Below are 119,674 nucleotides of genomic sequence, written 5' to 3' on the forward strand. Positions count from 1 at the left end.
CTGGAAGTATACAGGAGAAAAGTTGATCTGGCAAATCGCTGCAGAGCTCAGCTACTGCAGGCTATTGCTGATTCAGAGGCGGAACTGGCAGCCATATGTTCCGCAATGGGTGAGAGACCAGTGCATATTCGTCAGGTAAAGAATTCTAATACTTTGCATTTCAAATAACTATTTGTGAATTATTTGATTTGGTACTCTTTGTTGTATTAGTCATCACTGTAATCTGCGTGCCCTTATGTAGTTTTATAGCTCAGTTCCAGTCTTCAGAAATATGTTCAAGAACTGATGCATGAAAATTTTACTCAATTAAGCATGTTTCAGATTGAGCTCTTTACACTTCCATAGCTAATTCTTTGACACACATGAAGAATATGTTTTGTAATAATCTGATCAACAATCTGATATCAGATTATTAACATTCGTTGGAAATTGAGAATACCACAGAACCCTGCACCTGTAGCTATTGTAATCCAACGGTTCAGTTCTTTGCACTTATAGTTCCTAATTATTTGTTTATGCATGAAGAGTCTGTTGTAAGAACTTGATCAACAATGTGATTTCAGATTACAAACTTTTATTGGAATCTAATTATCAATGTCTGGAAATAGGGCATAGAACAGTTAGTACCATGCTTTTTGACTTGTCGATTAATGAGCTATACTATTGTAGACTGAACAAAAAGCTGGAAGCCTAAAGGAAGAGCTCAACGCAATTCTTCCACAGCTAGAAGAGATGCGGAAAGGAAAAATTGAAAGGAAAAACCAGTTTCTTGATGTCATTGGACAAATTCAGAAGTTATACACTGAAATACATGGATTTGCAGAATATGATAGAGCAACGACTGCTGTGGATGAAAATGACCTATCTCTGAGAAGGCTTGAAGAATTGCAAAACCAGCTACAGTCCCTACAAAAGGAGAAGGTGAATTGCTCTATTAAATTTTCACCCTTTTTCTTTGAATCAGAACTTCAGTTAAGGCTATTTGTCTATCAGGAAACCTTTCTTTCTAAAACTTTCATTAATTATGTCTTAATCTTTCAACTTGCAGAGTGATCGTCTGAACCTGGTCATCATACACTTGAATGATCTGAGCTCATTGTGTTCTGTCCTTGGGTTGGACTTTAAAGAAACTGTTAGAGAACTTCATCCAAGTTTAGCGGAGTCTGAAGAATCACATAGCATAAGTACTGATACACTTAAGCAGCTGGAGTCTGCTGTATTTAGATTGCGAGAGCTTAAGCTTCAGAGAATGCAGAAGGTACGGAAAATGTTTTTTTTGCATTTGTTTCTTGTTATTTCAATCTCTTAGTTACTCATCCCTCAGTGTTCTTTTAACTAAAATGGCACAGCTCCAAGATCTTGCAACAATGTTGTTGGAACTTTGGAATCTGATGGATACACCATTTGAGGAGCAACAAGCCTTCCAAAATGTCACATGTAATATTGCTGCATCCGAAGACGAGATAACTGATCCCAACGTCCTTTCAGAAGACTGCCTAAACTATGTGAGTTTACCTAATACTCATTTGTATTCAAACTATAAGCCGTTTGGCTAATTCTTTTGATCCAAAAAAGATATATGTTCCTTTACGTTAACAATGCAATAACAAGTGTGCTTTTAAGAATCAACACAACATACAGAGTATTATCAATACAACATTAAATGTTATTTCACTATGTTATATCCAATGCAGCTTAATCTAAATTGAATCATTAATACGAGTGAGAATATTAAGTGTAAATGACTTCTGCAGGTTGAGGCAGAAGTTTCCAGGTTGGAACAGCTGAAATCAAGCAAGATGAAAGAACTTGTCCTGAAGAAGAGAACAGAATTAGAAGAAATTTGCAGAAAGACACACTTGGTTCCAGAAGCAGATTGCGACACTGAACATTTCCTGGCAGCAATAGAATCTGGTATCACGTTTTCTGCATTAATGGTTATAAGTCTTTGTATTGCTTTGGCTTCTCCATATTCTTCTAATCTTGTCATCGGCTGTACAATTGATCATAATTTTATAAATGTTTGATTGCTTTGTTTTGTACTTCTCATTTCTTCCAGAATACTAAAATCTCTTTCCCCCTAAAATTTAGGAGCTTTGGATCCTGCGTCTGTCCTTGAGCAAATCGAATTGGAAGTTTCCAAGGTCAAGGAAGAAGCATTTAGCCGCAAAGAAGTATTGGAAAAGGTTGAGAAGTGGTTATCAGCCCGTGAGGAGGAAGAGTGGCTTGAACAATATAATCAGGTAATGCTTATTATCTTGAAATATGTACAAGTTCATTCTCATGCTTCCAACAAAAAAATTCACTGTAATGATAAATCCTTCTGTGTCTTTCACTTTAGGATGACAACCGATACAATGCCGGCAGAGGTGCTCATCTCACCCTAAAGCGTGCTGAAAAGGCCCGATCACTAGTTAACAAGCTTCCAGGTAAAACATCACACTATATCATGTTATATGCAAATGAACTTTAAAGTAAAAAACGTAGAATTGAATTTCAACGCGTCCACTTTTAATTTCAACTATTCTTGATGCTAACACAGGGATGGTAGAGGCACTGGCTGCAAAAGCTCTAAGCTGGGAGGATGAAAGAGGTCTTGTGTTTATGTATGATGGTGTAAGTACATATTAATTCTTAACGACTATTATTTTGTGGTGTTATCTTCCCTTATCCTTCAATTGTAATACAACATGGTTTTATCAATCAGGTTCGCCTTCTTTCTATGCTTGAGGAATATATGATATTACGGCAAGAGAAGGAGCTAGAAAAGAAAAGGCAGAGGGTATGCAGAACCTCTTGTGCCATTTGTTATTTTTTACTTTTAGGATTAAGCTGAATATGGGTGTTAATAAAGTATGCATGTGTGTTACTGTCTCGAATTTCAGGAACAGAAGAAACTCCAAGGGCAAATAATTACGGAGCAAGAGACACTTTTTGGGTCAAAACCAAGCCCGTTAAAGAGTGCCAAAAAACCTTCTAGAAGAATGTCTATGGGAGGTCCAGGAGCAGGAAACAGTCGAAGGCTTTCTGTTGGAGGTAATATGCTTCAAACTCCGAGGCCTGATTCATCTCACTCTACTCGAGCAACACCAAATTCACGTACTGTCAGAAAGGATGACAACACAGGAGTACAATCCACTGGTTAGTTCTTCTTAAGATCAGCCTTTTTCTGATGCATAACAGTTAAAGATGGCCGTGGGCCGGGTTGGCCCGAGGCCCAACCCAACCCGGCACGAAAAACCCGACCCAACATGAGTATGACAGCTCGTGGGCATGAGCTAGGCTTGGGTCCTGTTTTAACTTTTCAACCCGGCCCGAAGCCCGGCCATCTTTAACAGTTTGAGACTTAAGTTTTAGTTGTTTGCTGAGCTGATAATATTTACTACAAGCTTCAACTGCTAATGTCAATCATTTGTTTCATTATTTGTAGCAAGGAGAGCATTGGACATTGCAAATCTCCCGACTAAAAACTTCACATTTAGTGGTCGCGAATCTGAACCTTCTACTGTGGCACGAAGACCATTTTCACCCATTTCTTCTGTGGCATCATCAAGAGCAAATGGAGATTTCTTTGATGATCAGAACATAATGCAGAACAACAGCATGCAGAATTCTCTTGCCAAAAATGAGACACCCCAGAAAATCGTTAGCTTAAGTAATAACACTTCATTAGTAACTCCCTCGAAGAAGATCCCAACCTGGGATGAAGAAAACTATACTCCACACAAAATGTTGATCCCTCCACCTACAACGCCATTAACGGTTTCAGCTCCAATGCAAACAGCAATGACACCAGCTCCCCTGAAACCTCTCTTTGTTGATAATTTGGTGGAAGAAAAGGGTGAAGAGATCGAATACTCATTCGAGGAAAGAAGAGCTGGTTTTGTGGTGCCTAACACCCATCTAAGAAAAGCTATACAGGTATGAAACTGTAGGAAACCTCAAGTGAATTTGTTTTCTTTTTCCTTCTCTTTTATGTGTTGGAAGTAGACTTCAGATGATGGTGAAAGTCAAATAATATTTGGCTGCTTCGTCTTTCGGTCCCACTTGTATAATATTCTGCTGGTTGTTTCTTGCCTGAATCTGTGAGTTGTAAGATACTCTAAATTGTTCTTGTCAACTGGACTTCTTAGTCCCTGTTGATGAAATTAGAAAAAAACTATTCTTTCTCTGTTGATCTTTGTTCATATTTTTAGTCATTCAAAGTTCGTTTATTCTCACTCTTCTATCGTCCTTAGATTTGCTTCCTTTATCTGAGTTCAGACTTCAGAGTTATGAATTCGTATAAAAAATATTTAACTTTTAAGTTTATGACACAAATACACAATTAGAATGTTAAAAGAATCTGAAACCAGACACTAAAAACTGAAGAATATTCAAGTTCATGATATTCATTACTGTCTGATATGTTCTGTTTTCTTAAATGCGAATGCATACAGAAAAAATAAAACTATGAAGTATTGAAATATCTAGGTATACCAGAAGATACAGTATTTTTGCAAGAAAGAATATGAAGTAATAGTTGTAGTATACATATACATATACACTGTTCAGATAGAAATGCTATTAGGGATGCCACGGCCTGTAACACCAGGACCAGAAGTCGGTATAAGCAGTTCATAAGGAGGAACACCAGCACCAGTTCTGTTCCTAAGATTAAAATCCTTATTCCTTTGATTTATTATCTCTTCAACTTCCTTCAAACGAGAGGCGAATTTGTTGAACATGTTTCTAACCTGTTGATCATCAGTCCAATGACCATGTTCTTGCCCTAAATACTCTTCATCTGGTGAATGTGTTGACAAAGTATCTTGTACAGCCATCACTTTTGTACCCTGAAGTTTAGAAGGCAGAGATGAGAGGAATGTGTCTTGGGGGCTTTTTAGGAATTTTACATATTCGGGATCGTTTTCTTGAGGGATGAGCTGTCGCATGAGTGTAGGGCGGTTGGGAATGTACCCTCCGAAAGGGTACTGTCCGAAGTTTATGGCTGCATGTTGACCTGAAGCAACCCAGATTATTGTGGTTAGTATTCTGGTTAAGTCTTGCTTGGATTGGAGTTTAGGCCACCATGGTTCGTCTTTTAAGTCGGCGTGGCCTTTGTTCTTGACCTCTTTCCACCATTCTTGGAGCTCAGTATCACAGGTTATGGTAGTGGAGTCGGGGTAGAAGTGTGAAACGTAGGATTCGACCCATTCGTTTGTGGCAGACCATATGAGAAGGCCGTCAGCAGCGTAAGGGTAGTCTTCAATCACTAGTTTTACTCCACCAGGTGCTGTAGGATCCTCTTCTGCCATTCCCCTGAAAATTCATACAGATATCAGTCTAAACTCAATAACTCATAGCCACTTGATGCAAGTTGAAGAAGTAAGTAGCCATATGAATAAGTGTAATACTATCTATAGCTGGCAAAATCTGATATGACACGACACGATAACACGACACGAAAAAAACGGGTTGGTGTCATGGACACTAGATCTGACAAGATCTGACACGATATGAATCGGACATGAAAAAAGGGTTAGTGTCAAGGGTTTACAACCCGTTTAATTAAATGGGTCAACACGACACGACACGTTTAATTAGATGGGTCGGGTTAGTCTGAACACGAAATTGACACGATTTAAACCGCCTAAGAAAAACTAGTAATTTAATATATTTGGTGATAAACCTTTTTTTATAATGGAGCCAAATTTATTGAACAAACACAACATGAACCGGACACGGAAAAAACGGGTTAGTGTCAAGAGTTTCCTACACGATTACTTAAACGGGTCAATGCGACACGACATGACATGTTTATTAAACGGGTCAGGTTAGTGTTGAGGTTTCCCAACCCATTTATATTCGACACGAATACGACCGGACACGACATGTTTGTCAACTCTAAATAGATTACCTCCGGAGTAGATCAGCTGGCAGTGCCTCCATGTCAAACCGCCACATACTCTTGTACGCAGCGGAGCTGATCTCCATAGCATACTTTCCAGGGGTAAAAGAGGCCTCAATAATACCTCCTCCACAAATCAAGCTCTGTCGAGCAAGAGCATTGATTTCCATAGTGTATCTCATATGTGGACGCAGGAGTTTGTAAATAGGATGCATTTGACTAAGCTGTCTATTAGTAGCAATTATGTAAGCCTCCACACTAGCATGAGTCCTCAACCTACCAATCACATTACACCTCGAGATCAGAAAAAAAAAATGGGATGAAATCGAAGCATTATTGTTTGTTTTTAATACTAACTTCGTTTCACAATACATGCATCATTTATCATTTTCACACTATTTATCAATCAACTTTAACAATCTTTCTTTCACCATTATGTACTAAAGGGGTAATAAAGGGGTCATCTTTCACCATTATGTAAGAAAAAACTAGCCCGGCCCGCTGACCCGAGCCGCCCCGAAAAATAAGGAGTTTTGGGCAGAATGTTGGACCCAATTCTCGAGCCCGGCCTGACCCATTTTTTAAATTTTTTTGGTGGGTTTTGGGCAACTCAAAATTGCAATTTTAGTTATAAAATTGGCTCGGCCCGAAAATGGCCCCAAAACCGTTATTTTGGCCCGAAATAGCGGATCTGGGGCAGAATTTTTCAGCCCAAAATTTGGTCAGGGCTGACATAGTGGGCAGCATTTTAAGTCATGGCCCGGCCCGAACCCGGCCCGGCCCACAATTTGATCAGGTCTAGAAAAAACGTAGTTAAGGGAGATCCTGTTAAATTCGTACCAATCCAAATATTAACTTTTTTATAACTTTTACTCCATATTTGTATGCATTTTGAGATATTAATGTCTAATGAAGCGTGTTGGAAAATATGCAAAAAGAAATGTTGCATGTATTGTGAAACAGAGGTAGTAAAATCATAATGAAAACAAACCATACCAGTGATTTATCAGTTGATGCACGCCTGCATCAACAGCACAAACATGGGCTTTGGCTAACTTCCAGATCCAATAGCTTGTTGCATCATGTCCATGAGTATAAACACGATTAAATGCCGGACAAGAATCATTCGGAGGAAGTGATAGCTCGACTGCAATAGGTGTTAGAGTCCCGGCACTAGTATAGAAAAGAATCGTTCTAGATGCATACACTTTTCTTCCTGGTAAGGCGTTTATCTTGTTCACAAACGGAAGTAAGAGGTCGTGGTAATCTATTATGAACAGCTTTTTGGTTTCAATGGCCTGCATCAGCACGGTAAGAGGAAGCACACTCAGTTGCCAATCCATAAATAGTGAATCTTAGACTAAAGCCCTGTTCTTTTGAGCTGAATTGAATTGAACGTGAAATTATCTTATCAAATAAGTCTTGGAATTGCAATTAAGCAAAAAAGAACAGGGTCTAACATTTGAACTACCAAATACTTAATTATGTACATAATGACATGAAATCAGTACCTCTTCGACACTCATTCCATCCAGTTCTTTCTCGAGTAATGCCTTTGTGATCCCGGACTCTGCAGGGCCATAAACAGCTGGATCCAGTTTGCTCTTAATAGGAAATTCCTAAGTCACAAATCAAGTATAAGGAACTTCCATAAGTTCCATTGATTTTAGGAAAGAGTTCATCTGTGAATATGTGATAGAGTATAAAACTAATCTTAGGGCTTCAACCATTAGCTTAAGCTTTTGGTTGAGTTGGTGCTTTGACATGGTATCGAAGCCAGCGTGATACAAAGGTCACGGGTTCAAATCTCATATGAAGTTAAAGAGTAAATCAGAAGCTACCTTCAGAAGTTCAATGTTCACAGGATTCACTCCTGCTAAAGCCTGCCGTGCAAATTCATTATCTCGCAACCATGAAAATCTATCACCTTGGAACCAAAACCATATATAAGCATCAGAAGAACAGGAAAACCAAAATCAAATTTAGCCATCAGTAAAATTGTTACAGGAAAATATTTTTACTAGACAGTTGAAATATATTTAAATTAATGAGATAAATAGAGCGAATAAGACATACTTTTGATAACAGCAGGGATATCATACTTGAAGATCCTATCACCCATGTTGAGCATGTTCTTAAATTTATTAATCTGTTGAGTTACATCGCCTTCTTGTACTATAAAACCTTTGTTATATAAGCTGTCAATGTCAGAAAAACAGGTGAATGGGATATCTGAACTAGCCAAAGCAGCTGCAATCTGAGGTACTAAATTGTGCAAAACAGCTTTCAGTCTTCCAGTAGAAAATGTTGTCTGTTTCATCTCTTCGAAAGCTTCATCTCGTGGAACGTATACTGGATGAGGTTTCTCCAATCTACTCTCACATTCCGGAACTGCACAAATTCACAACATAAAGAAAAAGAGTTCAAAATCAAGAATATAAGTACAAGATTGTTCATCTAATTCTTTACATGTAAAGCCTGATTGTTACTGATCAAATACTACCAGAAATATTGTTTGTCAGTTGTCACTAAGACTCCGTTTGGTAGGGTGTAAAATGTTTTCATGGAAACGATTTTCCGCTTTTCAATCTTTACCTCCCTCTCCTTTCTTCACCTCAATCTTCACCATCTTCTCCCATTTTCTTGTAAGGAACCAAACAAAGGAAAACTAGTTTGGAATTGTGTTTTTTCCTTGGAAAATGCTTTCTATGAAAATTATTTTACACTGAAAACATTTTACACCAAACCAAACGGAGTCCTAAAAGTTACTAGTCAGTTATAATATAGAAACCATACCGGATTTCATAGGAGGTCTTCCAGTGCGACAGCGCCTTGGATAAGGTCGTTCAGAACCAGAAAGAACAGGCCTAAACAGGTCATCATCTTTTTCAGGATTACCCAAATCATTATATGGAGCATAATCATAAACCAACTCATGTAACTTCCTTTCTCCTTTCCCATCACCACGCCGACTAATCAAGTCCTCCCTTCGCAGATCTTTGATTCCCGGTGGTGTTTCTGATGGTAAGTATGTCTTCAGAAACAAACATTCAGCACAACATCAGATAATGTCATCAAAACAAATGAACAGAAATAAAATGTAAGTATTTGTTAACAGAAAATGTGACAGATTACATGATTTCTGAAGATAATTCTGCTATCAGGGTTGTCTTTACAGGAGTGAATCCATGAATTTGCAGGGAAGTAAACAGGTCCAAAGTCGAATCCATCAAGAACAATCTCAACCAAATAGATTTCTCTACTGTACTTATTAGTAATGAGGATAGCTCCAGGATTTCCAAAGTCATTAGGGACTGTAAAATTCGCGGTATATTCATCAATGTATGATTGTTCTGATGAACTAGGCCGCCACTCGTTCACGTAAGCCTCTACTGTCTTTCCTGAATTTGTGTCTGCAATAACAACACAGATGATGAATCCCATCCATAATTGATCACAAAATCATGTAAACTCAAATTCTTGTACCAAATTCAATACATTGGAAGCAAGTCTAATATCAGATTACTTAAATTTCAAATATTGTTATATTTTTGTATAATATCCCATTACTTAACAATTAAATGAGGTCTTGACCTAGCAGTATGATAGTCGATAGGTCACATGTTCAAATCTCCTCCCCATTTGTAATTAGTAATTCCTTCGTGGCTCATTCACACCCCAAAAGAAAACATTACTTAATAATTATACTAATTCTTAATAATTTGAGATTTGTAAACAGATATCCACATATATTCCCAAAAGAAATTTGTATCAAGTCAAGGAAATTACACAAAATACCATCAAGAGGCAAGACATGAAACTATTCATATATTCCAAAAAAAAAAATTATAATTGTGAAACTATTTACAATTTTTGTTTTTGATTTTCTTTTGGTGGGGATACTAGTCACAGATCTTAGTGATTAACCAATCATCCCAATTTCCAGGCTTAAATTAGAAAGAAAGAACACCCTTTACTAAAAAAATCTCAAATTTCCCAAAATAGATAAGAATAAAACAAAAAGCAACATTAATAAATTCCACTTATCAAGTGGGAGCTCTACTAGGGTTCGATTCTCATTACCCCCCAACTTCATAAATTATGAGCTCTTACTTTTTACTCAATAAATCTAACTTAAAAATATGAACTCGTTCTCCTACAAACTTTGGTGGATCTTGATTTAATTTAATAAATTGGTTTCCGAACTTAAAAACAATGAGAAATGTAAACTAGAAGAAGAATAAAACAGAAAAACAGACCAGGATCAATCTGCTCACTAATAAGCTGAAGGAAAATCCCTTGACCAATGCTATTAAGAAAGTTAAACCACTGATCTTCAACTTTATCAACTAATCTTTGTCTAATCTTCTTCTTAATTGTAACAATTGCCTTAACTTGAATCCCACTTCCCAATAACGTTGACTTTCCACTTCCATCTTTGACTTCCATTGCTGAGGGTGCACTTGAATCCACTGTCCTGTCACCACTGCTGATCACTGCTCTCACACTCATCCCACTCCCACGTGTCACCTTCTTACTCATCCTTGCAGTTCTTCCGGTGCCGGAGATTCTAACTCCGGTGAATCTCCGGTGAGGTGGTGATGTTGTGTCATTGAGATTTGGGTTGATTGTTGGGATTAGCCTTGAAGTTAGCATCTTTTTAGTTAAAAATTGTGATTTTTTTGTAAAAAGATCAAATCTTTTTTGATTTTAAGAGTTGAAAATGGTGATTATTCATAAAAGATCAAAACTTTTTGGTTTTTAAGGGTTGAAAATGGAGGTTTTTTTCATGAAAAGGATAAAAGATCATGCTAAGTTTTTGGGTTTTAAGGGTTGTAAAATGGAGAGTTTTTGGGTTTATAATGGTGAGAAAAAACTGAGTAACACTGTTTTTTTTCATGTTACTGATTCACGAGTATGATTAAAATAATTGGGGAAAAGGACAAAATTGTCAATTTTGTTGTCTGTCACTTTGTTTAATACAAGTGATCAATTAGTCATCATAAGTGTGAATATAGGTGAGATAATTGAGAGCAATGTCACATTTCATAAAGGATATGGTTATGATTTGTTTGGTTGATATTTACTAGGAAAAACGTGCAACTACATAAGACATGAAACAACTCAACATAGAAATGGTATTAGTTGAGTTAACACATGAAGCATGACACAACCCGACAAAGAAATGGTATTCGTCGACCTAACATGAAGCACGACATAACCTAACACATAGATAGTCGAGCTATTGAGTTAACATGAAGTGTGTTGGGCTAGTCACAACACACGCACGGGATGTGTATAACCTAACACAACACTGTCAAGTTAAGAACGTACGCACGACATGACATGATATGAGACATGGATTTCATAGACTTAATTTCAGGCTAGCTAACAAATAATAAAGTGTGAATGAAAGGACTATCAATGTGTATTGATTATGAAGATAATCAAGGAATGCAAACACTAGACCGTTTATCTTTTTCGTGGTCGATCTCCAAGACTTACTTTTAACCTTAAAAATCCTTAAACGAAAATACGTACTTCTATATTTTGAAAATCTAGCAAAAATCAACATATTACGTTACGTATATAGACATATAGTACTTATCTTACACGAGATCTTGACATATAATTAGTGGTTAAAATTGATAGGGTGTGATTAAGGTTCGATACGGAATGCATATATACTACGGAGTAGTCGTAGAAGTTTAAACGTGCATGGCGTGGTATAAGGTGACGGAAGGGGGAAATCTGATCCTTATTTGTTCCCATACTAATTAATATTTAATAATGGGAGACAACGACGTATAATCAATTTAATTATTTAAATAAAGTGATTAATTAATAACTGGGTTCACAGTTTCATAACGAGCAGATCCACTGGCCACGATGTGGCTGATAAAATCAATAAATATCTACAAACATTGCAAGTTTGCAACGGTTTTGAACTAGTGGCTACTCCGTGGATTATGGACCATGGTGCACAGTGAGCATGGTTCATTAAAAGAACATATGTGCATAAGTAAAAGAACATGACACTATGACAAAAGAACATGCGATATAATATTTTATTTTTTTGTTATAAAAAATAATATATAATTTCCCTATTTATTAAATATATAAATAAAAAATATATTCATGTTATTTTCACGTAACCAGATGTTCTTTTAATTATATACTAGTGTTCTTAAGGTGCACCATGCTCATTGTGCACCATGGTACACCTTCCAAATTGTGCCTGTATGTGATTGATCTCGTTTGCACTGGGGAAAAAAATTGCAAAAATGTTTTTTTTTTTTTGGTGTTAGCACCCGGTTCACTCTTAAGGCTAATATAAATCTGGATTCAGGACGAGTTTTGGGTGGATAGGTTCCAGTCCCCTCTCAATTGTTGTTGCGGGGGATCGAACACGGATCTTCCATACCAAGTTTAGCCTCAATCACCACTGAACCAACAAACAATTGGTCAAAAAGTTGCAATAATGTGGGAACGTACCTAATTAATTATATATATATATACATCAAGTCCATCAATGAATTTCTGGTTAGAAATATAAGTAATGACATTCTTTTATTTAGTTTTTAGTTTACTTTTTTTTAAATAGTTTTATTAGTTAATTTTATTGCAGCATGATCATATGTAAGTTAACTTTTTAACCACAAAATTAAAGCATTTTAATTTACAAATGACCACAAATACCAATGAGGTCTTAGCCTAGTAGTTAAGATTGAGGACTTGTCCGTGGTAGGTCTTAGGTTTGAATCCTCTCGCCTCATTTGTAATTTACCTTGTCCTTTTAACTCATTTACACCAACAAATGACCTCAAATTTTATTTTTACTTTTTTTATAAAATGTGCTAATTAATTTAATATTACGCAGTTCGTATATAATTTGATAACATAAATTGTTAATTAGAGTATGATACGGGAGAGTTTTAATACGAGTGGAATATATCACAATCTAGCATTGAGTTGAAAAAGACAAATATTTTGATTTTACTACGTACATATGTATGTATAATAAATGAACCCTAATGTTCCAAAGAAACTCCGACCTTGTATAGTGCTACATGGTAGCAAACAATACACAACACAACAATACTTGAGAGTGACATTGTTCGTGTGATCAATTATAGTTTCTTGTACTAATTTGTTTAGTGCTTGGGTGGTCCTAAACTCCTAGTACTTCTATTAGCTAGTTGTCACATACACATATTCACATATGAGTCATATGATATGACCTGTGTTTCGGTGTTGAAACAATGAGCTTCAGATGAAGGCCCTATTCGTTGATGTGGAAGTTCTAACTTGCTTGAGTGAGTTGTGTTCGAATTTACCTGCACAATCAACAATATAACTAGCCTCGGAGGTGTACCGAGGAAAGCCCCTCCGATGCCTAAGTAAGAACAATGCTCGGATTTTAGAGAGAATTCTCTAGAGAGTAGTCTTAACAATAAATTGGACGTATCTTGAGGTGTGAGTCTTTGGCGGCTTATTTATATTATTTGTGTAGTAAATGCCACATAGGTCATTTATTACTTGATGGGCCTTGGGCCGCATGGATGACTGATTAGCCTTTGAGGGGTGAATGACTTTATATATTGTTGTTTGAAGCCATTTGGGCTTTGAGGCTGTTGGCCCAATTGGGAGCCAATTAGGAACCCAACGCAAATTTTTGGCTATACCCGGGTACAGCCAAAGCTGGCTGTACCCCTATCCAAAACGATGTCGTTTTGTGTTGTTTAAAATGAACATTAATATACTGGTACAAAAATGAACATTTAATATTTCGAAAATGAACATTTATTTATTTATTTGGAATGAACATTTACTATTTAGGAAATGAACATTTATTTATTTATTTGGAAATAAACTACAAAAATGAACATTTACTATTTCGGAAATGAACATTTATTTATTTATTTATTTGGAATGAACATTTACTATTTTGGAAATGAACATTTATTTATTTATTTATTTATTGGGAAATAAACAATATAGACGCTTGTAAAAACATAAAAGACCAATGAAGTGAACAATTTCATTATGAACATTAACCATATATTTATTATGAACAAACAAATAAACAAGAAAGGACAAATAATTCAACAAAAAAGAACAAACAATATAAAAAAGAACATAAAATTCCAGAAAAAAGAACAGCCAATACTAAAATTATGAACAATTTTATGATGAATTTTAAAGTCAACATGAAAGAACAAACAATACAACAAGAAAGAAAAAATACTGGTACAAAAATGAACATTTACTATTTCGGAAATGAACATTTATTTATTTATTTGGAATGAACATTTACTATTTTGGAAATGAACATTTATTTATTTATTTATTGGGAAATAAACAATATAGACGCTTGTAAAAACATAAAAGACCAATGAAGTGAATAATTTCATTATGAACATTAACCATATATTTATTATGAACAAACAAATAAACAAGAAAGGACAAATAATTCAACAAAAAAGAACAAACAATATAAAAAAGAAAATAAAATTCCAGAAAAAAGAACAGCCAATACTAAAATTATGAACAATTTTATGATGAATTTTAAAGTCAAAATGAAAGAACAAACAATACAACAAGAAAGAAATAATACTGGTACAAAAATGAACATTTACTATTTCGGAAATGAACATTTATTTATTTATTTGGAATGAACATTTACTATTTTGGAAATGAACATTTATTTATTTATTTGGAAATAAACTACAAAAATGAACATTTACTATTTCGGAAATGAACATTTACTATTTCGGAAATGAACATTTATTTATTTATTTGGAATGAACATTTACTATTTTGGAAATGAACATTTATTTATTTATTTATTGGGAAATAAACAATATAGACGCTTGTAAAAACATAAAAGACCAATGAAGTGAACAATTTCATTATGAACATTAACCATATATTTATTATGAACAAACAAATAAACAAGAAATGACAAATAATTCAACAAAAAAGAACAAACAATATAAAAAAGAACATAAAATCCAGAAAAAAGAACAGCCAATACTAAAATTATGAACAATTTTATGATGAATTTTAAAGTCAACATGAAAGAACAAACAATACAACAAGAAAGAAAAAATACTGGTACAAAAATGAACATTTACTATTTCGGAAATGAACATTTATTTATTTATTTGGAATGAACATTTACTATTTTGGAAATGAACATTTATTTATTTATTTGGAAATAAACTACAAAAATGAACATTTACTATTTCGGAAATGAACATTTACTATTTCGGAAATGAACATTTATTTATTTATTTGGAATGAACATTTACTATTTTGGAAATGAACATTTATTTATTTATTTATTGGGAAATAAACAATATAGACGCTTGTAAAAACATAAAAGACCAATGAAGTGAACAATTTCATTATGAACATTAACCATATATTTATTATGAACAAACAAATAAACAAGAAAGGACAAATAATTCAACAAAAAAGAACAAACAATATAAAAAAGAACATAAAATTCCAGAAAAAAGAACAGCCAATACTAAAATTATGAACAATTTTATGATGAATTTTAAAGTCAACATGAAAGAACAAACAATACAACAAGAAAGAAATAATACTGGTACAAAAATGAACATTTACTATTTCGGAAATGAACATTTATTTATTTATTTGGAATGAACATTTACTATTTTGGAAATGAACATTTATTTATTTATTTGGAAATAAACTACAAAAATGAACATTTACTATTTCGGAAATGAACATTTACTATTTCGGAATTGAACATTTATTTATTTATTTGGAATGAACATTTACTATTTTGAAAATGAACATTTATTTATTTATTTGGAAATAAACAATATAGGCGCTTGTAAAAACATAAAAGACCAATGAAGTGAAAAATTTCATTATGAACATTAACCATATATTTATTGTGAACAAACAAATAAACAAGAAAAAATAAATAATTCAACAAAAAAGAACAAACAATATAAAAAAGAACATAAAATTCCACAAAAAAGAACAAACAATACAACAATTATGAACAATTTTATGATGAATTTTAAAGCCAACATGAAAGAACAAACAATACAACAATAAGTTTGATGAATGAATTTAAAAAACAACAAGAAAGAACAAACAATACAACCAGAAAGAACAAACAATACAAGAAGAAAGAGTAAAAGATTAATGAAGAGTTTAATTATGAACATTAACGTACCATATGATTATTATAAACAAACAAATAAACAAGAAAGAACAAACAATATAAAAAAGAACATAAAATTCCAGAAGAAAGAACAAAAAATACGACAATTATGAAAATTTGATGATGAATTTAAAAAACAACATGAAAGAACAAACAGTACAACAAGAAAGAACAAACAGTACAATAAGAATGAACAAACAGTACAATAAAAAAGAACAAACAGTCGACAAAAATGAACAAACAATATGAGCGTGTCGTTTTTGGGGGTACAGCCAGAGCTGGCTGTACCCGGGTACAGCAGTTAGCGATTGGGAACCCAAACAACATGTCAATAGTGTAAGTTCATCGCAACAAATTCCTTTATACGGATCGAGTATAACCGAGTGTAAATAAGTTCGAAGTCGTAGCTATGCTTATAAGGTTATTTTTTTGCTCGGGTAGAACATGTAATGATTATGCTACTCAAGTGTACCTAAAAATAAGACGCATTTACTAGAAGAACTAAGGTTTTATTGGTAAAGTTTGAAAAGGTGATACTCAAAATTTGTGATCAAAGCTCGTTTACATCACTATTTTGTTGAATCAATGTCATTCCGAGTATTTATGTGCATGACCACATGAGGCCTCGTGAAGACGTGAAGGGTGGCTGGGGAATGTCAGAGTAGGCCATAGGCCCCTTGTGCATTTGTTTGTATAATTTAAAATGAAAGTATACACATAAAGTTAGCTATGCTGGTAGCAAGTAAATGTTTCTTTGAACCATGCAGTTAAAGGTTCAAACCCCCTCAAACGCAAACTATTTGGGACAAATGAGACTTTTTCGGACCTACAAAGGTTAGAGGTTCAACCCCCCTCAAACGCAAACTATTAGGGCCTCTAACCTTTGTAGGTCCGAAAAAGTCTCATTTGTCCCGAATAGTTTGCGTTTGAGGGGATTTGAACTTCTAACTGCAAAATAGCCCAAAGCAAGAAAACATTTAAGAGTTCATTACGATTTACGGATCTTATTTTTTTTCAAACTCAGCCCAACTAATCAATGGTGGAGTGAGGAGATGAATCATAAATGGATGATGCATTGGTGCTACTTGCTAGACCTGTCAAAAATCAACCCGATCCGGAAATATTGGGTCTTGAACAAGATTTTGTGAACCGTAACCCGATTTTATCCAAACCTGAGCAATCTAAAAAGTAATGGGTCAAAACCCGACCGAACCCGTTTTTTATCCGACCAATTGAAAATCATTGTATTTATAGGAATAAATGAGATTATGAAGAACTTTAAGCATGTAAACACATTGTTGTTACTATAATACTATTGTTGGGTGTAATATGATTTTAATTTGAATTTGACTAAATATAAACTTGTATGGGAAATATTGTTAGTTTGTGCCCATATTTTGTATATTTATTACCTAAATTAATGAAAATATAATATGCGTTTTAAAATCTCTTAACCCGTTGGGTCAACCCGAACCCGAAAGTTCTGGGTCTTGAACAAACATTTGTAAACCCAAACCCGAAAGTAACCGACCCGAATTAACCCAAACTCGAAAAATAATTTGATACAACCCAACCCGACCGACGCGTTTGACAAGTCTAATTGGTGCCCATGGTGGCCTGGTGGGCATAAAATTGAATTGTGAGACAACAGGTTAACAGGACAGGTGTACAACTGTCATAAACTAAATTGATCTGACCGTAGTTCGACAATTCGCAATGACCTCATAATCCCATATACATCATTATCTGATATGACTCGAACCGATTAGAATCTTTCTGCAATCTATTGCAGAATCCAATTTGACATTTCTAGAAACCATCCCAGCTAAAGCCTAAACTATATCCGCTTTGAAGGCTTGAAGCGTCTATATTTCATCCGAAAATGTGACTCAATGTTTATTTATTTTCACTGACCAAAGGGATGTCAAGTTTGCTCAATTCAAATTTATTTGTTATGTGAGACAATTCAAATTTCACTAATGACCCATAGGAAAATCCATCCAGAAAAAAAAAACAAAGATCAATTTTCATTTTAATAGCGGATCCATTAACAACGTTCCTAGAAACGCTAAAAAATGAAAAAATAAAATAAAATAAACGTTATTAAAAGGGTTTTCTGTAGTATCGGATAAGTCCTCCCCTTCATGGTCGGCGAGGAAACTTGGAGAAATCAGGAGGTCTTCTTTCATTATATGCTGTCTTCCCTTCATTACCTTCTTCTGTTCCGTAGAACAACAACGTTGCATCTCCTCCAATTTGCTTAATTTTACAAGTCCAAGTAACATAATTTAGTAATTAGTATGTTGTTATACAATTGTACTAATTAATAATTTATAGTATGATTCAGATTCAGACAAGAAGTTGAGGTGTGTACCTGTAGTCCTGCATGACCATCATCAACTGCATTCAGAGCAGATTTGAGTACTCGAATTGCAGTAGGACTGTTTCTTAGGATCTCACGACACCATTTTATTGTCTCTTGTTCCAAACTCTCCAACTGCACAAGATTAATGTCATACAATTAAGCTCCTAAAACCCTTAATTCTGAATTAGTTACTGCAGATAATTACTTACTGGTACAACTGTGTTAACAAGTCCCATTCTTTCTGCCTCAGCTGCAGGGTAAAACCTGGTAAGAAACCACATTTCACGCGCCTTTTTTGGTCCGATCTGCTTGACCAAAACCCGTGTCAAAAAACGTTGTATATGAGGTCAAGAGCAATTAATCAGTTGAGGTTTGATACTAACCAAACGAGACATGATCGAACTTCCATAACCAGCATCGAAACTTCCTACCTGCCATACACCACCAGTAGACATGCATATGTTATAGGCAATAGTTACAACTCTACTCCGAACCAACAATGTTCAATTGGTAGAAGGTACACCCGGTTGTATGCAGTTCTACTTGCAATCAAGTCGTTTTGTATTTTTAATTCTTCAAAAATACATTTTTTTATTGTTAAAAGCACATATTTCTCGATTAAAAGCACATTTTTACAAACAAAAAACATATCCGCTTTAAAAGAACATATTGTTAAATACAACACAATCACTACAAAAAAAAAGAAATTTTCTGAAAAAATGTATGTGCTTTTAAACTGTAAAAATGTGTGTTTAAACTGTAAATTTGTGCTTTTAAATTGGAAAAATGTGCCTTTTAACCTGGTTGTTGTAGAGCTGCATACAACCGGGTGCACCTTCTAATTTGTGAACAATGTTCAAGAAGTGAAAAGCAATGAACAACCTTTGGACCTGTCTGTCCGAAAATGGCGTTATCAGCAGCAATAGTCAGATCACAGACCATGTGTAGAATATGTCCTCCTCCAACAGCATAACCAGCAACCTAAATTCAGACAAAACAAAACAGACTTCAGACTTCAGACATCAGTAGACGTATTAGATGCATTTCTTAATAATGTTTACACTACAAATCACGATCATTTACATAATCTGTCAGACTTCAGACATCAGTAGACGTATAATATGCATTTCTTAAGAATGTTTACACAACAAAATCACAATTATTTACATAATCTATCATACTTCAGACGTCACTAGACGTACAATATGCATTTCTTAAGAATATTTATACTTCAGATATCAGTAGACGTATAATATGCAATTAAAGCTAGACAAATCACATAGATTAGCAAGATGATAGAAGAACATATATATACCATTGCTATGACTGGTTTTGGAAGCCGTCTTATTTGGACCTGTTTGAAGATGAATGCAAGAGTGAGTAAAGATGCAACTCAGAGTATTAATGGAGACAGATTGAAACAAGTTAAGTTCAATGAAAATGAAAACACCTGCAAGTCCAAAACATTAAGACGGCCAATTTTTTTAGAGTCGACATAGCCATCCTTTCCTCTTATTGCTTGATCTCCACCACTGCAAAATGCCTTGGTTCCCTGTCAAAACAAAAAGTTTTTAAGAGTATTTCGCGAAACTTCACACCAAAAAAAATCAAATCATGCAACTTCACACCAGTATTGTGTAATTATAGATATAAATGGTATAAAATGTGCATTGGCAAACGTGAAAAATAGAAACTGGAATATTTCTGATCAGTTTTATCAGGTCTATATATATGTATCACATTTCACTAGAGTTGATCAAAGGTTCAAGTTTTACCTTGCCAGTTAGAATGATAACACCAATTGAACTATCATCCCTTGCATCATCAAACGCTCGAATCAGCTCCTTGATCGTTTCTGGTCTAAATGCATTCCTCCTCTCTGGCCTGTTTATTGTTATCTACTCACCACTATATATTATTAGATCATACTCATAATTATGTAATCAATAAACAGGGAAAATAAGATAGAAAAAAAAATAATAATAATAATAATAAGATTGTGCAACGTGTAGACCTGATCAAGGCGGGCCGGGCCAGGCCAAACTTTGGGCCTTGTGCCCAAAACCCGCTATTTTGGTCGGGCCGATTTTATAACTATAATTGTACTACATAGTTCTCGGTTGCCCAAATCCCACCCAAAAAAATTCACAATCAGACCGGGTTGGGCCGGGCACAGAAATGGGCCTAACATTCTACCAAAACCCCACAAATATTCGGGCCATGCTCAAGATGACCGATCTAGCAATGTATAAGAACTGATTTGGTAGGCAGTCTTATTACTTTTATAAGACTGCATTTTCTTACTTCAGAGCTGACAATCTCTAACCCGACCCTATTAAAACGAAGAATACGATAAAAAAAAAACATAACTCAAGCATTAAACTTGTACATACTTCCATTGCAAAGAACCTATATATGAGTACATTGCAAAAATTCTGAATTTTTATTTAACTTTTCTTCTACTAAGAAGTAATAGTTGTAAGAGAGTGATCACCTTAGCAATGGCTTCACCAACGGCTTTTTCGTAAATGATATCAATAAAATCTTTACCAGAATCATCAGCAGCAAGTTTCCAGACGACAGGCTTCGACGAAACTTGACCATGAACCTTGTGGTAGTTATCATTCATGGAAGTAGTAGACAAGGAAATGGAGGGATGATGATGATGATGATGAATTTGGTGGGAATTCGAGAGTGTTAATTCTGGGTTGAGATGGTTGGCTACATTTGAGAGTCTCCTCTTTGCAACTTCCATTTCTGTCATCTCAGTTCTTGACATTTTTTTCAGAGGAAGAAAAATGGGAAAAATGATGTTTTATTTTGGTGTATAATATGGGAAATATGGTGATTGGATAAGATAAGATATAATCACAATATCAGATTTCTGTTTTGGGTTTTGCTTTGCCAAATAATAGTACTGCTAAAAGGTCCAAAACTTTAGAAAAGACTAATCAGCTAGCTTAGAGCTGATCATCTTCACTCCAGCCCGAAAAATAGTGGGTTTTGGACAGATTTTTGAAACCCAAATACTAGGCCCAGTTCAGCCCGACCCAATTTAATCTTTTTTCAGACGATTTTTACGCAACTCAAAACTGGAATTATAGTTATAAAGTTGAATAGACCCGAAAATGTCCCGAAAAGCCATTACATTTGGCCTAAAATAGCAGGTTTAAGAAGAGAAAAATAACCCAAATTTTGGCCCGACACATTCCGACCCGGCAAAGTGGGCATAATTTTTCGGCTGTGGCCCAGCCCAAAACCTGCCCGTATATGATCACGTCTAAGCTAATTTTAATGCTAGGCCCATGAGAAACTGGAGGTGACGAACGTATTGTTTGGATTGGGTAAGGTTCGGGTTATACATGAGAAACGAATTATTCTGGTCTAACGGATCTACTACGCGTTAACATTGGGTCACTTTCGGGTATAATATTAGCTTATTATACGAAAAATGATCAATTCTCGGATCGCGTAAAATGGATCAATAGCATAAAATTACGGGATCTACTGATTAAACCTCTGAAGGCTCTGTTAAGTGCAGATTTTTTCTGTACACAGACATACATGCAGGTTTTTCTTTGATGTTCACTTTCTAATACCTGCAGCGCTGTACGGCTGTACGTATTTACTCTGTGAAACCCAGAATGACTGCATGATACCAACCAGAAAAATAGAAGTGTAATGAGAGTGACTGACTGATGTTAACAGAAGATCAAATCTGAATTATTCATTGCATATGAGTAAATCTCACATTTTATCGAATTCTATACTTATATACACAGCGTTAGAGAGAAGAACCTAGTACGACATCTTTGTCGCTTATTCAAAGAGGTAATTTCCAAAGAATTTGATAAATTGATGCACCGATCAACCCGAACCAATCTCTGGAAATGGCCAACATGATCTATTAACTGACCTAAAACTGCTAGATGTAACTGTTTATTGTTCGGCTTAAATCACAGATTTCTGAAATGTCTCATGGAATCATCACTCTCCGGGATTGGTTTATCATTCTTCCTAAACCAGACGCCCTTATAACCTGCCTGCAACCACCAGACGCCATCTCCACTTCTTTATAGGTCTCTTTTAAAACACGGTTTGACAAAGTACAAGTTTTCAACCTAGAAGAAAAAAGATAAGGAAAAAACTAACATTATTCTCATGTTCTACTGAAAATTGAGAATCTTAATCAACCTTAGACACAATTTCAAAGAAAAAGTCCATTGAAAGGTGGATGTGTTTTCCATTTCAAAGAATTCTTACTTCACCATATTAAAGGAAAAAAAAAAGGTATACTTGGTTAAGTAAGTTGAAAGAGAACCTTACCAGTAAAAGGCTAAAATAGAAAGTAATTTCGCGACAATGGAACGGTTGAAGCTGGAGAACACGTGAGGATCTCGCCATCAGCAGTAACTGTGTAAGTATCAGGATCAACCGTGATCTTTGGCAGGGAATTATTGAGTTTCATGTCTTCTTTGGTAATCCTCCTTACGCCACCAACAGCTTCTACCCTCTTATCAAGTCCGTATAGTTCCTTTACTCCCCTTTCTAAAGCAGCCTGTTGTTGGAAAAAGGAGCAGATAATTCAGACTATTTAGATGACAAATCAGCAAGGCAAGAAATTACATCATATCAAGTACAAAAGTATATAACAGTAATGTTTTTGAAGGTAAGCTGTCTTTTCGAAATAATAAAACGGATTGTTAAAATTAATTTGTGGTGGTATTAAGTAAATAGTCCCTATAACAAAGGAATCACAGTTTTTAAATGTATGATTTTCAAAATATGCAGAACAGTCGTTTAGTCAAGTAACAAAAAGACAGGTTTTATACTCGATTGGCAACGTCTCTGACCCAACAGATACTTCCCCACAAAAGAATGTCTCATTTCACAATTGGTGAGTTACCAAGAACCTTGAGCATAAAAATACTTCCTCAGTTTCTTTTTACTTGCAACACTTTTCTTTTCACATTTGTCAATACATAACTTGTAACAATTAATACCTTTAATTATAGATAAGTAAAAGTTATTAATTGATATTTGGAAAATATACATTAATATCTCACATGATAGGTTTTTCCTTAAATATAGATCATAAAAAATAAACAAAATAGAGCATATGAATAATGCAAAAAGAAAAGTGTTGCAAGTAAAACGAAACGGAGGAAGTATGATAAAAGAAGTTCAAAATATATCATAACAAGAAAGAGTAATATCTGAAATTCAACACACGGCCAACAGGGAGGTTTTGCTTGCTTGCTCGCTAAACTTGTGGAAGATTTTCAGCAATAAGGTCAAACCATGAAGAACATTATCATAAAGTATGCCCTATACGGTGTTTATCTCAACATAGCCCCATTTTTCCATTGGAATTTCATGATGCGGGCTCTTTTTATTCAAAAAAAATAGCAATTTGAATGTCTAAAATATCGTTTGCTACTCCCTCTGTCCCTCTGTATTTATTTAAGGGATACACTTGCCTTTTCCGGCCGTATTTATTTAAGCGATACACTTGCCATTTTTAGTAACTTATCAACCCCACCATCTAATTAAATAATGAATCTACACCCCACCCCCACCCCCACTCCCTAAATTGACATGGTCCCCACTTGTTTTTCTTATTAAAATATCTACTCAACCCCACTTGTTTTATTACTTTATTTCATTCAATTATTTTTCTTAATACCCGTGCCCGGCCAAGTGTATCTCTTAAATAAATACGGAGGGAGTATTAATCATGTATACCTTGCTGACAAAAGCGATTGAATTGGCACTTCCAGCTTTCCCAAAAGCTCCAAACATAGGCCTCATTATCACCTGCAACAGAGATTTGATAAATGAGAACCAGATGCCTTGCTATAACCTACTCAAGGACACTTTCAGTTCCTATCGACCTTACGGTTGGTAAATAAATATGCAAAACAGAAAATGCAAGCTACGTCATCAAATATCTATCATACTTCCTCTGTCCCTAAATAATATACTGTGTTTGATTGGGGTAACTTTTAAGGAATCGAGTTACAATACCATAATTATCCTTAACTATTAAGTTTCACATTTCCACCATATCAGTGTTGTCCTTTTTTAAAATACTTAGTTAAGGATTTAAGATAGATTTTTGGCCTGTTATAGTTTTGGTTTTAAATGATATATATCATCAATCCTGCTTATAAAAAAAAATGATACCAAGTATAATATTGTTACCGGCTCTGGTGTTGGTATGCTAGCATTAGCATCACCCATATTAGCCCATGCAATTTCACCACCTTTGATGACTATTTCTGGTTTTGCCCCAAAAAAAGCAGGATCCCACACAACAAGATCAGCCAACTTCCCGACCTGCAGGGAAAAACAATTCAATGGATAAATCTTAAACTCTTACGGCCCGTTTGGTAGCCGGTGGGAATGAGAATAAATCTAAGTGTTATTTGGCAAGAAATTAACATCATGATGTCCATGGTAATGAAATTTTGCCTGAAACTTGATGCTTTTCTTCATAAATTTGCATTCCCACCTAATACCACTCCCTAAATGGTAATGGGTGGTAATGAAAATTTATAAAGAAAAAGAGATAATTTTGAGTGAACTAGCATTACCATGGGAATAATATTGATTTTCCTTACAAATTACATACAAATTCATTCCCATTGACACCATTTATGGCCGGCTACCAAACGGGCCGTTAGTGTATCCTTTCTTGCATATTATGCCTACGAGAATCTAATCTGGTTTATGAAACATACCTCAACTGATCCAACATACTTAGAAAATCCATTAGCTATGGCAGGATTAATGGTGTATTTTGCTATGTAACGTTTGATTCGGAAGTTATCATTGTCATTGTCACTCGGCTGTAGTGGCCCTCTCTGTACCTTCATCTTGTGTGCAGTTTGCCATGTCCTACATATAACCTGCATAAATGAGTACAACTGAGACTGAATTCAACTGCTTGACAGAACAGCTTATTGCCAACATTGACTTTCCTGGGCTAGTCCTCAACGGAAGAGTGGAAAAGTACCACACAATTGTCGATATCTTTATCAAAAACTAAGATTGACACAACTACTTCGTACTTTTTGCGTAATTTCAAAAAATGTAAAACAAACATGATTCATATGAAAGAGATAAATTCATTTCTCACACAACAGACAAAGTCAAACCCATATTTTTACCCCGAAGACAATAGATCAACTCTTCTTGGGCTCTGTTTGGGACATTTATTTTATATTTCAATAAGATGATCATATTAACAAACCTCTCCAATGCGCCCCATAGCCTGGGAATCAGAAGATATGATACTAATGGCACCAATATCATGCAGAATGTCTTCAGCAGCTATTGTTTCAGCACGAATTCGTGATTCAGCGAATGCCACATCTTCTGGAATGTCCTTGTCAAGGTGATGGCAGACCATCTGTATGATTACAGAAGAAAGAACAGAAGTATATTAAATGGGGGTACACACAAATAGACAGACAGCGGAAGAGAGAGGGGCATACCAACATGTCAAGGTGTTCATCTACTGTATTTGAAGTGAAAGGTCTAGTAGGATTTGTTGAAGAAGGAAGAACATTTTTAACTCCACAGACTTTGATTATATCAGGAGCATGACCACCACCTGCACCTTCGCTGCTCAAAAAACACGTAATGTCAAGTTAATACTTCAGTGTATTTCACATACTGAGTAACATTATGCAAGTCACACCTGTGATACGTATGAATCGTTCTTCCTTTAAATGCATCAATTGTATGTTCTACAAATCCAGATTCATTCAATGTATCAGTGTGGATATTGACCTGCCATTGAGACCAAAAAAAAAATAGCCTGTAATGAGTGTCAAAAATTATAATCTGTAACTAAGACTAAGATATCAAAAACTAAAAACTGAGCATGAAATAATGCAGCAAGTCTCACTTGCAACTATTCTGCTGCTAGCTTGCTTCTATTTCCAAATTAACAGCTAGAAATACTACAAATATAAGCATCAAACAATCAATTTTCATATATTTATAATTTATATATTCAGGGAGGGATTAAAGTAAAAGAGAGAAAAGAGACAAAGAGAGGGTATATTTGTCAAAATAAAGGCCTTCAAAGAACTGTTGGCATAAAGTATGTGAGTAATTTTGGCACTTCATAGTTATATTGGGAATTCCCTATGAGTCTTCTGGAAAATCACTCTAAATTCAGGTGCCTTGTATAATTCCGTCTTAAAATGAAACCGTGCACATCATACAATTTGGTAAACATGGCTCTTAAGAAGATACTAACTCCGTTCCTTAATGTTCTTGACTCTTACTATTTGCAAAAGAATTAAGAAAAGAAGAAAGAAAGTACAAAAAGTGGGGTTGAAAGTGGAAAAAGTAAACGCGTGGGAAAACTTATACCCTTTTGTGTGGGGTAAGGGGGTAAAAGGGTAAAAAAAATCATTGCCAAAATAGAAGTGTAAAGAACGAAAAGGAACGGCCTTATGGGGAAAGCGTAAAGAACAAAAAAAAACAGATTTAGTACTAGATTCCAGAACAAGCCATGAAGATCAAATATGCTAGGTCTACAATATAAAAGTAATGATATCTGGAACTATAATCATCTGGATATTAATCCATCTAACATATACTAACTTGACATAAATGCTATTACCTGAACATCAAATTCTTCTGCAACGTTGAGACAATTATCTATTGCAGCAGGAGTGGTTCCCCAGTCCTCATGAAGTTTCAGTCCCATTGCTCCAGCAGCTATTATTTCAGGAAGTCCTTCTGGCTTAGAACTATTTCCCTAGTTAAAGACATTTAACAAAGAAAGTTTAAAGTTGATGATAAAACAAGAGATTGAATACACGAGAATCGTGACAGGCGAACAAAAAGCCAAATAGGCAAATACAAAAGGATGAAATTGTATTCATGCCACTTCCCAGCACCATAAAAAGCTTAAAATCCTACAGAATAATGATGCCTTAATGCAAGCCTACCTTTCCAGTGAAACCAAAATTCAATGGAATGTCATCGGTAGCTTTCAACATAAATTTCATTTGTGAAGGTGCGGGAGTGCAGGTAGTTGCACGTGTCCCAAAAGCAGGTCCGGTTCCACCTCCCACCAAAGTAGTAATTCCTACAAATGCAATATAAGTTTAACGGGAAAAGGAGACGGGAAAATATGAATGACAAAGATGGTCCAGATCTATGTTACCCGGACTTGGGTACCCATGTCGGACACGGGTACGTGTCCAAGTGTCCTACTCGGCTATTTTACGAAATAATCATGATTTTGGTCCAAAATGAAGTGTCCAGTGTCCATATACATGTCCGAGTGTTGAGGATCCGACACGGGTACTTGAGGTAAAATGAAGGGTCCAAGTAACATAGGTCCAGATTGCTGAACATTATTTTGATTTCAGTGTATTCACGAGAAAAACATCACATACAAGCCAAGTATTTTGAAACCACAAACCACTACAACCTTTATAATGTTGCAGAATTTAGATCCTCACCACTGGATATTGCTTCAGAAGCTAATTGAGGACATATGAAATGAACATGACAGTCTATAGCCCCTGCTGTAACAATCATTCCTTCTCCAGCAATCACCTCCGTATTAACCTGATATATTTTACAGTCAAAATCCTAAACGCACGATGTAGGTGAAACAAAAAACAAAACATAAATTCCATCAATTCAAATAGCAACTTTTACCCCAATGATCATGTTGGCCGACACACCATCCATTATATCTGGATTTCCCGCTTTTCCAAGGGCAATAATATCACCACCCTTTATACCGATATCTGCCTTAAATATTCCAGTGTAATCAATGATCGTGGCATTAGTTATAACAGTGTCCAGAGAGGCAGCTGATGGGTACCCAGACGCCTGGCCCATCCCATCCCTCAGAACTTTCCCACCTCCAAAAACACATTCATCACCATAGACTGCTAGATCCCTTTCAATTTCTGCGAACAAATCAGTGTCACCAAGCCGGATTTTATCACCAGTTGTAGGGCCATACATGTTTGCATAAGCCTCACGAGATATAATTTTAGTGAAACTTAAATCTTCTCCAGTGACTCCTGTACTGCAAACCAATTAGGAGTGGAGCCTGTTATGAATTGAAGCTAGGAACTAACTCAAATGCCTTAGACATAAGTATAATACGCAGTAATTACTGACCTGGCATTTTCTTCTTCTGAATGCCCAAATCCTCTAGCAAGTACAGTGTCCATTATAGTTTTGACATTGGCGTCATCAACAGGACCATCAGCAATGTTGTTCCCCCCTCTAATGCATCTTTTGCCTCCAATGCTTACAAGTGTGACAGTTTTTGCATCCCCTGGCTAGCAAAATAAATGGAATCATTGCAAACAGAAAGTAAACCTTAAGGTTCAAATAAAAACTGATATTAGGAAAATCAGTAAAGCACCCTGTTGAAATGGAGTTGACTTTAGGTTTTATTGGGAAATTGAAGGAAAAAATGCATGATCTGTATATATCTAAATTTGGCCTATTTCAAGTCATTTAGGGATTTTGTATACAAAAATCCTGAACTCGTAGATCGGTAGATGGATACGTGACGTCAGAGGACCCATCTCTTTTCGATAAAAATAAAATAAAGTGACAATAGAGGACTGGCTAAGTTTGAAATTGTTAACTCCTGGAGTTATAGGAAGGCATCACATATTCATATTACTATACTGGAATAGTAACATAATCTCTGGAGCTGAACTGCTGAAGGATTATAAACTTTATTTAGCAGTCTGAACACTTCATTGGACATATGATTTTTGCAGATAAAGGAATAAAAATTTCCAGCAAAAGAACATGACAGTTTAATCAGTTGATCATCAAAGGAAAACAAATTCAAACCTCAAATCGTATTGCTGTTCCGGCAGGTACATTCAATCGCATGCCATAAGCTTTTCTTCTATCAAATATCAATGATGGATTCACCTCAATGAAATGATAGTGACTGCCAACCTGAATTCAAGTACAAGGCTGATTTAGAAGATAATAATGCTACAAGCGGTCTTCAGATAGCCAGATTCTAAGATCGTACTTAGGATATTACTTAAAACAACAACAAAAAGAAAAATATCAAAATAGTGGAAGTCTTACCCACCAACTTTTCTCTTATTCTTATATTCAAATTTTTTATTCGGGGATGGGGACATGTGGGGGGGGGGGGGGGGGGGGGTGGTTGGGAGAGGGGCTCATAAAAACAAGGAAATCAAGGATCTATCAAGAAACAAAGTCAAATTCTTAAGATCTATAGGCAGGAGCTCAAATATCCGCATTAATATCCTTCTTAGCTTGGCAATCACCAGAATGTTTACAGACTTTTCATCTTATAATATGTGGTACTCATTAGGGGTATCAAATTAAAGGAATGACTGAACCGTGATAAACTTTAAAAGATAACCCAAAATGGAACATCTGGAATTCCATTATTATACATAAACCCTTGAATATCAGTTTACAACTATGGCTCAGAGACCCAAACGTAGGCCAAGAAAGAATCAGGGTTGAAAAGTCTCCCTTTGTTAATTGAATAGCAAGATCAAATTGCTACCAACATAGCAACAATAGCAATCACTTTTAACAGAATGAGACATGAAGCTCAGAGGTGTTTGAAAAAGGCACCACATCCATGAGTAATATTAAAGAGGTACCACTTCATACGAAACAGTGGCTAATACCATGTCCATGGGTCTAACTACTAATATATTCTTGTTTTAGGGATTACTTTTAATTGCTTTACTAGGAACCACGCAGTTTTAAAATGGCTCTTGAAACGCAGATTTACATTTTGGGATTTGTTTAGTTGGTGTTATTCATTAGTAATGTGGCAATGTGGCATTGGGCTTCGAAAGTTGTATTTAGTTAATTAGTGGGGTATTTGGGTTCGTAAACTAGCCGGGGTTTTTTACTGTTAGATACCGTTTATTTAGGTTGCTTCCAGGGAAAGTATAATTGGTTGTTATTTCCTAAACCATGTAGGAGATATAAGGAAGCTAATACTATGTTTGCCTCCAAATATAGTTGACGTTTATAAATTTAAAATTGTGTTGAGCTTTTGTGCTTAAACCATTAAGTGAGAGAACTCTTGCTAAGAGTTCAAACAAATTGTTAACTTGGTATAAGTGTAATTGCCATTAAAATCAAACTCAAAAGTCGTTGCTTCTCGAGAGTTGAAATTGTCCTTACACTTATCATCTAACTAATCACTTAATCTAGTCACCTAAATCTTGTTAAAATGCATCGTATTCCTTATCAATGAACTAAATAATAATGTGTGATATCAGACAACTACCTATTACTAGAACTAGTCCTGCGTAAAAAGTAAAGAAATCCCACATATTTTGGCCAATTCAAGAAAAAACATGAGATTGCTCCTTAGGTAAAATAAGATAGAGTTGAGACAAAGGTTCCGAATTCACAAGGAAGAGAAAAACTAAACCAACGATAAATGTATGACCAAACAAACTCATTTGGACCAAATTAAGTAAACGCAATTCAGCAAAGCAGTTGAGCGCACCTGAACCGGTCTATCTCCATTGTTAACAACTTTGAGGGTTATTGCTCTTCTTCCATTGTTCAGGGAAATGCCTCCAACCCCAGACCTCAGCTCACCAGGCACAACATCATCTTCCATCTCCGGGAATTTGTCCAATGACGGAACTGCAAAGCTAAAGTTCTAATCAGCTGAAGAGTAAATGAATGATGAATCTATGTGCTGCTGAATAACCAACAAATGAGGTGATATAAACAGCTTGAAGTGCAGTTTGTTACCTGGAAGAAAGGAACCATCAAGAGCTAACTCTAAGTTCCCATTTTCACTAGCAATAGGATCGTGGACGGTGATCAACTTAGTCCCATCCGGGAAGGTCCCTTCAACCTGAACATGAGAACAATACATTAAAATATATGGTAACTTCCTGAAACCAGACAGCAGTGACACAACATATGAGTCCTATACAGTGTGTTTCATTTGACTGTTCCATTGTTTTCTAAAGTCCAGAATATAATAAACACAAGTGACTCCCAAATTAACATGAAAGAAGGCCAGCTGTCAGAACCCGTAATAGGAAAATCCTGGGTGATGCCGGTGATCAGAAGAAGAAATCTAAGAACTGTAAAACTAAAAGCAATTATCTTGGATTTATCAAATTTACGACTGTGGATCATTTTAGGGTCCGAAACCACATAGTTTAATACCATTTGAGCCATGTACCTGAACTGTATGTAATAGGTGAACAACAGCTGGAAGGACCTGTCGCCTGTCATAGCACAATTATAGGTTAGCTTCCTAAAGCATGTGCCGGAAGATATGCATGCCTTTGCACAGAAATTGAAGAGTGATGTACAATTAAAGCACCAATATCCAAAAGTTCACCTCACTAGTCCAGAAAAACAAACTAGATTCAAGGATGCCGTAGCATAGCTACAGAAAATAAATTGAAGTACAGGCACAAAGAGTCTTAAAAACAATGTTCAGACTGATAACTGAACAGTCGTGGCTAAAACACATGAGGGTCTGAATTAAGATCAAAAGGAAAGTGACTTAAATCGGGGTCCAGCGTGATAATACAACTGTTTTAGATTCAGAAGGTTAATCCTGGAGAGCTGGAGACCCGGACATAAGTAACAGTAAATACTTTTTTCAGGAAGAGCAATTTGCTAAATATGACTGAAAAAACTACAGTACAAATTACCTTCCAAGAAGCTGCTTCCCGATGTCCATCAGTTCAGCCACACTCTTGTTCCCAACACGAACAAAACTTAGAATCTACAAGACAGAACAATTACAGCACATTAACCTTTTCATTTTGATCCACCTACCAAAATCAGTTGACTCATCACCAGATAATTGATCTTTGGTGCTGTTAATAATGACACTGGAGCAGAGGACTAAAAAGGGTGCAATTCAGATCCCAGCTCCTTGACGAAGGAAGAGAATTAGGTATCAACTGAGAGCCCCAAATCCCGACAAAATCAAGGGGTCATATGAGGTGCGAAGTTTAAGAAAACTCAGTGAATAAAAGAACTAATACTCAACAGTGCTTCAACGAGTTTTGAATAAAGTTGACACTACTACAATAAACACTAGCGGAAAGCCAGCATTAACACCTAATTGCTGAGGATGCTGAAACAATAAGGAATTAAAGGATGAATATAATGGGTGTAAAAAGAGGCAGTAACTGTTAATCACCTGAGTTGCAATGACAGCCACTGCTTCAGTGTAATTGAGCCTGAGGCCACTAGCAAGACGCTTTTGTGCAAGGAAACCAGCATTATGAAGTGCTAATTTCTCGACTTCTCTAGGACACAATTTCATTTTGTAATTTTCCTTCAAGAAAATGGCACCACTATGAACTGCAATCATCCAAGATGATAGAAAAAAGGGTTAGAAATATGGAGTAACAAAAGTGGAAAAACTAAATTTAATGAACACAGCTATCATGAATTGTTTTGAGTCACACATTATTTTTATTCTTTCAGTTCTTCCCATCCGTATTTGATAGGTTGTTTGGAACTTGGGCTTTAAGTTAGTAGAACAAAAGACGGACATTTTTCTAAGGTTGAACATAATCAGCAACCTAAGAACAAACACAGACAGTTCTTCCTACACCATTTCCATTCTGCTTGATTCAATTAACACTTCATATAACTAAATTGAAGGAGGGGGTGTGTGATTTCGGTCACTTGAAAGCAATGCCCTTTATGACGGTCTTCTCCCACCACAAATATAAAAAATTAGGGGAATATTTTTCCTCATTTTGTTATAGTTATGGTATATCTAGGTTTCTCGTATGTTTAGAAAACTAAAGTTGTGTTAGTTTAGGAATCTCTAAACCTATTTATTTTATGGTTTCCTATATAAACCAATGATATAACCAAGTTAGGATTAAGTTGTTAAGTTATACTATCATCAATCAATACTATTCTCTATAGTTTAACACATTTACCTACTAGCTAACCCAGTAACCCCCTAGGCCCTAGCCATTTTTTACTGACCAGAGAAGACTTTCCGGTTTCCACCACCTCTGCTGTTTGATAAGGAGTATAACATTAAGTATGGAACTCCGAGGTTCGTCAAAAGGGAACATTTATTTTTGGTTTTCAATCAAGGTTGATTTTCCTCTTACTCTTCACCTTATCCCAACTCCATTCTCAGTTGAACCGGTAGCCACCCTCGCTCGGAATCGTTCTACATTCTTAAGTCCATACCTAATACACATGAACATAATTTTCTCTTCTCGTCCCATTTCCATTCTTTTTAACCCTTCCATTCCCCCACCCCTCTTTTTCCCCTCCACTTTTGTTGGGATTTTCAGTATTCTGCCAATATTTGTAAGACTATATCAAATTCAACTATTTCATTCAAATTTGCCAAAAACCCACCCAGCATAAACAGCAAACCGTAGACCAATTAATCAAGTATTGACATGGGTAATTTTTGCAATTCCCTAATAAAATAGAAGTTTGTGAAAGTAATAATGGAGAATACTACAAAATTAGTTAGCAGCCAGACAAAGAAAAGAATACAAGTCATGAACATCAGACATTCGAAGCAAGTTCATACATAATTACATACATTTGACTAAAAATTGAAACTTTGAAAACGGAAACAAAATTGGAGAAACAATACCAACCGCCAACACAACATCAGGGTAATTACATGAATCTATAAGTTGTCACTGAAATAAAAGAGAAAAGGCAAGAAATGGACAAATGGGGAGAAAGAGAGTTGACCTGAAAGTTCTGGTGATTAGAGCTTGAAACCCAGATTTTAATTTGAGTGCAATTTTGGGTTTGTTGCTCTTTTTCCCCAAATTGACTGTTCGATTGTTCTAAAGTGAGGACTAAAGAGGGTATACACAAAAGAATCAGAGGTTACAATTTGGGAGATTCTATAATGTTGATTCCACATGGAATCCGTGACGTGACCCAGTAGCCGATAGATGACAAAGACACAAATAATGTTACTCCCCGTATTTATTTAGGTAAGAGATATATTTGGTCGGACACGAGTATTAAAAAGAAGAATTGAATATAAAATAATAAAGTAAGTAGGTTGGATAGATATTTTAATAATTAAATAAGTGGAGACTATGTTATTTTAGGGGTGGGATGTGGGGTAGGTTTATGAAATTATTTGTTTAATAGGATGGTGGATCATAGGGTAAATTGGATGTATTATTAATTAGATGATGGGTTGATAAGTTACTAAAAATGGCAAGTGTATCTCTTAAATAAATACGGCCGAAAAAGGCAAATGTGTCACTTAAATAAATACGGGGGGAGTAGATAAGTTTAGGCTTGATCAAAAGGTGAACCGGGCCGAGTCGTGGCCATAAAATCTGCCATTATATTTGGGCTAAAAATAGCGGGTTTTTCGAGCTATTTTCGAGTCGGGACAAATTTATAATTAAAAGTGTAGTTTTACGTTGCCCAAAACCCGCAAAACAAAACATAATCAGGCCGGGCCGGGTCCGAAAATCGAGTCTACATATTCTGCCCAAACCCGCTAAATTTCGGGTCGGTTCAGTGGGTCGGACTCTTGTTGATCAGTTATAGATAAGTTCGAATAAATTTAGAGTTATCTTGACCTTGAAAGAAATACTCGTAAAACATTTATAGTCTGGTGAATTCATATAAGTTCAGCTAAATTTTAATGGTCCAATTACGTGTACTCCGTAATAAGTTTAATAGTAGTTTGCAATCATGTTCTAGTTAAAGTCCACCAAATAAATTTAGAAGATATCTGATTATAAACAAACTACCCCCTAAATCGAGTAAATTTAGGTGAGGATTTTCCCTAGCTTTTCCGAGTTAATCGCCGAGAATACACGTGGAGTAAATCAAGCGGCAGTTAAGGCAAATGGAAAAAAGGAATATCAAGACATATTAATAGAGTTTTTTAGACAAAAATACCCCATAAAACTCCTAAAACTAATAACTTTAGGAAACTTTATGTAATACTCCCTCCGTCCCTTAATACTCGCACCGCTTTCCTTTTTGGGCCGTCCCTTAATACTTGCACCGCTTCTATAAATGGAAATTTTTATCAATATTATATTATTTCTCACACTTACCTATTACCCCACCTCACCCCTATTCTTTACAAAAAATTATTTAAAAATTCACATCCCCACTCACCACCTCTTACACATTCTCACTAACAATATTAAAAAAATATCTCACTATCAACTAACACCATTAAATTAATAAATCAATTCAAATGTGTTAAACTCCGCACCAGTCAAACCGGTGCGAGTATTAAGGGACGGAGGGAGTACAAATACGGAAATACCGGAATTATATCTACACAATAATTCCTGCTCTGTAATATTTTACATCTGTTTGAATAAAACGCTTACATAGAGGTTCTGCTTCTCCTCAGTCCTCACTCCGCCGTCCACTTCCGCTCGTTTCCATAGCTCCAATCGAATGGAAAAACTCCCAATTCTTCAGTTTGAAGAAAAAATAGTTGAAACAGTAAAGAAAAACGCCGTCACAGTCTTAATCGGAGAAACCGGTTCAGGCAAAAGTACTCAGCTTTCTCAAATCCTCTTCCGCCATGGATTCGCCGATTCCGGCACCATTTGCGTCACTCAACCCCGCCGTGTCGCCGCCGTCTCTGTTGCCCGACGCGTCGCCCAAGAGATGGGAGTCCGACTCGGGGAAGAAGTCGGGTACGCCATCCGATTTGAAGATCGCACCTCCACCAAAACCCGAATCAAATACCTAACTGACGGCGTTCTGTTAAGAGAGAGTTTATCGGATCCAGAACTCAGCTCATATTCCGTGATAATCTTGGATGAAGCTCATGAAAGGAGTTTAAACATGGATATTTTAATGGGTCTTGTGAAACGATTAGTGGGAATTAGAAGTTCGTCAAATTTTAGGGTTTTGATTACTTCAGCTACACTTGAAGGGGAGAAAGTTTCCGCGTTCTTTGATGGGTGTCCTGTTCTCAATGTTCCCGGAAAGTTGTTTCCGGTGGAGGTGATTTACACCGACGACGTGAACAAGAATTTCGTTGAGGCTGCGTTAAAGAAGGCGATTGATATACACGTTAAGGAGCCAGAAGGGGATATACTGATCTTCATGACAGGTCAGGAAGATATAGAGAGGTTGGTGCAGAAGCTTGAAGATCGAGTTCGAAGCTTAGAGGAAGGTTCTGTAATGGATGCTGTGATTTATCCACTTCATGGGTCATTACCCCCTGAATTACAGGTGCGTGTATTTAGCCCTCCCCCGAAAAATTGTAGGAGATTTATTGTTGCAACGAATATTGCTGAAACTTCTTTGACTGTGGATGGGGTTGTGTATGTGATTGATTCTGGGTATGTTAAACAAAGACAGTATAATCCTCAAACTGGAATGTATTCTTTAGATGTTGTTCAAATTAGTAGAGTGCAGGCTAACCAACGGGCCGGGCGGGCTGGGAGGACACGGCCCGGGAAATGCTATAGGTTGTATCCTTCTGTTGTGTATAATGATGATTTTATGGAGGCTGCTGTTCCTGAGATACAGAGAACCTCACTTGCTGGGAGTGTTCTGTATTTGAAGTCATTGGACCTCCCTGGGATTGACATTCTTAAATTTGATTTCTTGGACCCGCCTTCTTACGCCTCTTTAGGTGATGCACTTAGGCAGCTTTATCTCATAGATGGAATCGATGAAAATGGAGCAATTACGAGTGTTGGGAGAATTATGGCTGAACTTCCATTGGAGCCTTCTTTGTCTAGGACTTTAATAGCTGCAAATGAGAATGGAACCCTTTCACAGGCTTTAACAATTGCTGCAATGTTGTCAGCTGAAACTTCTCTGCTTCCTAGTTTTGCTAAAGGGTCTGAAAAGAAAAGGAAGCACACTCCTTTGAAGCTTCCTGATGGAGGAGGTTTGGGTGATCATATACAACTTCTGCAGATCTTTGAATCGTGGAGTGAAACGAAATATGATATTGAATGGTGTAAAGAGTACGGATTGCAGATACGAGGGATGTCGTTTGTCAAGGATGTTCGTGGGCAGTTATGTCAATTGTTGCAGAAGATGGCCAAATGTTCGACTGATGTTCATGGGAGCCATAAGTCTAGAGAGAAAAAGATGGGTTACAGAAACTTGAGGAAGGCGTTGTGTGTTGGTTATGCTAATCAGCTTGCTGAAAGGATGATGCGCCATAATGGGTACCGAACACTTGGGTTGAAGTCTCAACTTGTTCAGGTACATCCGTCATCTGTGTTGCAACCCGATGAGGATGGAATGCTTCCGAATTATGTTGTGTACCATGAGTTGATTACAACATCTAGTCCGTTTATGCGGAATATTTGTACCGTAGATATGCAGTGGATTTCCCCCATCTTAAAGAAACTAGAGAAGCTTGATATCAATAAGCTCAGTGGGGGTTTTACTGATTCTGAGGGTGGCATTGAGGGGAAGGGACAAGAGGGTTTGAAGAAGGAAGCAACCGTGGAGGACCCTGCTGTCCGCGACAGTAAAATCAATGCAGCTCGGGAGCGTTTTCTTGCCCGTAAAGGGAAGAAGTAGCTTTAGGTCTAGAGTTGTCTTTGGCTACGCATATCATTCTTATATGAGGTGAAACTTATCATTTTTGTAGCATGTAATAGCCCTTGTTTGTGTTGATATGAGGAGTTCTAAATTTCACCTTAACTATAGGCGTACGTTGTTTTTTTAGCTGATGACCATATAACTAACTAGTGTGCACTGTGTTTATCCTGTTGTAAAGATGTAAAATCAGGACCAATTTGACATGGGTCAGTTTCTAACTTGCATCAACTTATTAGATTGATCTGATTTTTATGGTTTTTGTTTTTCAGTTTGCAAGTCACTAATGTTTTTATGGTCCTATTTGTTTGAAGTCTTTTTACAAATGATACCTGTAAGTCTGTAACTACAGCTTGCAACCTAGAAAAAGAATGTTATTATGCTTCTTGATTGTTTATGCAGGCTGTCATTTACTCATTGAGGCTGACATTGATGTCTAGGGATGGCGGATGGGTATAATTATGCACCGCCCCAGTTGGGGGCGGGTATGGATGTAATTTTAGCGGGTAGTAGGCGTCCAAGGGGTCACAGGTCAGCCTGTGAGGTGTGAGAATGATGACCTCGGTCAAAAGTTAATCCCTGTAATTGATCTTTGCTAGTGTAAAAATGGTAGGGATGCAGAGACAGCAGTGAGGTCAACCTAAGATCCAGTGCTCTTGTGCCAAAGGTAAACAAGGCTAACCAATCTGACGAAGCTGTAGTCTGTGAAATAAGCTGTCGACACGAGTAAGGCAAACATTGGTGAGGGTGAGCCAAGGATTAAGATCCAGCTGAATGGCACAGTCCATAGACAATTTTGGGGTGCAATAACCAAATAAATGTGTTTACCATTTAGTTTGTTCTGTGTTTTCGAATGTATAAGCTCATGTTTTCTTCTTTAGATGTATGAATAAGCTCTTTAGTTCAATCTACCTAAACAAATACTGTAATTGAATATTTCAGGGGATATTTTAGCTATTGAATCAGAGGTAGTTGAACTGTGGCATTCTGTTGCCAAATTTTGTCTGTTGAGCGAATTTCGGTTTTCTCAGAAGTTTCTCTATTGAGACATGCTACCAGAAACTGGTCTCATGTCTATATAACTTCATGTGGAACAAATTGACCCTTAGAAGTTAGATCATGTCTTGAAATTCAAGGCGCTTCGGCGAAATTAGAAGTGCTAAGATGTGCAGCTTCTTATTTCATTCTTTTTCTGCTTTTATGTTAAACAGAGACACCAATTACACATATTCTTACTCTCAATCCTCAAAACCCTCTTAAATGGGTGTTAAGGTGAATCCTCTAAACTAAATCCCACCATTTTCGCGCTAAAACTGAACCTTACTACTAGTACTACTACTGATGATGATAAACAGCTGAAGATCATCATCTTTTTACAAGGCACGATATAAAACAGCTAGTAATAGTAATACAGTACATAAGTGAGGGTGTTTTTCTTAGAAACTAACTCTCAAGTTCTTGGCTGAATATAGCTTTTTCTAAAGATCAAACCTCCAATTCACCCCAAAAAGCTTTTTTTCTCTCAAACCTCTCCTAAACAAACACCCCCTAACTCGTGAGCTCTTGGCTGAATATAGCTCGGAGTGTCGTCTTCCCAAAAATAGCTTCCCTTGTCACGAGTTTTATCCCTCTAACCCACAACTTAGCCACCTCTATTCCACCATCACAGGCAAAGTGCACCTCTTGGTTCTTAGTCGTCACCACGTGGAACAACCCCGACTGCTTGTCGCTACATATCTTTGGCCGGTTTCCAAGAAACGTCATACTTGGACCCACTTCAGCTGCTCGGCAAGTCACGTTCCTTTTCCCGGACTTACCCCAGTACAACACCCCAGTTGCTCGTACCATCTTCAACTTCTTCCAGTGCGGTGCACCTCTACCTTCCTTAGTGTGCTTCTTCACCCGCGTACCACATAAAACCAGAACACGTGCCAGCTCATCGAGTATAACGTGCTCTGCTTCGTTCCCAACACCGTTCTTCCTTGTCAGAGAAAGCGCGGTCTCATGTCTACCATTCTCGGTCTCACATTTCGCACCACGAGAGATCAGAAACTGACACGTGCTTCCGTATCCTTCTTTAGCTGCTAACATCAATGGTGTGTACCCATCACCATCAACACCATTGACATCATATCCCATACTAGTTAGCCTTCGAACCGAACCCAAATTCCCTTGTTTTGCTGCAACATGCAAACTATATGAACTAGTTGGTACATTACTTTCACTTTTAAGGGCAAAATCAAGCATTATCTTCTCAAAAACTTCTCTGTTACTGCTTGCTTCTGATAAAGTTAAAGCTGAAACATCAGCACCACAGGAAACAAGTAATCGGAAAGCCTCAACTTGACCAGTTTCCGCAGCTACCATAGCTGCTGTAAACCCATTCTCATCTTTCTCATCAAGAACAACACCAACTCCTGGTTTTTGTTTCAGAAGAATTCTTAATGTTTGAATCTCATTGCATCGAACCAGAAAAATGACTGCAGAAAATACTGCAGAGTTACTAGATTTGACCACTTTCCCGGACCTAATCACATCGAGGATTACCTGCTGAAAACCTAATGTCCACCTTGTGGACCCCGCTATTGAGCTCGCAGACTCACCATTTGCATCCACCAGACCAAAATCAGCACCTGACAAGGCGAGTAATTTCAGACACTCTGTGTGCTTGTATTTAGTGCATATCATAACTGCAGTTTCTCCTTCACTGGTTTTGGAGTTGATATTGCAACCACCATTTATTAGACGCGAAAGAGTATCCAACTCCCCAAGGCGTGCACACATATGTATAGGACGTGTTTCAGTTTTCTTACTCGTTTTTACAGAGAATTCTACATCTGCTCCACAACTCAGCAACACGTCAAGTGCCTGTGCATTGTTGCATAAGATGGCATGGTGGATAAGTGTTCTTCCGAGGTGAGGGGTATTTGGGGAAAGATGTTGAAGGAGCAAACGCAAGATGCTACCGGTTTCTTCAAAATACTCAACAGCACACCAAGCAATGTTATAGGGTTCGGCTAGTCCAGCACCTACTCTGCACTCCTCTCCTGTTGCTGGGTCCCAGGACCATGCACCTAGCCTGACTTTAATGTCTACTCGGACACCCTCCTGAGGCGAGTGAATGTCGTAATTATTGGTACACTGAGCAATATTATCGGGATAAAATAAAAAATAAAAAACAAATTCACCTATATCTATATTTAGTAGTGTTTGAATGGACACTCACCCTTAATAGTAATTCAACAACAGAAAACTGTCTGCTTACTATGGCTGCAACAATCGCGTTGCAGTCAGCATTCAACTGAAGATAGGGCTTGGATGATAGGAGTAACATGCGATCCATAGCATTAGCATCCACCCCACACTGCATTCAACAAACAAAAAAATAAGATATTACAATAGAAAAATTTGCAATGTATTTAGTAATGATACAAATCATGCAATAAGCACATACAACCTTTATGTCTTGAACTATTGCTCAATTGTAAGAACTAAGAAGTTCAAGTTATCTAAAACCAGATAAGTTGAGAAAAAATAAGTTCTTTTCAGACATTTTCACACACAAATAAGTTTATTCAGACAAAACAAGTTTTATTTCAGATAAAATAATTTCAGATAAGTACACTTAAGTTCAGATAATATAAGCTCAAACAAAATAAGTCGAATAAAACGGAGCTTAAAAGATTCTGAATTGCCTACATTGAACTCTTAATTTTCGGAAGTTAATGTCAGGTTCTTTTGACGACTCTTGGAGCGCCATTGTGACCTAGAATAGTATAAAAAGTCAGTAAAAGAAATGTTTTGGAAATTGCAATAGAACCTCTGAAGAGAATTCTATTAGAAATGTTTAGTTTCTACCAAGTTTTTCTACTACGAGTTCATTGAAGCCACCATTATTACACTCACATGTAGTCACATATACCATTCATTATATGAACCATTCTCTTCTCCACTTATTTTCTGCTAAGGTAGGTTTTCACTTTTCAGGGAACTTTTAGAGTATCCCTTTTATCACAAGAGAAGGCGCTTACCTTAATCAACACCTGAATAACATCAAGAAAGCCTCTGCAACAAGCAGTGACAAGGGCATGGACAGCAACTTGTGAGCTGATAATGTTGGATCCCATGAGTAGCTCTGCATGCCTAGGCCGTCCCACGTAGCTCGCCTCCAATAATGCATCCTCACACGCTGACTGAGACACGCCTGCTTTTAATAGAGCTTCTAGAATTTCGATGTGGCCACTTCTTACTGCTGCTGTCGTTGCATATCCTCGGAATAGCTTAATGTTTACATCAGCTTTAAAACTCTGTCATGTTTGAACAACTCACAGCATCATTTACAGGAATTTGTCACAAAAATTCATCTGGCAGGTATTAATAAACATATTTCTTTAAAACAAATTGCACCAATTCTTTAATGAACTTGGTCCACACTAAAAGAACAACTTGTTCCTAATTTATTTGGACATGTTTATTAAGATTATTATGAAAAAGAATATCAAATTGGCGTCGTTGATACATATTGTGCTTGAATAATATGATTTTAAGTTACAAATTTACAATTAACTTTTAAAAACATAGGTTACTATGATACAAACAATGGTTACTATATCTAAGAAATTTGGTTTTTCATTAATTAAAGTTTTATGAAAAATAAAGGTCCCCATATATGTAAAAAGGGTGCTAGAGAAAATTATTGGTTTTGGGTCTACACTAATATTATTGTGGACAGGTCCACGCAAGAATAATCCAAAAAATTGTTACCACATTCTAAATAAGCTAATAGATAATCCACTGGCTAAACATAACGATCTCCTTTGAGCACCATACCACTAGTGACATGAAGTAATACCGAAAATTTCCAAACTTTATGTCTATGGATGAATTTGCAATGGATAACATGTCAACACACATGACAAAATCAGGGAAAAACTGACTATAAAAAAAATTGGCAATCAAACAAGAAATGTCAGTTTAACACATTGTTCTTTCCTGCAACAAAGCATATGTTTATTAAACTAGATAAGTTTTAGCACATTCAACCAAAAATCCAAATCTTATTTTAAGAATTCGAGCGAGATCTAGATCCAAATCTTCCATGATACAGCAAGAATTGTTTTTTTTTTTTTTTCCTGGTCTAATTTCTTACTACTCTGCACGACATAAGATGATAAGACATTAACCAACCACCTTTGAGAATGTCACCCCTCAACTAAAATTACCACATTACATTACAACAACAACAACCAATGGACCACATTTACATACTCAACACTAACCACTATAGTACTATGCTAGAACTGTGCAAGAAAAACTGGCTACAAAAATGAGAAAAATGTTTAATTTGTAAGACAATACTGCAAAAAACTGGAATCTCAAACCAGAAAGCATCATAACCGGAAAATCGGAAATTTACATTAAAGAAGAAAAAAATTCAACTTTTACAAGTCACAATCTTACACACAAACAACATATTTTATTTTTACTTCTCAGAAATTTACATTCATCTAAACATTTATTCAATAACATTTAATAAAAAAAATTACCCAATTATTTAAATAATTACAAAATCGAATAACTTAATATCAATTCCCAGTGAAACCGGAAGTCCAATTAAAGCCGCGAAAATCAAATAACATAAAATCATGAAAATAAACTATCACAAAATCAAAGTTCAGTTAAAAATGGAGCTCCAATTGAATCCGCAAAGAAACAAATTACATAAAATTATTCTAAATTTGGAAATAATAACAGAATTTAAGGTTTCTTACTATTTTTAGTTTTTTACATCCAAACTTTTTCATTCACCTTTTTTTTTTCCCTTTTTTACTGACAAATCCATAAATTATAACTTTAATCTACCATAAAAGCAAGAGAAAAGCTCAAAAATGATCATATTCATAATTAATTAAAAAATTTACCAGTAATTTTCTGACGAGAATCAGATTCCCAGAGTGAGCAGCAAGAAACAAAGCAGTAACATCAGTTCGAAACTCCTCAAACTCAGACACAACTCGGTGAGCCGACTCACCATTTGGAACGAGCTCAGTCTTCTGCGACCTCAAATTAACCGTACCAACATAGTCAACGTCGACGGAGGGATCAGAAAGTAGATCTCCGGCCAGTTTCGAATCTCCAGCAAGAACATAGTCAATAAGCCGCTGTGACGCTGCCTCAATTTCGCCGGAAGTCATCGGGAAAATCTGGTTTCCGGCGTGAAACTTCCCGGAGGCGTTGTTGTAAACTCGAACTCCGTGCATTTTTTGGCGGGGTTTGTGCGTGAATTTACTTGTTTACCCCTTCGCTAATCAAGCTTTTCTTTTTTCTGTGTAGTAGAGTATGCACCTCCCTAACCCTCCTATCAGACCGGAATTTCGCACGTGTCCGTTTATGGTGTGTTTCTCTCTCTAAAATTTCTCTCTCTTACATGTCTGAGAGACAGTGGAGAGTGCAGAGTGTAATGGTTGGAATGTGGGGGTGGTTTGGAGCTTTGAGAGTCCATTTTTAGCCGTTACACTATACTATTATTGAGCAACTTTTTTAAAAAATTAATGGGGCCCACCATATAGTGTGATGTGTCATGTGTATATCTCCTAATATGATTTTGTTTTTTTTTCTTTTTCTTTTGGAGGATGTGGAGTCAATCCATAATTAAAGTGAGGAATTCTAGCACAATTAATTAGATTTCCTTTTTTAAGAATTTGATTAATTAGGTTACCTTTTTGCTTGTGAATTAAGATATGGTTGAGTTTTTCTTTTGTACTCCGTAATAATTATTTAGTTGGAGTAGTAAATTAGTAATCATGTTTAGATTTGAAAAGTACTATGCATTAGGAAGATAGTACGGAAAAATGTTATGGCCAAAAAAATGTACGAGCACTGTATATTAGTTGGACTAAAATAAATCTTTATGTTAGTTATGGCTTTCAAATTTTAACATATTGTGCGTATTATTATTGGTTGGACATAAAAAGAAGTAATATTGTTCAATAAAATAAAATAACAATAATTATATTGGTCTGTACGAAGTATAATAATGCTTGGTGTAAAATATATCAACAACAATTTATTGAATATTTAAGTGATTAAGATTTTAGAAATCTCATACAGTACTTTGTATTTCAATTTGAAGGTATATAGGGAGATTAATTTTTATTTTACATTTTACATTTCCTTTTCACACGATATGATTTCTTTTTATAATCTTTCATATTGAATCTATTCAATATGGAGTAGATGACTATAGATTATAAAAATAGTAATTCAAATTCAAAATTTGAGATAAAAGTTGTAATGAGATTAACATAAGCGTTAGAAAGACATAATCAACATCAAATTCTACACAAATCAAAATTAAATGATGACTTTAGTTTACAATAGAACACACGATTTTGAATCCACTTATTCAGAATAATCAGTCATCAACATGATCATGAGTTGTGGGGCTGAGGAAGATAGGAAATATTTTGACAATATTTTTTTGAAATTTGCAAATATTTGAAATGTATTTTATGACCAATAAATGCTACAGTATAATGATATGAAGAAGAGTGGAAAAGGGGTCTGCAACGCTACATAAATAACAATGTCATCCTAGTTTATCTTTTTTCCTTTTTAAATATGTGTAAAGTGTGTCTTTTTTTTTTTTTTGCAATGAGTGTATATCTTTCAATTTACCAATATCTTAGTTTATTATATCCTTTTATTCATCAACTTACTTTGTTTTTGGAAGATAAAGGAAGTTGGTTTTTAAAAGAAGAATAAGTTAGACAATTGGTGCACTTTATTCGTTTCCGAATAGATACAACAATTTAACTTACTCACTTGTCATTCTCAATGTATAATTCTGACCACTGATATATTTAATGTCCATTAGTGAAATTATAAAAAGTTCAGGTTATGAAATAAAGAGTAAAATTTCACCTTGACAAACCTAAAGGTTAAGGCCTCGTTCGGTATCATTTTTTATTTTCAGTTTAATGTTTTTATATACAAAACTAAAAATCAAAATATGAAAACCACAAAAGATAATTTCTAGTTTTTTATTGCCAGATTGCAAAATCAATATGATTATTATAAGTATGCCTATTTTGTAGTTAATAACTAGTATAGTACCCGTGCGATGCACGATTTATAATCTAAATATAAATTTATATCAAATATAAACTATAGTAATAAGATGGAGATTCTATAGTACCCTTCCCTCAAAAAACTAGTATAGTACCCGTGCGATGGTGGAGTAACATTAATTAGTTAGGTTGTCATGGTGTTTGTTTGATCGAGTTTGCACTGTCGATTTTATTTTCAGTTAATATAATTCCATATACCCACCTCGCCCTTGAGTATGAGAACTCGATACCATAGAGGTTTTGAAGGTGGGTCCCCAAATTTTAAATTTACTCCTATAAAAATAGTAAACAAAACATCAAATATGGGGTTGGATAATTTCAAACACATACGTGACTTCAAAATATGATGAACCAAATACACCCTTAATGATTTAATTTCCATTTGTCTACTTGGGCCAGGCCCAAATTTGTAGCACGGTTTCGAATATAGGCTATGCAAGTGTGAAATACGAGTAACTGAGATTTTCTTCAACCTATCTTCTTCAACCTATCTTCAGTTTTCTGACGGCATACAATCAGCAAGTTTGGTTGGGAAACGTGAATATTAGATTGAAATCTCGTTTCCCATTCGTTTCCCATTCGTTTCCGGGATGAATTCATTTTTCTGAAACGGTTTCGGCGCGCGTTTCCCGGTTTCCCCGTTCCAGGACGTTTCGGAAACGGTAAGTCGTGATTTTTTGGCGTTTCCGTGCTTGGTAGATCTTAAGTTGAATCTGTTTGCAGCTTTGGTTTAGTTGAATCTTAAGTTTGTTTAATGTAAATAATGTAATGGTTTTAGATAAGAGTTTTGTTTGTTTTGATTCAAGTTAGAAGTGTTTGAATTTTCCTTAAAAAAATACTTCGTAGGTTATAAAGTCTTGGAATTTTGTGTTTTGAAATATTATTTGCATAAGTATTGCTCCTGATGTAAAACCCTAATTAGTATTTTGATTTTTGCAGGGAGATAAAAGTTGTAGTTTTGTGTGTGTAAAATGAAATCGGTGTCGGGGGAAGTAGTATCTTGTGAGACTTTCCCTCTTTCCAAAGCTGCTAGGGTCCTGTCGAATTTTGTGGCTGCAGACAATGGAGCATCCCCTGCATTTGCTGCGTACTTGAGGCGCGCTTCAATGAACTTGCGAAGCAACATTCCCATGGCATTGTTATAAACAGTAGCAAGAGGAGGGATCTTGATCTTCGAGCTGTGAATAACAGACACAGTGAAGAAGAAGAAGCTGGAAGAATTGATGTTAGTTTGAATGTTGATGTGGAGACGAGGAGGCATAAAAGCAAGAATAGGAGAGATAGAGGTGAGGGGAAACATAAGAATAGGAGCATGGAAGTTGACAGGAATGTGGAAGATGTAGGAGGGGCTGGGAACAAGTCAAAGATAAACAAGGAAACCAGTGATGGTGTTAATGCAATTCAAGTCAAGAATGATACATAAAGCTTTGACGGAAGTAAAGAAAACAAGAAAAACAAGAAGAGAGTCAAGCTTGAAAACTGTGGAAAACAATGGTGATGAGCAAAACAATGGTGATGAGCCAAACAATGGGACTTGGGATGATTAAGGTTATAGGACTTATGGTAATACTGTGAGTTTTGATGAATTTGCAAAAAAAGGCCCTCCTTTTGCTCATTTCTATGTTGGTTTTGTTCAATATTGGTATCTTGGAGTTATAGATGATGGGCAATAGCTGAATTATTGGGGAATTTCTGGGTTATTAGTGAATTTATGCTCTTTTGATTGCAATTACATTGATGAGTTTCGGAAGTGATGAACATTAGCTGCGTTTTTCGCGAAAATTCGGATTATTATTGAATTCAAGTTGGTTTAATCTAGGACAAGAATATTATTGGTAGGAATCCATGGCCCTAAAGTGGGAAATATTGACATGGTTAGAGGTTTTAGGTAGAAGTGGGAAATATTGACATGGTTAGAGGTTTTAGGTAGAAGTAGGAAATATTGACATGGTTAGAGGTTTTAGGTAGTCATTGTGATTTTGTTAGGATTATATTATCAAGCGGTTAGTGAAGAGGGGCTCCATTAGTGTAACTTAGTATTATACAAACGATTATTAAGGAGTATATGTAGCAATAAACCATTGTTCATGCGAATGGAGCTAATGAAAGTAGTTAATTGCACGAGGCTAAAATGTTGTTGCCGATCCTTATTCGGATAGGAGGTCTTTCTTGGTTTTTTTCCCATCTAGGAACCTTGCCATTATTCCTCGTATTACTTTGGTAGTACGAGTGTATTGAAATATCAACTGATCAAGCTAGAGAAATTAGAAAATGTATATATACTTCTTGAATTGAAATGAATAAATCATAAAGTTTCAATAGTTTCACGAATCCTGACAAAATTCGTTTACATAGTTATGGTGGCTCATCATTTGATGCAAGGAGCTTCTTTGCATTCACACAATACAATAGTACTTGTGCATGCACTAGTTATTCCTTTTGTATAGTTTGTACTTTGTAGAACCCGTCTTAGTCATATAGTAAGAAGCAAGGAATGAGGTTAGTAGAGCGGATTGTTGGTGTAAGACTCTTGTATCCAACCTTCTACACTGATGAAAGGACTGTTTTTTTCATTAGAGTGAATGATCCTATTTGTGATTTCCTTGATGTCAATGAATAGGAGTGTGAAAGGGTAATACGTAGTTTCATGGAGATGGCATTCTTATTCATTTTTCCAGCGAAGAAGCTGAAGCTCCATAGAAATGATTGTTCTTTGTTTACAAAATTGGATTAAGTTGCTTTATGATCATGATGCAACCATGACCTACATCAATTTGAAATTATAAGTAGCTTGAGAGACATTCTTAAAGCGATGATTTTAATATAATTATTAACTTCCATAACTGTTTCTTCTGACCTTAAACATCCATTTTAACAGGCACCCCTGAGGGGCTTTCTTAATCTTCAAAGAATAGGACAAATTCAGCGCCAGTATACTGTTACAAACTTACAACTGGGGTTCTGGCTATAGCAGCTTGTTCAACACCCAGGCTGCTTCAACATCTAAAACCCCTCAGCCTCCACGCCTTTCTCCTCCTCAAAGAAAAGTCATTTCGGTGGCCTGAAAGATGAGTGTCGTGTTCTCGATCACTAATTTATACGGGCTGCATTCTTTTCATAAAGGTTTTATGACAAATGATGACACACTGACAGGCATAGAACAAAGGACTTGGTTGTGAAGGGTTCTGACAGGATAGTCAATGAAATGAAGAAGTCTGGTCGTGCACATGGTGGCACTGGGTATCCATCACTGTCTCAAGTGTCCGTTCATGCCAAAAGGCAGATGAAAGTGAACCCGGAACATGTAAGGACAGAGAAATTATGAGGCATGATCGTCACAAACTGATCTAGGGATGCCTAATTTTGGGTGAATATGTGAATGAACCTTCAAATCTGCAGAAGGTGAGGAAAGAAGCTTATGAAACAGGGCTCTAGGGCAAGAATGTATGTGGGTCTGGCTATGACTTTGATGTTTATATCCATTATGATGCCCTACGTATGTGGTGAAGAGACTACCCTTTTGGGGAATCTTGAAGGGAAGAACGGAAACCTGAGATTGAAGGCTCTGTTCCGAGCCGATCCCTGACTCTATGCATGGCCCTGAATGGATTGAAGCTAGTTTAGGCAGGATAAATATTTCAGGGACGAAAGTATTCTGCAATTTCGGTCATGTCAACAAAGTTGAAGAGGACATGGTTATCCCATTGAAGAATTGATTGAGAGCCACTGTGGTGGAGTGAGAGTTGTATGTGACAATTTACTTTCAGTGGTTCCTGAGGTGTTCTTTGGTTTCCTTGCTTCCCAAACACTTGTGTGATGATCTTCTTAGGAATTTTCGGCTAGAACTATAGAGTATAGAGAAGGGTCAAAGAACATGCAGCCAAGGAGTTGCCCAAGACTGAAAAAAGAGGTCTGCTGGAGTGGATCATCTTATGCAGGTTCTAGCTTTTCCTTTGCTAGCCATTTTTTACACGGATAATGTTGGGATTGTTTGTTCTGAAAGAGTAATTTTCTTTAGTTTCTACACAAATCGTAACTCTGCCTCTAATTTACAGTCATGTTGAATAGGATTAACCATATTTAATTCATTAAAATGTGGGTAGCAGGCATTGTTTGGTTGTGTAGTGAATGTTTTCAATAATATGCAAGGATTTGAGTTGAAGTCATTTTCTTTTTTCATGTACATTTCTGTTATTTTTACCGAACAAGGTATTTCCATGCATCTTTTAGTACGAGTTTAAAAGAGGGGACGTATGTCTAGAGACTTTAGGCTGCTCTTTAGAGCTTCCATTTTAGTCTTTATATACTTCTATATGTATAGGCTGGGAGTGGGACAATTGCCCACTATTCAAATGTGGATAAGGGGAAAAAAGTTCCTCTATTTTGTTCAACCAAATGCCCACATAATTTGAATTTGTTAGCTAAAAATGCTTCAGCTGTCTGTTGCTTTTCATGTTGGTTGACATTATTCTGTTACATTTGTTACAGGAGATCTTCCATTCTTGGATAATTGTTGAAATAAGACTGTAAAGGATTGCCCTCGAGCCGAGCCGTGCCGTGCTGTGCTTTGTCGGGATTTTCCCCAAAAAAAGTGGCCCAGGCCCGGCCACGGCCCACTACTGCGTGCTCGTGCCGGACCGTGCTTTTTTCATGCTCCACTGCTCGTGCCGTGTCGGGCTTTTTTCGGGCCATGTCGGGCCAGACCGGCCCACGGCCATCAAGGCAAGCATCCCACTTCCATGCCGTACATACCCATACCTTGAAATTTTTGAATTTTTCCGTTTTCCATCCCCATGCCCGTAGGACCTCCCTGTATCCGTCTCCGTGCAATCTACTTTGATTTTGAAATTACTTCTCTTACAATTTTTATCTTTTACTCTCATCTCCAAACCTTTTACTGCTTCAAGTTTTAACCACATTAGCTGTAACTGATATTTGAGATAATGTATACCGACAAAATGAGTATGGAATTATCAAAGATGACTATTTTGAGATGAAAAAGGAATGGCCCAGTATCTGGTGAAATATTTGATCCTGTTGCTCAACTTGACTCAAAATACAAGTAGAGTAAAGTCAGTGTCTCCTCAGTCACATTTATTGGTTACTCCATTACCCAACAACAAAAGGACCAAACTTTGTCAGAAATCATTTACAAAAGTTGCCAGACTTCCTCAGTCAGATTAAATGCTCTATTATCATCGTTGTTCATTACTCCATTTGTTCAAAATAACATGGAGTACTTACCGGACTTCTCCATTCCTAAATAATTGTTACATGTATTATTGGCTTATTGCCGATGAGCTTATGGATAACTATATTAACTAAATGACTGTATGGAGTTGTGATTTATGATTAGATGTTGTAATACTAATGGTGCGTTTTATTCACCTGATTTTCACTTATTTTTTCTGAACTTAACTTATCTGAATTTATCAAAATTTATTTTAGTTATAAATTTGAGCCTTATGGATAACTGACTGAATGGAGCTGTGGTTTATGATTAGATGTCGTAATACCGACTGAATGTATTAACTAGTTTGACTAACTGATTGCATTAGTTGATTTTGACTAGCTAGTTGTATGGAAGTGTTCGATAAATAATTGTTAGTTGTTTCAGATATAACCAATAAGCTAAAAGTTATTTGAAAAAGCTCCTCACCTAACTTTTCTAAAAGATTTTTTAGACCCAAATAGTTTTATGACATCATTTTCCGGTATTTTTGCCGGAAAATGGTTTCGGGTTGTAATTTAAAATAGATGTACAAGTTTAAAGTTGTAATTGGCAAAATTAAAAATTTGATGTTGTAATTGACAAATAGAGAACTTTATTAGGTTGTGTTTGGCAAATTTGCTAATAGTTTTTTCAAACTACTTTTAACCAGACACCTAAAATAGCTTTTTAAAATATTTGACAAGCTAATATAAATGACACGATCCTTACACATAAACGGTCTTTTGTAAAAGCATGTCAGCAAGGAAGTTTTCAATTGTACGTGAGGTTGTGAGTTGTGACAAACTGACAATGCAACAAAGATTCTAGGCCGAAAGAGTAATTTGTACTCCGTAGTAAAAGTTTTCATTCGGTAGGAAAGAAGAATTGTTTTACCCGATCAAAATCCTATGAAAATTATTATTCCGTAGGTGCACCTGGGTGCATCGTAAGGGTATATTTATGTCAACGGGTGGTCTCTCACATTGTTCCATCATCATGTAAAGGAAAAATTTGAAAGGATGCACCGTACACCCGAATGTACCTAATATGTTCTAAATATCATATACAGGTCAATCTGACCAAGTTATTAAGCTAGACACTTTGAAAATACGGAAAAAGGTAAGGGATCCCCGTCCCTAAAAGTAAATTTGTATAATATATAGTTTGACCATAAATCCTACGGCCATAAAATGATTCACAATAGTTTATTTTTTGGGGGGGAGTCAAGATGAAATAATAATTGAGGGATACGTGCACTGAAGTCTGTTTTTTATGGTTGAGACATGGGAAGGCACAATTGTTTCCGCTGATAACGGCCTTTCCATTCCATCAGAAAATCACAAACTTCTATACAATTCTTTCAACCAGTTTTCCATCATCAAATCTTCACCATTTTCGAGTTTTCTTTAGATCATCATCATAATGTTGCTAGGAAAGAAGAAGAAAAAATCAAGTTCATTCCAAGTAGACTACATTGTAAGTGTCCTAGAAATCAAACCATGGCCACCTTCAGTAGCATTATGTTCCGTACAAACTGTGTTAATCCAATGGGAAAACGGCGACCAAAACACCGGGTTTTTACCCCCAGGAGTACCTTCCCTTAATGGATTCGAAGATGGAAAAATCGAGTTCAACGAGTTCTTCAAACTCACTGTAACATTAACAGGGAAAGATAACCAGTGTTTTCAGAAGAATAATTTGGAGTTTCACCTGTATGAACCGAAAAAAGATAAAGCTGTAAAAGGTCAGCTTTTAGGGACTGCTGTTATTAACCTTGCAGAATATGGGATAATCAGAGAAGTTCAAGCAATGACAGCACCAATTATAATCACGAAAAAGGTTTCGAAAGGGACGAATAGTTTTCCTCTTCTTTATGTTCAGATTCAGCCTTTTGATAATGAAGGGATTGAGTCTGTTTTGAGGATGATGAGCGAGCAATGTGGCGATGATAATGATTCTGATCTCACTCTTTCTGTGACTGATGATGATGGGTATGCGTCTGCTGTTTCGAGGACTTCGAGTTTTCATGCCGGGAATTCTTCGTCTTTTCAGATGGATGAAATGCTTAACTTTGTCAATGTAAGTGTTTTTCAGCTTCCTGAATTGTCTGATAGTTTCACTATTATGCAGTAGATGGTCTGGGCCGGGTTCGGGCCAAGCTTCGGGTTGTTTTGTGCCCATAACCCGCTATTTCGGGCTAGTAGATGGTCTGGGCCGGGTTCGGGCCAAGCTTCGGGTTGTTTTGTGCCCATAACCCGCTATTTCAGGGTAGTAGATGGTTCGGGCCGAACTTTGGGCCACTTTTTGTGCCCATAACCCGCTATTTCGGGCCAGTAGACGGTCTGGGCCAAATTTGGGCCAAGCTTCGGGCCAAATTTTGTGCCCATAACCCGCTATTTCAGGCCGAGCCAAGCAGGTTTTTCAGGCAATTTTAGGGGTGGGCCAATTTTATAACTACAATTCCAGTTTTGAGTTGCCCAAAACCCGTCCAATAAAGATTTAAAATCGTTCCGGCTAAAATCTGTCCAAAGCCCAATGCTTTTGGGTCGGGCTGGGCTCAATATGATTGGGTTTCTTATGTTAGTGTTTTCATGTTTTTCAATGAAAATGTGATGCTCAAATTGCTGTTTCTTCTATTTAGTACGGAGTACATTGATATGCCAACTAATGTCTTAAAGCTTCGTTCTTTTCACTTGAATCGCTTTATCTGAACTTATTTAACCATATTTGAACTTGTTTTTGGTTGTATAATGAATGAAAATGTGATGCACAAACTGTTATTTATGCCAACTAATGTTTTAAGGTTTGTTCTTTTCACTTGAATCGCCTCATCTGAACTTATTTAACCTTATCCGAACTTATTTAACCTTATCCGAACTTATTTTTGGTTGTATAATGAACGTGGAACAAAACCAGACTCTTGAATGAAACTGCATCTGCTGCTACATAATTAACAGTATGCAGAAATCGAATTCCATCATACACTTACTGCTGAAGGGTGAATGTAACAGCTCAATAGATCATGTTTAAAGTTTCATGTTCTTGATGATTAGAGGGGAAAGAATATAACTTCATGAGTTTGAACCCTAAAATTCCAGGTGGGTCTGAACTCAGACATACCAGGTAATGCAGAAGTACACGAATATGACGAAGGAAGAGTAAGGAACAAGGAACGCGCAAGAAGTGGGGAAGATGACTGGGCTTCAGGAAGAAGAAGTGCAGAAAGCAACACTAATGTATTTGGAAAATTCTCAGAAGTAGCTACAACAAGAAAACTTACCTCAAGAAGTATTAGCACTCTAAAATTTGGCAAAAAGGGTCTTGATTTACATGGTTTAGGTGATAAATTGAAGCACATAAAATCCGTCAGACTTCCTACTGAATCTCCACGGGCCTCAGGCCCGCCTATTCCTCTGCATTTATTCGACAGAGCGAAGGAAGAAACGTCTGTAAAAGAGGTACAAGTTGACACCAAGAGTCAGGAAAAAAGCGACAAGAAAGAAAAGAAGTATGGGAAACCTGAACTCGAGTCTAAAATCAAGTTGCTTGAGGAAGAGTTGAGAGAAGCTGCTGCACTTGAGATTGGACTGTACTCAGTTGCAGCCGAACATATGAACTCTAAAAGGAAAGTACATGCACCAGCTCGGAGATTAGCGAGGTTTTATCGCCATGTTTGTAAGATGGAATCACAAACTAACAGAGCAAGTTCTGCTAGAACTGTTGTTTCTGGACTTGTTATGGTTTCTAAAGCTTGTGGAAATGATGTGTCCAGGTATGAACATAAACAAGTTAAACAAATTGTGTATTATCATTTCTATAATCTCAAGCTTTTTAGATATTCCTTTGGTTTCAATTTTACTGAACTGAACTGATAAAACCGGATTTTCCCTGATAAAAACTGAGTTGTACTGATTATAAGTTATAACAGAAATGACCTTGTTTTGGGTTATTTTTCTTAGACCTGACCAACTATAGCCCGACACGCAACCCGTCCCGAAAAGTGCGGGTTTTGGGTAGCCTAAAATATGCATTTTAGACCAAAACCCGAACCCGGCCTGAAAACCCCCGGTTCGGCCCCGCAAAATCACGCACCAAATTTATGGGTTTGGCATGACATTTTGTGTTAAAACCCGGCCCGAACTGAATTTTGATCACCTCTAATTTTTCTGATGAGCAGGCTGACTTTCTGGTTATCAAACACGATAATACTGAGAGCTATGGTGAACCAAATAACTGAAGGAATTCCTCCTCAACCTGAACTAGTTGTCACTGAGACTAAATCTGGGAGAAAGAAGTCAGAGAAGAAATCTACCATAAACAACTCAGTCGACAGCTTAGGTGATTGGGAACATCCACAGACATTCGTCATGGCATTAGAAAAGGTCGAAGCTTGGATCTTCTTTCGCATTGTTGAGGGTCTATGGTGGCAGGTTTTCCCCTAAATTCTTCAGTTTTTTTATACCTTCATTAAAGGTTTAAGATTACTGGTTTTGCTAACTTCATGTGCTTTTGCAGAGTTTTATTCCTCATATGCAGCCAACGAAAAAGAAGAAGAAAGGAAAGAGGCTGAACTGGAAGAAATCTCAGAGATGGAAGTTTGGTTTGGGGGATCAAGAGCAAGGGACTTTCTCCATAGAGCTCTGGAAGAAAGCCTTCCAGGATGCTTGTGGGCGGCTTTGTCCCATTCGAGCTGGTGGTCATGATTGCGGTTGCTTGCCAATGTTGTCGAAAATGGTATGTGTCTTCGTTTCCACTGTTTTCTCAATACCATCACAATGGTTACACCAGACTAGACCTGATCAACTATAGCTCAGCCTGCTGGCCCGATCTGACCCGGCCCGAAAAGGTGCGGGCCTGGACATCCTTAAATATGCATTCTAGACAAAAACTCAAGCCGGCCCGGTTCCGGCCCGCAATACCCGCAGCAAATTTATGGGCTTGGGCATGTTTTTTTGTGTTAAAGCTTCGCCCGAATTCTGATCATCTCTACACCATACTAGAACTGATCAATTATAGCCCGACCTGCTGGCGGACTCTGCCCGAAAAAGTGCAGGTTTGGGCAACCTAAAATACGCATTTTCAGACCAAAGCCGAGTCCGGCCCGAAAAGCCAGCACCAAATTTATGGGTGTAGGCATGCTTTTTTGAGTTAAAGCCCTTTCCGGCCCGAATTTAGATCACCTCTACACCAGACCTCTGACATTTTCATTTTCTGCATTCTAGGTAATGGAGCATTTGATGGAAAGACTAGATGTTGCGATGTTTAATGCCATTCTTCGTGGCTCGGAAGAAGAGTTGCCAACAGATCCAATGTCCGACCCGATCAGTGAACTTAAAGTCCTCCCCATCCCTGCTGGGAAATCAAGCTTTGGTGCTGGTGCTCAGCTCAAAAATGCTGTAAGTTTTAACAGTATTCGATCCTCCTATTATATACTCCATCAGTTTCTGTTCCAAATGCTTGTAACTGGAAACTGGAATGATTGAATGACATACATAGACTTTGTTGCTTAATTGATTTCTTCAACTGTAAATAATCAGGTTGGAAACTGGTCGAATTGGCTGAGTGACTTTTTTGGTCTTGAAGAAGATGACGACCCGTCAAAGGATCAGGATGAAACCAACGAAGAAGAAGATGCCGTCAAGGCCTTTCGTCTCCTTAATGCATTGGGTGATCTTATGAGGCTTCCCCTTGGGATGCTTGCTGATTCCACCACAAGGAAGGAGGTCAGTAAAACTCTCTTTAAATGCTAACACTTCGAGGTGGCCACGTACCGAGCCGTGTAATCCCACGTGTCAGGTCCCTCGGGCCGTGCCTAAATGGGCCATAGGAAAGTCGTACAGTGTCGGGCTCGTTCGTCTATCTTTTCCATAAATGAGACCCATGCACAGACCGTCCCACGTGCATGTCAGGCCGAATTGTGCCGTACTAGCGGGCTTCCTTACTAATTTAAAGAATTTTTTGTTATTGTTTAAAAATAAGCATGTTGACGTACGGGCCGACCCGTCGTGCTCGTACTAAATTTCTAAAATGATGCTCAATGCACGGGCCATGGCCATCATCATGCCTCTCATGTTGCGTCGGGTTTACAACGGGCCTATTCCAGGCTCAGGTAACCCACACGATGACCCGACCCATGCCCAACTCTAGTGCCAACACTAATCTACATTATCCCATTTTGTTATTAGCCTTTTAATTCCTGAACTGGTAGGGAAGATCTATTGGGTACCAAATCTGAAGTTTGTAACCATCAGCTGAAAATCCATTGTTCTGATATCTTGGCTTATTCTTACAACTTTTAGGTATGTCCTATCTTTGGCGGGTATCTTATCAAAAGGGTCTTCACCAATTTCGAACCCGACGATTTCTCTCCGGATCCCATTACCGAGGAAGTTCTCGAGGCTCTGGCATCCGAGGTTAGCCCCTTTGCTTCTTCTAAGTAACAGATTTCTCTGCTAACTGTACTGCACCTAATAATCTGAATTCCTTTCTCCAACCAGGATTCTCAAGAGACTTCAAATGGTTGTATTATAAGCTTCCCTTGTGTTGCAAAACCCGTAGTATACTCGCCTCTTCCGGCCGCATTATTCTCGAGTTTGTTAGGAGACTCGAGTCAGAAGAGAAACGGGTCATCGTTACTAAGAAAAGGACATAACAGCGACGATGAGCTTGAAAAGCTGAGTGTACCACTAGCTTCGATCAATGTTCAGAACATATGCCTTGAAACTGCCTCGTCGAAACCCAACTGTATGCCCAAGGGGATAGGCGGCAGGGAGGTTGTCAGGTATAAACTGTTGCAGGAAGCATGGAGAAATGGCACCTGATATTACTATCAACGGGCCGGGTTAGGGCCAGGTAGGGTCAGAATTAAACGGGCCGGGCTGGGCCAGGCCTAGCCTACGATTTTTAAGTAGAGGATCAATTCTCCAAATGAATGCAACTACTCCTGCAAAGTTGAATCAGATACGACGACAATGCAGGTTTTACAACACCTGTTCTGCAAGAATCTAAGGTGTTCATTTACCAAAAAAAAAAAAAGAGTTGATCCAAGGTTAACTTCCATTATCTAACATTTGTACTTTCTACAAAATCCCAGAAAAAAAGATCGAACTCTATTGTTCGATTTTGGGGATAATTTAGTGAGAAACAGAGATTTGTAAGTCAATTTGTAACTTTTAAGAGTCTTTTATGAGATTCGCAAGTCAATTTGTAAAGAAGACATCGATGTTCATTGAATCTACAGCAAAATGAATCAGGTGCCTTTTTTTATCAGAGAACCAAATTAGCAAACATAAACATTAGTCTGTGATTTGATTTTATCTTTACATTTCTATCCACTACTACAGAGATTTAATAATCTCCACTAATTACTCCTGACTATGATAAGAGAAGCTCACTTCAGATTGAAAGTAGATCATCCAAGTATGTGCCAGGAGTCCAGGAGATATCCTTTAGGGGGAAAAGGCGTTACTACAATGGAATCTGAAGCAATTCTCGTATCCCTTCACAAACCTGCATCGAATTAGTTGTGAGCCATTATCAGTTGCATACTGTTGAACAAATTCAAGTTTCGGTCTAAGAAGCAAAGAGAAAATTGTTCAAGTGAAATGCATACCAGCTTAATTTGTGCTTTGATTGATGCTACCAGACGGGTATATTCCTCTATTTGCCTATAAAAGGAGGAAATACACTTCATCAACTTTAAACGGTTCATAATAGAGGATGAAATCAGAATGGATTAAGAAGAAACAGCATATCTATGTTCCAGACTTCCAGGGTAAAGTTGCACATAATCCGAACCCCCTTATCCCTCCCTTTTGAAACGGAAGCCGTTTTGAATGCAACCTTATTTTTTCTACCAAAAGCATTTTCATATCGGCAATTATTTTGTTCAATATTTCAAATATTCAGACCAGAAAGAATAACTTATACAATAAGAAATTAATAAAAATTTGAATCTTTTACTTGGCTAGCCGTTCCTCCCTTGCCGCAATGTAATTTAAAGCTTCAGACCAGGTGAATTCAACATGAAAACCCAAGCCAACATCTACAAATATGTGGCGTGTGTCAGGGCTGCAAGCACATATCCACGCACATTATTAAAAAAAGAGGAAGGAACAACATAAACATAAGAAACATTTAGGGTTAAAGACAAACACCGACAAGGAAAGAGAAAAAGGAGCAGGACTTGTTCACAAAATATGACAGAAAGGGAGGTCAAGCTCTTACACTTCTGCTTGCATGTATACTTCAGACCCAAGATTGACTAATGTCTTGAGGCTGCTTACACTATTCTTCTCCAAATTTTGTATGTTTCTCTTCAAATCTGAGCTATAGTTCAACTAAATGAAGGGAAACAAATACTCCGACTAAAAGTTGATAGCAAAGAATAGCATGGTTTCCACTTTCCAGACTTGCGATGGAATAGGGACGATCAAAATAACTGAGATAATTATGAGAGATATATACGTTTTTGCTAGTTTTTCTCTTCTAAGAGCATTATACATGATCAAATCAATGACTAAAACAAAATGGTAAAAGCTTATTTAGATGGTACTTGCATAAAAAAGAGTTGCGAACATGACATACAAACTACACGTCTACACCATATGACAATAAGAGTGTAAGACAGACATGTAAGCAAAGTTGTAAAAGGATACAATGTCTTCTGTTGTTCAAAAAGCTTGTCCCTGCAAGCAGATAAATGAACGTGTTGGCTCAGACATACACAAAACTCAAGCTAGCACATAACACTAAAAAAGGGATATACTGTTGATTCTCATGATTTTATTCCTCTCATTGAATCACAATTCACAAACAATCAACAACACCAAATTCGATATTATGAAGAAACGTCCTTAGCTTAGTACTGTAATCAATGTAGTATACACCCATCAAACCTATGCAATGACTTCAACCATTTGAAATTATCCACTTTACTACATTGAGCATACAATATTCATAATTTGACCATGAAGATAAAACCAAGGCCATACCTTTCAGCAATGGCCTTTACAAGATCAGGCTTCAACCGACGGTCGACAAATTCCTCAAATTTCTTCACCTTTGCTTCTTTGTTCTCACCCATTATAAGCCCTACACTAACAATGGGACTAAACCTAATAAAGGGGGCAAAGTAAGTCAATAAAACAATCAATGATCCATTTTAGACCAAACAACCAAGAAACAATAAAACCCCAGCTCAAAAAATTGAGAATTAAACCGACTTCTAAGTTCTTAAAGGCATTTTAACAAACAGTTGGCATGCAACATAAACCCCACCCAGAAACAAAACAATTGATAAGCAATATACTAAACCTAGGTTTCAAATGCCCAAAACTAGCATTCAATTACGAAAGAATGAGTGGTGTTAACTACTTCCGTCAAAATTAACATGTATTATACAATTCTAACATTCTATGGTTCAAACAACTTTATTTCCACTGAAAAGATTCGCAATTGGGAATTACAAACAAGAAAATTAGTATTTACCTTCAAAAAAGTTTGAGATGTAAATGGGAGATGAACGGTTGCGGAGTTACCCGTCGTCCTCCGCCGTGCCTCCGCCGTGCCGCCGCCGCGCAGAGAGAGGAGGAGAGATGAGTCTGTGAAAGTGGTTGAACAGTTCCAGAGTTTGCGTCTTTGCCTCTTTGGGAGCGTCGAAAATACAGCTGCAGACTTGCTGTGTTGCGTACTTGCGTATGTGGGAAACTCTAATGGGTACCCGACCCGTTAATTTGTTTAAAATATCAGTTAATAACCCGATAATTATTCCCGGGTTAACGGGCCGGGTAATACGGGATGAGCACTATTTTTGAACACCCCTAATGAAAAGTGGTGGAACATGAAACTATAGAGGTTAACGAGCCAAGCCGAACTGAGTTTGGGGCCGCTTAGGCTGGCTCGCGACATTTGCATCTTACGCTGCTTTCAACGCTGAATAAACTGCACTCAAACTCGAGCCTTGTCTTGAGCTTTTTCGAGCTTAAATGTTCAACTTTAACTTGGTAAATTATGCGGAGTAACTATTTCTATGTTATATGTACGTAATTTTTGTTCTAATTTTAAGTTAGAAGTTATAAAATGTGATAAATGAATATGAAATCCAACGACTATAAAGCATGTTTCTTATTTTTTTTTTTGGTGAAGGAAAGAGGCAAAGCCCCTAATACTTCTATAGAGTATGTCAAAGCCCATTCAAACATACTAATTGCCAATTTGCTATTACATGCAACATACTTATACACATTTGATCAATTATTAATTCGCCACACATTATACACATTTTTCTTTCTGGTGCGAATGAGTCAAATAAGCAATATAAATTACAAACGAGGAAGTGCCAAAAGAGGGGGCAACATACACTATATCGTCACTGCCTATATCATAATTAGGCTCAAATATGAGATGCCCCAGAATACCACAAGTGCAGACATTTTGCTGCATTCATCATCTGAATTCTGAAGATCACTTTTGCTGACCTTTTTTTCACAAAATATCAGCTCCTCATAAAACACCAACCACACACACCAACACTAACAGATACACAGATAAAGCAGCCAATCATCAGAATCAGGCAATACGCACGCGCCGCCTCAGCTTCTTCTTTGGCGGTGTTAGCCTCAACTTTTCTTTTCATCGCGGCAACAACTGCTGTAGCCTTCGCTTCTCTTTCTGCCGCAACCACCGCAGCCGCCTCGGCCTCAGCCTCAATTTTATCAATACATATCTGACAAAGATATGGCGAAGTTTCCATTTCCGTTTTCAATTGGCCTTGTTGTCTTCCTCCTCTGTAGTATAAAGCAATATCTTTGTGATTGGACACCCAATCGTCATCCATGAGTTCCGCTACTACGTGTTTCATGACGATTTTGCAGATTTTCCAGCAGATTTTACGTCTTATGCCTACTTTCGTTGTGTTAACTGTCATTGCAATTGTAGCACCGCAACGTTGGCAACGACCCATGGTTCAATACTTAGCTAGTTGCTACTTCTTCTGTCGTCAAAAAATAACAAATGTCAGTTTGTTATTAAAACAATATAATCGGCATCGCTTATTAACAAGTAAAAATATCGTATCCAGTGCACAATGCTTAACACGACACCTAAATTACAACCTAGATATTCACCACAACTTTGTTTTCCCGTGGAAAATATCTAGCCACACTCACTTGTGTCATAGGAGTGTCTAATTTAATTTCTCGTGGCTGCATAGCATAGCCATGGACCCGTTTTAATTACTTGTGCCACGATTCTTTCCGTGGCACGTGCAAGTGAGGTTTGTAGTGTTAATAAGTACTGCGTACATAGTAATGTGTATTTTTCTTCTGGCTCATTCACACATAAAAAATTAAAATCCAACAACTAAATTACAACTTTGATGCATATATATAATTTATGTGATACTACGTACAAATTAAAAGCAAGGGACCATAATAATAAGAATCCAAAGTACAACATGAAAGAGAATAGTTTGTTACAACAAATGCGTTACTAGACTTAGGTGGAGTTGTTATGTTGCCAATCCATTAAAAAAATTATGACACTTTTTACCAGTAACAAATCCTATGTGGTAATACTGATGTAGTAGCACAACAAAAACTACGTTATCGAATTAAACATGGAGTTTTAAAATACGTACACAATTGCTACATAGTTAAAGTTTCATTTTGTTATTAAAAAAAAAAGTAATTTTTACGTACGTCGTCTCAACGAGGATTTGGCATGCGCTCTTGCTTTTACAAAAACATCATTTACAATAGTTGTTGTGTAATTTATAATACACTTTTTTTATGGCACATTAGAATTTTATTTCATAAGCTATAACTGTTTAGAAAAGACGGTAACTTTTTTTGCGACAGTCTTAGTATGGTATATGTGATTAATGATCATATATATTAGTACTACGTATATAACATGTAGTATGGAATTATCAAGAATGAGAAAGATATAGATTGTCGTACCTCGATCGATAAATGAAATCGAATGGTAGGTTTTTGTGAAGAGGATAGCTAATTATTAAGCTAGAATTTTGAAGAGATTGCCACCGTATCAGTGAAGAGCTTTTCAAAGAGTTTATTCTAATTGTTTTTATGCCAAGAATATCTCTGAAGAGAAAGTTCTCGTAGCAACTTCCTTATATAATGGGATTTTCTTCACTCACTTTTCTCACTTTCTGCCTATTATATGTTCTCCGTACTTGACAACTCAAATTCATGCATGCATGCACCACGCTTACTATAATGGTAGTAATAAAATCATTACCCAAGCTAAAATTATACAAATTCTTGTAAAAATCGAGGAGTTGTCATATAATCAGACCATACGTCATGGCACCCACCTTTTTCGATGTTATCTAGTCGGTAAAAGTGGTTGTAGGTCGTGTCAGGCCTCGTGTTGAGCATACTTGTCTTAGGCTTTAATGGTTCAAGCCTACTAGTTGCGTGTCGTACCGTGCCAAAATTTTCTAAAGGGCAACCCTGGAACAGGACCCCAACCCATGTGACATGCTTACGTACCTGAACATAATTTCACTCAATTTAACTTGTTTTGCCGTGTTGGATCCTGTCGTGTCGGATCGTGGCGGGTTTTTGTGCTTTTTGAAAAATGCGGTCGGGCACAACCCACGACTTCGTCCCGTGCCTGATCATGATTTTTCTGTGCCGTGTTTTTTTCGTGATAGGTCATGTCGTGTCTGGCCGCCCCATCTTAATGACAATTAATTGCTAACGGTCTGATAGGAGACTATCTAACTAAGAAAATAATTGTAAGAGAATGTAATTAGGAATATCCCAGACCAATAACGATGAGACAACAATATAGAGAAAACATTAAATTTCCATTTCTTCACCCCTCAAACGATTAATATTAAATTAATTATACATACCATAGTTTAAGGGGCAGCATTAAAAAGCGTCGTATAACTACGTAAGGAGACGATTTGAAATATGCCCTAAAATTATGGTTGGACGTTGGTGTACGTCTAAGAGGCGGCATTTCGACAAACAATAGGCTGCCTTAACTAAAAAAATATGACCCAATCTCTCATCTTACAACTTGACAAAGGTAGTTAGTAAGAATTTCTTACGTATTATATAATGACAAAATCTTTTTATTCCAAAACAACACACAAAAATCATAACACTGGGAGTCTGTGATAAACACGATACGACATGATATACCACGTTGTTGTGCAAGTTGGGCCATGAATCGTGTCTATCGGGGGTGAAGCATAGTGAAGGCCTAGGTAGCCCCCCTGAAAGCCCAACCGCCCCTATTAAATAAAAGACTAACAAGTTAACAATAGATAGTTTTCTATTGGACTGACCCCTCTAAGCGGCTAAGCCCACTTGCTTAATTAGTGTTCGGTCCCCCTTGATAACTGAGTCTGACTTCGCCCCTGGTGTCTATGCTATGGGCTATGGGTTGTGGGCCTATGGTTGTTAGCTAGGACTTGTCTAGGAGTGTCAAATCGGGTCATCGGATCGGTTTCGGATCGGTTATAAACGGTTCGGGTCCTGTCAAAATCGGATAATGTCGGGTGAATGTTTCTATCCGGGTCAATTCGGATCGGTTCGGATAACTTCGGGTTCGGGTGAAGTCGGATAATTAATTGTTTCGGGTTCGAGTCGGTTTCGGGTCGGGTAATTTCGGTTCGGCTAAATCTCGGGTTCGGTTTGAACCGGTTCGGGTTAAAAACGGTTTTGTGTCGGTTTATTTTGGTTCGGGTCTAGTTTGGTTCGGGTGCATATCGGATACGGTTGCATTTTGACCGGTTTACTGCGGGTACGGGTCATGTTCGGATCGGATAAGTCTCGGGTTCGGGTGAATGTCGAATTCACTTAATATTTTAACCGGTTTACTGCTGGAATGTGTCATGTCTGGATCGGATAAAATCTCGGTTTCGGGTCAAGTTTGGATCGTGAGTCTCGGGTTAGGGTCAAGTTCAGATCGGTCATACCTCGGATCCGGGTCAATTACATATTGAGTTTGCGGTTTGAGCTAGGATCGGGTTGGTAGTATTCTTATGTTTTATGGATCGAGTAACTATTGAGTTCACTATCAAATCATATCGCTTTATTATTCTAATATCTCATGCCAAATAATGAATTTTTAGAATTCTACTTCCTCCGTCCAAAATTAACCTTTACACTTATCAAGATTCGTTGACACTAAATTTTACGGAGTAGAAGATAAGTTATTGTTCATATAAATATTAATTTATTGTAAAAGTAGACGTGAAATGAGATAGTGAGATTCTCCGTATTATTTATTGAAATATAAATGTGGTAGAAGATAGTGTCATAGTGGAGGGTTAATACTTGTTTCCATAAAACTCAACCGAAGGATTGACATTACTTATTGCTTAAGAAAAAAAAAAAATGTGATAGAAGATAGTGGAGTGTTAAGTAAAATAAATGTGATAGAAGATATCTAAATTAAGTAAAAGTGAACTTATAAAGTTAAATTTAGACAATTAAATATCCCAACAATGAATATTGTAATTGTCTGAAAGTTACATTTTCGCTCTAACGTAATAATGATTAACAAATGTTTTGAAGTATAATATTTGTAGAACCAAACTTCATCAACTAAGTTCTTGGTTGATTAAATAATACTGAAATGGGAAGACCAAAGATATAAAAAACTAGTATTGTAATTTTTAATTAATTTCATGCTGTGTTATAATGTTTAAGACCTTTAATTATATGGGAATAATGACAATAAATTAGCTATGATATGACAAAAATGTGTATATCGAGTTGGAGTTTAGGTAATTAATAGTTCACTTGTTTAGGTGAGTCATATTAATAATGAGTAGACTAAATTTTAGTTGGATCAAATCGGATAGAATAAAATCGAGTATGGGTAGTTACTTTTTGGCTATCGGGTTAAATCGAGTCGGGTTATTTTTGGATGCCGGGTACATTCAAGTCGGATAGGTGATAATTCGGTTGAAAGTCGGTTTCGGGTTCATTCGGATCGGGTCAAGAACAATGCGGGTTAAATCGGATATCGGGTTTTATCGGTTCGGGTCGATTGCAGTTGTTATCGGGTAAAATCGGATTACGGATTGCTATCGGGTCGGATGCGGGTTCGGTTTGGTTAAAGCTAATCGGGTACTAATCGGGTTACGAGTCTCCTCGGGTTGTTAGCGGATCGGGTTCGAGTCTTTGATTCACGGGTCAAATCGGATTTCGGATCAATGTCGGATCGGTTCGGATCTGATTCAAGAGCCTCTACTTCTCGGATATATTCGGTTCGGATGTCGGTCGGTTTCTCGGATCGGGTCAATTTATGACAGGCCCTAGACTTGTCCAAACCCGTTCTTAGATATGGATTGTCGTTTGAAAATTGTAGCACAATGAGGATTATGGGTAGAAGACCGGGCCTTGCTAGTAGCCAACACTTGGGCATGTAAACCCGGCGCCAACACTTTTACTGGTAAGGGTTGTGCAAGTTCGGGTTCTGTTAAATTTCAGAGAAATGTGAAATAAACCTGGGCAATCCAATAAGGAGGAGAGCTCGGTCCATTTTTATGCCCAATAAAGGTTCCACACTAGGTTGGTATTTTCTCTCATGTCTCACCAATGTGGGACAACTCACATGTGGGCAATCACATGCGGACAACAAAGAGTTTCAACAGGTTCAATTATCCATATTATTGAGAATTTGGTACGGGTAATTGGTACATTTGATCGGCAATGCTACCCTAAATTGTATCCAAAACTTGAAACGCTTCTTCGGTGATTGAGCTCTGTTTGATTTGGTGTAAAACGTTTTCTTGGAAAACGATTATTTGTTTTTCAATCTTTTATGTTGTTTGGTTTGGCAAGGAACGAAAAATAATTATCCATAACTCCTTCAATTGTGGAAAAACCTTTTTCCGTTTGTAAGGAACCGAAACCACTTTTATTCCTTACTTCTCTTTTCGTTTTTCCCATCAATCTTTTCTCATCTTCTCCAATTTTACTTTTTATATTAATTTTCTTATACGGAACCAAATATATAAAAACTAGTTTGGAATTGTGTTTTTCATTGGATAATTATTTTGCGCCAAAACTCACTGAAAACATATATCAAATCAAACGGAGCTTAAGTCTTTTCATTTCGGTTCAGGGTGAGCGCAATATTTAAGGCTTGCAAAGGAAAAACAATTCAATTTTGGTTTGTGTAATAGTTTATGTTCAATTTTACGTAAAATTAATTCCTGAGTAAATAATCTCTTCCGTCCAAATTAATTAGTGTAACTTTATTTTACGTTTATCATGGCACAATTTTGACCCATTTGTCCATTTGTTCTACTTTGTTCTTAGTACTCAGATTAAGATTAAGATTGGCCCATTTAATGATTTAAATTACCAGCATTAGAGGACTTGTATATGCGTCTTTGTCCGCAAATTTTTGGCTATACCCGGGTACAGCCAAAGCTGGCTGTACCCCCATCCAAAATGATGTCGTTTGTGTTGTTTAAAATGAACATTAATATACTGGTACAAAAATGAACATTTACTATTTCGGAAATGAACATTTATTTATTTATTTGGAATGAACATTTACTATTTTGGAAATGAACATTTATTTATTTATTTGGAAATAAACTACAAAAATGAACATTTACTATTTCGAAAATGAACATTTTTTTATTTATTTGGAAATAAACAATATAGGCTCTTGTAAAAACATAAAAGACCAATGAAGTGAACAATTTCATTATGAACATTAACCATATATTTATTGTGAACAAACAAATAAACAAAAAAGAACAAATAATTCAACAAAAAAGAACAAACAATATAAAAAAGAACATAAAATTCCAGAAAAAAGAACAACCAATACAACAATTATGAACAATTTTATGATGAATTTTAAAGCCAACATGAAAGAACAAACAATACAACAAGAAAGAACAAATACTGGTACAAAAATGAACATTTACTATTACGGAAATAAACATTTATTTATTTATTTGGAATGAACATTTACTATTTTGGAAATGAACATTTATTTATTTATTTGGAAATAAACTACAAAAATGAACATTTACTATTTCGGAAATGAACATTTATTTATTTATTTGGAATAAACATTTACTATTTTGGAAATGAACATTTATTTATTTATTTGGAATGAACATTTACTATTTTGGAAATGAACATTTATTTATTTATTTGGAAATAAACAATATAGGCGCTTGTAAAAACATAAAAGACCAATGAAGTGAACAATTTCATTATGAATTTTAAAGCCAACATGAAAGAACAAACAATACAACAAGAAATAACAAACAATAAAGCAGATAATTATTATGAACAAACAAATAAACAAGAAAGAGCAAATAATTCAACAAAAAAGAACAAACAATATAAAAAAGAACATAAAATTCCAGAAAAAAGAACAAACAATGCAACAATTATGAACAATTTTATGATGAATTTTAAAGCCAACATGAAAGAACAAACAATACAACAATAAGTTTGATGAATACAAGAAAGAACAAACAATACAACAAGAAAGAACAAACAATACAAAAAGAAAGAATAAAAGATTAATGAAAAGTTTAATTATGAACATTAACCATATGATTATTATAAACAAACAAATAAACAAGAAAGAACAAACAATATAAAAAAGAACATAAAATTCCAGAAGAAAGAACAAAAAATACAACAATTATGAAAATTTGATGATGAATTTAAAAAACAACATGAAAGAACAAACAGTACAACAAGAATGAACAAACAGTACAACAAGAAAAAACAAACAATACAATAAGAATGAACAAACAGTACAATAAAAAAGAACAAACAGTCGACAAGTATGAACAAACAATATGAGCGCGTCGTTTTTGGGGTACAGCCAGAGCTGGCTGTACCCGGATACAACAGTTAGCGATATGTCTTTGTCAATGGGACTTAGTCGTTGCAGGATCAGACATGGAACAAGGCCCATAGACAATGGACTACGGCCCATTACTGTCCAACCTGACTACCTAAGTACTTCAGCAAAAATAAGCAAGTCAAGCAACTACTCAACTAGCCAACTATACATCTTTTCAAGTCGAATTTACTTTGCATTATTTAGCAAAAACACACACACGCTCACAAACACAATTGAATTTTTGAATCAATTACTACCTCCGTTTTAAAATGATATTTACAGTTATTATTTACACAAATATTAAAATAAAAGAAGATGATTGCGTAAAAAGAAATAAAATACTCCGTATAAAATATGAATAAAGTAAGAAAATTGTGTAAAAAAATGAGTGCGTATAAGGAAAAAAAATCAATAAACTAAGAGAAATTGAGTACTTGATTATGTTCTCCTAATTTCGACTTTTAGGCGTTGCATATGTCATTTATGATCTTAAACAGGCATTACTCAAATTTGGATTACCTTACTCTTCCTCTTTACTAAACATTATCCCTCCAAAATGGACTTCTTCAATTCACCCCCAACGTTTCTTGACCTTTCTCTCTCGTTTCGTCCCTTCTATCTTACTTATCCACACTTGAGTGTAAATGTTCACGTTATCTTTTGACTTTGATATAGTAACACCTTTTAATTCCACTATTAGCTATTTGTCTAAGATCACTTTGGCTATTTCATGTAAAGAAACATATGCAAGCAAAATCATGGCACTAAAGATGGCCGTGCCCCGTCCCACGGCCAGAGGTCCGACCCGACCCATCTCGATGAAAGCCCGGCCCGGGTACAAAATAATACGGCTCGGCATGAGCACAAGTCGTGTGACGGAAACGGGCCGAATTTTTTGGAAAAGGCACTCAAAACTCAGCAGAATTAGGCTTAGGCACGACAACCCGATCCGACAACCTATGGTATTGGGTCATGACTGGGCCCTGTTTTTAAACTATTCAGCCCAACCCGACATGGCACGAAATAGAGTGGGTTTGGTTTGGGCCCGGTCCGTTCAGGCATACGGCCCGAAGCCCGGACCATGACCATCTTTAACTGTAACTCTATAAGTACCTACTAAAACTGGTCGTTCCTACTTCCTAGTGCAAGGAATGCTATACACAAAACAAGTTGGTAGTCGCTTGCATACAACTCAACATAAACCCTGAGATAGCAAGGTCGATCTGGTGCTTGCTAAATTTGAAGAGCAATTTCATACCACTGCGTATATAAATTAATGTTTTGTAAAGAACTAAAAAGTTTAGGTAACTTAATTACAAGGAAAAGAGGGCTCAAAGTTCTGAAAGAAGACTACTCAGTAATGCGATAAAGAAGAAGACATGTACTATATAAGTTTCTTTTTCTGAAAATAGCTCTTCAGATACCACACTTGGAAAACTGAAGCCGTAATACCCACGCAAAGGGACACAATACTTAACCAAGCAACTCTAGCATTGGTTTTTTCACTTACTTCCCTCATTCCGGCTTCCCTGTGAAAAATGATTCAACACATCATATGAATATGTTATAAATCTTATACTTCTTCGGTTCCGAAAATATCGCACCATTTATTTTTTACCCTATTCACACTACGACTTTGATCATTTTTTGTGATTCGTTCATAAGAAAATTTTAGTCGTGTGGGGTTAGGTTAGATTCATATCGATATATATTTTCTAAATATTAATTTTTTATAATTTTTACTATACATGATTTTAGATATTAAGAGTCAAAGTATTGGTTAGAAGAGTAAAAGTCAACCACGGGGTTAGGAAATAATTTATAACTACATAATGTATATATGAGCGACAGACATTAGGGGTGAGCAAAATTCGGGTCGGGCTGAGCTTTAACACAATAATTATGCCCAAATCCATAAATTTGGTGCGGGTTTTGCGACTTCTGGCCGGTGTCGGGTTTTGGTCGAAAATGCATATTTTAGGGTGCCCAAACTTGTACTTTAACAGATTAGAAACTAACCCTAACAGGCTAATTTATTTTTCCATTCTCTCTGGTCCTCCTCCACTGTCATTCTCTTAGCTAGTACTCCGCAGCCACCATAAAGAAAAATAAAAATAAAACAAAAATGAATTCGCCATTATCATACTGGAGTATTCTAGTGTGTTACCTTCAAAAATCAACATGAAAAACGCCATTATCAAGTGCTTAATTGTTACTTTAAAAATACATATTGCCGCAATCTTCACCTTCAACTGTTTTAAGTGGTTGTTAATCTCCTCCTTTTTTCCAGTTAAATGCGTGTGGTCATATTTTGATGATTCTTTTTTCTGGGTTTTGAAGATGTTAGGTGTTTGAATTAAATTAAATTGATTTTTGAAATTGATAGTTTTTCCCTTAATTTTAGCCGAGTGATCTGGTTCCAAAAGATTAGACCAGCGTGGATGTGAAGTGAGAGAGGGTACCTGGATTTCAAATAGAGTAGATTCTGATGAATTGATTCAACTGCTGCTTCAAGTTTTGCGAATTCAAGTTCAACACCCTACACAAGTGAAACAAGAGCAATAATCAGCACCTAAAAATGCCGATTGCCAATCCATGGGAGTTAGGAATGTTACCTCAATATGCTCCTTCTTTGCAACAGACTCCCAGTCTTTAGCAGCAATCCCAATTTTCCAGTCAAGATTCAGCGTTGCAGATTCGTGATTACCCTCAACCCAGAAACAAGCTACATAGCTACCAATTTCACTGGTTGTAAACGCAAACTGACCATAAGTCACATTTTCTCTATGGTAAAGATTGTTTCCATAGGGAGATGTCACCTGAAATACTAATCAATTCATCAATTACTCTCAAAATTCAATCATTCTAATTCAATAATTCAAATTCATTAACCTAAACCCAGAACATCACAAAATTACTGAGTAATAATAATACGATTCGGGAAGAAGAAGGAGAAGAAGACCTTAGCAGAAACAGCGGGAGGCGCGCGGCCTTGTTCATCGATGATAACATAATCAGCAACGACGACGGTATTAGTCTGGATCTCTTCAGAAACGCACTTAGTACCAGTACTTGGTAGATTCACCCAGATTCCTTCAGAAATATGACTGTTCATCGTCAAGCTTAGTAACACACCAACTACTAGTACTGTACACCAACTCATCTCTCTTTCTCTCTCTTCTTCTTGCCCTTGCCTGGAAAAGAAAACCTTCTTCTTCTTCTTCTTCTTCTTCTTCTTCTTCTTTACTTCATGATTCATGGATTTCTCTTCTTCTTTATTTAATTTCAGACACGTACTCCCATCCTACGTGGCGTTTCCGTCTCCAATTACCTCATGCCACCTGTCCCTTGGATTGTACACGTGGGCGGTTACTTTATTTTTATGTTTAAAAATACACCTACCCCATCGGCCCATTTCTTCAAGCATTTAAGTCCAATGTGAAATCTTTGGGCTAAATAACTTTCAAGGACAAGCTCACATTAACTGAAAATGACTATTTTCCAGTACGAACAACAGCAGGAAGTGGATCTGATCAAAAGGCGGATCGGGTTCGGATTCAGGCCAGGCTGAGACATAAAATCAGCTCGTGTGTCAGATCAAGATTCCGGCTGATTTTTTGTGCCCAAAAGTGTAGTTTTGTGTTACCCAAAACCCTTGAAATTTTTAAATTTTCGGACAGGGGCCGAAAATTTAGCCTAAAAATTCTGCCCAAACCGGCCAAAAGCCGGGCCGGAGCAGCGGGTCGGGCTCATGTCCATTGCTGACTTTTTTTGAAGAAAGAATGGTGCATGATACAACTTTTACATGCAACGCACAGCTTCATTAACTTTTATAAGCATTCAGTTTTATTTAAAGTGGACGTTAATTAAAAAGTATTGAGAATGTTGATTTTTAATTCAAACGGTTAAAAAAAATGAGTTGCATTCAGATGCAATAAAAACAATAGAAAATATGACCACGTATTTACGCCATAATTAATATTTTAGAATCATTATGATTTCCAAGAAGTTGTACAACTCAACTTAACAAAACAAAAAAAAAGCAAAAAAAATAAAAAAGTTTAGGAGAGAAAAAACTGTAAATATATAGATGCATTCCTCCGTAGTATAGTACAATATCAAGCAGATTAAAAGGATTTGATCATCACGTTCTAAGACCAGATTCCATTGTAGTCTGTAGACGCAACTCAGGCAAGTTTGTTCCAGCAAATGAGCAAAATAAACAGTATGACCCCTGGAAAAGCCGCAAAATTCAAGGGAAGATAAGAAAAATCAAGAATGAAGTTTTATCTTTTAAGGCACTTTGATTATTGTCTAAACTAAGATTGGTATTATTCTTTTTTTACTAGATTTAAGTTCCATTAATGAGGACTTGAAAGATATAAAAATGTACAGTGCCTTATTTTGTCTGAAAGAAGAAACAGGATAGAAATCATACCGATTGTATTAGGGGTTTATTTACACTTCAGTGCATCGTAATGACCGTAGCCGTGATAAAGAACACAAATTGGGTTCTGTCTACCATATTCTTGTCCATTTTCTGCTATGATTTTAAGGTTACTGGATTTCTTGTCAATCATGTAAACTGTGATGGACATCCTGAAGATGGAGGAACGAACGAAAAGTGTCAAAACAACATATTGATGCTAATAAGTTGACCAGGCCAAACCGCTAGTTAAGAACTTGAAACTTTTCTATATATATATTAAGTATATACTAAGCTTTGTTCTTTTCACCTTACAAAAATTACTTCCAAATAATATATGCACAGATATACTAAGCTTTGTTCTTTTCACCTTGATTTAGTTGTGAAGTTCACTTCACAACTAAATTAAGGCTCTGTTATATTCGACTTATTTCGATTTCAGATAATATAAGTTCATAAAAAGTTTTTTTCAGACATTTTCACATAAAAATAAGTTTATTTCAGACAAAATAAGTTTATTTCAGACAAAATAAGTTTATTTCAGACAAAATAAGTTCGGATAATATAAGTTCAGACAAAATAAGTCGAATATAATGGAGCCTAAGTTCAGATAAGGTCAATTGATCCAGAGAAAGTTTATAAGGGGTTTGGGGGTGCAAAGAGTGAAACCTAAATTTACACATAAAACCAGTAATACTCCTATTAATTAAAGAACCTTCTATGGAAAATGATCTCTTACTTTCACAAGCAGGGAAGAACAAAATGAATGATGTATACTCTGTTAAAGGGTATTAGCAGCCTATCAGGTGACATTTACTTACTTCAGAACATGTGAGGCCATGAGAAGTTCAGGTTCTCCTCCCCAAACATGACACTGTCTCATCTGACAGATGTATCTGTCAAACTCATCCTCCAGATACCTGAAAGTGAATTGCAGAGGAAATATCAAAATCTCGAGGCATCACAGCATAATACAATTCCAATAAGAGAGGTACAATAAGATGCATTGTGTATATTAAGGATATTTTTGGTAACAGTTACCATTCAGCATCTTTGCGTCTCTTGATCAGTTCATCAACAACCTGTGAACAACAAATAGATATTTCCATGAGGAAAAGAAAATAAATGCTACATTGCCACACAAACAATAGACTGCCTTATCACCGTGATAGAAAGATATACTTCCTTAGCCGTTTTCAGTAAGCCAAAACAAATGCTGATAATCATTCAGTTATTCACAAGACTTTCAAATGAATTGATTCTCTTCTACCTTGTCTCTAAGTTCATCTGCAAGTCTCTTTTGAAAGCTCTTACTTGGAGATGGCTTCCCTTGTATAATACAGGAACCATGGACCACAGCTCGAAACAAACAACTTCCATCTCCAGGTATACCTGGAAGAAATGCATGACAATGTCAAGCCAATAGCCACGATATAAAATGTTGCTAAAGTAAACAACATCCCATGCATGTCTTGCTGAGTCGTTGGTGGTGCAACGGATAAATGGATTTTTACTAACTTCATTTTTATCTCATAGAAGATAAAAACAACACGACCACACAACAGCATGAAGGTAGATCAGATAGCCCCACAATCTCAGAACTTCCTCTTCACACGGTCACACCACCACGGAGATTTTGGCATTTGACAACTTGGACAAGCCTAACATGAGCATTACTAGAGAGATTTTGATGAAAATGGTTGTGTGACAAACTTGTGATCATCCAAGAACTATCTTAAAATGCAAAAGGACAGATCAAATCCCAAGGCATAAACTATTTGGATTCTAATAATATAATGCCTGCCTTCATAAAAGTTTCAAGACACTGCTTTGCGGTGAAGTTCACAAGTAATCTTGCATATTATCACTAAGACCGACTAGACCAAATGGCAAAATGGCGAATCAAACTTCTTAGATTCCGCCTCAACCTCAATCACCCAACTGACTTCTTTCATCATTCGCTTGCTACATATATATGATTGTCCACTTATCGTACATTCGTACAACAAGCTTATATGCAACTCAATGCTCCTTCTATATCTTTCACCAAAGAATGACCAGTCTCAACTCAATTCTCGATCTATATACAACAAGATTATCTTACTTTGTTCACCTTTCCAAAGATCCCAAATTATAAACATAAAACAAAACACCAGTCCTGAGTCCCCCACACACAGAGCCACCTAGAAAGTTTCTATTAAACTAGAAATAAGTTGAAATTGAGCATACTTATTTTCATATTAAGAGGGAACTATCCGCATCTAAAAGTATCAAGATTTCGACAAAAATCAGTGAACACTATCCCAAGTTTCAAAATCTGCTACAATCAACCATTCCCCCACCCCCTGCCACGCAAAGGAATGAACAAAAAGAACCCTAATTCAAGATAAATTAGACATATTATTCACAGATAGTGTAACCTAAGTAACATTTGTACTCCTCTTGGATTTAGAAGTAACACACCATTGATAATTCAAGCGAACCAATAATCTATAGAGCTAATTTAACACATAATTTCCATAAAACACAGCCAATTACAGCAAAAAGAACCCCAAAAAAAACACCCAATTAAATCAAAATATTACTATATATTCAGAAATAATCAAACCCGGAAAACCCATAATGAACATAAATTATAAAATCACAACATACGAATAATTTGCAGTTGAGTAGTGTTGAAATCGGGCATTTAGTTACAGCCCACTTCCCAAATCATCAAACGGGGAGGGGAAAACCCCCCAACAAATTCAATCAATTTGTAATTTTTCCAAACAAATTTTAATTTTTGTGAGGTTAGCTAGTTTATTGAGGATTTTCAAAGTGATTAAAAATGAAAAATACTTTATGAATTACTAATGGACGAGAAAAAAATACCAGTAAAAAGGAGAGAGAATCGAATTCCATTGTCCTTTCTTTAGCCACCTTCAACAGCTGGTGCACGAAAAGTTTTAGGAATTTTAAAATTTTTGGAGCGAAAAAGGGAGAGATTGAGACTGAAGTAGGCTTTGAGTTTTTGAATCGGGTCTCGAAATTGAATCCCCCTAACTTGATAATCTGAATTGTCCTTTGTTAAGATATTACGGAGTAATAAATCTTACAAAATTCTAGAAAAATAATACGGAGTAGAAGTATATGATTGTATTATCTAGAACAACCTTATGAAAAATCTGGACCAAGTAACTCCTATATATATACCTTGTCTTTTTTATGAAGTACTCCAATAGGAATAAAATACAAAGTACAACATTTTACCCTTGCTCTTCATATTAGAACATATACATAAGTACCATCAATTTTTCCGCACCCAAAGACTTTGTGTTTTAACTAGTACCACCAATTTTTCCGCACCCAAAGACTTTGTGTTTTAACTAGGATGATACTCGGTTTTTTAAACTTTTACGGTGCAGAGTAATCGAGGCTACGATTTGTGAGACTATTTTATACGTTTGAAGAGGTTGTCCGAGTTAATCTCCTTAATAAACCAGTCAAACAAAAGAGATGAGAATTGGCCTCCTACCTAAATGATAGGTTGCATAAAAAATGCTTCTGATAATAAAAAAAAAACACTATTTTTCTTAGACAATAGGTTTTTTTTGTTGGACTGTCTAATAGCAAAAGTTAAGGATTTGATCATTTGACTCAAAATTTTGTATTTTTTCTTTGTTCCAAACTTATTGCATCTTTTTCTTTATTAAACTTGACATGAAGTTTTTCCCATGCATAGACAAAGTATAGTCATATAAAATTCGGTAAAATTTATCTTCATACATACTTCCATAGCATCGACCATTTTTCTCCAAAAAGAACATCAAAATTTATTTAGAACATGAATCAATTAGAGTTCAAAATGATTTATCAATTTTGATAAATTATACGTAGTACAATAGATTTAAATCAAAAATGCGAATTTGGGGTAGACATTTTATAGAATTTTTTTTAAAATAAAATACTCAAAAGTTACAAGTGTTATATATCACCGTTATTTTAGATAATGAGAATTAGTCTAACTTGGAATTTTATTTTCTATAATATAATTGAAAAACATTAGTTATCAATTCAAGGGTTCAGATATTAAAATCGTTCATTATCCAAATTTAGGGAGAGAGAAAAAGAATGAGGCTCAAACTAATTCGATTATTTGTAACATTTTCTTTGAATTCTTTCATCGATGCTGGAATTTGTAAAAAAGGTACATCTAGTTCTTTTAATTTAAATTTTAATGGTATTCACATTTTACTCTTAAAAGTTTTTGTACCTCTCATAAAATTTAAATCTCTTTCGATTCATGTTATGCAAAAAGAATAGGAATTATATTGATGTGCAATATAATTGACAGGTTCAAACCTCCCCTATCCCATTTGTAATCTATATTTTTCTTATGGCTTACTTGCACCAGAAAAAAAAACCATTATGTGAAAAGATTCAAAATGAAGAATGAAATGAATATAATTGTTTTGCTGATTGTTGATTTGTCCAGCAATAAAATTTCCCAAATCTATGGTTAACTATCATCAAAACATTTGTTGGAAGTGGAAATAAAGTAAATAGATATTGCGCGCCTTGACATGATTTGCACAACAATGTAGGAAGATATTGGTGCAAATAAAATTCTTCAAGATCAATATGCCACAAGCCTCAATGAGATCTAGACGCGGCCCATTACATGCTTGTGGAGTTTCAACACTAGCCATAGCCTTAAGCCTATATAAGAAAGCAATTGAACTTAATGGACCTATTGGTTCGGTTACAAGGCGAGTAGCCAAGTTAGGCTCGAAGGTGGTTAATCGCCCTTTGGTCAATTACATGGTTCTTTATCCATGGCTCGCGCTTCTTTTCGTTGTTGATGACCTTATTATATCGATAGAGAAAAGGTTGGAGACTCAATTCCCAACATTACGCCATATCTTTAACAAGATCGATAATCTTGTCGATAAGATTGAGAATTTTTCCAAGGAGCTTGAACACGCCATGGGGAATTTTACCAAGGTATTGTACTAACCCTTGAGTGGTTATATATACTACCTCCGTTTCAAAATGATCTTTATACTTTCTGTTTTAATTCGTTTCATAATGATATTTACATTTTGCTTTATTCTAGTTTTTGACACGAGAATTTACTACCTAACTCTTCTTACCCCCACAATATTTATAATTTTCACTTTTTTTTTTTTCATTTTTCTCTTACACTCACCAACCTTTTTACACACTTATCTTACTTTGTCCATATTTTATTACATTTATCTCTTAATATTTGTGCTAATAGTAACAATAAAGATCTTTATGAAATGGAGATAGTACTCAGTAATACTACGTACATTAGTATGTACTACGTTTATGAAATTGAATTGTTAAGAGTTTCTTACGAGTATATTGATGATTTTGGGAAAGGAGAACGCGGAAGAGAAGGAAATCAAGGTTGATACTAACTCCAATACTAACGAGCAACGTAACGAAAACAATTTAGCATCACCTATACAAGATGTGGTGAACACGAAGAACAATGCGCTTACTATTGGTGCCAATGAAGAACTTAATGAAGGTACATGAGTGATAAGTTATGTGGGAAACTGTTGAAATTAATAAGAGAATTTTAGACGTTTTTAGTTTTTCAAAGTTTTTCTATCGATTTTGGAAGGGAAAACTATGGAAAACTAAATGCTTCAACTATAACTATAAAGATTTCAACATATTTTCATACATTTACTCTTCTGTAGTTTTCTACTATGGAAAACTAAATACTTCAACTATAACTATAAAGATTTCAACATATTTCCATACATTTACTTTTCCGTAGTTTTCTCTTGTACTACGTAGTAATAAACAAACATGGTAAAACTGAGGAATTCTTATATTTATGCACTTTTGTTTAGTTTTCCTCATTAAAAGTAAGTTATCAAACACATTGTATATCTCATTCATCGCAATTGTACTTTTTACTTTTACAATTCTAGATTCGCCACTGCTAGTTGATGATTCTACATTATTGAAAAGCTTGTACAAGGAAACATTGGAGAAAGGGGTAAAGGAAAACATGAAATTTGAAGAGAATTCGCAAGGAGTTGAAAAAGATGTGAAGGAAAATAATGTTGCTAAAGATTATGTGAATGAAGCTATGATGAAACAAGATGTTCAACAACAAAGTGAAGAAACAAAGAATGAAATTAAGACCATGACTAAGGATGAACCTCCTTTGTTGGAAATTTTTGACTTTGGTTGGGAAATTCCGAAGCCAAAGAAGGTGTCGCATTAGAGCTTCATACAGATAATATATTCATACACATCACATAATAGATATGTGATGCTTGTAGCTTATACAAAGTGTAGAATAATGAAAATGTGTAATTCTCCCGTTAATATTCTATATGATCGCGGAGTAATAGATTTTTTATTTATTTTTTATCACTAGCTTTGAACTATTTTGTGATTTTATTATAGAACGAAACAACTTTTGTATGTTCAAGATTTTGTACTTAGCCCATACTAGACCAAATTAAGTACTATAATATAAAAAGAAAGACGATTTTAGTGGTGAAAGGCCATGGGAAGATACCGCCTGAGATCTATACTACGGAGTACATACTACTACTGTTAGAAATTCTTGTTGAAAAGTGCAAAAGCAAAGAGTGAAAAAGTGAGAAGGAGAAAAGTCTCGTATTGATAAAATACCAACTTTATTCCTTGTTTATATTTGGGGCTTGAGTGCAATACTTGTTTAAGAAACTGTGAGAGTGGTATGGGTGGACACATAACGCGAGTCGGCTGGCCGGGTTGGGCTCGGGCTGTGGTACTTGGGCTCTTGGGAATGAAGTTCGCGGACATGGGTGGGTTTTGCGGACCCGTTTATTCTTTTTGGTCATAAGTGGTTTTATTAATTCTTGTTGTAACAGTAAGAAGATTTAATCAACCCCCTAATGGCATTTATTACGAAATTTGTTCCGTTGTAACTGCTCCACTATTTACTTCCCGTTTTATGGTTGTTGTAGTTTCGTAACTCTCAATATATATTTCTCACTTCAATTTTCATAAACACATACACGGAAAACTGTAAACTTATTCTCTCTCAAATTCTCTATTCTGTTCTAGGCAAATATTCTGGTCTCCAATCGAGACTTGTGAGTGCACACATTCTTTGGTGTCGTGTCAACCCTGGAGGACAACCCCAATCATTCTACTACACCGGGGTAGCGCGGAATTGTCTTTAATAGTTCAGATCAGATCGTAACATCCAAATAAGTTGTTGTAATTGTTTTATTGCTAACAACTACTACATCGTAATCAGATCAACAACAAATCTAATGTCAATTTGGTAGGCTTCGTTCTTAAATCAAGGATAGGATAAGATAAGATAGGATAGGATAGAATAGAATAGGATAGGATAAATTATGATAAGATTTGTTGAAATGGTATGTTATACTAGTTGGATCACCCTATCGCTTGATCTATAACATATTGATAACTAAACCAAAGGCCATTACTTTGGAAAGGTGATGACATATTTTTCACGACATTCTAAGAGCTTGTTTGGTTCACATAGGAATTGAATTCCCATAGGAAGTTTATTTTCTTGGGGAGTTATTTCCCTTGTAAAATTCTAGGAAGTTGCTTACACTTGTTTGGTTGGCACAAGACATTCACTCTTCATAGGAATTGACATGGGAATTGTGACTTACCAAGGGAATAGTGGGTAAGCCACTTCCCATATCCATGGGATATCCAAATTCCCAAGGAAGTTATACTTCCCCCATTTTACCTATTTGATGTCAACCAAACAACATGACAAATGTGCAATTCCTAGGAAGTCACACTTCCCCTCTATTTACTTGCAACCAAACATCACCTAAAATGGTATACTCTGACATGGCTATGAATTTCAAATCAAAGGGATAGTGCAATGGATGCTTGAAGAACTTACTAAAGTCATCACAATATTCACAAACATGAAATCATTTTGTACCTCCAATTGCTTCTTTAATTTTGCTTCCTTGTCTACTCTTTTTTCCTTGGAATTTTTTGAACCCTTGATTCCTCTAATGTTCCTCGCAAATTAATGGCGTTAACAATTTTCGATACAACTAGGATCTCCATACATACATTCATACTCCGTACTTCATACAACAAAACTAAGGTTTTAAACAAAGTATTTGCAACAAAGAAATGAAGAATTGACCTTTTAGTTATAATGCAAGTTCTTCCTTTCTGACTCTATAAGACAATCTCAAAAAGAATCCATCCACGAAAAACATTGGTCTAGAGACTGTCAAAAGTATCTGTAAAATCAATTTTTGACACCAACAAAATTACGCAACAGAGTAATACTATTACCTCATCCAAGAATGAAACCTTGGGGTATTTCTAAGGTGAAACTAATGTACTACTGTTACATGGATTTCTTCCCTTTCGACCAACGAAAGGCGAAAGTAAAAAAAAAAAAGGAAAACGATGCGTAAATTACATTGGTGGGGAAGCTGTACATCTCTTCTTCTGTTAAGAAGACTCAAAAATGGTAGCTGCCCATAAGAACAGGGCAAATGAAAAGACTATAAGAAGATACAAGATAAAATTTACATCATCCGAACATGAAAACGGGCCAAACTGTTGAGGAAAATCCGGGTTTTTCTAACACTGAGGACCCGAGTAATTCTTTCTTTTTCCGAAGAAACTAAATGTTTTTCCCAATTTCCTTCGCGAAATTGATTTACCAACAGACTGTGTTTCAAGAACAGGCCGTACCTTCTCACTGATGGATTTACTTAATGGCTTCAGCTCCATTTGTTGAGCTTCAGCTACGAATTCCCTCACAGAAGGAGACCTATGTACTTGTGGAGGAGATGAATCCCGTTGCCTCTGTTCCCGGAAAAGCATCAGAAGTTTTTGAGCCTTTTCTCTCCCTCGAGCTGTCCCGTTAACTTGGATTGATACCAATGTCGGAATTACCCCTTCTTGTAAAACCATTTGACAGCAACTGTCATTCCCGTTACAAAGAATCAACAGACACGAAACTGCTTGTTCTTGCTCGATAGGCTCACCCATGTCCATAATCGATGCAAGTGCACCAACAAGACCAGGTGCTGATGTAACTGCATCTTTTGCTGTATTGTTTGATGCTAAGTTTATGAGAACTGCTATTGATTTTTCGGTCCATGTTTGATCTCTTGGTTCAACCAAAAGAAGAAGTAGACCGTTGATTATACCAGATTGGAGGAGGTTAGGGATGTTAGTTGGGCAAGTAGAAATGTTGAATAGGGCGTGAAGGGAATCGAGCTTCGATTGTGGATCGGTTTTGCCAATAAGAAGTCTGATTAGGAAGGAGACTGCTTTGCTTGAACCTATAACGGGTTTTGCTTCATCGAGGCATGAAAGGTTTAGATAGAGGGCAGCTGATAATCCTTGTGAATCAGGTTCAGTGATCATCTCCTCTAGCAGAGGAACTACCCCTGCGGCTAACATTAATTCCTTGTTTCTGTAACAAAAAGAAAAATAAATTTCATGAGCCGGGATTCAACAATAGATCACTCTTGCTTTTACATGAGCATATTTCAATAAGGCTTATGTTTGTTTTGACGGAAAACACTTTTCCGGAAAATGATTTTCCCATTTTTCTTTGTTTGTTTTGTTAAGGGTGGAAAACAATTTTCCCAAAGGGGGAAAACCAACTTTCCCTTTGAAAAGAAGGAATGCCACATTTTCCACTCTAATCCCCCTTTCATTTCCTTTTCTCTCCTCTCACTCTCACTCTCATGTTCATTTTCTTTATAAGTTTCTTGTAAGGAAAAAAACAAAGGAAAGCTATTTTCCCTTGATGTTTTCCGTTGAAAATCATTTTCCTTTAAATTTCCTTTGAAAATGTTTTCCATTGAAACAAACTGAGCCTAAATGATAAAATTCTGACAGAAAATTAGAATATCCATTGGGTGCTTTTGAACATAGAGAAACCAAACAACCCATGAAAATGACATTTGTAGACCAAAGGATAAAAAATAGATGAATATGCAATGCAAATTCTGTAACATTACATGATAACACATCCTAATATGCAAATAATTGATGTTAGATTATGGAATTATTATGATGCAAGCATCCCCGCTTTCAAACCTTTGATTTTGAAACTTAAGTGCTTATTACAAGCCATATATACGGAGTAGCACTTAAACTATAACTAATAAATCTTAGAAATTTTAGTGGCCTCTTCTTTTCAAAGCCACCACTAAGTTTTCAAGAGAAAAGAGATTTGAGGGGTTTCAGCTTACAGTAACAGTAAATATCAAGCAACGCAAGCTTACAAAGGTTAACCAAGTGATGTACGCACAATTGGTTACATTGGTATCCAAGATAAAGCAGAAGATGTATTCAAAAAGTCATAGGACAGAAAATAATTAAAGAACCCAACTCATTATATTTACACAACTAGATGTTCCTATGTTTCCAAGTGGATATATAAATCACTGAAGCAGACATACCTGTTGTTGTTAACAGCAAGGTTGAAGAGTGCCATTGCTCCCCCTTCCAAGGCCAAACTATTCCGTTCACCGAGTGCAGACTTAAGAAATCCTACAAGCACTTCAACAAACCCATGAGCACCCATGAACATCCTTGCTTCATCATCATCTTTTAACAACCGTCTTATATGCTCGACGACTTTCAACTTGGTTCTCAAGTCATCTTTTCCTTGTAAAACAGTAAAAAAGTTTTCACATACACCAATAACATTCTCATCACTCTCTTCCTGCTCACCAGAACAACTTTCACCTTCATCCCCTTCTATCTCTTCAATGGTGTCACTTTCAAGGGGTACCACCTTGACCCCTTTCAAGTTGCCTGAGTAGCTACTATCCTCAGACCTACACTGAGTTGACTCACAATCCGACAATGCAAGCCTCCAGTAGTTGAGATCAAGAGTATCTGGGGGCCCACCAGGAATAAGCACCCCGTTTTGCTCACACCAGCTAGCAATAAGGCCTTTCACACAATAATTAGGAGTAACGCATCGATGAGAGAGCTGTTGCTGAGTCTTTGGACAAGTGTTATGCCCGTCGTTGAACCACTTCTCAATGCAAATCCTTTCATATGTCTGTCCAGATGCAATGATTACCGGGTCATACATGAGCTGCAATGAGATTGGACATCTGAGTTCTTCTGGTGGGATGGGTATGTGATCGGATCTCCTATTTGTCCTAAACGAGAAAGATGGTTTGAAGTTAAAAGAACCGATTTTTGACAGCTGGCGGTCAAATGCCGCCCTCCCGTTGAAAGCACCAACACCGTCCTCGGTAGATCCTTGAACAGTGGGTGAACAAGGTCCCGAACCTTGTGAATCCTGATCATCACCAAGGTCACTTCTAAACAACTTTGAATACTTCCGCATGAGAAATAAAAGGTAAGCTACAATTGATTCTTTTCGCTTATCTTCCTCTATTCGAGCTTTCTCTATGAGTTTCTTGAGAGACCTTCGCTCAGCAAGAGCAGCCCGAGAAGAAGTTATGCCAAGCTTAGATGCCGCTTGGTGGAAAGACTCGAGTTCGCTATTGTCGCTAAAACTGTCATCGAATTTTCTACCCAGCTGAAGCAACGCAATTATGTCATCACCAACTTGTTTCTCTGATGGATCAAGGGATAAAACAGTCTCCTCCAGTTCAGTGACAATCTCCTGAACCTGCAACAGGAAAGATTAAAAGAGAGGGCATTATTCACATATTACAAAAGAGGATGTTCAAGACAGAAATAACATCACTTACTCAGAACACTTTTCATAACAAAGATGATTAGTTAGGTCAAAAATACAGGAAGACATAAGGGCGCAAGCCATACCGAAAGTAAAGATTCACGCTGAAGGGTAATTGAGTAGTGAAATTACCAACTTCAACTGGAGTGAGTAACTTCTCAGAAACCACTAGTATACTCAGGGCCAGATATTAACATGAGTGTAGACTTATAGTTGCTGTAGATGTTGCTCTTAGAGTTTGACTACAACTAAAAGAACCCTAAATGGCAACCCATTAATCTATCAACTACTTCCTTCTAAATCCATAGGTAACCAAGTTAGGTATTGGCCTTAGATGCTAAGTTTGTAGGAATTGCAGGAGTGCTTATAAAGATTTGATGATGAAACTCAAATAAAAGGTTTTCGCATCACAATTACAAACTATCTATGAATAAAACAGCAAGAGAAAAACAGACAATGTGATTTGAAATAAAGGACCAACCTGACAACCAATAGATTGTGGAACAATATCTTCCACCCGTCGAAGACTGTCTATAAGTGTGCATTTCATCTTCTCAAACTTCAAAACAACAGAATCTCCAGTAATGGCCTAGAACACAACAATTACACTGTCAGAATATTCATGATAAGTAAGATTACCACACCAATACCTCTATGCCAAAAAGGACATGACAAAAAGATTGGAACAAAAGTTAATGATTCAACTAATTACTTCTGAAATTCGGATTTTGTAAAAGGATTGTCAAAATATTATGATATCCAACAACAAGAACTCAACATACCAGATACAGTTTGCTACACTCTGAGCAATGTTGTAAAAGATTTCTGGCCTTCTCAAGTGCTACATGGAGAGAACATAATGCCTGGATTCCTGGCCTACTGCGTGGGCGTGCTGCTTCTAGAGCAGGAAAGATGTTCAACACTTTACAGTATATATTGGATAAAAGCTTGCACATTCCTCCATGTAACTGCAAAGAAACAAAATTTGTCAAACAAAAGCCACCTAACATTTCATACAATAGAAATCCTGCAGAAAACTCCCAACTTCCAGAAATTAAACTTTCTTCAAACTCAGAAAAGAAGAGATTGAATAATTCATACAGCAAATGGTACTGCAATACAGCCAATTGCTCCATTCACCCATCCCATCTCACACACGAATAGAACAATATTACACCTCTTTAGACAAACTAATGAACGCGATTACATTACTCATCACCAAATAGACTAATCTGCGCGCCAACAGGCCTGAATTCACCAATCTTTCCAATTCTCAACATCACATACATCTAAAGTACCGCCACAATCATTTGAGGTTCTACTGCGAACATATGCCATTGCAACCATCCAATGTAACTCATAACTATACACCACCAAAGACACCTCAAATACCACCACACCTATCTAAAAACTCTATTATAGCTCCCTGGAAACGACTTTCCCAAACACGACAATTAGAAAATAACTTAAAAGCAGGAATACATTATCAGATATTGGAAGCTCAATCTCAGGAGTTTCATATAACGAAAAGAACAAACCTTGGCATCACTTATTGCAAAAAGATTTTCTTCCAGCTCTGCTGCATCCATATTTTCCAACTATTTTCTACAATATTATTGCCCAACTCTAAACCTGCAGTCTGGAAAAATCAATGAACAAATCAGTAAACAAATTGATGGATGAATATCAAAGAAAAACAACCCCAAGAAAGGAAACTTTCAACATTTTTTGACATTAATAACTCTAACAACCTCAGATTAATACTAAAAACAATTAACAGAACCCGTTATTCGTAATCTGAATTTTAGCATTTGTGAGCTGAAAATTAATTGGGTGATATTGTAAAAATTGAAATATGTCTCAAGATTGAAAGATTTGCAGATTTTGAGAATTCTCACAACACCAATAACATCTTGAAAATTTGATAATCATTTTCATGAATAAGAATTAAAACATTTAAGACAAATTTCAATCAGACATTTCATCAAACATCTGGCGTTCATATTATCAACAACAAAAAATCAACCTGATAACAGCCAAGATCTTGAAAATGAACAAGGGGGAGCTTACAAATTCTGGAGAGAGGAAAATACCCAAAAAGTGATTTGAATTTGAATTTTTACAGGTTGATAAAAATAACCCAGAAATTAAAAATAGCCAATGAAAATGTCATTGCCAAAACGCGGGATGAAAACAAAAAAAAAATAGAAACTTTCCCCAAAATACCCAATCAAAAACCGGCAAAAATGGACAAATTCTAATCCCATACAACCGAAAAAATAGGGTTGTGAAAGATTGATTACCCAAAAAAAGCGGACGCGGCCAAGGAGGCTTCATAAACGAGCTAAAAAAACTAAAATAAAGCTGTGTCAAAAATTCAATAGAAAAAAACCCAGGAACAAAAAAGTGAAATTAGGGTTCTTATGATCTAATTTAGATGAATTATATAGAATTAAATCTGAGGTGAGATTGATCAGTTGAAGAGGAGATATAGAGAGAGAGAGAAAGAGAGAGGAGGGAGGGAAAGGTAGTGCTTGTTTTTGCTCAAGCCTCAATGCCTTTGAATATGCTTAAGCCGTAGTTAATGGGAAGGAATATTTTAAAATTACCGGGTATTTATTTTTAAATTACCAAGTGCGGAATACGAAGTACGGAGTATTCAACTCCAAAAGGTCTTGTGCGCACAAGGTGTACAATAAATTTATTGTGAATAAGAATTTGTGATTCCACTATACGGGTACTTATACTCCAATTTGTATTCACCTTCTCTTCATACTTCATGTGTTTCACAAACAAATCACAATAGATGTACTCCGTATTATTTTGACTTTTTAACTTTAATCATCAATATCAGGATACACATTAATAAAAATATTTAAGTTATATATTTTGATAGTAGCTCAAGAATAATACTCAAGGGTAGAAATATGGCAAACATAATTTTAAAATCTTATTTTGGTTTAATTTAAAATTTTCTTGTTTGGTCTTACTTAATCTACATTTTTTTACTAAATCTTTTTGTACATTACATATTAGAAAAAGTTGTTATCAAATGGAGTCTTATTGGGTTGTTTTGATTTCAAACGTGTCATTTGCATGTTTTTGTTGGCATAATCTATTATGTTTGCAAACGGGAACAGGAAGATCTAATTTGATCAAGTTTGAACCTTTTTTTTTATCTACTATACTGGGGTGATTCTACCAAAATTTAGTAATAAATTCATGGAATGAAGTGAATAAAACAAATTTAGATTGCATTCAGAAAAGCATAGGGGGATAGTCAAAACCTGTAACCTTTTCCTTCTCCGGTTAGAGTTACCGTAAAAAGGAGGTAATTGGTCTTATAAGAAATTGTTAAAAAGAAAAGTTTTTAGATACTCCGTATGACTTGGTTATCCAGGGCACGTCATTTTTGCCAATTTAACCTTACATGAGACAATCCGAATTATTTGAAGTAAAATAGATTTTAGATTAATAGATTAAGGATTTAATGTGTATTATATTCACGTGATTTCACTAATCTTAACTAAAACTTGTCGTGTATAAATTTGTTTCAAATACACCAAACTTATCTGAAAATATTTTAGTTGCAAATTGAGCGTAGGTTAATTTAATTCTATGAACTCAAGTCATGTTTTGTTCACTTTGTTTTCACTTATTTTGTGACTAATACGGAGTAAGTTCATACGAATATGTGGTTTTAAAGTCTCATATAAGGGTCAATAAGGGTTAGCTCTGTTTTGTTCACCTTGTTTTCACTTATTTAAGGAAAAATAAGTTCAATTAAGTTAACAATAGTTTATATAAGATAAGTTCATGAAAAATAAATGAAAATTAGGTGAATAATGCACCATTAGCCAAGTTCAATTCACAACTAATTAAACACATTCTGGTAGTTCAATTTACAACATGTTAAAAATGTTTAGATAAATTCAATTGAGTTCTAGTAACTTAAGACATGTCAAAATCATTTGAACATAATTAACTCGTGTACCTTTTAATTTCTATGAACTTAAAAAAAATGGTAAACTTTATAAATATTATCTTGATTTATACTCCGGAGTATATGATAACATGTACTACTAATATTTTTTAAAGTTCTTTACGTTTTGTAATATGTTTCAAAGTATGAAATTTTGACCAAAAGTTCTTACTATTTATATACTTTCATACATCAAAACGTTAGCATGTAAGATCATCTTAAATTAGTCTATGTACATATTGTCAGAATATCAATTTTTTATTAAAAAAAAATCAGTTATACAATTAGATTTATTACTCTATAGTAGTTAAATATTACATTGAAATTCGTATAAATAGTAAGTATAAACATAATAGAGATATTATCCATATTTCGTAAATATAGGTGATAATAAGATACACAAAGCAAAACTAAAACTATACTCTATATTTTATCAAATCATGTGTGTTAAATAAGCATGAAAAGTCAATAATTACTCTATATGGTCTTTTATAGTCCTATGGTTAGGGAGAACAATCTCTTGCATCTTCCTGATTGGGCCGACAATTGCCGACCTCCACGTTTGTCGTTTTGTAGATCGATCTACTATTTTAATGGGAATTCAATTTCACTATTGCCCTATGGAACGGGCAAGTATCCTCTACTTTTCTACAGTCTATAATTGTGAAAAAGTGTTATAATTTGGAACACAATTTTACTGCTCACTTTGGTTAAAAGGAAAGGTTAATAATTGGTTGTTTTTCTTTTGGTTGTAACTACCTGATTATTGGGGTCGGGTCGGATCAAAGTTGGTGTGAGTCAAAATCAGGTCGAGTTCTGAAAGGATTGCTTTAAAGTTTAAAGCAAGTTGTGGGTCAATATTATTTTGATTAGAACTAGTTGATTGGGCAAGGCAGGTCGGGTCAACGTCGGTGCAAGTCACAACCAGGACGAGTCATGAAAGGATTACATTAAAGCAAGTCGCAAGTCAATATTCTTTACGTTATAACTACGTCATTATCGGATAAGGCTGGTCGGATTAGCGTCGATATGAGCCATGAAATGATCAGTCCAAAACAGGTCGGATCGATAAAAAGGTCAATAAACGTACGAGGATAAATAAATAAATAAATAATTGATATTTTATTCTTCAGTTTCTAAGGGGGTGAGAAATTTATTGAAAAAAGTGTTACAAATTTGAAACACAATTTTTCTGTTCACTTTGGTTAAAAGGGAAGGCTAATCATTTCTAGCTTGTTTCTTCTTTTGGTTGTGCTAATGATGCAAGTTCGTGATTCAATGATGTGTTATTGTGTTGTTGTTGTACGACTTGTAAAGGTTAAATCAATGTTTGAAGAACTAGTTAATTAAGCTAATTTTAAATTTTAAATTTTAAATTAGAAGGTTTACTTGATCTTATTATCTCATAAATGTCAAAATGTTTTTAACGTGATTATTTCACGGTCAAAATATAAAATAAGATTAACCTCATGGGTCCACGACCCCACACAAATAAATGTACATAATCACTCTTCTTTCAATTTGTTTCACACTATTTGTCATTTATATTAGATGTATTTTACATTGTGTTGTGTTTTTTAACAATTTTATGATTGCATATTAAACCCAATTAGCTTTTAAAGTGCTAAGTAATGAGAGGTAACGAGCATTTATACACGTACATGTGTTGGTATAGTCATCAGCGTACGCACGCTGCCACGCTGGTGCACCACATACTCGAGCCCTTGCATAATTGCTTTTTTTTTTTTTTAATTTCTTTGACAAATAACCACGTACAATAGCAATACAAGTTACAATCTGAGATATATAACTTCATATTTAAACATGTGACGTATTATACACATATCCTCATTATTGACTACAGTGCCGGACTACTCCTTAAGATATTTATTGTTCCGGGGTTGAAACGATGGAAGGAGCGTCCTTGATGTCTTGAGTTCCGATCACGTACGGTGCCTGCAAGATGAACTCCGGGCCAAGGGGGGGTCCCCGAGGCGGAGCCTCCGACGCTCAAGTCAGTACAATTGATGTATAAAATGAGGTGTTTAGGGGAGAGAGAGAGTAGGGTGGCTTCTCTAGGGTTAGAGAATGACCCCTTTACCTTGCCCTTTGAGGGGTATATATAGTGCCTTTGTTGGGCCTTTGAGGCCTTGTAAGGAATATTGGGCTTGAGTGGATTTTATTGGCTTTTAGGTTAAAATGGTGGGCCCATTTTAACAACCCAATATTTATGATTGCATTTCGAATGTATAGTTAAGTAACTCGTACTTGGTATAATAGGTTTCTGATAACCTTTTAAAAAGTGTGGTTGTATTTAATGAAATAACTAGACATGTACTTTTGCGGTTATGTCTTAATATCCTTAATTAAGATGGCCGTACAAGTCCCACATGAACACTACGCCGTAGTACAAGAACCAAATTAACTACACATGAAATTGAAAACTACACATAATAACACATGTACTTCGTGAGTTTGTGGACATGAATTTAACACGAATATATGTAACTACAGTAGTATACAGTATAGAGTATCATTTATATATATATATAGGGTATTACTATTTGACACCCGATTTTACTAGAAACGGGAAGGGGGAGGAGGCGGTTAGAGAGAGAAAGGTGGGTAGGTTAGAGAGGGTAGGGTAAGAGGGTTGTGGACTTGTGGGTTACGTAAGGGTAGAAACAGGGTTTCACTTAGTAAAACACGGATGTCAAATAACATTACACATTATATATGGGGTATATCTACGAAAGGTACTTATTAGTTCCGTACTACTGTACTTAATTATATATGGGGTATGCACGCGATGGTGATTGAAGCTGAATTTGGTAAGGAGAACCCGTGTTCGATCCACCGCAACAACAATTGAGATTGGACTGGAACCTATCCACTCAAAACTCGTCCTGAATCCGGATTAGCCCTAAAGGTGGACCAGGTGCTAACACAAAAAAAAAAAAAAAAAAAAAAAAAAACTAATGAACAACGTTCAAAATGTGAAGTACTGGCTAGTACCTATATATATGACCATATGTCAAGGTAGTAGGTACCTATAAGTGGCTCGATCTCGAACATGAGCTAATCGAGGCGTCGTCCCTCTCACATTATGTACACGGGTTTTTCTTGCTCACCTCGTTTTTTCTTTTTCTTTTTCAGTAAGTAAGATACACTGTAAAGCTAAACAAGTCAAATCCTCTCAATAGCGTGACCAACTCTTATTGTTACAAGTCTTACAACCCATTTGTTGCATGCCATCACTACAAGAATTTGTATATTTAACGACAACATAATTACGACAGGTCAAAAATCTCGTCGCAAAAGTCTTTTGCGACAGGGCAAACAACCAAACAATGACGGGAATAACCGTCGCAAATGTCTTTTACGACGGATTTACGACGGCCCCCCTTTTATGACGGGTTCGCAACATGAAATCCCGTCGTTAATCAACGATTATTGGCCTTTCACGACGGGATTTCCCGTCGTTAATAGTTCAATTTCTTGTAGTGCACATTGCATCAATAAGCGTACTCACACTCTCACAATTGTACTTAATAACTTTAATATAGACATATAAATACAAGTACGGATCGATCGAAGTAGTAACGTAATTATTTGATGATTTTATGATACGCGTATGTACATATCTACTTATCTAGCTAGAGATGGAGTAGTAGTCATTTAAGTTTTGATAAAATCAACGCAAGGACTTTGTGTGATTCAATCTGTATCTAAAAATTCCTTTTGGATGGAGGATGCATTCAATGATCGGTATGATGCTTAAAGAAGTACGACTGTACGAGTATATCACAATTAAGACGGCCGTTAATTACTATATTCGTAATAGATTAATTAATGTTAATTTAACTTTGATTTGGCTATTAGAGTTAACTTAATTTTAAAGTTGGATATTAAAAAATGTTAGCAAATGATCGAATACATTGAATCCGTACATTGAATTATTCATGGTGAGCGAAGTTCCTAAATCGGATCTTTCATACGGAGTACTCCGTAGTAACTAGTACTCCGTATAAATAACATATTTTTTTTAAATTTTATGTACATTCATTCTATTCGACTTATTTTATCTGATCTTATATCATCTTAAATCATCTAAAGTTCTAAACCATTAACTCATCTTAATTTATCTGAAGTTATGAATTTATTTTATGCGAAATAATTCATTTGTGCATAAAATGAGTAAAAAAACTTTAATTTATCTGAACTTATTTCAACTTAAATATATATTTTTTTATTTTTAAAAATACTTGAACTTATGTTATCTAATCGTGCGTACAATTTTAATTTGTCAACTTCTCATTACCTAGCATATATTATCAATGTTCTAGCCCCTCGATTTAGGCGGAAATAAGGTGAATAGAAATAACATTATTTAGGCCAACCCATTATGCTCACATACTCGGGGTTTTCCAAACCATATTTTACTTCATACTTTGTATTGTATACGTATTTTATACTACGTATGAAGTACTCCGTACTCCACTTGTTTTAACTGTGTGATTTTTTTGGATTGTTGAATGTGAATGGGGCTTTAAAAATGGTGAGGTGGAAAAGACACGGTTGACTGTTGAGCCGCGGGTGCTGCCACGGAGGACTACAAAACACTGAAAATTAGTACTGTTTTCTTATTATATTAATTAATTAATGCTGTATTTCTGGGAAATTTTCAAAAAATAAAATAATATTTTTAAAAAGTGCACGGTTGTAGTCCACGTGGGGTAGTATCTGGCCACTTGATGCGTTGAACAACACAGGCACAGCTAGTTCGTTGTTCGTCGATAAATAGGAGTACGTACGTAGCTTTCCTTTTTCCAAAAAATCTGACTGTAATCACCCTGGATCCGTGATTTACGGTTATACCCACTCCACTGTTTTTTTATCCTCCCATTCGGCATTAAGGTGAAATTCTATCTGTCAATTGTTTTTTTTTTTTTTTTGACAGAATGTTAAAACACGTTTGCCCTAATTGCTTCTTTAATTTGGTCGACATTAAGTAAAATCCAATTATCCATAGTCCGATACTAGTTTGAATCCTCTGTCCCATTATTATGTCTCATTCTTTATACAAGTATCACTTTATTCTATTAATCAAAAAAATTGACCAATAAAATGAAATGGTATAGTGAATGCAACACAATACTCTAATTATGCGATATAATGTCCTGTTGGTCAAAATAAGAAAATTAACGGATGAAATAATTTACTCCCTCCATTTCTGAATCAGTACAATGACAACTTGATTGTCCCACATGCCATATATTGTGCCAATACATCACTTTTGGCTATCAATATGTTTAATTGTGACATAGTAACATTTATAGAAGTTTAACATTTATGAAAAACATACACAGTGGCTAATTCATCAACATATCAAATAGTGTCAAAATTAACATATAAATAGTGTTAAAATCAAACTATAGCACTTATTAAAACATAATCCGAGAATACCGAAATTTATTCTAGTTGCAAATTAATTTGAATGTGTTGATTATTCTTAGCCGAATTTAATATATTTGACCATCAATATATTTGATTGTGGGATACTCTGTAATGAAATTTATAAAAGTTTGATATTATGAAAATATACACAATGGCTAATCCATCAACATATCATATAATACCATAATTTTTTATATACTAGCAAAAAATTCAAAACTAACATAAAATTAGTGTCAAAATCAAAATGTTACACTTATTTAAAACAGAAGCCTGGAATACATAAATTTATTCTAGTTGCAAATGAATTTGAACGTGTTGATTATTCTTGGTCGAAATTAATTTGGTGTGAATTGATTGATGTTATTTACTCCTACATAAGGAGACTAGTGAGTAGTGACCTTGATTTTGTTCCACAAGTATCATCTGTCCCAAAAGTTGGATGTTCATGTCATGTGGGTGTGGCCATATATATGGGGTCAGCAATCACCATTGTCCAGTGCTTTCAAAGCTAACCCTTTTGTTTTGTAACTACAGCAAGCAAGTAACTAGCTAGCTAGCTAGCTAGCTAGTCTCCATCATTTTACTTTGTTTTCGATCTGTCAAGATGGAACTATATATTGCGCGTCTAGTGGTTATGTTGCCCACTTTTCTGAGTTTAAGAAATTGATGTCTGATAGAGTATAAAACTAATTTTAGGTTTTAATCATCAACTTAAGTTTTTGGTTAAGTTGGTTCTTTGACATGGTATCAGAGCCAACGTGACGCAAAGGTCACGGGTTCAAATCTCATCCACCCATCCTTTCAAAGTGGAATATGTCGCGTTGGGTATGAGGAGTCCTATGCTGCATCCACACTTCAAGCCCAAAGGGCTTTCATGTGAGGGGGCGTGATAGAGTATAAAACTAATTTTGGGAATCCAACCATCAGCTTAAACTTTTGGTTGAGTTGATCATTTGACAATGTCAAGTATAACGATATAGAGGATGCGTTCTCCTTACTTAAAAAAAAAAAAAAAAAAAAAATCAAATTTTAGATTTAATAAGTCCGGATAAATTGCAATCAGATTTATAAGCTTAACCAGTTTCAATCAGATCTATCTTGTAAGTTGACTCTCTTAATTTTACTCTCTTGCAACCAGGTCGGACCGGTCCTATAGGTTTCAATCAGATATGATTAGGTCGGATCAGGTCCGATACGTTTCAATTAGGTATGATAATATATATCCTATATATCCTATTAAGTAATCAAGTTTTAACCAGTCCAGCCCAGTTCAGATAAGTTTAGATTTCATCCCGTAAAAAGAACGCTTCATAAAATGAGTTGAACTTTGTAATGCGCTCAGAGTAAAACCTATTAATGTTTCTTTGAATGTTTGCTAATTACATCACCATATAGGATCTATGTTAGTAGGTCATAGTCGTATGTTTTTCTTTTTGGTGATTGTTTAATTACAAGGTTTAGGCCGCCTAATGTTTGTAGTATTGTTTTTGTTTTTAGGTAAGTATAGGAGGCATATAATAATTTATAGTATATACATTGATCTCGATGAGGTTATTAGTTCCTTAAGTGGATGAGATTATTGTAACAACCATGTTAGGCTATTATCGACTTTTTTTTTTGTTGTTGTTGTAAATGAGTCTGAAGGGAAATTAAATTACAAATGAAAGAAGGAGGTTCAATTATGTGACCTGCCTGACTTAGACATACCCTTTCGGTCTTTCGGTTTATAATCACTAGGTCAAGTTCTCATTGGCTAAGAAGAACGCTTATGTTGGGGCAATTCCGTCCACTAGGCTATTATTATATGCTAGTTCAAATTGAAAAAGAATTTGAATCCAGGTCTCGACTTTGAGTTAACTTTAAAAATTTATTGAGAGTTTACATGTTAAGTACGTGATTCATCCATTAACAAAATATATATAATGGCACATGATAAGTCTAGCCTGAATGGACCAGACCCGAGCTCCAAAAATTTATAGTGTAAATTTAATTTTGCCCCTTATACTATAATAGTAGTATAATTATATAAATTTCATATTATATTAATTTATTCTTCTACTATCCCTCTAGTTAAATTCTTCGCGATCTGCCACTACCCCGTGATTATTCCGAATTGAACATAAGGCAAGAGTCTTGACAGTCCCAAAAGTTTAATTTTTAAAACAAATTAATTTGGAAATGATGTTATTATTCAAATGGTAGGGGCGTAGGGCATATCATTTTGGATAACTAATGCCTCAAATCAATTTCTCAAATGCAGATAGTATCATAGTACATTAGTACTCCTAAAAAGACAAATTGAATAAATAAATAAGCAACAAAAAATGCTGGCCCTATAGTCTTTTCGTGACAACAATACTCGTCCTAAAAATTAAATAACTGTTAAAAAAATATCCAGCAATTTGTGTGCCTTTCATTCTATTTTTAAATTTATTTCAGGAAAATAAAAGTTTAGATGAAATTGGTTGAAAAAAATAAGAATTATCCAAATACAATTATATTTAAAGTACTCCCTCCGTTCCTTAATGTTCTTTCCGGTTGAAATCGGGGAGAGGATTAAGAAAAATGAAATTTTGGTATGGTTGAGTGTAAGAGTGATGATTAGGTGTAAGAGATTTTACTTTTTGGAATAAATGAAAAAGATAGAAAATGCGGAGTAATAAAGAAAGAAAGGAAAACGATATATTTTATTAAAATTAATCATAAAATAAGGTGAGTGAATGAATTAAATAATGTGTGTGAGGAAATCAATGAGAATAATTGGGTAGGTGAATGGAATAAATGTAGGATATAGTAGGAAATTAAATTATAGAATTTGAGTATTTTGAGAAAATAATATGGGCAAAAATAGTATAGATTTCAACAGAGAAAAACATTTAGGAACGCCAAAAATAAAAACGGGAAGAACAATTAGGAATGGATGGAGTATATTCTAATAAATTTTAGTAAGTTTTAAAGTTCATATAAGTGAAAAGCAAATAATAAAACTTACTCTTTGCCCATAAAATTTCAAAAATCGTGTGAACCTAACAAAGATGAAAACAACTACAAGTGGGAAATTAAACAAACAAAGAAGATTATGCTATTCTGACAAAGTTGGCTAAAAAAACAAATTAAAAAAGGAGGGTTCAAAATTTAAAGCCAAGAAACGACGCAATTCTCAATTGTGGAAATTCGTCATCACTCACTTATTCACCCACATCATGCAACAATATTAGCCGTTGTTTAAGCTCGAGATTAGTTTGAAAAATATGCTCCACTACTTATTAGTACTAAACCTTTATCATGTTTGTTTTCTCTTCTCTTGGCTAAAAAATAAAATAAGATACTTAAAACATATTACAAATTAGATTGCACAATACTTGCCATCAAAAAAAAAATAAAAAAAAATGCAAAATACTTAGTAGCCTAGGATTAAAATGAGATCATCACGTTACTAATCTTGGTGTTGTCAAATCGGATTTACGGTCAATTACAAATCGGGTATGATCAATACGTGTAATTTATAGTTTATGTGGGGTCAATGTATCCATGCAAATCTAATTTTTAAATACGTTTTATAAGTCATTTCAATTATTATCAGATTTTAGTCAGATCTAGTCGATCAATTTATAACAACGTTGATTTATATGGACTCAAAAAAAAATAGCATAACTATAGTAAAAAATGGTGATAGAGGTTGGGATAGGGCGAGCTTGAGTTTTAGTTAAAAAAACAAACCACTTGGGCTAAGGAATCAAGTTGTGCCTGTTTTATTTAGGGCATATTAGTGCTCAATTAAATTCGATATAATTGAGTCGGATTGATTAGGGATTTCGGGTTTTTGACCGCAACAGAACTGACTATGAGCTTTATCTCATACCCAAAGGCTAAAGCCCGACAAATAAAGTATATGCTGAATTGCATAATTTTAAAATGTTTCATATCCTAACACTTTAAAACATGTAAACTTCAATTTACTATTGCAGCAATAGTGTGCTGCCTATTTTGCCCCTAACTTTCAACCTTAATTACTGAATTTTGCCATAATGTTGGATGATGCCACATGTTCCATCAACCATCTGCCTTCTTTGTTCCTCTTTGTTTCCCCTTTCCTTTTCCTCGACACTGGGATCTTCATCCCCTTCCATTTTCAAAAAACCCTAGCTCTCCTCTCTACAATCTCCTCCGCCCCTTCACACATCTCCTTCCATCACCCTAGATTTTAAGATCGTCAATGTTCGTTCTTCTTCAAGAGGATGTTGTTTTATGGTGATAGAAGGCCACGTTCGAGGATTCTGAGAAGGAGTACAACATTGATACATCGGAAGGTACAAACAAAGAAAACTCAAAGAAAGCTTTTTTATGATTAGCTGCTAATATTTCTTTACTGGGTTTGTGTTTTTTTTGGACTGAGGTTTGAGAATATCCCTCATATGGCTGATTTTGTATTAGGGTTTTGTGTTTTGGATCTACAATTTAGTTGAATTGGTTCATACGAGTATCTCTCGTATCTCTCTGTTGAATTGGTTCATACGAGTACATCCCTGTGCAGGTGCAAAAAGCCCCCTCGTATGGGTATTTTGCTATCGGAGTTTTGTGTTTCTGGGTCAATTACATAGCCAAATTGCTTAGAAGTTAGAATAACTATTGTTGATTCAACTAAGAAATTTGATGTTCTTTATGTTTAAATTTACTGTAGTTGCGTGGTCATCCTATTGGTGTTGTTCTTACCGGTCTTTGCTGGAGTTGTGTTTTTGTGTTGAGGTGCGCAGCGGCCCTCATATGTGTATTTTGATACTGAGGATGTGTGTGTTGAGCTCCATGGATGAACAACTGAATTTGTGGGAAGCAATTTGAGAATTATGGGAGTGAGAAGATGGAGTAATTGGGGAAGGGAGTAATCGAGGGACAGAGTTGAGAAGAAGATGGATTAATTTGAGGGAGTAAATTCCTTTTTGTTAATTTTTGTTAATGATTTTTGTTTTCAATTTCATTTAATTGGGATTAAATTGGTTGAAATTATAATTATGACATCACATTCCGATTAAGTTAGCAGAAATGTGACCCGGGGTTGAAATTTAATAAGGGAGCTTAAGTTTTGGGTTGTAATTAACAAAAATGAGAGTTTGAGGTTGTAACCCGTAAAATGTTAAGTTTTTAGGGTTGTATTTGGAAAGTTTTCCTTTTTCAAGAAAACTTCATTTATCTTTAGATCAGCTTGACCTACTTCTTTTAGGAATAAGAGTGTGATAGTAAGCTTGATTACTTCATTCATCCGTGTTTGATGTAATTGAGACTTGAGAGGCTAACCCTCAAGTGAGATAGTAAATTAATTTCCGTCCACTGTTGTTTTATCTGAATTATATGTTGTTCAAATGCCTTTAATTTTAGATATTTTAGATTATCAAACAGAGGGAATAATTATTTTATTTGAGTATTTGATTATCGCAGGCTGAAGCAATTCTATTAGCTCTAGGAGGGTATGGGGAGATATGAGGTATATCCAGGACACAAATATTGGGAATCATTCTTAAATAAATATCGCCAAAACAGGAAAGAGTGGAACTTTGATGAGTTAATTAGGTTTAATGTTTTGGAAGTAAGTGGCAGGGAAGTATGGTTGAGTGATATATTGTAGTTACACTTTATAGGCACTTGAATTTTTGTAAGCTGCCTAAAATGATTTTGGTTACACTTTGAGGGTTGCTTGAAACAAGGTTCTTGAGTCTAATGTGACTAATAGTACTAAGCTTACTCACTCTTGTATTTTTTTTTCCGTAATAGTTCTTGCTACTTTGAGTGATGTATATAACTAACAAGTGATCTCTTTATTGATCACATTTCACCTCCAAATTCTTATTTCAGAACTCAATAGTTGATTTTTTTCCCGTAATAGTTCTTGCTACTTTGAGTGAAGGCTGGCATAAACAAGCAATTATCCGACTATACAGTGAGTTTTTAGCCGAATGTTCCCCTATATAGTGAGACTTATTCTTGTATTTTTAATGACTTGAGTGTCTCCGTGACTTGTTTGACTTGTGCACAATGTCACTGATATCTTTTATAAGCTATTGTTGAGCTTGGTCTTCAAGTACATGTTATTAAGCTTGGTCAATTATATTAACTTTTCCATTCTTGTAGAGTCCAGCCATTTATATTAACTGAATATAATTTGCATAGTTTGTTCAGCCATTTGTGATTTGTACAATTAGGTCAGTTCGTTTAACTGTGTGGATAAGGAAAAAGGTTTTTGTTTCCAGGCCTATGGATTTATGCTCTTCGAGAAAATTTTTTCTTGGATTTTATTGTGTATTTATGTTATTTATCTCTAATACATGTTTGGTAATTGTATAGGATACTAGATTAGATTTTTCTTGGGTTTGTTGCATGATTTATAGCGAATATGTATTTTTGGCAATTTTCAGGATATTAGAGGGAGCGTTGGGTTCTCACTGAAGAAGGAAGAATCTATGCTACTGCAGGCTTTCCTGAAGTGCAAGTATACCCGGCTATACCACAAGAGGGTATCTCGCCAGATGAACTTGAGGTTGTCGGTTTCTGCTTGCTGTAGATATGGTTTGCTTTATTCCCCGCTTCAATTACTTGTATTCAATTTTGTATAATGAATTTTAGGGATTCAATTTTGTTTGCTTTATTTATCACGAACTGGTTTGCTTTGTTAGAATCAGGACTGATTTTCTCACAATATAACTCATTTCATATTCTCATTTAGCCTTATGTTTGTACGATATTCTTTAATTTTCCTGAAGTTTGAGCTTCGCTTCGTTAATTTTAGCTTAGGATTTCTGATGATTTTTTCATGTTTAATTGGAATCGTTTGTGCACTTGAAATCGTCTTTGTGATGTTATTGTGTTGCATTTTTGTCATCAGTTTATGTTGTGGTGAAGAAATAGTTCGATGACTGTAAAAATCTATGTTGATTTATAGAATTCGGTGATTTACTCACAAGATGATTTGTAAAAGTCTATATTGATTTATGGAATCAGGAGATTTACCCACGAGATTATCTCATATCATTTAGCCTTTCAAAATTCAAATCATCATTTAAAAGGAGGGAGATAGTGGAGATGGGGGGAGAGAGTGTAAATAGTAAGACTCAGAGATAACTATAAGAGATAGAGAGATACATAGACAGAGAGATAAGTACATCGCCGCCTTTGCTGACAAAAAAATCTTGAAACTAAGGAACTGTAGTTAATTGTACTATTTATATCTGAACTTGTTATTCCTTTGTCTAAATCAATGCTTCTTAAGTTGCAGGTTCTTTCTTCAATTGCATATTATCAGAAAATATTCAAATAGCAGCTGTTTGACAGAATCCTGATCATATAGCAGGCTCAGGTAAAGTGCTCAGGTTCTTATGATTCTGGACCAATGTCCTTCCTTTCTTTTCTATTAAATTTAAGGCACATAGTAAAAATACTCTACAGACGATGAGAGTATTTTGAGTTTTAGGGGGTTTAGGGGTTCTTGGTGTACGTTCAGAGTCTTATCTTCTCCCAAATTTTCAATTTTTTAGGGGTAGGTATTTAAATTTTGCTTTTAGGGGTTTTACTATCGTTCCCCCATTCTTTAATTTCCGCAATTTGGGAGCATTATTGACATTCTAATGTTTACTATCATTCCTCCATTCTATCTCTTACTAGGGTGTGCTGTGAAGATTTGGTGGAGATCCACAACTTAAGTCAATGATACACTGGGTTTCAGCATCTCAGGTGAGCTTTACACAATACCTGTTGAACTGACTTGAGCTGTACCACAATACCTGTTGAACTGGGTTGGTGTTAGGCCGTCTTAAACTTGGTATTTATCCCTGATATAATTTCTCAGGGTACACCAACCTTTCATGATACCAACACTAATTTGGCTTCACATAGTTCATGCTTTATATAGACTAGGTCTTATCAGTGTTACCTTATTTCTATTTGTGGTTCATTATCCGTGAAATGGCTGCCAATCTAAAATCATACAATTTCCCTAATTCTGCTCAAATTTTTTGCATCAGGCTACCTTTAAACATATCAATTATAGGTGTGGGTTTCCTGTTGCGAAAAAGACTTATTTGATCAACTATACTATCGTCTTCATGGTGGTTCTCTCGTATAATGTCGTCTTCATGGTGGTTCTCTTATAACGGCTGCTACGTCAGGAAAACTAGAACATTTTAATGGCGTTTTTGAAGGAAATAATGCCCTTGGTCCAAGTATGCATTCTATGTTAAGTCTAATAAATGCGGTTCAGTATTAATTAACAAGTTAATAATTCAGTGAGATCAAGTGAGCTGAATGCCTAGCTAGAGGCCGCTTCAGTTCAAGTGGAATTAATGATATTAATCCACAGCTTACTCTTGACTGAACCCGTAGGGTCACACAAATAGTACGTAAACGGATCAAGTATTTAATGGCATTAAATACTCCATCTATGAATATTCGGAACCGACGGATCTTGGTTTCAGTGGGAGCTAAGATCGTCACAGGCAAGAAATGAATACTCCGGAAACGATGATATTGCCGGAAACGGAAATATGGATCGTATCGGAAATATGAATATTATCCAAGTCGTAGATGTTACCGGAAACGGAAACATGGTACGTATCGGAAAATATTATTGGAAATGGAAATATTACCAGAATCGGAAATATTGCCGGAAACGGAAATATTGTCAGAATCGGAAATATTACCGGAATCGGAAAATAATTCCGGAAACGGAAATATTAAATATTTGTTCGAAACGGAAATTAATTCCGGAATCGGAAATATTAAATATTGTTCGTATCGGAAATAGATTCCGGAAATGGAAATTTAATCGGAAGCGTATCGTACGAATTAGCATCGGACGAGGCCTGCCGGACGAAGGCCCAGCACGAAGCCAGGCCATCGCCCAGCAAGCACGCACGCCACAGCCCAGCGCGCACAAGGCCGCGCATGCGTGGGCCGTGCTGCGCGGGCTGCTGCTCGCACGCGCATGGGCAGCCCTTGTGGCTGCCGTGTGTGTGTGAGTTTCAGCTCATGCGAGATTCCTGAATCTGCAAGAGTCAGTGTATGATTAAATGTCTATTCCTATTGGATAAATTGATTAAGTAGAATTCGTGTAGAATTCTAATTCCAATTAATTCGCATCCTACTAGGATTACGATTCCTTTTCCATAACTCTATAAATAAAGGCCTAGGGCTCATAATTTATACACAAGTTTTCAAGTATTCAAAAGTGAGTTTTTGAGAGAAAATCAAACACACATCTTGCTCAAAAGTGCCGAATTTTCTGAGTACCTTAAGGGCGATTCTAGTTGGTCAATCTTAAGGCGGATCCGGACGTGCTGTGGACTTTCTACGGAGGGACGACACTTGGAGTCCTAAAGACTTGTTCTTGTTCGGTTCGGGCGCAGCTAGGGAAGGCACGCAACAAAGAGTATGCATCTAATTATGCTATATGATTATGTGTAAATAATATGTTTCCTGGGTTAATGGTTTTTCCGCATGATCTATGTAAATGTCATATGTATCATAACCTAACAGTGGTATCAGAGCCCCTTATTATTTTCATAATCTAAATTGCATGAACATGGTTAAATATTACAAATTTGCAAGAATTAAAAGGGGTGATTAATTTTCGTAATTGTTAATTAATTGCAAATTGCGTTTATTTAATTATATGTACGCAGTTTTTCGGCAGTTTCTTCATTACTCATCCGAATTGAGTGATTTTTGTGTCAATTCCGCATGTAAAAGGCATTCTAAAATTTTGACAAAAATAGTATTTTTCTGCCGAACCCAGAATTCTCAAATTCGAAGCCTAACTATGACTTTTCGAAGGTTTTAGTTTTTCGGATGCAAAATTTCGTAAATTTAAGATGTTAAATTAAATATTTGCGATTCCTGTTGATAAATCTTGAATTTTTGATTGACCTACTGCATATGTTTAACAAGTTTGAATGCCTAGTCTTGTTAATTATGCAATCTAATTTGTAATTATGATTAATTTGTTGAAAATTAGAATAATTTAGAATTAATTTGATTTTCATAATTAATTGTAATTTAATTAGAAACCTATGATTAAAAACCACCATAAAAATTGTAAATTTATGATAAATTTTAAATTTTTATGACCTAGACTTGAATCCATAACAATCGGAAATCAATTGGATAATAAATTTTCGATTTTTCGCCCTAAAATTATGAAATTAATAATATTTATTAATTTGTCATTAATTTTAAATATAAATTTTAAATTTTTATGCGATTCGTTCAAATAACTTGCACGCACGAAGCAATGGACGCTTCGTGTTACCCTTAAGGGGTGTTGTATAATGCGGGCATGCGACGACGAGCAAGGGAGCTCGTCGCCCGTGCGGCACGAATGCAATGAGCAAGGGCGTAGTGCACGAGCGCAAGGCAGCAGCCCTGCCTTGTGTCGTGTGCCACGAGCAATGAACGGATGGGCATGGGCGAGGGGCGAGCCAAGGCAGTCGCGTGTGGGCAGCAAGCGAGCTGCGCCACAGCGCGCGCTGCCTCGCATAACAGCGCGCAGCCTCGTGCGCAGCGAGCGCAAGCTCGCGTGCCACGAGCGCTGCGCACAGCATCACTCGCGCGCACCAGCGAGCGATCTCGCGCGCCAGCGAGCGATGGCTCGCGCGCACCAGCGAGCGATGGCTCGCGCGCACGCAGCGAGCGATCTCGCGCGCCAGCGAGCGATGGCTCGCGCGCACCAGCGAGCGATGCAGCGCCCCAGCGAGCGATGGCTCGCGCGCACCAGCGAGCGATCTCGCGCACCAGCGAGCGCGGTAACGCGCGCGCGCTGCGAGCGATAGCTCGCGTGCGGTGGGCGCTGTGCGGAGGCTTGCGTATGGGACAGCAGCAGCTATGCAACGAGCGCATGGGCTGCGCGCACATGGCCAGCAATGGCTGTGTGCGTACAGCCCATGGGCGTGCAACGCGTAGGGTGTTTGCGTTTCGATTAGATCGTTTTGAATGTTTAATTTGAAAATTTCAGTTCACGTAATTTTAATTAATTTTTGAAATTAATAATTTGAATTAATTTCTTGGATTTTAATTTTGAATATTATAATTATAATAAATGGAATTTATTCTAATTATTTTACTAAAATTAAAATCATAAATTAATTTAAATGCGACTGAAATTAAATTAAATTTTGGATTCAATTATAGATTTATATGAGCTTTAAATTTTAATTAAATTTGTATGTTTCCGGTTAGACTAGAAATACAATTTTATGTTTAAAATTAGCAAAGCATATGAATTTATTGGTTTGAGTGGGAGCACTTTTTAGTCATAAACTCTTGATTAGGTCTACAAATCCTTAAGGTTAAAACAACTCGATTAGAATTAATAAGGACTGAATAATTGGTAGATTATTGGTGACCTTGATTAATTGCTGCAAATGTTTACGTGATGCATAATGTGTTTTACTAACCAGCTATGTGGGCCATTCATGATAATGAATGGGTGAATGGTATATATTGTATATGTACTGTTTTGCAGGTTATGAAGTGACTAGTATGGCCCAAATAGGATAGAAAATATGGTCTGCGTACCATTAATTTGAATGTAATTGGTCTAAAGTACCAAAGCTGTTTTTCAATTCAAATATGGTCTGCGTACCATCAAATAGTTGTAATTAGTTATAACTTATCCTATTTGAAGAAAATGGTGCCTCCCACGGAGATTTTCAAGACGGACTTTGAAGTCACAGCTTCAAGATGAAGTCGGGCCATACTAGATCACAAATATCTTATGCATGTTTTAAGTTATTTATTGCTTTAAATATGTCTTAAAATGCATGAGATCAAAAGCTTGATTATGTTGCATGATTAAGGATTTTAGTTCACTTAAAATCTAACCAACATAGTAAGAGCCTTAAGTTCCAAACTTAAAAAATTGAGTTAAAAGGTGCCATGCCAAAATATACACTTGCTTGGATATCCTTTACATCAATCTAGTAATAGTTTTCGCTCAGCGAGGTGTTACTTATTGGTCCTAAAGGGGCAAGGTACACAAATAATTGTGAGTACATGTTAGTTTTGGTGAAACTCAACGATATAAGTAAGGAGTCCTTTTATGTCGTGGCAAATTCGATAGGTTTACCTAATAAGTTCTTAGACGTACCTATCAACCAAGAATAGTTTCTAGACTATTAGCAAAAGGCTTTTGCTTACCTAAGATGTTCTAGGATTAAGTCGACAAACTGTGCTTAGTTCTTCAATGATTTTAGGATCTTGGAATCATTTTATTCACACCTGCCGGAACACATAACTTGAATAAAATGCTTAATAAACATTGAATTATGCATGTATGCTAGAATTTAAGTTTATTAAGAGAAACTGTGAATGGTTATTTATTTGTTTATTCTTTTCAATTGTAGTTTTTAATATGGCAAACAACAATTCATTCAACATTCGATCAATTCTCGAAAAGGAGAAGTTGAACGGGAAAAACTTCCTTGACTGGCAAAGGAACTTGCAAATAGTTCTTATGCAGGAAGAAAAGGAGTATGTCCTAGATGAGGCGATGCCCGAAGCTCCAGGCGACGGGATCACTCAGGCAGCCCTCAATCGTTGGATTGATGCCAACAAGGATGTGAAATGTCTAATGCTCGCCACTATGAGTGCGGATCTGCAGAAAACGTTCATCAACTCAGATGCTTTCACAATCATCAGTGAGTTGAAGAACATGTTCCAAGATCTGGCTCGAGTCGAAAGATTCGAGACTCATAGGCAAATTCTTGAGACCAACCTTAAGAAAGGCGAGCCCGTAAGTCCACATGTTCTCAAAATGATTGGACTCATTGAGAATATGAGTCGGCTGGATCAGCAATTTTCTCAGGAAATGGCTATAGACACCATCCTCCATTCTCTTCATAGCGGGTATGATCAGTTCAAACTGAACTACAGTATGAATAGTCTGGACAAAACGCTCACTGAGCTTCACGGTATGCTGAAGACCGCTGAAAAGACGCTCAAAAGTGATAAGCAAGATGTGCTTATGGTGCGTGGGGGCAAGTTCAAGAAATCTGGAAAGAAGAGGAATGCTAAGAAAGGTGGCAACAAGGCCAGCCCAACTAAGCAAACTGGCGCCAAATCTGCAAAGAGGAAGGTCAGTCAACCCACTTCTGAATCCGAATGCTTCTACTGCAAGAAGAAGGGGCATTGGAAGAGAGATTGCTTGAAGCTAAAGGAAGATCAGAAGAACGGAACAGTCGTTCCATCTTCAGGTATTTTCGTTATAGACTGTATACTTGCTAATTCAACTTCTTGGGTATTAGATACTGGTTGTGGCTCACACTTATGTTCCAATCCACAGGGACTAAGAAGAAGTAGAAAGTTAAGCAAGGGAGAAGTCGACCTACGAGTGGGAAATGGAGCACGGATTGCTGCATTAGCCGTAGGAACTTACTATTTGTCGTTGCCCTCCGGGCTAGTTTTGGAACTGGAAGAATGTTTCCATGTTCCAAGTCTTACTAAAAACATCATTTCAGTTTCTTGCTTAGATGCTAAGGGATTTTCCTTTATAATAAAAGACAATAGTTGTTCGTTTTATTTTAAAGAGATGTTTTATGGATCTGCTAGATTAGTCAATGGACTTTATTTATTAGATCACGACAAACAAGTATATAACATAAATACCAAAAAGGCCAAAAAGGATGATTCAGATCTCACCTATCTGTGGCATTGTCGATTAGGCCATATAAACTTGAAACGCTTAGAAAGACTTCAAAGGGAAGGAATTCTAGAACCATTTGACTTAGAGGATTATGGTAAATGCGAATCATGTTTACTTGGCAAAATGACAAAGCAACCTTTCTCTAAAGTTGGAGAAAGAGCAAATGAACTATTGGGTTTAATCCATACAGATGTATGTGGACCAATGAGTACAAATGCTAGAGGTGGTTTCAGCTACTTTATCACTTTCACTGATGACTTCAGTAGGTATGGTTATGTCTACCTAATGAAGCATAAGTCTGAATCCTTTGACAAATTCAAGGAATTTCAGAGTGAAGTAGAGAATCAATTAGGCAAGAAGATTAAGGCACTGCGGTCTGATAGAGGCGGTGAATATCTGAGCTATGAATTTGATGACCATCTGAAAGAATGTGGAATTCTATCAGAATTGACTCCTCCTGGAACACCACAATGGAACGGTGTGTCAGAACGGAGGAACAGAACCTTGCTAGACATGGTCAGGTCAATGATGGGTCAGGCCGAACTTCCATTAGAATTTTGGGGACATGCACTAAATACAGCTGCACTCACTATAAATAGAGCTCCGTCTAAAGCTGTCGAAAAGACTCCATACGAATTATGGTTTGGAAAGCCTCCAAATGTGTCTTTTCTTAAGATTTGGGGATGTGAAGTATACGTCAAACGATTAATTTCAGACAAACTTCATCCAAAATCTGACAAATGTATCCTTGTGGGCTATCCAAAGGAAACAAAAGGGTATTACTTCTACAATACATCTGAGAACAAAGTGTTTGTTGCTCGAGATGGTGTCTTTTTGGAGAAGGATCATATTTCCAAAATGACAAGTGGGAGAAAAGTAGACCTCGAAGAAATTCGAGTCGAACAACAAACTCTAGAGAATGCTCAAGATGACATTCAGGATGAAACTCAGAGACCTTTAGAAGAATCTGGTGAGAATCATGGTCAATCTAGAAATGTTACCCCGCGTAGATCGCAAAGATATAGATCTCAACCGGAAAGGTACTTAGGTATTTTGACGAACGAGAGCTATGACGTTCTATTACTTGAAAGTGATGAACCTGCGACTTACAAGCAAGCTATGACGAGCCCTAGCTCCAAGCAGTGGCAAGAAGCCATGCAATCTGAATTAGACTCCATGTCTGAAAACCAAGTATGGGATTTGGTCGATTTGCCAGATGGCTACCAAGCCATTGGAAGCAAATGGGTTTTCAAACTGAAAAAGGACAAGGATGGGAAACTTGAAGTTTTCAAAGCTAGATTGGTTGCGAAAGGTTACAGGCAAGTCCACGGTGTGGATTACGATGAAACCTTTTCACCAGTTGCAATGCTAAAGTCTATTCGAATAATGTTAGCAATCGCTGCATATTACGATTACGAAATATGGCAGATGGATGTCAAAACTGCTTTCTTAAACGGCGTTTTAACAGAAACTGTGTTTATGACACAGCCTGAAGGTTTTGAGGATCCAAAGAATGCTAAAAAGGTATGCAAGCTAAAGAAATCAATCTACGGATTGAAGCAGGCATCCAGGAGCTGGAATATACGTTTTGATGAAGCGGTCAGTGACTTTGGTTTCATCAAGAACGCAGACGAATCTTGTGTATACAAGAAGGTCAGTGGGAGCAAAATTGCTTTCCTAGTATTATATGTCGACGACATATTGCTTATCGGAAATGACATTCCTATGTTGAACTCTGTCAAGATTTGGCTTGGGAAATGTTTTTCGATGAAGGATCTAGGAGAAGCACAGTACATATTGGGCATCAAGATTTACAGAGATAGATCTAAAAAGATGATTGGACTTAGTCAAAGCACTTATATCAATAAGGTGCTTGATAGGTTCAAGATGGCGGACTCCAAGCGAGGCTACCTACCCATGTCTCATGGAATGACTCTAAGCAAGACTCAGTGCCCAAAAACACTTGATGAGCGTAGACGAATGAATGGGATTCCATATGCATCATTGATTGGTTCAATAATGTATGCTATGATATGTACACGCCCGGATGTTGCGTACGCACTCAGTGCTACGAGCAGATACCAGTCAGACCCAGGAGAGGCGCATTGGACTGCTGCCAAGAACATTCTGAAGTACCTGAAAAGGCACAAAGATGACTTCCTGGTCTATGGTGGAGATGATGAATTAATTGTTAAAGGCTATACGGACGCAAGTTTCCAAACCGACAAAGATGATTTCAGATCACAGTCTGGGTTTGTCTTCTGCCTCAACGGAGGAGCAGTAAGCTGGAAAAGTGCTAAGCAAAGCACCATTGCGGATTCTACAACTGAAGCGGAGTACATTGCTGCACATGAAGCAGCAAAGGAAGCTATATGGCTAAGGAAGTTCATAGGAGAACTTGGTGTAGTCCCCTCCATTAAAGGACCAATAGCCCTGTATTGTGATAATAACGGAGCTATTGCACAGGCAAAAGAGCCTAGACACCACCAGAGAGTCAAGCATGTACTTCGTAGATTTCACCTTCTACGAGAGTTCGTTGAAAGAAAAGAAGTCGAGATAAGCAAAATTGGAACTGATGACAACATATCAGATCCATTAACTAAACCTCTGCCGCAAGCGAAGCACAACTCGCACACTGCAGCTATGGGAATCAAGCATATTGGAGAATGGCTTTGATGTCTCTGTTTAATGTTTTAAAGTTTTAGAGTTTAAATCTTTGTAAAACATTATTGGTTAATCATTCACAATAAATGAAAGGAATTCATTTTTCCATTTAATTTGTGGTTTATTAAATGATGAGTCCCTTCAACTTGACGATATATTCAAGATAGACTGTCAGGACCAGTCCTGTGACTAAGAAATGTCTATCAAGTGAACTTGAATGTCAAAGGTTGAAAATGGTCCCTAGTCGGAGTTTTCTATAAAATTGGACGCATAGAAAACGTTAGACGATTAGAATGCAAGATGACTAGTAGTTCTGTTTCTTGAACTATGTGGACATGGCAATGTCATAATCATTTGCATAGATACTTACTTTGGGAAGACTAGTATCGGACAAGACCTATGAAACTTTACTGTAAGAGATGAAAGTCTGTCATAAGTAAATTTCATTAAATTATTAGACACTAAATCCTCAATACCTGAGTGATTTGAGATTACTTGTTTGAGAACTGGTTGCTTTGACGTTGACCAACCGTCGCACCGTAAAAGGAGGCTATAAAGGCAACGCTCAGGTAATCACCTATCAAACGAAGTCTAATCTCAAGATCGCAAGATTGGGATTGTCCTCCCATAAATCGGGATGAGATGCTTAAAAGTTGTACAAGGCCACTCGGAGAGCTAGAAACTGTGAAATGCATGGCCGTGCTCGGATGAATCATAGGCTATGATTATCTGTTTATTTGATCAGTTGAACTCTGAAACCGAGGAACACCTCTGGACATAATAAGGATGACAACTCTTACCTTATGTTCAAGAGCAAGCATCGAGCGACAAAGGAATTAGGAAATGCACACTTGTCCCTAAGGACAAGTGGGAGACTGAAGGAAATAATGCCCTTGGTCCAAGTATGCATTCTATGTTAAGTCTAATAAATGCGGTTCAGTATTAATTAACAAGTTAATAATTCAGTGAGATCAAGTGAGCTGAATGCCTAGCTAGAGGCCGCTTCAGTTCAAGTGGAATTAATGATATTAATCCACAGCTTACTCTTGACTGAACCCGTAGGGTCACACAAATAGTACGTAAACGGATCAAGTATTTAATGGCATTAAATACTCCATCTATGAATATTCGGAACCGACGGATCTTGGTTTCAGTGGGAGCTAAGATCGTCACAGGCAAGAAATGAATACTCCGGAAACGATGATATTGCCGGAAACGGAAATATGGATCGTATCGGAAATATGAATATTATCCAAGTCGTAGATGTTACCGGAAACGGAAACATGGTACGTATCGGAAAATATTATTGGAAATGGAAATATTACCAGAATCGGAAATATTGCCGGAAACGGAAATATTGTCAGAATCGGAAATATTACCGGAATCGGAAAATAATTCCGGAAACGGAAATATTAAATATTTGTTCGAAACGGAAATTAATTCCGGAATCGGAAATATTAAATATTGTTCGTATCGGAAATAGATTCCGGAAATGGAAATTTAATCGGAAGCGTATCGTACGAATTAGCATCGGACGAGGCCTGCCGGACGAAGGCCCAGCACGAAGCCAGGCCATCGCCCAGCAAGCACGCACGCCACAGCCCAGCGCGCACAAGGCCGCGCATGCGTGGGCCGTGCTGCGCGGGCTGCTGCTCGCACGCGCATGGGCAGCCCTTGTGGCTGCCGTGTGTGTGTGAGTTTCAGCTCATGCGAGATTCCTGAATCTGCAAGAGTCAGTGTATGATTAAATGTCTATTCCTATTGGATAAATTGATTAAGTAGAATTCGTGTAGAATTCTAATTCCAATTAATTCGCATCCTACTAGGATTACGATTCCTTTTCCATAACTCTATAAATAAAGGCCTAGGGCTCATAATTTATACACAAGTTTTCAAGTATTCAAAAGTGAGTTTTTGAGAGAAAATCAAACACACATCTTGCTCAAAAGTGCCGAATTTTCTGAGTACCTTAAGGGCGATTCTAGTTGGTCAATCTTAAGGCGGATCCGGACGTGCTGTGGACTTTCTACGGAGGGACGACACTTGGAGTCCTAAAGACTTGTTCTTGTTCGGTTCGGGCGCAGCTAGGGAAGGCACGCAACAAAGAGTATGCATCTAATTATGCTATATGATTATGTGTAAATAATATGTTTCCTGGGTTAATGGTTTTTCCGCATGATCTATGTAAATGTCATATGTATCATAACCTAACAGTTTTCATGGTGGTTCTCTCGTATACGATCTTCTTTCCAAACGATCTTGGAACATCCCATTTTCAAAGGTACACCAGTTTCATAAACCCAATTTCTATTGTGGTCTTCTTAGCTTCACTTAAGCTGCAATTTCAATAAATTTTTTTTGGATAGTGATAGGAAGCTTTAATTTTGCTTCTGGGATCGTTCAGTATCATTTGTTGTTTTCAATTTTCTGTTTTTTACAAATTATGAAAACTTTTCAGCTTTTTGTTGTCAGTTTTCAAAGTCAGCCTGATTACTGTAGGTATGACTATTATTTGGTTCATGATTCAAACTATTTGGGTTTGGTTGTTTAGTTTGCAATCAGAATGGGTTGGTCTGTAATTAAAAGTCATATTTTAATGGAGGTTTCGTTTATTGAACACCATGTCATCGTTCTCTATTTTGATTGCTTTTCTAGCTTATACGAAGTATATTATGCTTGCAAAACGAAATCAAAACAAGATAACACAGGCGAGTGAAGCAACACTTAACACCCTCCAAAAGTCAACATTGGTCAGTTCACTTTAAATGACAAGTGACAACTGCAGCAACAAAATAACCTACATTGCAAGAACATATATACAACATTACCACAAGTAGCCTCTAACACAATCCTGCAATAACTCCGATACACAACCACCTATAAACCACCAGCAAACGCCATCGCTTTACTACAGCCACAACAGCTCACGAGTGCACCTAATGAGCCTACGATCTGAGACGTCTGAACCTGCTGACTTTAGAAACTGATGCACTACACCAACTGCAACAATCTCTACACAGCGCCTCTAACCTTGACTACCCCATACTGCCAGAACCAATCCAAACCGAAGTACTAAATACAAAATGACAATATTACAGAGTTCTTAAGCTAAAAATGACCAACACATTGTTAACAAATATTAAAATGCACCAACAAAAAAGGTTCCAAATCCACCAATCTAATTACCAAAAGAGCAAAGTCAACTTTGTTTATTGATAGAATATTACAGGCAAACCCACATCGTACATCAAGTATGCAACCATCAAAATGCGTCCCAAAAGTGACTACAATATTATCAAAAGTTAATGAGTAATCCGTACTTCACATTCTGAGATTTTTGTAAACTGATGCAGTACCTAACCTGAAGTAGTAGCAATATTTGACTAGGACTAAGCATACCATAAGCATAAATTAATTAGCATATTACACTTCGTATTTCATTAGATTATATAATCATCAACCCCAAACCAAATTAAGGTAATGTACACAACAAAATACAAGAAAAGAGTCTCATACAAATCAATGCAAAGCAAACACAATACATTTCGTAATCTTTACCCTTACTAACAAGGCAACCTTGCTGCAAGAAACGTTTTTGATCTTCGTCGTCTGGGTATGAGTAAGATGGTGAGACGAGTCGTCTCAAGGATAGGATGTTATCCACAATCCACACTATAATGTTGACATCCACATTCAAACAAGCACTAAGGCTTAAAAATCTTAGTTTTTTACACGGCTTTATCACCTCTTTTACCCCTTCTTCTGTCAACTCGTCGCAATCCTCTAGATCCAAATGAGCCATCCCAGGGCACATCCTCACCAACATCCCTAACACTTCATCAGTTATTTCTAAATCTTGTACATTCAACACCTCTAACATTGAGATAACCGCGTCTTTTCTAGATACTTTCAGTTCGCAAGTTAAGTTCATGTTCACGAGTCCCCTGTTGTACTCCAGGATATCAGTTAAATCCAGTTGGTTATCGCGTTTAAAACAAGAAGATAGCCTGATCTTCTCCACTTTGGGACAAATATTCAGGATCGTTTTCAGACCTGAAGTGGTCAAGTATGAATTTGATGATAAATCCAAGCCCTTTATTGCGAAGTTCTTCCTAAGGCCATCATTATTGCATTCTTCTTTTCTGAGGCTTGAATATGTCATTTGAAGATGGCATACGAGGGCATCTTTGAGTGAGCGCTATAAAAGATGAATCAGATAGATTGGGACTCCGAGGGAGAGAGATTGATGTCAGACTATGGAGAAACGGAGACAAGTACTCTGCATACTCGTTTGTAAGGAAATTTGCTCCCCCAAGTTCTAAAGAAGTTAGAGATTGGTACGAGTGTAGGAGCCTTGAAATTCCAGCAAATGCATTGCTTTTGTTTCATTATTTAGCAGTACGTATTGGAAATGTTGTCGTCGAGGACACTCAACATTGTGTCTGTCACCTTAGAAAGGATGGTTTGTTTAATTTTTGTCATTTTTAAAAAAAAAGTTAGCTCATTTTTTTAAATCCCTCCTTATCTCAGGAGCAACGTATAATCTACAAATGAAGTCTCAGGGCAACAAATATGGAACATGATATCTTAAACTTACATATAATCAATCAACAAATTTCTACAGCACTCTCTCAAAATTACAATTTAGAGTACACCACAACATAAGTGAACTTGATAAATGAATATGAAGAGCTAATTCTATTTGGATTTTCTGGTAAATATAATGTAAACAAATATTCAGGGTGCAATTGAAATTTCACCAGCGCAAATAAACGTAATAAACGTAGTTATCCAACTCTAAAATACTATTATGCATAAGACCTTATATCAGGTGATTGAGTGCGACAATAGTCTGTGTATAATTATAATTATAATCAATAATTGCAGGACGGACAAGTTTCTTGCTTTCTTGCTTCATCATTGATCAACTAAGTAATAATGTATCTTTTCTTGCAGAGTTGTACGTTGCCACAAAGTTGGGCGAGGAACTATCGCGACTGTTCTTTATGCTATTATGTCGGTCGTGTTTAATTTCTCTATACTTAGTCATGTATTTTTTTTGTGCTTAGCCATGATTTCTATATATGTAACCTACATCAAGTAATTAACGGTGTTTCTTTTCATGATTTCAACTATTTCTATAATTAGGCTTATGATTTACAAAAGGTCTTGCGCGCACAAGGTGTACAATAAATTTATCGTACACCCAGATAACTTTTATGCAGTTTTTCATAACTTTAACCTATTTTTCTGTAACTTTTATATTATAAAATAAAAAAGTTGATAGATAAACATTTTAAAGGGTTAAATGATTAATTTATACATTATTGGTGATTTTGAAAAAATAATATTTATTCAAATGAAAAAATTTATCACTAAAAAATAGATAACTTTTACCTATATAAATGTAACTTTTAAGCATTTTGAGTCAACTTTTACTCCGGTGTACAATATTTATTGTACACCCATTATAAACAAGAATTTGTGTATGATCTATATAGTGTCTCGGGAGATAGTTTTTTATATCTTGGGGGAACGTGCAACAACTAGTTATTTCAAAAAGGATTGTGTTGAGGGTCTTCAGGCGGAACCAGAATATTAATATTTTTTTTTTTACTTTAGAGGAGACCGAGTTAAATAATTTACATGATTTTTTTTAAAATCAATATTTTTACTTTTAAATTTTGAGAGGCTGCTTGTTCCGAACGTGTCGCCTCTGCGGCCGTACGTGGGAAGCAAATACCATTGCCTAAACCTAAATCAAACTTAAAAAAACAACAGACATTTTGTTAGTGGTTACTTATGCAAGGATCCAGTAGTAAGATCTACATGTTGTGACATATATTATTATAAATTATAATTGTCCCATAAATATAATGCTAAGCTTATGATGTTGTTCCAAATGGTTATGCTAATTAAACTTTGCCGTATGTGTGATGGAGCTTAATTAAGACACCTTGCCCATGTGCAAAGTGCACATGTATTCCTTATTATCATCTCCCACATGTGCGGATGTGCTTAACCTTAACCCACCAAATTACCAAGAATAGAATTTTAAATTCTTCTATTTACTCCCATGTTTGAAAAAAATGTCAATAATTGTATCAAACAAAAACAATGATGTATCAAAATCAGTTAATTAATTATAGGAGAAGTTAAGCGAGCCTAGCGTATTTTGTCCTTGAAAATAAATACAATATATACTCGTAACAAATTTAAAATACAGTGTATGTAGAGAGTGAAATCCACATGCATTCGCCTTTTGTTTAGTGATAGAATATATGTGTTTTTAATTACCAAGAATGGAATTTATAATATATCTATTTACCCCAATGTTTTTAAAAAGCAATTATTGCATCAAATATAAACAATGACTAATCAATAAAAATCAGTTTCAATCAATAATTAGAGACGTTGATCGAGCCTGACTTGTTTTGTTTTTTAAAAAAACACAATGTATACTTGTACCTTGTAAGTCTTAGTTGAGGTCCACATGCACTCGGGTTTTTATTCGATGAATAGAATGTACCGCTAGCTTATATATATACTAGACGTAAATTAAGATCACGATAATTGAAGGTTACATGTTAGCGGCTAGTTATTCGCATTACATGTAAAATTGCTAACTGATTGCATTAGTTAGTTTGACTAACTAATTTAATTGTCCATTTCATTCACATAAGAGAGCCCAATACTATTATATAAGTAGGGTCAAGGTTCCCACAATATTAAATGTGTGGGACCATGGTTTGAGTTTTATAGAGAACTAATTAAACAAAAGTATCACATCATATGTTGAGTCAAATTAGTTGTAATAATACAAAAGCAAGCCATTCATTGGTCATAGGTTTTCAAAATTAGTTGGAACTAAAAGGATATGACTAATAGAATTATGTTGTTGGACAATCTTTATATATCTTTGACTAATCATATTTTGCCACATAGAAAAAGGTAATTAATACTGAAACAATTATACAAAGTATGAACATTAAAAAAATGTAAACATTGTTAAACGACGTCGCTTTCAAGGTGTTATGAATTTGTGATTTCCTCTTTTGGATCTTACTAAAAGAGGAAGTCGTTTTCGAAAGAAAAATGGTAGAAAAACTTACGATTTAGTCTAGTCCTTAGAATTATTTAGTTAGGTATACTAGTATTTTATTTTGAAAATTGCAATTTGAACACGTATAACGATTGTTAGATTTATAAAGTCTAATTTAAACAAACAATAATTGTTCTTTTAATAGACTTCTTGTTGAGATTGAATATGAATAGATATTTCAACAATGTATTACGGTGTAAAATCTTTAGCTAGCACCTTTATATATGATACTCCGTATAAGACAATAATCGATTGTGTGGGAGAAAGAACAACGTAAACATAATATATAAATCTTTGGATGTGAATATTTTTGCGAATTTATGTTGGATAGCAATGATCTACTTCGTATATCATCAAAATTCAACCTTTAAAACTTTAACGGGTTAAGCAAAAGACAAACATTTTACTAATTATTGGGAGCTGTACGAAGTTTTTTAGATTATCATATTGTTCAGCTAGAAACCAATAACGATCTATAATCTCATCAAATGAGCTTGCTATTGGATAAACCTGAGTCGTTATACAGGTCAATCGTTAACTTATGAACGATCTAAAGTCTACTTAATTGGGGTTGCTACTTCTTTATGCAATTATGAACCTTTTTCTTTATTTAATTCGTGGGTACATGTCATATTGAATGTAGAATAAAGGTATTATTGCTCTATGCCTCTATCAACTCACAAATCACAAGCTACACTGCTTTTTAGACTTAAATAAATCAATTCATTTATAAAAATCACACGACATCTATAAAAGGTTTAATATAACAAATACGTAACAAATCGAATCATATAGCATACATATGTATACGTAATATAATGGGTAAACCTTCGTCAATGGACATCATAATCTTCTTTTAGTTTCTTTATTCCAAATCTACGGATATAATCTTACATCATATTATAATTTGATTCTAACTAATCCTTTGTTAATCATACAATTAATTAAATGGGATGGTTTTAAATAGTGGTATCCTTTACAAATGTCAAATGACTAATCTCCCATTTGATAAAGTATAGTACAAAAATCTTAGTGGCCAAAAAGAATAAAATACTCATTAAATAAAAGTGGAAATCCTTCCCAGCCACACGAACGAGTAAGTGTCTTGATTAAGTTAATTAATTATATAAATTAGTTTATGTTTAGATTGAATATGTACCTTATAGTTGTTAATTAGTTACACTTATGTTACTTTGGTCCCCACTCCCCTCAAACATTAACTAGAGTTCGTTGTCTAAATTACGTTTGAGCATCTAAAAGAATCTGGGTTTACATACTAAAACTTTTGAAAATTTGAACTCCTAGACTTGTTTAGAACTCATTACGAATTTTAGGCTCGATAAATCCATTGTGTCTTGATCTCATTTTCTTAGACCTTTCATATCTAGGTCAAATGC

At 36.0% G+C, this 119,674-nt stretch overlaps 14 protein-coding genes and 1 long non-coding RNA gene across 23 annotated transcripts in view; 6 read left to right on the top strand and 9 right to left on the bottom strand.

The window, feature by feature from the left end:
- LOC110794085 (65-kDa microtubule-associated protein 3) overlaps positions 1-4,177 on the top strand; it is a 5,533-nt gene extending 1,356 nt beyond the window's left edge. The window contains exons 3-13 of the mRNA XM_021999034.2: positions 1-135; positions 670-921; positions 1,049-1,258; positions 1,350-1,505; positions 1,755-1,914; positions 2,092-2,243; positions 2,342-2,429; positions 2,543-2,616; positions 2,708-2,782; positions 2,886-3,141; positions 3,431-4,177. The exon at positions 1-135 is cut by the window's left edge and continues 72 nt beyond it. Of these exons, the coding sequence (XP_021854726.1) occupies positions 1-135; positions 670-921; positions 1,049-1,258; positions 1,350-1,505; positions 1,755-1,914; positions 2,092-2,243; positions 2,342-2,429; positions 2,543-2,616; positions 2,708-2,782; positions 2,886-3,141; positions 3,431-3,927 (2,055 nt within the window). The 3' untranslated portion in view covers positions 3,928-4,177. The remainder of the gene's footprint in view (positions 136-669; positions 922-1,048; positions 1,259-1,349; positions 1,506-1,754; positions 1,915-2,091; positions 2,244-2,341; positions 2,430-2,542; positions 2,617-2,707; positions 2,783-2,885; positions 3,142-3,430) is intronic.
- Positions 4,178-4,366: 189 nt separating this feature from the next.
- Positions 4,367-10,867, bottom strand: LOC110794090 (lipoxygenase 6, chloroplastic). The gene is made up of 9 exons (XM_021999044.2): positions 10,150-10,867; positions 9,026-9,303; positions 8,687-8,924; positions 7,967-8,281; positions 7,732-7,817; positions 7,402-7,509; positions 6,887-7,188; positions 5,900-6,166; positions 4,367-5,301 (listed from the first exon to the last, which is right to left on the bottom strand). Exons 1-9 carry the CDS (start codon positions 10,544-10,546, stop codon positions 4,551-4,553), a joined length of 2,742 nt encoding a protein of 913 aa, XP_021854736.1. The 5' UTR covers positions 10,547-10,867; the 3' UTR covers positions 4,367-4,550.
- Positions 10,868-18,096: 7,229 nt separating this feature from the next.
- Positions 18,097-21,330, bottom strand: LOC110794098 (1,4-dihydroxy-2-naphthoyl-CoA synthase, peroxisomal). The gene is made up of 9 exons (XM_021999049.2): positions 20,957-21,330; positions 20,238-20,360; positions 19,913-20,014; positions 19,778-19,816; positions 19,345-19,443; positions 18,846-18,893; positions 18,672-18,767; positions 18,472-18,594; positions 18,097-18,356 (listed from the first exon to the last, which is right to left on the bottom strand). Exons 1-9 carry the CDS (start codon positions 21,239-21,241, stop codon positions 18,240-18,242), a joined length of 1,032 nt encoding a protein of 343 aa, XP_021854741.1. The 5' UTR covers positions 21,242-21,330; the 3' UTR covers positions 18,097-18,239.
- Positions 21,331-22,163: 833 nt separating this feature from the next.
- LOC110794106 (urease) lies at positions 22,164-34,368 on the bottom strand. Of its 2 annotated transcripts, XM_021999059.2 has the most exons (20): positions 34,210-34,368; positions 32,666-32,829; positions 32,169-32,242; positions 31,688-31,733; positions 31,246-31,351; positions 30,992-31,134; positions 29,323-29,433; positions 28,630-28,793; positions 28,156-28,534; positions 27,954-28,062; positions 27,435-27,574; positions 27,104-27,241; positions 26,168-26,259; positions 25,962-26,091; positions 25,718-25,876; positions 25,206-25,373; positions 24,667-24,801; positions 24,208-24,279; positions 22,789-23,020; positions 22,164-22,583 (listed from the first exon to the last, which is right to left on the bottom strand). In XM_021999059.2, exons 2-19 carry the CDS (start codon positions 32,789-32,791, stop codon positions 22,799-22,801), a joined length of 2,514 nt encoding a protein of 837 aa, XP_021854751.1. In that variant the 5' UTR covers positions 32,792-32,829; positions 34,210-34,368; the 3' UTR covers positions 22,164-22,583; positions 22,789-22,798. The 2 variants fall into 2 exon arrangements, with proteins under 2 accessions (XP_021854751.1, XP_021854756.1); XM_021999064.2 differs by lacking the exons at positions 31,688-31,733; positions 32,169-32,242; positions 32,666-32,829; positions 34,210-34,368 and having other exon boundaries at positions 30,992-31,142.
- A 1,424-nt stretch (positions 34,369-35,792) lies between these two features.
- On the top strand, positions 35,793-38,299 carry LOC110794118 (probable pre-mRNA-splicing factor ATP-dependent RNA helicase DEAH4). Its single transcript, XM_021999069.2, has one exon. The coding sequence runs from the start codon at positions 35,908-35,910 to the stop codon at positions 38,008-38,010; it is 2,103 nt and encodes a 700-aa protein (XP_021854761.1). The 5' UTR covers positions 35,793-35,907; the 3' UTR covers positions 38,011-38,299.
- An 869-nt stretch (positions 38,300-39,168) lies between these two features.
- Positions 39,169-44,538, bottom strand: LOC110794124 (uncharacterized). Its single transcript, XM_021999076.2, has 4 exons — positions 43,950-44,538; positions 42,060-42,335; positions 41,255-41,392; positions 39,169-41,136 (listed from the first exon to the last, which is right to left on the bottom strand). Exons 1-4 carry the CDS (start codon positions 44,286-44,288, stop codon positions 39,577-39,579), a joined length of 2,313 nt encoding a protein of 770 aa, XP_021854768.1. The 5' UTR covers positions 44,289-44,538; the 3' UTR covers positions 39,169-39,576.
- A 2,058-nt stretch (positions 44,539-46,596) lies between these two features.
- On the top strand, positions 46,597-58,583 carry LOC110794132 (uncharacterized). 2 transcript variants are annotated; one of them, XM_056830400.1, is made up of 11 exons: positions 46,597-46,819; positions 47,097-47,728; positions 49,036-50,095; positions 50,646-53,448; positions 54,468-55,141; positions 55,547-55,799; positions 55,885-56,103; positions 56,592-56,765; positions 56,907-57,092; positions 57,669-57,782; positions 57,867-58,583. In XM_056830400.1, exons 4-11 carry the CDS (start codon positions 52,792-52,794, stop codon positions 58,188-58,190), a joined length of 2,601 nt encoding a protein of 866 aa, XP_056686378.1. In that variant the 5' UTR covers positions 46,597-46,819; positions 47,097-47,728; positions 49,036-50,095; positions 50,646-52,791; the 3' UTR covers positions 58,191-58,583. The 2 variants fall into 2 exon arrangements, with proteins under 2 accessions (XP_056686378.1, XP_021854773.1); XM_021999081.2 differs by having other exon boundaries at positions 47,097-47,720.
- LOC130465684 (uncharacterized) lies at positions 47,129-47,580 on the top strand. Its single transcript, XM_056834551.1, has 2 exons — positions 47,129-47,244; positions 47,307-47,580. The coding sequence occupies exons 1-2, from the start codon at positions 47,129-47,131 to the stop codon at positions 47,578-47,580; spliced, it is 390 nt and encodes a 129-aa protein (XP_056690529.1).
- A 21-nt stretch (positions 58,584-58,604) lies between the features above and the next one.
- On the bottom strand, positions 58,605-61,092 carry LOC110794142 (uncharacterized). 2 transcript variants are annotated; one of them, XM_021999094.2, is made up of 7 exons: positions 60,859-61,092; positions 60,363-60,462; positions 60,027-60,056; positions 59,596-59,697; positions 59,332-59,439; positions 58,982-59,036; positions 58,605-58,878 (listed from the first exon to the last, which is right to left on the bottom strand). In XM_021999094.2, the coding sequence occupies exons 2-7, from the start codon at positions 60,452-60,454 to the stop codon at positions 58,837-58,839; spliced, it is 429 nt and encodes a 142-aa protein (XP_021854786.1). In that variant the 5' UTR covers positions 60,455-60,462; positions 60,859-61,092; the 3' UTR covers positions 58,605-58,836. The 2 variants fall into 2 exon arrangements, with proteins under 2 accessions (XP_021854786.1, XP_021854780.1); XM_021999088.2 differs by having other exon boundaries at positions 60,363-60,485; positions 60,859-61,088.
- A 427-nt stretch (positions 61,093-61,519) lies between these two features.
- LOC130466233 (uncharacterized) lies at positions 61,520-63,465 on the bottom strand. The gene is made up of 2 exons (XM_056834932.1): positions 63,330-63,465; positions 61,520-62,362 (listed from the first exon to the last, which is right to left on the bottom strand). The coding sequence occupies exon 2, from the start codon at positions 62,330-62,332 to the stop codon at positions 61,865-61,867; it is 468 nt and encodes a 155-aa protein (XP_056690910.1). The 5' UTR covers positions 62,333-62,362; positions 63,330-63,465; the 3' UTR covers positions 61,520-61,864.
- Positions 63,466-70,476: 7,011 nt separating this feature from the next.
- Positions 70,477-72,520, bottom strand: LOC110794157 (transmembrane emp24 domain-containing protein p24delta3). The gene is made up of 4 exons (XM_021999104.2): positions 72,209-72,520; positions 71,862-72,065; positions 71,709-71,785; positions 70,477-70,775 (listed from the first exon to the last, which is right to left on the bottom strand). Exons 1-4 carry the CDS (start codon positions 72,503-72,505, stop codon positions 70,631-70,633), a joined length of 723 nt encoding a protein of 240 aa, XP_021854796.2. The 5' UTR covers positions 72,506-72,520; the 3' UTR covers positions 70,477-70,630.
- Positions 72,521-73,189: 669 nt separating this feature from the next.
- On the bottom strand, positions 73,190-76,515 carry LOC110794166 (OVARIAN TUMOR DOMAIN-containing deubiquitinating enzyme 4). Its single transcript, XM_021999113.2, has 6 exons — positions 76,325-76,515; positions 74,943-75,064; positions 74,714-74,754; positions 74,494-74,592; positions 73,685-73,845; positions 73,190-73,480 (listed from the first exon to the last, which is right to left on the bottom strand). Exons 1-5 carry the CDS (start codon positions 76,359-76,361, stop codon positions 73,701-73,703), a joined length of 444 nt encoding a protein of 147 aa, XP_021854805.2. The 5' UTR covers positions 76,362-76,515; the 3' UTR covers positions 73,190-73,480; positions 73,685-73,700.
- Positions 76,516-77,725: 1,210 nt separating this feature from the next.
- On the top strand, positions 77,726-80,125 carry LOC130462065 (uncharacterized). Of its 4 annotated transcripts, none has more exons than XM_056830435.1 (4): positions 77,726-77,861; positions 78,259-78,658; positions 79,061-79,211; positions 79,624-80,125. In XM_056830435.1, the coding sequence occupies exons 2-4, from the start codon at positions 78,296-78,298 to the stop codon at positions 79,920-79,922; spliced, it is 813 nt and encodes a 270-aa protein (XP_056686413.1). In that variant the 5' UTR covers positions 77,726-77,861; positions 78,259-78,295; the 3' UTR covers positions 79,923-80,125. The 4 variants fall into 4 exon arrangements, with proteins under 4 accessions (XP_056686413.1, XP_056686409.1, XP_056686405.1 ...); XM_056830431.1 differs by having other exon boundaries at positions 77,767-77,861; positions 78,150-78,658; XM_056830427.1 differs by lacking the exon at positions 77,726-77,861 and adding an exon at positions 77,943-78,008 and having other exon boundaries at positions 79,064-79,211.
- A 1,795-nt stretch (positions 80,126-81,920) lies between these two features.
- LOC110794174 (U-box domain-containing protein 45) lies at positions 81,921-87,954 on the bottom strand. 2 transcript variants are annotated; one of them, XM_021999124.2, is made up of 6 exons: positions 87,695-87,954; positions 86,930-87,030; positions 86,174-86,359; positions 85,873-85,980; positions 84,130-85,322; positions 81,921-83,132 (listed from the first exon to the last, which is right to left on the bottom strand). In XM_021999124.2, exons 2-6 carry the CDS (start codon positions 86,978-86,980, stop codon positions 82,289-82,291), a joined length of 2,382 nt encoding a protein of 793 aa, XP_021854816.2. In that variant the 5' UTR covers positions 86,981-87,030; positions 87,695-87,954; the 3' UTR covers positions 81,921-82,288. The 2 variants fall into 2 exon arrangements, with proteins under 2 accessions (XP_021854816.2, XP_056686424.1); XM_056830446.1 differs by having other exon boundaries at positions 87,418-87,938.
- A 10,819-nt stretch (positions 87,955-98,773) lies between these two features.
- Positions 98,774-103,077, top strand: LOC130466234 (uncharacterized). 2 transcript variants are annotated; one of them, XR_008926244.1, is made up of 5 exons: positions 98,774-99,140; positions 101,238-101,388; positions 102,095-102,175; positions 102,481-102,549; positions 102,840-103,077. It is a non-coding gene; the product is annotated as an uncharacterized lncRNA (long non-coding RNA). The 2 variants fall into 2 exon arrangements; XR_008926243.1 differs by having other exon boundaries at positions 101,238-101,359; positions 102,840-103,069.
- Positions 103,078-119,674: the final 16,597 nt, after the last annotated feature.

Source organism: Spinacia oleracea, chromosome 1 (genome assembly GCF_020520425.1).
Source record: "Spinacia oleracea cultivar Varoflay chromosome 1, BTI_SOV_V1, whole genome shotgun sequence".
Taxonomy (NCBI): Eukaryota; Viridiplantae; Streptophyta; class Magnoliopsida; order Caryophyllales; family Amaranthaceae; genus Spinacia; species Spinacia oleracea.

Bases quoted from the DNA above. Each gene is read 5' to 3' on its own strand.
- LOC110794157 (XM_021999104.2), bottom strand. From the start codon at position 72,505: ATGAATCATGAAGTAAAGAAGAAGAAGAAGAAGAAGAAGAAGAAGAAG. The intron at 72,066-72,208 runs GTCTTCTTCTCC...TTAGTATTTCAG, and splicing joins CTCCCGCTGTTTCTGCTAAG to GTGACATCTCCCTATGGAAA. The intron at 71,786-71,861 runs GTAACATTCCTA...TCACTTGTGTAG, and splicing joins CAAAGAAGGAGCATATTGAG to GGTGTTGAACTTGAATTCGC.
- LOC110794090 (XM_021999044.2), bottom strand. From the start codon at position 10,546: ATGCTAACTTCAAGGCTAATCCCAACAATCAACCCAAATCTCAATGAC. The intron at 7,189-7,401 runs GTACTGATTTCA...GTGCTGATGCAG, and splicing joins ATGGAATGAGTGTCGAAGAG to GCCATTGAAACCAAAAAGCT. The intron at 5,302-5,899 runs GTAATCTATTTA...ATGAATTTTCAG, and splicing joins CCAGCTGATCTACTCCGGAG to GGGAATGGCAGAAGAGGATC.
- LOC110794106 (XM_021999059.2), bottom strand. From the start codon at position 32,791: ATGAAATTGTGTCCTAGAGAAGTCGAGAAATTAGCACTTCATAATGCT. The intron at 28,063-28,155 runs GTAAAAGTTGCT...AAAATATATCAG, and splicing joins CGGCCAACATGATCATTGGG to GTTAATACGGAGGTGATTGC. The intron at 25,374-25,717 runs GTTTGTTAATAT...TCATTTATGCAG, and splicing joins CTATGGGGCGCATTGGAGAG to GTTATATGTAGGACATGGCA.
- LOC110794098 (XM_021999049.2), bottom strand. From the start codon at position 21,241: ATGTCAAGAACTGAGATGACAGAAATGGAAGTTGCAAAGAGGAGACTC. The intron at 18,768-18,845 runs GTTAGTATCAAA...TTGGTCAAGCAG, and splicing joins GTTCGATCATGTCTCGTTTG to ATCGGACCAAAAAAGGCGCG. The intron at 18,595-18,671 runs GTAAGTAATTAT...AATCTTGTGCAG, and splicing joins TTGTTAACACAGTTGTACCA to TTGGAGAGTTTGGAACAAGA.
- LOC110794118 (XM_021999069.2), top strand. From the start codon at position 35,908: ATGGAAAAACTCCCAATTCTTCAGTTTGAAGAAAAAATAGTTGAAACA.
- LOC110794132 (XM_056830400.1), top strand. From the start codon at position 52,792: ATGTTGCTAGGAAAGAAGAAGAAAAAATCAAGTTCATTCCAAGTAGAC. The intron at 56,766-56,906 runs GTAAGTTTTAAC...GTAAATAATCAG, and splicing joins GTGCTCAGCTCAAAAATGCT to GTTGGAAACTGGTCGAATTG. The intron at 57,783-57,866 runs GTTAGCCCCTTT...TTCTCCAACCAG, and splicing joins TCGAGGCTCTGGCATCCGAG to GATTCTCAAGAGACTTCAAA.
- LOC130462065 (XM_056830425.1), top strand. From the start codon at position 77,989: ATGTGCAATATAATTGACAG. The intron at 78,009-78,258 runs GTTCAAACCTCC...ACAACAATGTAG, and splicing joins ATGTGCAATATAATTGACAG to GAAGATATTGGTGCAAATAA. The intron at 79,212-79,623 runs GTACATGAGTGA...TTACAATTCTAG, and splicing joins CAATGAAGAACTTAATGAAG to ATTCGCCACTGCTAGTTGAT.
- LOC130465684 (XM_056834551.1), top strand. From the start codon at position 47,129: ATGAAATCGGTGTCGGGGGAAGTAGTATCTTGTGAGACTTTCCCTCTT. The intron at 47,245-47,306 runs GTACTTGAGGCG...TGTTATAAACAG, and splicing joins GCATCCCCTGCATTTGCTGC to TAGCAAGAGGAGGGATCTTG.
- LOC130466233 (XM_056834932.1), bottom strand. From the start codon at position 62,332: ATGGGTCGTTGCCAACGTTGCGGTGCTACAATTGCAATGACAGTTAAC.
- LOC110794174 (XM_021999124.2), bottom strand. From the start codon at position 86,980: ATGGATGCAGCAGAGCTGGAAGAAAATCTTTTTGCAATAAGTGATGCC. The intron at 85,981-86,173 runs GTATGTTGAGTT...GTTGTGTTCTAG, and splicing joins AGTGTAGCAAACTGTATCTG to GCCATTACTGGAGATTCTGT. The intron at 85,323-85,872 runs GTTGGTCCTTTA...TTCCTGTTGCAG, and splicing joins CACAATCTATTGGTTGTCAG to GTTCAGGAGATTGTCACTGA.
- LOC110794124 (XM_021999076.2), bottom strand. From the start codon at position 44,288: ATGCACGGAGTTCGAGTTTACAACAACGCCTCCGGGAAGTTTCACGCC. The intron at 42,336-43,949 runs GTAAATTTTTTA...CAAACATGACAG, and splicing joins TTCTCGTCAGAAAATTACTG to AGTTTTAAAGCTGATGTAAA. The intron at 41,137-41,254 runs GTGAGTGTCCAT...CACTCGCCTCAG, and splicing joins TTGTTGAATTACTATTAAGG to GAGGGTGTCCGAGTAGACAT.
- LOC110794166 (XM_021999113.2), bottom strand. From the start codon at position 76,361: ATGCCCGATTTCAACACTACTCAACTGCAAATTATTC. The intron at 74,755-74,942 runs GTAGAAGAGAAT...TGTTGTTCACAG, and splicing joins CAGATGAACTTAGAGACAAG to GTTGTTGATGAACTGATCAA. The intron at 73,846-74,493 runs GTAAGTAAATGT...CTCCATCTTCAG, and splicing joins ATGGCCTCACATGTTCTGAA to GATGTCCATCACAGTTTACA.
- LOC110794142 (XM_021999094.2), bottom strand. From the start codon at position 60,454: ATGGGTGAGAACAAAGAAGCAAAGGTGAAGAAATTTGAGGAATTTGTC. The intron at 60,057-60,362 runs GTATGGCCTTGG...ATCTGCTTGCAG, and splicing joins GTAAAGGCCATTGCTGAAAG to GGACAAGCTTTTTGAACAAC. The intron at 59,037-59,331 runs GTAAAAGATTCA...CTCCTTTTATAG, and splicing joins AGGGAGGAACGGCTAGCCAA to GCAAATAGAGGAATATACCC.